The following is a 144,179-nucleotide window of genomic DNA, read 5'->3' as shown; positions in this document are numbered from 1 at the left end:
AAACATGATTCAACTATATGCTGTCTACAAGAAACTCACTTCAAAAATAACAGAGGTAGGCTGAAGTAAAGGGATGCAGAAAGATATATCTTGCTAACATTAATTTTAAATAAAAGAAAGCATGAGTGGCTATATGAATATCAGATAAAGTAGACTTCACAGCCAAGAAAATTACTAGGGAGAAATAGGAACATTACATGATAAAAGGATCAATCCACCAAGAAGACATAGTTATCTGAATTATGTATGCACCAAACAACAGAATTTCTAAATACCTGAAAGAAAAACTGATAGAAATAAAGGGGAACTAGAAAAATCCACAATTACAGCTGGAGATTTCAATATACCACTGTCAGCACTTGAGAGAACTACCAGGTAACAAATTAGCAAAGATATAGAAGAACTGAACAACATCAACCAACAGGATCAAACTGACGTCGACAGAATACCAAACTACTGTAGCACACAAAATTCTCCTCAAGCATCCATGGAACATTCACCCAGCTAAACCATATCCTGAGCCACAAAACAAACTTCAACACATTTAAAATAAGTGAAATAACACATAGTATGTTTTCTGATCATAATGGAATCAAACCAGAAATCGATAACAGAAAGACAAAAATCTGGGACTGGCTCCGTGGCCGAGCATTCCAGTTTGGTGGCTCAGGGTTTGGCTGGTTCGGATTCTCATCAGGCCATGCTGAGGTGGCATCCCACATAGTAGAACTAGAATATACAACTATGTACTTGGGGGCTTTCGGGAGAAGAAGAAGAAAGAAAGAAAGACAAAAATCTTCAAACTGTTGGAAATTAATACACTTATAAACAACTCATGGGTCATAGAGGAAATCTCACAGGAAATTTAAAAAACACAGAATTGAATGAGAATGAGCACTACAAATCAAAATTTTGTGGGATACAGCTAGAACAGTGCTGAGAGGGAAATATATAGCACTAAATGTATACATAAGAGGAAAATCAATAATCTAAGCTGCCACCTCAAGACCCTAGTAAAAGAAGAGCAAAATAATCCTAAAGCAAGCAAAAGGAAGAAGTAATAAAGATAACATCAGGAACAAAAAAATTAAAAGAGAAAATCAATGAAACTGATATCTGGTTCTTAAAAAAAAAATCAGTAAAATTGATAAATCTCTAGCATGTCTGATAAGGGACAGAAAGCACACACGACCAATATCAGGAATGAAATTTACCATTATAAATCCTAAAATCATTAAAAGGACAATAAAAGAATACTACAAACTACTTTGCACTCACGAATTCAACAACTTGAAAAAAATGAACAACTTAAAATCCATTAAACTACCAAAACTCAACGAAAATAAAATAGACAACCTGAACAGTCTTTTAACTATTAAAGAAAAGGAATGTATAATCTAAAAGCTCTTAAAAAAGAAATCCCCAAACTCAGATCACTTCACTGGAGATTTGATCAAACATTTAAAGAAGAATTAACACCAATTTCACACAATTTCTTCCAGAAACCACAAGAAGAAAGGATACTTTCTAACTCATTTTATGAGGCCTGTATTACTTTGTTACCAAAACCAAAGATACATCAGCAACAACAAAAAAGACAGAGAGAGAGAACTATCAACCAGTATCGCTCATGAACTTAGAGGCAAAAACTTTAAACAAAATTAGCAAACAAATCTAACAATGTATAAAAAGACTTACATACCAAGATCAAGCGGAATTTATTCCAGGTATGCAAAGCTGGTTAAATACTTGAAAATCAATGTAATCCACCATATCAGCAGGTTAAAGAAGAAAAATCATATGATCCAACACTCATTTTGATAAAAACTCTCAGCAAATTAGGAAAAGAGAGAAACTACTTCAATTTGATAAAGAGCATCTACACAAAATCTAAAGCTAATGTCACACCTAGTGGTGAAAGACTGAAAGCTTCCCCCCTAAGGTCATGCACAAGGCAAGGAGGTCAGCTCTCACCAGTCTTATTCAACACAGCACTTAAAGTTCTAGCCACTGCAATGAGGGAGGGAGGAAGAAAGGCATATAGATAGGAAAGGAAGAAATAAAACTCTATTTGCAGACGACATGATTGTCCACATTAGAAAATCCCAAGGAATCCACAAAAAAAAGCTCCCAGAACTAATTAGTGAGTCAGTAAGGTTATAGAACACAAGATAAACACATAAAAATCAATCACATTTCTAATTAAATTTAAATTGGAAGACTCAACATATTAAAGAAGTCGATTCTCTCCAAATTAATCTATATGCACTTCCTATCAAAATCGCAGCAAAGTTTTGCCACAGTCGAGCTTATTCTAAAATTTATATGGAAAGGTGGAAGTCCTGGAATAGTTAAAACAATCTTGAAAGAGAATAAAGTGGGAGGAATAATGCTAAGACTTACTATACTGCTAGAGTAATCAAGAGCATGGTATTGGCAGAGGGACACATAGATCGATAGAACAAAATCAAGAACCCAGAAATAGACCCTGTTATGGACTGAGCTATATCCACAGTTAATATGGACAACTGATAGGTTGAAGTCCTGACCCCCAAGGTGACCTTATTTAAAGAGAGGGCCTTTAAGGAGGTAAATAAGGTTAAACGAGGTCCTAAGACTAGAGCCCTGATCCAAAAGGAGTGGCATCGTTACAAGAATGGGAAGAGATACTAGGAGTGCACACAGAGAGAAGACTACGTGAAGACAAAATGAAAAGGCAGCCCTCTGCAAGCCAAGGACAGGCCTCAGGAGAAACCCACCCTGCTGACACCTTGATCTTGGACTTCTAGCCTCCAGAATTGTGAGAAAATTGATTTCTGTTTTTTTAAGCCACCTCGTCTGTAGTATTTTGTTATGGTAGTCCTAGCAGACTTTTTAAAATTTGTTTATTTTTATTGAAGTATAGTTAACATATAATATTGTATTAGTTTCAGGTATACAACATAGTGATTTGACAAATACGCCCAACATTTTACAAAGGTGCAAAGACAATTCAATGGAGAAAGGATAGCCTTTTCAACAAATGGAGCCGGAGCAATTGGATATTTATCAATTTAAAAAAACTATAAATCTTAAAGAAAAAAACAGAGGGGAAAAGCTTCTGGTTCTGGGACTGGCAAAGAACTTGACACCAACAGCATGATCCATAAAAGGAAAAATTGGACCCCATCAAAATTAAGAACTTTTGGTGTACGAAAAACTCTGTTAAAAGGATGAAAAGACAAACTACGGACTGGGAGAAAATGTTTGCAAACCATATATGCAACAAAGGACTAGTATCTGGAATATATGAAAATCTCTCAAAACGCAACAGTGAAAAAACCAGACAATCCAATTAGAAAATGGGCAAAAGACGCAAAAAAAGAGAAGAGACATTTCACTGAAGAAAATAGACATATGGCAAACACACATATGAAAAAGATGTTCAACCTCATTAGCCATTAGAAAAACGCAGATTAAAACCACGATGAGCTATCAATGCACACCTCTCAGAATGTGAACACATCTAAAAGAAAAGACAATGACAACATCAAATGCTGGTGAGAATGAAGAGATATTAGATCATTATGACATTGCTGGTGGGAACATAAAACAGCAGAGTCACTCTGGAAAATAGTTTGGAAGTTTCTTGAAGAACTAAACATGCGGGGCCGGCCCCGTGGCCCAGGGGTTAAGTTCACACACTCCGATTCAGCGGCCCAGGGTTTCACTAGTTTGGATCCTGGGTGCAGACATGGCACCACTCATCAAGCCATGCTGAGGTGGCATCCCACACGCCACAACTAGAAGGACCCACAACTAAAAATATACAACTATGTACTGGGGGGCTTTGGGGAGAAAAGGGAAAAATAAAAGAATAAAGAACTAAAAAACTAAACACGCAACTACCATATGACCCAATTGCTCTCCTAGATATCTGTCCCAGGGAGATGGGAATTTACATTCATACAGAAACCTACACATGAATATTTATGGCACCTTTATTCATAATAGCCAAAAACTGGTAACAACCCAGATGTCTTTTATCAGGTGAATGGTTAAACAAACTGGTACATTCAAACCATGGAATACTGCTCAGAAATAAAACAAAACAATAAAAAACCCTATGGATTTTTTAACAAAACAAAAACAATGAAAAACCCTAGGCAACAACTTGAATAAATCTCCAGAGAATTAATCATGCTAAATAAAAAAAGCCAATCCCCAAAGGTTACATATTGTATGATTCCATTTGTATATATTTCTTGAAATAACAAAATTATAGAGATGGAGAATGGATTTAGTGATTGCCAGGGATCAGGATGGAGAAGGGAGGGCAGCAGGAGGCAAGGAGATGTGGTTATAAAAGGGCTGTAAAGAAGGATCCTGGAGGTGATGGACCTGTTCTGAATCTTGACTGTGGTGGCAGTCACATGAATCTACATATGTGATAAAATTGCACAGAACTAAACACACACACACTCACACAAAGGAGTACATGTGGAAGTGGTGACACATGAACATGGCTGAAGACTCCAGCAATGCCAATTGCCTGGCTGTGATGTTGTACTATGGTTATGGAGGACACAACTACTAGGGGAAAATGGGTAAAGGATGTACAGGATATTTATTATTTCTTACAACTGCATGTGAATTCACAATTACCTCAAAATAAAAGCTTTAAAAAATGCTTTCTAATCACTTAGAATTATTTTATACTTACTGAGATACTTTCAAAATTTTGGATACTTAAAGATCTACACATCACTCTTATAAAAACTAAAATACATAAAAAATACATCAAGGCATTAGACTGCCAAATGGCCACATATCACTCCTACGATTGTATACGTGCCCCTCTGCAATGTGACTTTACCATTCTTCCCACAGAGCCTGTTTCCCACCCTTGAATTTGGGTGGGCCAGGCGATCTGCTTCGGTCCACGGGATATTACCGAACGCGATGCAAACAAAGGCGTGAGCAGTACTGCACATCAATCCTTGCTCTCCCCTGCTATTAGGAACTCTTCTACAGCCATGCAAACAAGCCCAGGCTAGTCTGTGAGATGAGGAGTGACACATAAACCAGTTATCTCCATCTCCCCTGACAAGGGCCTGCACCAGCAACCAGACATGTGAGAAGGCGCTCTAGAACAACCCACTCCCAGCCAACCCGCCAAAACCAAACAGAAAACCCACAAACTCATGAGCAATTACAACTCAGCTGTTGTTTTACTAAATTTTGGTGTGGCTTGTTATGCAGCAAAAACTGATACAATTGGTTAAGGTATTCCTAAGCCTTCTTCACATTCAGAATCCAACTCTCCTGAACTGGCTTTTCAACTCTGAGCTGTCAGTGGTCATGGTTTTGTACATGCTATTAAGAACGTTCAGGATGCAGCATTTCTTAAGAGTGCTCCCTATGGCCCCTTCTGACACCCCTTCTGCAAGTGCAGAGGCACACACACAACAGGCAATGAGAACGACTTCTTCAGTGATGCCAGGCTATCATGATAAGATGCATCATGATTTCAGAGATATTAAAATGTTGAAAAACAAGAGTATGTCATATTCAGTGAAATACAGTAAAACAGATGTGTATGAAGTAAAAAAAATGGAAGTTGTTCTCTAACCCACACCCCTCAACAACTTCTACTCACATATCCCAAGGCTAATCACTGCTAACATTTTGGTGTATATCCTTCTAGTCCTTTTTCTATATGCATATGTATTTTTTTCCTTTTTCTTTTTTTGTGAGGAAGATTTGCCCTGATCTAATATGTGTTGCCAATCTTCCTCTTTTTCTGCTTGAGGAAGATCGTCACTGAGCTAACATCTGTACCAATCTTCCTCTATTTTCTGTAGGATGCTGCCACAGCATGGCTTAACAAGTGGTGCTAAGTCCACGCCTAGGATCTGAACCTGCAAACCCCGTGCCGCTGAAGCAGAGCACGAACTTAACCACTACACCATTGGGCTGGCCCCTGGATTTTTTTTAACAACACAAATTATTGTTTTAAAAAATTGTTTTGAATCCCATTCAGAATTCTCTATGGCTCTCAACAGTTTATATCACCAAGCAAGTCTGTTACTCCTTTACTTTTTTTTAAAGGCAACATGCACCTGGGAGTGGCAATGGGAGGAATGCAATATAGAGAAGTTAAAATGAAAAATCCAGCCTCACTTCGCTAAAGGTCTTTCCCATACGCTCAAACACTATTAACAGTTTCATGTGACAACTATTCTATTAAAACATCCAATATGGCTAATGTTGTAAAATGAAAAACAGGTCAGGGCAGGTTTAAATTTCCAATATATTTGAAAGAGAGTATGTCAGAGCTGAAAAATAAGGTCTGCAGCATCGGGAACATAATAAATCAAGGTGATAACTGCTCTCAAAAACCCAAGGGTGACTACCGGATTGAGACTTTTTTCTTGTTTGTTAGTTCTTAGTATCCTTAGGTGTACTAAAATATAACACTTAAGACAGAAAATTTTGCAAGAGAAACTGTTGAAAAAAATAGTCATATTAACACAAGCTCAACAGTTAATTTATTAAATCATTAATAGACATTGGTCTGAAGACTGACTATCCCCGACATACAGGAAGTTCTAATGGGGTAGATGGACATAGTAATTATGACTATGCTATATCAAGGGAATAGAGCATCTAAAAAGGGCGTAGGTAATCTTATTTCTTATTACCCTTGCTCTAGATGAGAGATCAACAATCTTTTTAATTTAGAATGCTCTAGGAGGACATAATGAATAGACCTTCCTGAATGAGTCAATGAATGAACGAGAGCTAAGTGGCATTGGTAAGTATAAAACAAAGGGAAAGAGAGAAGCTAAAGAGGGGATACTCTATACAAAGTAAGTTCCAGATAGATTAAAGAGGAAAACGCTAACAGATTTAACTATATAAAAACTAAAATCTCTGTTGGTTAAAGACATTCTAAACAGATCAAAGATTAAACAGCAAGGACTTCTAGTTAAAATGTAGCAGATCGAACCCATGCTTTTAAAATCTCCATTCCCTTCTAATATCTACCAAAGGGCAGTAAAAGGAATAAAAGTATAAATGCACAAAGACAAAGAGAACAACAGACAGAAGATATCAGAAAACTTTAGAAGGAGGAAAGCGGACATATGAGTAGTAACTGATTTAGCAGAGGCAAGGCTGCTAAAACCAAACACCTGGAGACAGGAAAGAAAAAAAGAAGCAAACAGGCTTCAAGGGCTTCAGGAATTACAGGCCCCACATACCACTGAAATTAGGAGTGGGGATGAGGGACAAAAAACGGGATTAATTAAAACTAGTTTAGGGAATAGTTAGATCGCCCACATCCCATCTTCCACCCGCACCTCCAGATGACTACACGACTCATTCCCAAAGAAGATGGGCAGTTTACTTGTGGGAGAAATTAAAATGGGAAAAAGGAATAAGTCATTGACGTGATAAGAGGGGAATTAAGTGAAAGTCTGTATGCTGAATGAGACACCCCCCATCCCTTCCCCTGCAGTTCTCAGAGCACAGCCAAGGCCTACAGCCTCAAGCCAGTGGTGAGAAGATGAAAAGAACTATAAACATGGAGTTGCGATGTCTCCAAATTGGCTCCTTCCCAACTCCTCTGACAGAAAGCCCATCAGCTGACAAGTCTCACCATGCACACACATCCAATAAATAGCTTTTGATGGTCTTCAACTCTAAAGTATGAACAAACATCCAAAGAACAGCAGATGTTTTAGGAGAGCCTCTAATATGAATGAGAAACATATTAGCAGAAACTCATACCCACCTGTCAAAATCCACTTTCCATTTATCAAAGTAGAAGAATTAAAAACCTGTACCTGGCTGTTCAGCAACGTTACATTTTCCAGCCCCCTTTGGGTTAGGTGTGGCCATATGGTTACATTTTCACCAGTGTAATATGAACAGAAGTGACCTGTGACATTTTCAAGCCATGGCCTTTAAGATAGCGGGGTTGCTTACACTATACCCTCTTTGCCCCTTCTTGTGAGCCTGAGCACAATGTTCCTGTGATTCATCTTTAATCATGCACATGAGGAAAAGACCCCATGGGAGGGAAGATAAACAAAAGGGAAGAAACCTGGATCCCTGGCTAACTGTGTGCAACACGGCTGCTCACTGATCTGGGACTTGAACTAGTAATCAAATAAATTTCTCTCCTTTTAAACAACTACATTTATGGGGTCTCAATGAAACAGCAGCTAGTGTTAACCTAATACAAACTCCAAAACAAAAAGGAACTCTGAGGAAGCCAAAAGAATGTGGGTAACAGAAGAAAATCAATCTAATACTAAGAATAACAACAATTTTTTAAAAGATGGAGGGGTAGAAGTTAAAAATGTGATAATAGAAACAAAAACCCAAGAGAAAGTAGTAAGATAAAGTTGAGGAATGTTCCCAGAGCACAGAACAAAAAGATAGAGAAGAGAGATTAGGAGGCCTAAATTACCAAATAAATAATAAAAGAAAATTTCTCCAGAAGGGAAGAAGTTCCCAGATTAAAGGCCCCCATGGTTCCTAGAACAATGATTTTAAACAAATAAAATCCCTTACCAAGGATCATTATTCTGAGACTTAGGAATATTACAGTCATACTAATGTAAACATGGATACAGACCAAACAAAAACTGTGATATATCTATTTTGAGAGGATGAGCAGAAGACACACACACTAGATCATATCTAAAATGGATAACAGAATTAAACAGATAATTTAGAAATGTAAAAAATAAAATAGAGCCAGGGCCCGGCTCCATGGCCAAGTGGTTACGTTTGTGCATTCCTCTTCAGCGCCCTGGGGTTTCGCTGGTTTGGATCCTGGGCGAGGACATGGCACCGCTCATCAGGCCATGCTGAGGTAGCATCCCACATGCCACAACCAGAAGGACCCACAACTAAAATATACGACTGCATACTGGGAGGATTCGGGGAGAAAAAGCAGAAAAAAAAAGATTGGCAACAGTTGTTAGCTCAGGTGCCAATCTTTAAAAAAAAAAATAGAGAGCCAAAAGATTGAAAGAGGTTAGCTCTCAGAACAGACCTGATTATGTGGCAAAAGGAACTGCTTTATAACTATAAACTATAACCTTACTATGATTTAAAAAATCAAATTAATCTAAAAAGAAAGAAAAGAGACAGATTGGGAGAGAATATTTCCAACTATATAATAGCTGAAGTAGTAAAGTCCATAATATATCAAGTTCCTGCAAACTGATAAAACCACCCAACAGAAAAAGGCAAAGGGTATGAAGACATAAGTCACAGAACAAACACAAAATAGCCAATAAACATACGAAAAGATGCACAAGCTGGTTAGCAAGCCAGGAAATGCAAATAAAAACACCAATCATACCACTTTTTGCCCTGAATATTTGAAAGATAATTAAATCTTCAGCATTAGGCAAGGTGTAAAGAAACAGGATTTTCATATAGCTGGTTGGAGGGTCAACTGGCTATCTTTTTAGAAGAGAATGTGTCAATACTTACTGCACCTTAAAATATACCTATTGGTTGACCCTTCTCGGAGCTAAAAGTACTCAAACATGTACGGAAGGACAGCTATAAAAGATTCTCTACAGCTCCAGGCATCAACAGAAAAACGATAAAATAAACTACATGCATTCACGCAACGGCATACTATACAACTACTAAATAAATATAAAATAGTTCTATTTTAGAGAACTATAAAAACAAACAGAACAAAGTTGATCTCTATTTACTGATAAGGAAAGTTTTCAAGACATAGTGCTAAATAAAAAAAACTGCTGCAGGACAATATATGTGTGGTATGGGCCCATCTAGGTCAAAAAAAACCGTGTAACTGCCATTTCAAGTGGACTGAGAGGACATATATCAAACTATAGACAATGGTTGTTTCAGGAAAACAGAAGAGAACTGAGGGATAAAGTAGACTCTCTATTTTTTCATATTATTTGACTTTTTGCAAGTAAACTTTCACATATTTATGTAACAAAATATTTTTTAATAAACAAAAGAAACGTAATATAGCAAAGAGAAAATAAGAGTGGAAAATTAAATATAAAAAAGAAATTCCACACGGTCGGGGCCGGCTCAGTGTTGTAGCAGTTAAGTTCATACGCTCCACTTTGGTGGCCTGGAGTTCACTGGTTCAAATCCCGGGCACAGATTTGCGCACTGCTTATCAAGCCATGCTGTGGCAGGTGTCCCACATATAAAATAGAGGAAGATGGGCAAAGATGTTAGCTCAGGGCCACTCTTCCTCAGCAAAAAGAGGAAGATTGGCGGCAGATAGTAGCTCAGGGTTGATCTTCCCCCCAAAAAAGGGAAATTCCATATGGTATACAATCAACTAAGGTGACACAGGTTAATTCTGTGTCTAATTCTGCTTTAAATATCATTGCATGCAATTTAATATTACTAAATACAGCTAAAAATATGGTCCAATAAACAAAGGGCAAAAGCTAGTTAACAGCAATGACCAATTACTTTTGACAAGAGTATATTATAGCATAGAAGCAAATCGAGTCACCTTCACTTTGAATTGTTTCTACTTCTATTTATTGTCAAAACTACTACTTCTTTTCCTGTCAGTACTTTGAGGCTCTTGCTCATAGGCCATCATCTCATCTAAAACAGCCAACAGATATCTAATCATCTTTATCCTAGCCCTAATTTTCTCCACCCTATACCCTCCCACAAAACAACAGACCCTTCTTCAGAGTTTTATGGTAATTTTGAACTTTCCTAACTATTCTTGCTAGCTCATACTCCAGATACCCTAGCAGAGGATGGCAATTAGAAGTGAAAAAGTTTAAGCCAACTGAAAAATAAAAACAAAAGTGTGATTCACATCCCTGAATGAGTTTTTTTGCCCACTGAAGCCTCTAAATTGAGACTTACTCTTGGAGAACATTTCCAAAACACCCTTAATTTGGTGGCATACATATGGCTAATGGATATTCAAGAGCAAGACTCTGTTAACTGGGTAGTGGTAAAATGTGATTAAATTTAATGAAAGCCAAAGCTAAAATAAAAACGATTTTATCATCAATCCAACATATAACAAATACTATAAAATCTAAGTGAGAACAGATCTATCTAACAGCTCTTGTAAATCTCCATGCTGGCAAAGCACAAAAGAAGGGGCAAACCAGTTCTCAAAACAAAACTGGAAAAAAGCTACTTTGAATTGGAAAAATACTTTATGCGTTTTAAGTGGCAAAACAACAAACTGTAATTTTTTATATATTCATATAATTCATATATTCAACAGAGGGAAGTAAACTGTAAACATGGGACATGTCACTTTGTCATTTTCAGTGTTATGTTCTAAAACTGACATGAGCGCTAAAAATAAAACAAAACATCTTTCCCCAAAAGCATCAAAGTAAATCTTCATGAAGCTAATTATTAGTAGAGAGAGCATGACACTTTATTAATCTTAAAATTTAAGTATAAGAAATATAGGGGCCAGCCTGGTGGCGCAGTGGTTAACTGCACACTTTCCACTTCTCGGTGGCCCAGGGTTCGCTGGTTCAGATCACGGGTGCAGACATGGGACCGCTTGGCACAAAGCCATGCTGTGGCAGGCGTCCCACATATAAAGTAGGGGAAGATGGGCATGGATGTTAGCTCAGGGCCGGTCTTCCTCAGCAAAAAGAGGAGGATTGGCAGTAGTTAGCTCACGGCTAATCTTCCTCAAAAAAAAAAAAAAAGAAAAGAAATATAAAAGTAAGTCACTGAGTGTTGCAGCTCAGGTTCTGACACCAGTCTTTAAGGATTCAGAACTTCCTAAGTGTGTGCTGAGGGGAGTGATCAGAGTGAGAAAGTATCCACTGTTCCTTTCCTGTTTTCATTCAGATATCAACTGCCTTAAGGGGCTGGAAATGAGACAGGTCCCTTTCTGACCCTGAAGCATCAATAATATGTACAGTGTATATGGATACTTGTCACATTTATCTTCCCAACCTGAAAAAAAACACGTTTTTTTCCTTTTTTAGAAATTAAACTTTCTCAAAAACCAGGTAATATTTAAGATGAATTCCTTTGGAGTTTGGACACTCAAGATTTTGATGAACTTTAAGTGTTTTCCTCTTGATGACAATGTACCACCAATTTACGCTTTCCTATTTACCCTATATTTGCTGGTTCCTAGAAAATACATAATATCCTCACTAATATTTTAAAAGTGTTACAGTATAGAGCAGAAAATAGTTACAGTAGCAAATCCCCTCACAATGTTCTTGTAGAAATGGATTCTGATGGTGATATTTACTTGCATAGTCTCCCTTTTTCCTCAGAAGAATCCCATAAGATAAATCCTATTATTATTCTCATCATTTTACAGATGGGGAAGTGAGGCTTGAGAGATTAAGTTCATAACTCAGAAATCTGAACTCCTAACCACTATACACTTCACTGTCTTTCCTAAATAAAGTCAGTTATTCTATTTCAATACCGGCTTTTAGAACCATGTTTTTAACCATGAGGACTTGGAACACCCAAGTTTCATCAAAATGAAATCTTCCCTTAATATCACACATTGTATTTTGTTAGTTTTCTGCTCCTTTTAAATTCCAGATCAGACAGGAGGGGAAAGGAACTAACATTTATTCATATGTATTATAATGCCAAGAACTGTGCTGAGCAACTCAATAACTTCACCTTATTTAATTCTTATAGTCTTCCAATGAGGTATCTTTAATTTTACAGGTGAGGAACTAAGCCTCAGGAGGTTAAATAATTTCCTCAAAAGCAAATGGCTAATAACTTACAGAGCTGGGCTCTGTACTCAGGTTTGCACAACGCAAAGTCCTTGGGTTTCTTTTTAACCTTACCCTGATACCTTCCAGAGTGCAGAAACCATAGTACTTTAAGAAATACACATGTTATATAACAGATGAAACACAGCATACTACATTACTGCATGTACCATACAAATATACAAAACATTAAGAATTCGTTAAAGGATTTGTAAGTCTCTAAAGTTTTCCTATACAAAGTAATATTGTATGAAGATAAAAGACTAAATATTTCTAATATTAAAGCTTCCATTCCACTTTATTAATCCAAACAAAAAGTTATCAAAAATTAAAATGTTACAGTGACAGCATACTACTACAAAGGTTAAAATATGGAATACATTTTCCTAAGACTTATTGAGGTGTTTGCAATTTCTAGCCAATCTTACCATAAAAGTAAACAAATTCTTCTACTTGAAAATACACCTAAAAAAATCAATGAAAATGTTTAGCTGATGACAACATGGGTGCCATAAAAAAATTAATAGCACAGTAATACTGTCGTCCTTTCCTTGATTGAGAAAGAGGTAACATTTCCAGAAAAATCTCCAGGAAAGTAGACAATATTTTATTACCAGTTGAAGGCATCCAGGTTTGCAGCCAAAGAATTTCAAAGCCTCCTAAAATTTTTGCTTTGAGTGGCTTTGAGTATAAGAAATTTACACCTCATTAATGCAATTGTTTTATGAATGAAAGATACCGGCATAAGACTTTAAGAGTTGTAATGTTCTCCAAAATTGAAGTATCATCTCATACCTAGTATTCAATGTATTAGAAGATTTACCAGGTAATCTCCTGCTTAGCAGTTAGGAAACTGTCATCATTTGCAGTTCTCAGCACTTTTATATCACAGAAATTCATGATGCATTTTTGTCATATAATTTTACTTCTTCATTTTCCTCATCAATGTGTAGAATTAAGTGAAATCATAACATTCTTTTTAAGAACACTGTCAGATTTCTTTTAGGACACCATAAAGATGATAACACAAAGTTTCAAGATTCACATAAATATCTCAATTCTATAACTGAGTATCTGCCTGATTTACTCTCCATCACAGAATTTTACAAACGTCTGAAGTTAAGACTTACCTGCTTCATTGTTAATTGGGAACTCCCACAGTTTCCCCTCTTTCGTCCACTGGATCATCTCTTCAAAACCATTCTGAAAGGGCTGTTCATTTACTGCGGCTAACTGCTTAGCAAATTCCACATCCCACAGTGAAGGCGCTGTCTCTGTTTAATAAAAGCATTCCAAATAAGCACAAGTCAATGTAAATATCTTTATTTCTAAAAATGTTATGATCAACTCTGAATTGGTAATACATTTTCAGACCTTGAAGCTCATAATTAAATAGTATATAATGAAAGGTCACTCTCTGAAAGCTAAAACTGAAAAAAAATGATGTATAAAGACTACAACTACAAAAATTGCAAGTCTTAACTTTTGTTTCACTACAATATCAGGTAATCAATTCCTAAAGTCTCACTGCCCCCTCTATTGGAAAGGAAAAAAGGAAATGTGTATTTTGTTTAAGGATGTTTTAATGAATGTGAATATTTTTTACACAACACGTGACTTTGATTCCAGCCGGTTTATCTCTATTTTTAGTCTGTCAAGGTAAGTCACTAATGTACTACTAATAAAGACCAAAAAAGTTAAATTAACATAATTTTAATAACAATGGTAATAACACTACTACTAACGGATATTGAGCTCTTACTCTGTACTAAATGCTTTTTACGCATTAGTTCATTTAATCCTCACAGCCAACTCTATGAGTAAGGTAATACAGTGTTAGCTTATAACCATCTTCATATCATATGTTTCAATCATTTATTTGCTTTGGAAATTTAAGATATCTTTCAAGAATAAGTCATATTCCCTCTAGTCATCGATGGTGGGAATGCAAAGCGGTAAAACCACTTTGGAAAACAGTTTGGCAGATTCTGAGAAAGTTGAGAATACACTTATCATACAACAATTTTACTCCTAGATATTTACCCAAAAGAAAACATATGTCTATACAAAGACTTGTACATGAAAGTTCATGCATGATCATGCCTCACCACACACTGACTGCTGGATATTGAGTATGCTGGCCTAGAACATTTGATACACAGAAAAGATCACAGCAGTTAGGCTCAGTTAGCCACATTTACAGAGTAATCATACAGTAAAATAACTTATCATGGTCACTTTTTTGATTTATTCAGTGGCCACTGATCAACTTATGTCTTTTCCATGATCATCATCCTGATCCTGATCATCATTAACAGCTGCCAATTAGTGAACGTCCACGGTGTTCCAGGCACTGTGCCTGACACTAATTATATTACTTCATTGAATATTTGAGATGTATGTATTTACCTCATTTTATACATGGGGAAAGGGAGACTCAGAGAGGTTCGTACAGCAGAATCTGAATTTGAATAACCAGATCTACCCAACACCAAAATTCTTTCTATTAAGCTATACTGCCTCTCAGTTCTATATTACTCCAGGATAAGCAATAGGGTCTATGACCCTATCCTTTGCAGCAGTGGTCAGAACTTAGTGGGGAGCAAAATGTCGGAATTATGGGACAGAAGAACTCATTCATTCAGTCAAATAATTATTAAATACCAACTATATGTCAGGTATTATTTTAGGTGGGAGGGAAACAGCAGCGAATAATCACTAAAATTAAGTTTGCACATTCTTGTTATTCTTGTATTTAATTGGGAACAAGACATTCTTTAGACTCATGCAACTATAGCTTATTAAAACAGTACCTTCGTTAGAGTAAATTTACATAAATTTGGACATTATTTTCCTTATTAGAGTATAATAATTTTATACTGTTTTATAAAATACATATAACTGCAGTACTTCCTTGCCAGCTAATTTCAGTTTTAGGAATAAGATTTCTGATTAAAAAAAGCAAGCTAGTTCCTTCAAGAACTAAGTGCCTCTTCTGGCTTTCATTAGGTGGACAATAGTAGCTGCCCTGACGACAAATTCCCTTTTTGAGGCAAGCTTAACAGCTGCCACTTCAACACAGGAGAGGTGATCCATTCTCCATGCCTGTATTTTGTATTCCCTTTTCATCAGACAGGACAGAATGCAGTTTTCCTAATACAAGAAGGGGGGTTGTTGTCTTAGCTTCACCTTCAGTTTAAATGAACAAACACTGATTAACTCCTTTCCTCTATGGATATATACTTACAGCTCAATTTGTTCAAAAAAAAGATTTAAGATTTACAATAACTAATTCCTCTTATTTGTAAGTCAACTGGCTAGGTGCTGCTGGGTATATAATCAATGAGACCTAGCTCCTGATATCAAGGAGTTTATCGAATAGTGGGAAAATCAGATATTTATATAAGTAGCTGATAGGAAGATTAAATGAGCCACTGGAGGCTTGCCCAGGAACTCAAATATAAAACTTGCAATTATTTCTACCAAGGTCCAAAAACCTAACTTACAATCTTTATAAATGGAAGTCACTTGTAAGCTGGAGACCATCTGTACTGAGTTTCTTCATTTATTTTAAATTATCAGTAAACCAAAGTTAATGTCAGGCAAGAGGATGCTTGTATTTCTCTTTTAGTTAGACCTAAAATGGCAAACTTGAAGGATTTGACTTCTTACCCAAAGAAGAAAGGGGGAAGAACAGAGAGCAAAGACTAACCATGTTTTAAGAAAAAACACTACAGGTCTGCTAAATACATTCCCTGAATGCTCTTCTTCCCATGTCTTAAATAGTCAGTAAATCACTTCAGTAAGTTACTTCCATAAACGCTATCTTCTCACCTAGACAGTGAGCTGCCTTAGGACAAAAACAGTTTATCTTTACGTAATAGCACAGAGGAAGTAGGTGATCATTAATGTTCTAACCCAGGTTAGTAGCCAACCTGTAGCTCTGGATTCAGGCAGCTGGTAGTACTTACCTCCCATTGTCTCACAGAATGCAACATTTCCAGGGAGAAATCTGACCAAGACCAGCAATGTCAACAACTACACTCATAAGCAAGATCCAGGCCGACGGCAGGGTGGAATATGAAAACACCTAACTTGTATGCAGTCAAAACATTAAGGATGTTTTTGAAAGATGGAATGTTTCTACACCTGAGAAATAGTGTTGCTCTTTTCTTAACAAACCTGCTTCAGGTGCCTCTTCAGTAACTGCCTTAAGATCAAAGATATTAAGTCTCTTTCCCTTGAATATATTTTTCCTAAGACTGAAAAAGAAAAAACAATTTATTTTAATGAATATTTTTATACATGATCAACAAAAAAATTGTTTGTGAGAAGAAACTTTTATAAAAATATTCAACGTAGAAATTAAAAATAATTCTAAGACCCACAGCAGACATTTTAACTAAATTGCCACATCTTTAGGACTGATAACTAAAAATAGAACCAATGCTGTTGAATTTTTGAATCATAATACAACAAGCAGTTAAAGCAGTTTAATTTCCAAAATACCTAACTGAAAAGACTAACTCAATTTGCCATAATTTTTACTTGATCCATTTCATATTAAGGTTTTAGAAAACTCAATGTTGTAGAAAGCTATCAGAATATGCTAAATTAGAAGTTGTTAAAGTCCACATTTCTGTGTCCTTAAAGGGCAGAAAACACTGCATGTTTAACTACAAATTATAACTATAAAAGATTACACAAATAAAAACATTCCCACTTATAAAGCAATCGTTTTGTAATTTTAAAATAACAATTAACTTTCTTCACATAACTATTTTTAATTAACTGTTGAAATTAATGTCAGAGTTTAATAGGTAACTCTTCCTTGTACAATTTTAATCAACTGCTTTATGCATCAATTCACATTCCTATTGAATAAATTTACTGGCAGATTAAAATCCAGTTTATAAACTAAAAGGTTAGTTTTCTAAATAATTTTGAATTCTGGATCAAATTACTTTTTTCTACTAAATTAACTGAAAAATGCAAATATCATATTAAAAAGATAAAGTGATCTCAAGTCATGTGAAGTTTCCCTCTAGCAAGTCCCCAAATACTTGTCAACAAAGGCATTTATGCCCAGAACCATCCTCAACCCCTGCACTCTCCCCACCCAGGAGACCCTCACCTTCACGTCAGGTCAACAGGATGATGGACTACAGTAACTCACAGTAAGAAGGGAATGATTCGCTAAAGTCCAGAATTTTAAAAGGGGAAGGGAAGGGAACAGACATTTGCTGTGTATCTTCTATATATAGTTTACACGTTTCCCTCCTATTCCTCAAGAAAGGCATTTAAGCTAGGCTTCATTTCAGCATTTTATAGATGGGGAAACAGACTGATGGGTCTGTGCAAGTTGCCCCAGGCACAGCATTCGTCAGTGGCACAGTGCCAGGATTGGAAGGCAGGCCAGCGTGACTCCAAAGCCAGTGCTCACACTCATCTTTGTGAGTGACTCACACCTCTCATCTCTAACCGAAGGAATCAGTCTAGAGTACGTTTTTGGTGACCAGTCCAGACCTGGATTGTCTCAGGCTGTCCCAAGTCAGAGCAGGGTGGACAACTTGGTATCTCACTATTGCTTCCCCTTATTCTAGAGTCCCTTAGTCAGCTTTTTAACACAGTCATTACATGCACATAAACCCCTTTCCTACTTTTTTAGCTTGTCACTTTTTAATTTTTAATGACAGTTAATATCATTAAAAGTCAAATTACGACATAGCATTCTGATATAGTTGCATGGAATCATCTCAGAGGATTGAAGTTAAATATATTTGAGAAATCTTAACTAAAACGCCAAGTACACATTCTGTTGTATTCAGTAATATGTCATAGATATAAAAGCACTTTAAATTAGTAATTCAAATAATCTTCCAAAGTCATTGTATCCTCCTGAACTTCCTTTGTTAACTACTGACCATCTTTTCCAATCTTCCTGTACAAATTAATAATTTAACTCAAGTTGCTAAGATTATACTTAAAACAAAATCCATGGCATACACAATGCATTGAAAACACTAATTGTGAGCACATCCTGGGTTAGTTTTTCTCAGACCATGCTAAATATCTGGTTCCTCCTCCACAACTATCACTTCATGGGCTTGAAGGAGAGAAAAAGAACAGAAATTTTATGTAAATACAGACAGCTTTCTATTATAAAACAACTATGTAAGGCATGACTTAGCATCTTTAAGAACTGCAAATTACCAAATTCAAATTGCCACAAATCACCTACTACTTTAGGGTATTATAATGAACTTCTTTTTTTGATGGTGGGTTATTTCTCTAACATATGAAGAAAGATGATTATATCAACAGATATAAAGGGTATATGAATATACATTGTTAGGTACATAATCAGAATGAAAAATAATGCCTCTTGCAAAACATTCATTTGTTCAGAATTCAGTCAGCTCCACTTATTCTGAACGAGGAGACCTTTATTCATTGTAGGTAAATGTGAAGCAGGGCCCATTTTGATTTATGGTATAGAAAATTCTAGGACTGCTAAACCCAGAACATCTTTCCCTCTCTAGGAAATGGTACATGGACAGTAAGAAGACAGATATAAATGCATCCATAATGCTCAGATATCGATTGGCAATAAAGTAAATCTACAGTTCAACAAACGAAACCAAACAGACTGCAAAGCTTCAATACCTTTTCCTAAGATCAGCGGTCTTCTCCTGGCCACCATAATCGTCAGATCCTTCATCAAACTGAATCTGATGCACTGGTCTCGTGCTAACTCGAGCTGTGGCAGACTTGGCAACTTTCATATCTGATATTATGTTACTGAAACTGAAATAAGAAAAAGGTCAAGTGTATTGCAAACATTAGCTACAGAGTAGTAGCAAACTTGCTCAAACATGAGATTCACATCACTTAATTCATACTTTACTTCTATGCACTAATACAACATAAAAACTTATGTTTACATACAAGATTATACGTCACACATTAACATTCACATTTCACAGACCACTAAGATTTATGCTTCCCTCTTTTAAAGATGTTCTTCAGAAATGTTCATTTTAAACATTAAATTAAAAGTGTCACGAAAAATTAACATCCAGATAAGGTGATATATAATCAACGTCTGTATAATTATCACCTGGATTAAAAAACTAAATTAAAGTTGAAATTTAGCCACATTTTTTGTTGCCTTGCATTTCTGAAAATATAAATACAATGAGTGATCTGACTGACAGTCCAGTCACCTGTATTTGTTAACTTCCCAAGGTAAATCTGGTACACATGCTCACTGAGGACGACTGATTTAGATCACCCTTAAAAACAAAGCACAGCCACCACTGACTACATTGCAGCAGCAGGCGGGATAACTTGGCCTAAAGTAATGGAGATGAGATGAGTGGAAAGATGTCAGCTAAAACATAAGAATAAGAGGAAAAAGAGAAGGAAAGAGGCCTGAAGATTATCATACTGTGTGTAAGAACAGCAAATTATTTAACTGAAAAAAATTAATATTCTCAGAGAAACTGTCTTATTCCGTTATTTACTTACTTATTTTTAAGAACATTACTAAATTTATCATTTCTTTTTCAGGGACCAAAAAAAAAAAAATGCGTAATTTCTCAAAAGAAAAGCTTAACCATTCAATTAGTCTTTTAAAAACTGCAATCTTGGGGCCAGCCTCATGGCGTGTGGTTAAGTTTGTGCACTCTGCTTCGGCAGCCCAAGGTTCACAGGTTTGGATCCCAGGCGTGGACCTACACACCACTCATCAAGCCACACTAGGGCGGTATCCCACATGCAAAACAGAGGAATACTGGGACAGATGTTTGCTCAGGGACAATCTTCCTCAAGCAAAAAGAGAAAGACTGGCAACAGATGTTAGCTCAGGGCCAATCTTCCTCACCAAAAAAACCCCCTGCAATCTTACTTAAGACATGAGTTTTAAAAAAAACCAAATTGCTAATATTCCATCTATGAAGCATATTTTATATATAAATGAATCTATTATATATATTACTCACCAGTCACATAAAAAATAGCCTACTTTGAGATATCAGCCTTCCTGGCATAACTATTTGATTCACTAACCTAACTTTAGGTCTTTCTCCTTCTTTCTGTGCCCTTGAGTCTTCCTCGTGCTGCCGGAGCTGCCTGAGCAGCTCTGACTTGGTTGTCTGCTTGTCAAAAGGGAGAGAATCTGCAACAGCAGATGCAGCAGCCACCAACTCAGGACTCAGGGACTCACTTCTGAAAAAGAAAATGAAAAACAAATGAGAAAGAAAAAAGAGGGATTACTTATTATGCCATTAGTATAGTGGAATGTAAAATGAATTTTTTCAGAGGAAACTTTTGCTGTTCAAAAAGGTACTCAATTTCTGACAAAATCAAGAATTCTTAAATATTAGGTATTGGTTTTATATAAATTTTGAAATGTTAAAGGTTAAAGTTCATGGACACTTGCTGAAGCACAACACTAAGTCAGAACAATACATTAAGGTGGAAAGGTGAGGGATCAGCCTTAAAAATTATAAATTGGTAGATTGTTTAAATTAGATGTCATTTTATTTCAAAAACAATATATATTGTAAGCAAATATAAGAGTGGCTAACCCTGTTCATACAAGCTGTAACCCGAAAACTGGAAACAACCCAAAAGTCTATTCCAGGAGAACAGATAAATTGTGATATATCTATACAATGGAATAGTGCTCAGTTCACACCACAAAATGAAGGAAACTGAAAGAAGCTGTTTAAATAAAAAAGAGTATATACTGTATGATTCCATTTATATAAATTCTAGAAGAGGCAAAACTAATCTAAAGTGTAAAAAAATCAGAATAGTGCTTTCCTCAGGACAGAAGGCTACTGACAGGTAAGACAAAAATGGGAAATGCTCTGCATCTTACTAAGTGTGTGGGTTACACAGGCATATTCACTTAGCAAATCCTACAGCTAAGATTTGCACACTTTAATGCATGTAAATTTTACCTAAAAAAAACCCTCATAAATCATTAATACCATCAGGTAGGAGGTGAAAAGCAAGTAAAGGCATAGATGATACAAGAATAGCAAAATGTTGGGGTCTGGCCCAGTGGCATAGTGGTTGGGTTCATGCACTCCACTTCAGTGGCCTGGGGTTCACAGGTTCAGATTCTGGGAGCAGATGTACACATCGCTTGTTAGCCACGCTGTGGCGGCACCCCACATACAAAATAGAGGAAGACTGGCACAGATGTTAGATCAGGGCCAATCTTCCTGACACACACACAAAAAGAATAGCAAAATGTTGATAATTATTGAAGCTGGGTGACAGGTATAGAGGGTTTGTTATATGATTTTGCTTACTTTGTGTATGTTTTAAATTTTCCATAAAGAAAAAACTAAAAAAAACAGAAAAACTATCAAAAACCTACTCTTTAGTAAATTAGGGTAAGTTCATAGAAAAATACGCCAGACATAAAAAGAAATTATTTACATTTTTTTTTTTTCCTGAGGAAGATTCACCCTGAGCTAACATCTGCTGCCAATCTTCCTCTTTTTGTACGTGAGCCACCATCAGAGCATGGCCACTGACAAGATGAGTAGTGTAGGTCCATGCCCAGGAAATGAACCCAGACCCCCAAAGTGGAGAGCACCAAACTTAATCATTAGGCCACTAGGACTGGCTTTTTTTTTTTTTTTGGCTGGGAAAGATTCACTCTGAGTTAACATCTGTTGCCAATGCTCCCCCGTCCCCCACAAAGCCCAAGTATATAGTTGTATATTTTAGTTGTGACTCCTTCTAGTTCTTCTATGTGAGCTGCTGCCACAGTATGGCTACTGACAGATGAGTGGTGTGGTTCCACCACACTCAGGAACCGAACCCATGATGCCAAAGCGGAGTCCAACAGACTAATTGCTAGGCCATCAGGGCTGGCTCCACATTTTTTAATTCACTGAGAACTGCCATCTCAGTAAGCAGGATCCAAATTAATTTTACTATACCTGTCTTTCTATATTATGATCTGTTGTGTAATAAGCAAATCAAAGTTCCCAAATCCCTGAAGTTGTTGGATAAAGATTTTAAGGACTTTACTTACTAAGATATGGGAGATCTACAATCTGATTAGAAGAAAAATAGGAGTATAAAAAGAGGAAATATAATAATTAGTTAAAATGAAATGTGCTACTTTCAAAACTATTATCTGTGAATAAGGATTAAACCTTATCCCAATTTCTTTTATAACTACTTGCGAAGTTTACTTTCAAATTTTAATGTGTATATTTGATCAGAGTATGCAAAGACTATAGATGGGTATTCATTTTCTAGAAGCACGCATTTTATGATAATGGTGCTCTTTATAGTCATAGCTTCTGGCTTTATAATTTGAAATGTTCTAATTAACAAAAATTGTGGAGGAGCCTCTCTCATTGAGAAAATAATTTTTACATACAGGGATCTTTCTACATCGATTTAAACAAGCTGATGGGAACTTGTTGAAATATCTTTTAACAATCCATTCTACCCTATAATCAGGCTATTTCATGAAAACATACTTTTTTACTTTATACCCTTCTGTACTTTCTGAATTTCTTTAAAGTGAATTATACAACATATACAATTTCAGAAAGGGAATCCTGATAAGGGGAAAGATACTATTGGGTGGACACACAAACGGCGTAACTTTTGGCAGGCAAATTGGCAATAAATATCAAGAGCCTAAAAAAGAAGCAAATCCTTTAACCTAGCAATTCCACTTCCAGGAGTATTTGTCTAAAGAAAGTAAAACAGCTTTGTGGAATCTGAGGGATACAGCACGCTCCAAACTCGAGGCCTAAGCAGTTCCATCTCGTGCGTGAAAGGTGTCTGCACGTCTTTATCCCTAACTTTATTTCAGGTCTTTGTTCAAATGTTACGTTACCAGGGTTCTTCCCTGATCACTTTTTAAAAAGTAGCATCTCTCCAGCCCCACCACACTTATTTTTCATGTTTCTTCATCTGACATACTGTGTGTGTAGTGTAAGTACACCCCCTCTCCCGCCACCACCACCTCCCCCCACCATAATGTAGGGTGTAGAGACTTTGTTTTGTTCAATGTTCTATTTCCATCACTTTGAACAGTGCCTGAGATATAATGGCAACTGAAAGTTGCTGAATGAATGGACAAATGATGTGTATCATCATTTTATACTAACAAAAAGCTAGAAATAATCTAAATTTCAACTAGGAGAGCAATTAACTGAGTAATAGCTAAAGCTTTCTTACTGGATGATCAGAGCAGGTAGTTGCTTGGTTAAAAGAAAGTTAAAGTAGCAGCTAGAAATTTTGGTTACTGCTGCACCCACTAGGGCTTGTTAGATTCCAGATACACTCAGATTGACAAAACTACCAGACACGCCTGGCCCCAACTATTCACAAAGATGAAAGACATAGCAGGATATCCATAGCAGGATAGCAGGGCAGCCTCAGGTGTCCCTCCCTGCAAGAGTCCTTACGGCACTTATGTTGGTGAAACTTCACACAGCCATCCAAGAGCCATTACGGAGGTGCAGCAGCTTCCTGGCTTAGTGCCACACAGGAACCGGTATCACACGCCACAGGCAGTTTCCAGGGTCCCTACAAGGGACATGCAGTACAACTGCACTCAAGGAAGCCCTAAGCATGGGATCCCCATAAGGCATCTTATAGTTCTCCCAATCCAGACGCAATCAATCAATCAGGGGTCAATTTTACCATGACAGTGTTTTCTATAATACACCTGACACCTACAGTTATCAGCTTACCAGGTGCAGCAGATTGTATTTTCAGAAAGTAGAGACAGAAATATTTCTGGTTGCATATGCTTTTCCAAAATCTTGCCACATCCCCATTGAAACAGGAAATCGAGAGAGAAGGGGCAGAGTAAAATGGCAGGGTGAGCTGACCTGGGATTCTCTCCCCTCCAAAATACAACAAAGGATTGGAAAAACTGAATTTCAGAGAATAAATCTAATGTCAACACATTAGAGACCTACAATACCAAGAAGGCGGAGATCATAAACCTTGCTCACAGCCTCAGAGGCCCTGGAATGAATAGGAGAGAATGTCACTCCCTCCCCTAGAGTCTGCCGATGGCTGCTGCGCCTCCGGGAAGGAGCAGGGGAGGGGCCACGTGACTGGGGGATCATCCAGGACTCCTGTTGCTGGTTCAGTGGAAACCCGCCGAAGGCCGAAAGCTTCCATGGGCGGGGACCCCATAAACCCAGTGCCTTGGGAGACCAGAGAACAGAACTGATCTGAATCCAGATCGGCTTGTGACAATAGCAGCCCCTCCCTCCCAGCAAAGCCACTGGGCGCCGCCATCTTGCCCAAAGGCGGAGAGCTCAGAACACACGGCTCTCCACCCCCATCTAGTGGCAACAGGCTGTAACTGCAACCGAATTCTACCACCATGTGGAAAAACTGCTCCTCTACCATCCAGCAATTTATAAAAGCCCCAGACCAGAAGGAAAACAATAAAAACACAGAATTAAGTCCTTAGGACTTGGAATTAGGTAAACTAAGTAATAATGAGTTCAGAGCAGCTATAATCAAAAAACTCAATGAGGTAGAGAGAAAGATAGAGAAACAAGCCAATGAGTTCTGGCGTTACTTCACAAAAGAGACTGAAATCATAAAGAAGAATCAAACAGAATTACTAGAGATGAAAAACACAATGGACCAGATAAAACACAATACGGATTCCCTGAATGCCCGTGTAGACAACACAGAGGAGCAAATTAGCATAATCGAGGACAGACAGGCTGAATTGCGCCAGACAGAAGAAGAAAGAGAACTAAGAATTTAAAAAAATGAGGAAAATCTCCGTGAAATAATGGATTCAATGAGGAGTAAGAACTTAAGGATCATAGGAATTCCCGAGAACATGGAAAAGGAAAATGGAGCAGAAAGTGTGCTTAACGAAATTATTGAAGAGAACTTCCCAAATCTAGGGATTGACAGAGAAATGTGTGTAGAGGAAGCTTTGAGACCTCCTAGATTTGTCAATGTAAAAAGACCTACTGCAAGGCACATAGTTGTACAATTGGCAAGAAGGAAAGATAAAGAGAGAATACTCAGGGAAGTAAGAAAAAAGCAGAGAATAACCTACAAAGTAGCCCCTATCAGACTTTCAGTGGATTTCTCTACAGAAACCTTAGAAACTAGGAGAGAATGGAGTGACACATTCAAAGCTTTAAAAGATAAAAATCTTCAGCCAAGAATACTCTATCCAGCAAGAATTTCCTTCAGATATGAGGGAGAAATTAAATCTTTTCCAGACAAACAAAAGTTAAGGGAATTTGTAACTAAAAGCCCTCCACTACAAGAAATCCTCAAGAAGGCTCTCATACCTGAAAAAAGAAAAAAGGGAGAAAGGGGTCACAATCCACAGACTAGAGAGACCGATGGATAGAACCAGAACAGGATAGAAAATATGCAACTATAGCATTAGGGTAAAGGTAAGGAAACTACCAAAGCAAGCACGATCTTACCACTCTAACTACAAATTCATAACATGAGTTGGAATAAAAAATGAAAATAATTATTTAGGAGGGGAAGAGCAAAGGGTCTAAATCAGTATTGGCCAAGTAAGTAAGAGACCACCAGAGAATAGACTATATTATACACGAGATTCTAAATACAAACTTAAGGGTAGACACTAAAATAAAATACAGAACAGAGTCACAAATCATAAATAAGGAAAAATCTAAGAAACCCAGCATAAGAAATTGCAGTATTAAAAGGGTAGGCTAAAGCACACAGGAAAACAAGATAATGAGCGACAGATTGACAGCATTAAGTCCACATGCATCAATAATCACTCTCAATGTAAACGGATTGAACTCTCCAACAAAAAGACACAGAGTGGCAAAATGGGTTAAAGAACAAGATCCAACAATTTGTTGCCTCCAGGAAACACACCTCAGCCCCAAGGACAAACACAGACTCAGGGTGAAGGGGTGGAGGACAATACTTCAAGCAAATAGCAAGGGAAAAAAGGCAGGTGTTGCAATTCTCATATCAGACCAAGTGGATTTCAAAATAAGACAGGTAAAGAGAGACACAGAGGGACAATATATAATGATCAAAGGGACACTTCATCAAGAAGAAATAACGCTTATAAATATCTATGCACCCAACACAGGAGCACCAAGATTCATAAAGCAACTATTAACAGACCTAAAGGAAGATGTTAAAAACAACACAATAATAGTAGGGGACCTCAACACCCCACTCACATCAATGGACAGATCATCCAGACAGAAAATCAACAAGGAAATAGTGGAGCTGAATGAAAAACTAAAACAATTGGACTTAATAGACATATATAGATCACTCCACCCTGAAGGAGCTGAATACACATTCTTCTCAAGCGCACATGGAACATTCTCTAGGATAGACCATATGTTGGGAAACAAGGCAAGCCTCTACAAATTTAAAAAAATTGAAATAATAACAAGTATCTTCTCAGATCATAGTGCTATAAGGCTAGAAATTAATTACAAGAAAAAAGCTGAGAAAGGCACAAAGATGTGGAGACTAAACAACACACTACTGAACAAGCAATGGATTGTTGAAGAAATTAAAGAAGAAATAAAAAAATACCTGGAAACAAATGAAAATGATAGCATGCCATACAAACTCATATGGGATACAGCAAAAGCTGTATTAAGAGGAAAATTCATCGCAATACAGGCACATCTTAACAAACAAGAAAAATCCCAAATAAGCAACCTTAAAGCACACCTAACTGAACTAGAGAAAAAAGAACAAATGAAGCCCAAAGTCAGCAGAAGGAGAGAAATAATAAAAATCAGAGCAGAAATAAATACAATTGAAACGAACAAGGCAGTAGAAAGGATCAATGAGACAAAGAGCTGGTTTTTTGAGAAGATAAATAAAATTGACAAACCACTAGCCAGACTTACAAAGAAAAAAAGGGAGAAAGCTCAAATAAACAAAATCAGAAATGAGCGAGGAGAAATAACAACAGACTCTGCAGAAATACAACAGATTATAAGAGAATACTACAAAAAACTATATGCCAACAGAATGGATAACCTAGAGGAAATGGATAAATTCCTGGACTCCTACAATCTCCCAAAGCTCACTCAAGAAAAGGCAGACAATTTGAACAGACCAATCACAAGGAAAGAGATTGAAACAGCAATCAAAAACATCCCAAAGAATAAAACCCCAGGACTAGATGGCTTTCCTGGGGAATTCTACCAAACTTTCAGAGAGGATTTAATACCTATCCTTTTCAAGCTATTCCAAAAAATTAGGGAAGATGGAACACTTCCTAACACATTCTATGAGGCCAACATCACGCTGATACCAAAACCTGACAAGGACACCACGAAAAAAGAGAACTACAGGCCAATATCACTGATGAACATAGATGCAAAAATTCTAAACAAAATTTTGGCAACTAGAATTCAGCAATTCATCAAAAGAATCATACATCAGGATCAGGTGGGATTCATACCAGGGACACAGGGATGGTTCAACATCCGCAAATCAATCAACGTGATACACCACATCAACAAACTGAGGAATAAAAACCACATGATCATCTCAATAGATGCAGAGAAGGCATTTGACAAGATCCAACAGCGATTTATGATAAAAACTCTGAACAAAATGGGCATAGAAGGAAACTACCTCACCATAATAAAGGCCATATACGACAAACCCATAGCCAACATCATACTCAATGGGCAAAAACTGAACCCCATCCCCCTGAAAACAGGAATAAGACAAGGATGCCCTCTATCACCACTCTTATTTAACATTGTACTGGAGGTCCTGGCCAGAGCAATCAGGCAAGAAAAAGGAATAAAAGGAATCCAAATAGGGAGGGAAGAAGTGAAACTCTCGCTGTTTGCAGATGACATGATCTTATATATAGAAAACCCCAAAGAATCCATTGGAAAACTATTAGAAGTAATCAACAACTACAGCAAAGTTGCAGGGTATAAAATCAATTTGCATAAATCAGTAGCATTTCTATACTCCAGTAATGAACCAACAGAAAAAGAACTCAAGAATACAATACCATTCACAATCGCAACAAAAAGAATAAAATACCTTGGGGTAAATTTAACTAAGGAAGTGAAGGACCTATATAATGAAAATTACAAGGCCTTTCTGAGAGAATTGGATGACGACATAAGGAGATGGAAAGACATTCCATGTACATGGATTGGAAGAATAAACATAGTTAAAATGTCCATTCTACCTAAAGCAATCTACAGATTCAACGCCATCCCAATCAGAATCCCAATGACATTCTTTACAGAATTAGAACAAAGAATCCTAAAATTCATATGGGGCAACAAAAGACCCCGAATTTCTAAAGCAATCCTGAGAAAAAAGAACAAAACGGGAGGCATCACAATCCCTGACTTCAAAACATACTACAAAGCTACAGTAATCAAAACAACATGGTACTGGTACAAAAACAGGTGCACAGATCAATGGAACAGAATTGAAAGCCCAGAAATAAAACCACACATCTATGGACAGCTTATCTTTGACAAAGGAGCTGAGGGCATACAATGGAGAAAAGAAAGTCTTTTCAACAAATGGTGCTGGGAAAACTGGAAAGCCACATGTAAAAGAATGAAAATTGACCATTCTTTTTCACCATTCACCAAAATAAACTCAAAATGGATTAAAGACCTAAAGGTGAGACCTGAAACCATAAGGCTTCTGGAAGAAAACATAGGCAGTACACTCTTTGACATCAGTATTAAAAGGATCTTTTCGGACACCATGCCTTCTCAGAGAAGGGAAACAAAAGAAAGAATAAACAAATGGGACTTCATCAGACTAAAGAGCTTCTTCAAGGCAAGTGACAACAGGATTGAAACAAAAAAACAACCCACTAACTGGGAAAAAATATTTGCAAGTCATATATCTGACAAAGGCTTAATATCCTTAATATATAAAGAACTCTCGCAACTCAACCACAAAACATCAAACAACCCAATCAAAAAATGGGCTGGAGACATGAACAGACATTTCTCCAAAGAAGATATACTGATGGCCAATAGGCACATGAAAAGATGCTCATCATCGCTGATCATCAGGGAAATGCAAATCAAAACTACACTAAGATATCACCTTATACCCGTTAGAATGACAAAAATATCTAAAACTAATAGCAACAAATGTTGGAGAGGTTGCGGAGAAAAGGGAACCCTCATACACTGCTGGTGGGAATGCAAACTGGTGCAGCCACTATGGAAAACAGTATGGAGATTCCTCAAAAAACTAAAAATAGAACTACCATACGATCCAGCTATCCCACTACTGGGTATTTATCCAAAGAGCCTGAAGTCAGCAATCCCAAAAGTCCTGTGCACCCCAATGTTTATTGCAGCACTGTTTACAATAGCCAAGACGTGGAAGCAACCTAAGTGCCCATCAACAGACGAATGGATAAAGAAGATGTGGTACATATATACAATGGAATACTACTCAGCTGCAAAACATAACAAAATCATTCCATTTGCAATAACATGGATGGACCTTGAGGGAATTATGTTAAGTGAAATAAGCCAGCGAGAGAAAGATAATCTGTGTATGACTCCACTCACATGAGGAATTTAAAAATGTGGACTAAGAACAGTTTAGTGGCTACCAGGGGAAAGGTGGGGTGGGGGGTGGGCACAAAGGGTGAAGTGGTGCACCTACAACACGAATGACAAACATTAATGTACAACTGAAATTTCACAAGATTGTAACCTATCATTAACTCAATTAAAAAAAAATTGAAAAAAAAAAGGGGAAATCCACTTCCGCTCCTCTTGTAACTAGGGGAGACTTTGTGACTGCTTCAATGAACAGAATGAGATAGAAGTGACGCACCGTGACTTGTGAGGCTATCAGATAAGGTACCATGCTTTTGCTTGGATCTCTCGAGACATCTGTTCCTGAAACTCAGCTATCATGTTGTGAAGAAGCCCAGGCCACATGGAGAGGCTGTGGGCAAGAGTTCTAGCCAAGAACCCCAAATAGTCTCAACCAACAGCCAGCATCAACCACTGAAACATATGAGAGCAAGCCTTCAGATGATTCCAGATACCAGCCTTGAACCTGCCTCTGCTGACTATCAGTGGAGCAGACACAGCTATCCCTGCCACTCTCCGTCCAAAGTACAGACAGATGCTGTCCCTGTTAAGCCACTAAGCTTTGGGGTGGTTTGTTATGCAGCAACAGATACTGGAACAGATTTTTGGTGTCTGGAAGCTGGATGTTGCTATAACTAAAATGTTATGGGAGAGGTTTGGGTGTTGGGCTTTGGTTGGAAGTGGAACCACCTTGAGGCAAGTGTTAGCGAAAGCCAGGGCCTCAAAGAGACTGTTCGAGTCTGACAGCCCTCAAAGAAGCTAAAAGTCAGGGCTTTAGGAAAATCAACGTTACTGGAAGCTGAAGAAAAGGAGACACTTTTGTTTAGCAACTTTGTTGCTTATACTGATGCGCAAAATAGGAAATACACTCAATGAATTAGACGATCTATTAAGGAGACTTCCAGACCACGTGTTGAAGGTGTCTCCTGGATTCTTAGTTGCTGATGGTAAAATGTGACAGGTGAGAGATAAGAACTGTTCCACATAAAGGAGTTAGGACTGGCTGGGATCACAGCCAAAACTGTTTCTCATTCTTAGCCCGTCCAAACAGCAAACAATGCTAACATTTAGAAGCGGCTTCTGACCAGAGATTAAATCCAGGGCAGTATCAGGAAAACAGCTGTAAAGATGGGCATGACTGTAAAACTCTTTGTGAAGATCTTGGAAAGATTTAAGATGGTGGCTCAGAGAGTCTTTCAAACAGACAACAGGACTTCTAAGAGGAACAAGGGTATGATCCCACAGCCTCTCACAGGAGCTTAATGTAGACCAGGACCTTGGTTCCCAAACTGTGCCCCAGGGCACAGTGGAGCACCACGGGGAACAACCATATCTGTCACTGATGTGTGAATTACCAACTCAAGGTAGTTCACAGTTTTACCATTAGACTACTGCATTCCTTTCAATGACACCATATCTTTGTGAAGATGATTTTCTGGCAGTTGTGATAAAAAGCAAGTACTCTTCAAAAATCAATGTGGAAGGGGAAATGAGAGTGGTACATGGTGTCCAATGTGATTCTAAGGCCAGGTCATAAAAACAATACAAATTCCTCCTGGCTCACTTTCTCTTGGGACACTGGCCCCTGGAACCCAGTCCCCATGCAGCGAGGAAGCCCAGGCCACAAAGAGAGGCCACATTTCGGTGTTTCTGCTAACAGTCCTAGATAAGGTTTCAGCTAATAGCCAGCATCAACTGCCAGACCTAGGAGTGAGCAAACCTTTAGATGATTCCAGCCCCTGGACTTCTAAGTCTCCCAGCTGAGGCCCCAGGCATCACGGAGGACAGATCAGCCTTCTCCATCACACTCTGTCCAAACTGCTGACTCACAGACTCTATGAGCATAAAAAATGGCTGTTTTCTCCCTCCCCTTCTCTCCCTCCCTTCCAGCCCTTTTCTTCCCTCCTGTCTTCTTCCTTACCCTCCCCTTTCTCCTGTTACCTCTCCTCCTCCGCCCTCTCCTCTCTCCCCTCTTGCCTTGTCCTCCCCCCTCCCTCCGTGATCTCCCTCTCCTCACTCCCCCTTTTCCTTACCACTGTTGAGTATTTTTCCTCCTGCACTCCCCGTTTCCTACATTCTCTTTTCTCCTTCCTTCTCTGCCTTTCTCACCTCCCTTCCCCTTCTCCTACCACTACTTTGTTGTTGGGTCCTCACCCATCCCCCTTCCCTAAAAGACTGAAAAAAAAATGGTGGTTTTATGCTGCTATATGTTGGGGCAAGTATCATGCAATCATGGTAACTTTATCCATGGGGTTCAATACATAATACAAATAAAGAAACTAAAAGCAGGCCATGCATGGAACAATGATGACAGTGTATCATGAATCAAAGATGATGATTAACCCAAATCTGTGCATCTGGAATCCCTTAAAAAACAGGGAGAGAGGACAAAAATCATTAAAAGATATATCTTTTAAAACTTGAAACAAATGTACCTCATTTACCAACCTCTTAATGTAGGACCAAAGCCTCTTTGAACATAGGACCACTGTGAGAAGTTCCAAGATATAACATTTATAATATACAACATACCCATAGTATATCCTCCAATATTTCAAATTTTGGTTTCTTTAAAGTAGAAACATGGAGTAAGAACTTAAAAATGCTTACAAAGCAATCTGAGTGCAGAATATTTCTAGATTTTTATGCTTGTCTCATTCATACCTAACTGGAAAACAATTTTTAAAATTACCATTATTGAATCTTTGTGAAGTATTCAACTCATTTTAACCATTTCTATCATGGTTAAATTGTATAATTATAATAAAAAGCACAATGAGTCATAAACAGGTCTGAGAGCTAAAAAAAATCTCACTCTTGATAAGTATTTATATATGTGTGTATCATCTAATTCTATATACTTTTTTTTGTTTTATTTTGTTTATAAAAAGGAGCAGGAAGTACCTATTATGGGTATATCACTGTTTGAACTACCTTACTTTCTACCACCCAATTGTTTTCCAGCAGTAGTTTTGATACATTGTAGAAACTAAGAAGTCCCAGAAAAATGTTAAGTCATTCTGGGAAACAGAAATCTACACTGTTTGTTCGGCTAAGAGAAGTCAGAGACCAGCATCTTAAAGCCACATACCTTACTATTCCAATCTACGATATCATCAAGTTAAGACACATCATTTATGTATCACTAAAACAAAACACTGCCATTTAATATGCTAAAATATCACTGATTGCACTTAGAATCAGTGAAACATAATACTCTTTTGGCAAGCACAAATAAACACAATATTTTGAGGAAACCACAAAAGCTGAGAGGACTGAGACTTACTGGTCAAAGGAAGTCATATAAAATAGTTGTAATAACATGTTAAAATTCTATCCTCAGTGGAATTAGCCCTGAGCTAACATCTGCCCTGAGCTAACATCTGCTGCCAATCCTCCTCTTTTTTTTGAGGAAGACTGGCCCTGAACTAACATCCGTGCCCATCTTCCTCTACTTTATATGTGGGACGCCTACCACAGCATGGCTTGCTGAGCAGTGCCATGTCCGAACCCGGGATCCAAACCCTGGGCCCACGAAGTGGAACGTTCACACTTAACCTCTGAGCTACCAGGTGACCCCTGTCAGTGGAATTTTTTAAAGGGAAATTTTCAATAAACAAGTCCTTCAGAGATGCAAAGCTACTTTCAAATTTGGATGTAAATGATTTGTTAATTTACACCTTAAAGAGGCAATTAATTGGCAGTTAATAACACTGATGAATATGTAAGAGAATGCTTGAAATTCTCAGTTAGATGACTGCTCTTTTCCTCTCTCTAGAGGGTATACAGATGTCCCCTTATTTAAATATAGAACAATAACAGTAGTCTTCACTAATTCAGTACCGCCCATGTACTCTAATTTAAAAAAAAAGTTTTTCTAAAAGAAAAAGCTGGCTGGAGTTTCAAAAATGATTTTCAAAGAACATTCAAATTGCAGTTCACTTTACCTCTTCTTTGGGGCATCTTCAGGAGCTCTTTGAAGCCTGCCAACTGTGGCCTCCAAACTTCTAAGTTGTCTTCTGTTGGGTGGCTTTGTTGTTTGTACATTTACTGTGCTTAATTCAACTTTCATGCCCTTAATAATGTTTAACAAGTCTTTTTTCGTATTCTCCTTTACACTGTCTTGGCTCTCCGTCTCCTTGGAAATCTCATGGGTTGGAACAGACTGTTCATCCTTCTTGTTATAGATCACGCTGCTAGTGCCAAAATATCTTTGGATATTATTTTGTGCCCTAGAAAGATGCATTAAAGAAAAAAACCTGAAAAATATAATGCAAAATAATAAAGCAAGATCTCAGAACACTGTTTCTATGTGTTTTTAAAATTTTTCAATTCAAACAGTTTCCTTTTGCTTTTTATTATTGTTAGCAACCGTAACGACAGCAATTTAACATTTATTGAACACGGACTAAGTGCCTAGTCTTGCGCAACATGTTTTATGTACATTTTCTGATACCCACATCAACTCCATAAGGTAGGTATTTCTGCAGATAAGGAAACTGGAAATCAAAAATGTGATGTAATTTACCCAAGGTCACATATCTCAGAGCTCACTAAGGCCTAAGACACACTGATGAACCAAAAGTAAGTTACAGATGTGCTGAGATACTGATCACCTAGCCCTTAGGGTGGCTGAGTGAGGTCCGGGGCTACTGGTGCCCCTGTTGCTTCCCTCCTTTTACCTCGGGGTTTTATACAAATATCATTTTCTATTTGTTCCACAACATTAAAAAAAAAAAGGCAAAACACTGACATGGTTAATAAGTTTCAATTTATTATTCTCAAACTCAAAATTACCTGCCAAGTCCTTGCTCTTAACATGATATAACAATATCTCTTTAAAAAGTCATAATTAGGGGCTGGCCCCGTGGCCGAGTGGTTAAGTTCGTGTGCTCTGATGCGGCAGCCCAGGGTTTCGCCAGTTGGAATCCTGGGTGTGGACGTGGCACCACTCATCAAGCCATGCTGAGGCAGCATCCCACATGCCACAACTAGAAGGACCCACAGCTAAGAATATACAACTATGTACCAGGGAGTTTGGGGGAGAAAAAGGAAAAAAAATAAAATCTTAAAAAAAAAGTCATAATTAAACAGCATAAAAATACATTTCTATCAATAAAAAAAGGTTACTTTCTTTAAAAAAAATTTCTAGGTGTGATTCTAATCTGATCAATTTTCTTATTGAGCTATGTGTCATGTAACCAATCACCATTTGTAAACTAAGCTAAAATGAAACAGAAAAAAGAAGATTCAGTGGCTAGAACTGTCATTCTGCTTTCTTTGCTACATTTGTGAAAAAGAACACAAATGATTATATCTATTTCAAACTCATGCAAAAGATTTCTCAATTCTAAGTAATCCAAATATTTTGTGGTGTTAAAAACTTTTTGATATTTGATATTGAAGAACTTTAAAAACTAATGAATGTGTTAGTTTCAGTAAGAGGGTATAATGTTTAAAAAGTCATTCACTAAGTATAGTGAATATGTACTCTGTGCTGGGCACTACACTAGGCATTGACAATACACTACAAAATATGAATTTCTTGTTCCCTCTCTTTACGAAGCTAACAGGCTAGAGCACTGTTCTTAAACTTTAATGTGCATAGGAATTACCTAGAGGGCTTATTAAAACACAGATTCTTTGGTCCCACTAAGAAATTCTGATTCACTAGCTTTCTAGAGGGACTCAGAGTCTGCATTTCTAACAAGTTCCCAGGTAACACTGATGCTGCCCATCAGAGGACGAGCTGAGTAGCTTATATTATGTAGTCACTTAACCCTTACAATCTTAGAGCACAGGTTTTATTATTCCTGTTTTATAGAAGAAGAAACTGCTGCTCAAAGAGGTTAAATTTGTGGTTCTTAACCTTTAGAGGTCATGAGTCACCTATGGAGCTTATTTAAAAGAGGTTTCTAAGATTCTTAGTTGGTAAGTTCGTAACGGGGCTCAAAGATCTACACTTAACCAAGACCTCAGGTAATTCCGATGCAATTCATCTCAAGAACCTGCATCAGATCCTGGGGTAAATACTATCTCAAGTTCTCAAAGCTAGCAAATGTAACGCCAGGCGGGGGACATTTAATGAAAGAGAAAATGGCTATTTCCAAAAATCCTGAAACAAACTATTTGTTCTGCTTATGAAAATGTCAGAGATTAACACATCTCGCACTTAAAAATTAGAATGAAAAACCAATTGTATAACTAGTACCCTGATAGTAAACAGGACCCTCATAATATTCAACATATGGTACAACTCAATTTAGGAAAATGCCCCAATTATTTCACATGTGAAAGTCATATTAATGTTAAAGGCATTACAACAGAAAGGTGCCAATCAGGAGAACAAATCTCACATAGAACCCGGACTTCAATGTTTCCTTCCAAGACTGCTATGGTACCACAGATACCCATCTATATTTATACAGGAAAATCACGCATGTATAGGAAGTAACTCCCTAACACTAAAATAGTAAAACTCAGGCCCTCACTTCCCACCTGAGCTTGTTTCCACGGAGGGCATCTCATTAGCACTTCAAATGCAACACATCCAAAACCACATTCAAGAGCTCCCCTACCAGACTGACTTGCTCGTCTTCATCCTTCTGTATTGAACAGGCCTCTTACTATAAATAATTATGTTTTTATTCTAAAACCTATGACACATTTTTAAAAGCCTTCTGAAAGCTGCTCCTCATTCTTCTGTTGACATTAACGGTAGCCTAATCCTCCAAGGCAGGCAGCTGAAATCTTTGCTCCACCTCACCCTTATCTCATCATACGTCACATCCTATCAACTCCACCTGTGCGATTTTTCGCCTCCATCCAGCTCCTCCTTCCCATCCCCACTGCTACTGACCTGCTTCAGAGCTGTACTTAACGAAACAGGCCCTAAATCGTTTTGCGTGGAATATATGCAGTAGAATTAACTTTTCATAATGATGAGAGTTCTCAGAGGATAAATACCAACACCAAGTATGCCACAACTCCTTTTCTTGCCTGGCTAACTCCAACCCCTGGTCCGCCCTCAGATTTTGTCAGACTTCTTTTCCAGAAAGGCCACTCTGAGCCTCTTCTACAATGGTTAGGTGTCCCTAGTTGCTCACCCAGCAATTACCTGTTGAATTAACAGAGCATCCTGTACTATCTCCACTATCTGTGCTACCTCCATTATACTTAGGCGCCTATTTGGTGGAACTAGGAGCTCCGTGACGGCAGGACGGGCTTACTTGGGACTTAACCCCAGTGTTGGCACACTGTAAACGCTTTCAAAAATGAACTAAAGAATAAATGGAGGCAGGGATGAGGCCATCACAGTCTTGGGAGGCGGAAGCAAAAATGAAACAGACCCACGTCGCCTCGAGGGCCTGGATAAAATGACGGGAGAGGGGGCAAGGGGGACGAGGCGCGGCGAGCAGCGGCAGGAGCACAGGACGTCAAGCCAGGCAGGTCCCGCAGCCGTGCCCCACGCACACTGTAACCTTGGGCAAGTAATTTCATCTCTCTGGGATTCCCCTTTCCTCTGCTTGAGAGCAAAGACTTATGAGCTCCCGCGGTTACACCGGCGACCCCAGGAAGCCGGGGGACGATTACTCAATGCACCGGAGGCGGACGGGGTCGCCTGAGCCCCGCGGGGCCGGCCACGCTGAAATGCGATACCTGACGGCTCCGGGCGAAGCACCAAGCAGCACAACCGCAGCCGCCAAGGCCTCCGGGCCCCCGGAGCACAAAGGGAGGCGGGAGAGAAGGCGAAGAGGCAGGACCGCCGACATCCTCCACAACATCGCGGAGAAACAACTCAACCGCAGACACACCGGGAATACCTCGTCCTCTGCCAAACACGGCCCCCGCTCTCTCTTCCGTTCCCAGCCTTACGCGTTCCGCTCCCTTCGCGTTCCGGTGGACAACAGGGGCCGGTAACTGTGTTCCGGGCTCGCCCGCGGCCCAGGGCTGAGCCCCCTGCTTCCAGGCGACTCCTCCTCCCGGCGAGTGTAGTCCCATAGGTGCAGTCGATGACTGAGTTCAGGGAGGGTGCGGTGGTTGAGGCGGGACCCAGACGGGAGAGCCGAGAGAGCGGAGGGAGCGATGCACGGTGCAAATACTGCTGATGGGGCCAGTAAGATGAGGCGGAGAACTGACCCTACTGCGCGGTGTGTTGGGGAGAGGGTCCACAGGTCCATCATATTCTCCGAACGATCCACGGCCACCAAAGAGGTTAAAAAAAATTAACCGTAGGACATGCTGCCCGATACATTGGCATCTCTTTCCAGTCTCTGTTCTCGATGTAGTCCAATGTGAGACATATATGTTTCATTTTTCAAAAATGGTTTGCCTTACAGATAAAAAGATGCAAGAAAAAGACTTGGCTTCTTCGTGCTCCTCATGAAGGCAGTGAACAGTGGTCCAGAAGAGATGGGCGGTTCTTAGATTTGGAAGTGCAAGGCATAAACCTGGGGCGACGCCGGTTGGTAGGTCACGTGGGAACCTGTAGTTTAGAATTCCTTACTGGTGATTCAGTGTGACATCAACATTTTCCCTGTCCTTTCAAAAAAGAATCAAGGTCGGTGGTGAATTTCCTGTGATGCTGAAAACACAACTTACCTTGAGCACATCTTGCTAAGATCCACTAGCCCTGACAGAACCTTTGTGACAATGCCACACACAGTACCCTCTGGGATGCCTTCCTTTGTCTTTTTTTTTTTTTTTTTAACTCAAGTACAACTTAAATACAGAAAAGTGCATGAATCATAAACGTATTGATGAAAACGTGCTTAATGAATTATTGCAGAGTTAATTTGCCCATGTGAACCACCACCAGGATCAAGATATAGAATATTAGCAGCCGGGCATACTTATTTTGATATCATTTGATAACCAGTGGAAAATCCATCCTTGAATATAATAAACAGTCCATTAAAATCACATTTAAGTTACTTTGTTTTTTTCCAATTTCTTGGAAATATCCCTCAAATGAGTTTTTTTTTAAAAAAAAATATTGACAAAGGAGAATGAAACTTTCATCTGAGATTCACAGTTTCTCTGGGGGAAGATCTTGTCCCAATTGTCCTGATCCTAATCAGCTCTAAGGCAGTGCAGACCCTGTAAATCAGCTACCTGCTACATGAGGGCCCATATACTGTGATCTATAGGAGAATACCCGCTGAGGGTCACAGTGGGGATTGAATTCAGCCTTGCTCTACTATCTGGCCCCTTCACCTATCACTTTTTAAAAGAGGTCTTCTTTGACTAGCCAGGTTAAAGTGGCCTCCTTCCTCATCCAGTCACTCTCTGGCAGGGATTGCTGTTGTCCACCAGTATCAGTTCTCCTCTTCCTCTGGAATTTTAGCTGAACACATGACCACAGCAGTAGAGACTACATTTCCCAGTCTCCTTTGCAGGCAGGTGGGTCTGCATCTCAACAATAGACTGAACACAAGGGATGTGCCATTAAAAAAATGGCATGCATTCCCCACAAACTTTTTCTCCTTCTTCCTACTTGGAAAACAGACAAGGTGATAGGAGTGGAAGCAGCTAGAGAATGGAGAGATGAAAGATTGCAGAGATGAGGATGACAGAGCCATCCCACCTCTGTCCTCACCACCTCCTCCAGACAGTTACAAACAAAGGGGGAAAAACCACCTTGATTTTGTTTGAATGTATTTTTGAGTTTCTTTGTCACAAGTAGGCTAGACTGTTTCTTAACTAAGGTACCCTCTATGTCAAAACTTTGTTTCACTTTCTACAGAGTGTCACTATCCAAAATTATCTCATGTACATATATGTGCTTAAATGGTTGTTATCTTGTTCTGACAGAATGCGTGCTCCATTTGGGAAGGGACTATGTCTTATTCACTGCTGCAATCCTAGTTCCTAGGATCATGCCTATCATATAATAGATGCTCAAAAACATTCGGTGAATAAATTAATTATTTCCAAGTACAAAAGAAAAAACAGATGCGGGGAGTTTAAATAATTTGCCTAACTTCATACAGCTAGTAAATGCCAGAGCTAGAGTCAAATGCAGAACCATCTAACTCTGATATTCTGGTTCATTCTGGATACCTGAGGGTTTCTGACTTTAGTTGTGCACAAAAGTGTAGTGGGGGGCTTGCTAATACATTACTAATGTGTTAATAATACATTACTGAGTAGCTTAGACACTGACTCAGTAGATCTGAATATGAGAGTCTAACAAGCACCCAAGGTGATTCTGATGCAAATGGTCCTCAGGCAAAACTTTGAGAAACACTGAGACAACCCTGTGACTTATTTATTCACAACTTTGCATACCCTTAGAATACACATAAGAAAAAGTGATAATCTGAAATAACGGATTCTTACTTTGGATGAATCTCCAAGGCATTATGTTAAGTGAAAGGGGCCAGACTCAAGAGACCATGTACTGTGTGGTTCCACTTATATGACAGTGTGAAAAAGACAAAGCTATATGGACAGAAATCAGGTCAGTGGTTAGCAGGAGGTGAGGATGGAAGGAAGTGACTGAGCATCAAGGGGCACAAGGGAACTTTTGGGGTTATTGAGATACTCTGCATCTTGACTCTGGTGGAGGTTATGGCCTTTCATGCTTATCAAACTCATAACCTGTACACCTAAAAAGTGTGAATTTTACTGTATATAAATGATATCTCAGGAAACAACAAGTGTTGGAGAGGATGTGGAGAGAAGGGAACCCTAGTACACTGCTGGTGGGAGTGCAAACTGGTGTAGCCACTATGGAAAACAGTATGGAGTATCCTCAGAAAATTAAGAATAGAAATACCATATGATCCAGCTATTCCACTGCTCAGTATTTATCCAAAGAACTTGAAAACACAAATGCATAAAGATACACGCACCCTATGTTCATTGCAGCATTATTGACAATAGCCAAGACTTGGAAGCAACCTCGGTGCCCATCAAGGGACAAATGGATAAGGAAGATGTGGTATATATACACGATGGACTACTACTCAACCATAAGAAATGATGAAATTTGGGCATTTGTGACAACATGGAGGGACCTTGAGGATATTGTGCTAAGTGAAATAAGTCAGAGGGAGAAAATTAAATACCATACGATCTCACTCATAAGTAGAAGATAAAAACAACATCAAACAAACACATAGCAACAGAGATTGGATTGGTGGTTACCATAGGGGAAGGGGGAAGGGGGTGGGAAAATGAGGGGATGGACTCTAATTAGTTTTGGGGTGGTGAACATGATGTAATCTACACAGAAGTGAAATATATTATGATGTACATCTGAAAGCTATATAATGTTATAATCCACTGTTACTGCAATAAAAAAATAAAATAAATAATAAATAAATTGAAAAAAAACTCAACAAACCTGACTTTAACAAAAAAGATAATTAACAGAGCAGTTCTAATCAGCCTCAAATTAAAGCACAAGAGAATTTCAATACATTCTAAGAAAAAGAAAAATCTGTCCTTTGAAAAACCATAACTTATGCAATTGTTCAAAGCAATCATTTACGAGAGCAAAAAATATGTAGCCTGAAAGTAGGACATATTTTCCCTCTTCCTTCTGTTCTGCCCTTGATTCACCAGTCATTTTCTTCCCAGTGCCCCCTTGAATGCACTTTCTAGAACAATGTGCCTTTGGCAAGAGGCAGCAAATCAACCGAAATAGGTCCTGATATTGGTGACTTTGTCCTAAATATCTCAAGAAATTCTACACTAATTGACTTGACAAACCTTCCATGAAAAAGAAAAAAATAAAATCATTCTATATTCCAGTTATCGATTGCTGCGTAACAGACCACCCCAAAACTTGGTGGCGTAAGACAACTTATTATCTCGCATGGGTCTTCAGTTGACTGGGCTGAGCTGGGTGGTTCCTGCTTGGGGTCTCTCCTGTAGTTGCAGTCAGCAGCTAGTCAGGACTGGATGTCCAAGATGGTTTTTCATTCACACATCTGATGCCACATCTGGAATGGCTGGAAGAAACGGACTGGCTGGGCAATTCTCTCTCTTTCTCCTTATGGCCTTTAAAAAGTAGCAGAACATGGCACCCCAAAACATGTCATTTTGGTATAAAATAATCATTTTGAGCTGTAGGTATTTGAGAAGAAGCAAATGCAAGAAAAAACTCTCTTCCCTCCTATTTGTCTAAAACTAGCACATAAATTTGTAAAGGTGCTCCCCCTCCCTTCTCTACCAGGAAGGACAAAAGTTAATCACTGGAGACAACTCTAGACCCTGGTCAGCCCAGAGATGGCACTAGAGGAATCTACATAACCAACTTTACCAGCTAGCCCTTATCTTACATTAGTTCCCCCATATATTTATCTTCTCACAATTTGCTGCCCTAGAAACTCAAAATCTTTTGCCTTCATCTTGTCACTTCTCTAAAAATGTGTTGCTCTTTTGTTAGATGTTATGTAAACCTGAGTTCTAACCACTTCTTTGAGTTACTCATCTCCGAGTGCTCCCATGTGTAGGCATGATGCATGTGTTACTAACCTTCTATTTTTTTTAATCATGTTAACCTGTCTTCGGACATTCTGATTTACAGCCAATCAACCTAAGATGAGTAGGGGGGAAACAGATCTTTTTCCTCCTCTTCTTCTCTCTACCTGGCTAGCTGGCGCTTCCTCAAGGCATGGCATCTTAGGGTATTTGGTTTTCTTACATAAAACTTCATATTCCAATTTACATAAAATTTTGCAAAGAACTGTCACATACGCTATTTGATTTGATCATCATGATAACAATTGAGATAGGCAGAGCAAGGATTTTTATCCCCAATTTACTAACAGGAAACATGAACCTTAGGTGAGTCGCCCAAAATCACATGGCCAGGAAGTGCCAGCAAACAAGCCTCCTGACTCCTTTTCCTGGTTCTCTTGCCCGTTCGATGGCATGTTTGTGTTCTGCTGGCATCATTCCAGCCTGAATGTTGAAGTTCATCTGACAACATCAGGGTGCTGATGTCAGCAAAACCAAGCTTCTGGGATTAGTGTGGTAAGATAAACTAAGAAAGAGCTAAGGAAACTTTAAGGATCTATCTACTAGAGAGATTTTAATTAGAATGTGTTTCAATTAAGATTGTACTATTTAAAAGAAAGGGCTTCTACTATTATTTTATTGGAAATTCCCTTGGCTCCAGCACAAACCATCAATAGCAGTAGGAGATAAAGTTGACATGAATCATTTACACCACCAAGTAACTTTTTAAATCCATTAGTTGTCTCACCTCCCCTTCCATCGTTTCCTATTCAGGATCATATATGAGTAACAAATGGAGTGGTTTGAATTTTACTTCCCCTTTTTGTCCTTGGTTAAAATTGTCTTAATAGATGCTGAAATGGCTTAAAGTCAGAGATGGGAGAGGAAAAGTTGTCAAGGAGATTGTTTAAGGGAAGTGACTGATGCCTTGATAATAGTCTTGTCCACAAGAAGTAAACCTTGTACTGGTAAATAAACTTATAAGTCACTGTATCGTAGCATCAAATACCGCAGTGATGATTATACAGATTCTTCAATGAAATGATGCTGTGGCAAGAAAAAAAAATGTGTTTCAAAGATCACTTAATCTTTCTGTCAAACTTTATTTTGATTTTTGTGAAATATATCTCTTTTAGAAAAAGTAGCAGTAAAATTACCATCGTGAACTAATTTTAGAGCGATATCAAGGTAATCTAAAATGATACATACATCAAAGGATTGTGAAGCAAATATTCTACCTTTTCAGGTCTCAAATATTTATATTGGTAACGTTGTTTAGCGTTGCGGTTCAAAATGCTAAGCAAATGTCAAAGTCAACAAAAAAAGAAGGGTATCCTGCTATATGTTAGAGAGTTAATCTCATGGGTCTCCTTACCTCCTTAATACATGGAGACATGAGGAGACAGGGCCTGGTACTATAAGCAGACACAGTGATTTCAAGGGTGCCATGCAGCATAGACCACCCACTAAATTCCAATAATTAGAGAAAAAGAAACTCTAACATGTTTTTAAAACTATTTGTAATTTTTTTCCAAGAAAGTAAAAGCAAGAAAATGAAGAATAAATCAGTCACACTGAAACTTATAGATGCAGTAGAGGCGAGGTTCTGGGATGGGCAGAGCCTGGGACCAGGCTCCGCCCCTTTCTCTGGGAACTTGGGCAAGTTTTCTTACCCTCTCTGGGCCTCAGGTACCTTTTCTGGAGAAGTGAATAATGATAGCACCTACTTTACAGGGTGGCTGTGAGGATTAAGTGGGTTAAAATACATTTACCTGCTTATAATGGCTCTTAACTGACAGTAAGCACTATATAAGTGTTCGTTTCTCTTATAGTAAAAATTGAAAGGTAGAATGGTAATATCCTTTGAAAGTTTAAAAATCAAAGAAGCTGTGCAGAAGGCAATTTTGTTTTTTTAATAAACCTTTTGTTTTTAAATAATTTTAGGCATACAAAAAGTTGCAAAAACAGTACAAATATTTCCCTTATATACTAACCCAGGCTATCCAAATGTTAGCGTTTTAACACATTTGTTTTTGTCATTCTCATTCTCTCCCCTGTTATTTTTTTTCACAAAACACTTGAGAATAAATTGCGGACATAATGCCCTTTACCTCTAAATATTTTGAGTTTATTTCCTAAAAACAAGGACATTCTCTTACATAAGCACAGTACTATTATAAAATTAGGAGAAAAACATCGATACCATACTATAATTCAATCTATAGGTCTCATTCAAATTTCACCAACTGTCACAATGATGTCCTTTATAACAAAAGAGAAACTTTTTTTCTTTGCAGGACCTAATCAGTGATCACATGTTGCGTTTAATTCCATGCCTCTTTATCCTGCCTTTTTTTTTCTTTTTTAGGAAGATTAGCCCTGAGCTAACTACTGCCAATCCTGCTCTTTTTGCTGAGGAAGCCTGGCCCTGAGCTAACATCTGTGTCCGTCTTCCTCTACTTTATACGTGGGACGCCTACCACAGCATGGTGTGCCAAGCAGTGCCATGTCCACACCCGGATCCGAACTAGCAAACCCCAGGCCACCGAGAAGTAGAACGTGTGAACTTAATCGCTGCGCCACCGGGCCAGCCCCTTTCTCCTGCTTTGATTCAGTTCAGTTCCTTAGTCCACCTTTGTCCTTCATGACCTTGATGGTTTTGAAGACTTCAGGCCAGTTAATTTGTAGCACACCCTCATTCTTTCCTTTTCCTGATGTTTCTGAGTGATTAGATTGAAGTTAGTCGTTTTTGGAAGGAGAACCACAGAAGTGAGGTTGTGTCTTTCTCTGTGCTTCATATCAAGAGGCACAGATGTTTATTTATCCCATTACTGGTGGTATTAAAAATGAACAGCCAGGTGAAGAGGTACGTAGGGCGAGGTGTAGAAGGGTCCCAAGCACAGGAGCCTCTGTCCCCATGGAGTTGAGGTGTGTCACCCTCTGGGCACACAGATGTGTTTGAATTCTGAAGCTCCTGCAGAAAACAATTTTAGTTGAGGATGTTAAATTACTAGAGGGCTAGTAAATATCATCCTTTATAAAGATGTTTTCTGATTTCGAATGTAGCACTCCTAGAGAACACCAAGCCATTTTTTTCAGCAATTACTACTTCTGGACCTAACAGTAAACTTTTGTCAATCAACCCTTATCAGATAGTCCCAGGAGAATATATTGTTGTTGTTTTTAAGAATTTTAATATATTTTTACATGATAGTGAAGAAAATTAAATGAAAGAACTTTAAGAAATAAGGAGGATATTATTTCCAACAATTCATGGTGCTACAGATCTCTAGAATCTATGATTCAAAGGCACATGTCTAAGTAAAAATAATATTGACATTGCATTCAAATGTGTTATAAAGCAATATGTACACTTAGCATTGGATGTTGAGAAGAGTTTTCAAATATTCTGAATCATAGCACATCCTTGGACAAGGCCATCCTGAGAGTTTAGGAGAGGTCATATCCTGAGACATAGAGAGGCATTCTTGGTCGTCTGCAACAGAAGGGGGGCAGCTTGAGAATTAGACCCGCCCTTTGGTGTCACAGGGGTGCAGAAGGGAAAGGATTGGTCCAGCTGCCAGAATGCAGTATTTGAAGCCTATGCTGGCAGCTGTCTGGAGTCTGACATGATAGTTATATTTATTGCCATATAACACACACACACAGCCCACTCACAACATATATATATACTGCTCTGATTCAAAAGCACTCTATGAATAAACGATCATTTGAAATTTGTTAGCTAATGAGTTAGAAGTGGGATTCAATGACTAGTGGTTCACTGAGCTGAAAAACTGTTATGCGTAGTATTAATAATTATGCAGAAATATTGACAAGAGGCTAAATTATACAAGTTACAAAATAGCAAAGATATTAAAATAGCAGGTTAGCTTAATGGTACAAGCAATTTCACTTCATCTTAGTGTACTTCCTCCCCATAATATCTAATCTACCCCAGACTCATTTCTTCCATTATTTAATTACTATGCTAATTCTAAGAAACACCTTAGATAAAAGTAAATAATACATCTTGAAAAGATCTAGATGAATAATACACATAGAAAGATGCAGGAAAAGTTAGAAATATTCTGCCAATCTGCCATTTGCTGCCAATCGTTTCATGCAGGTAGACCATGATAGGGCAAATAGAGAAGTCACTTCTTCCTGGTGGCAGGTGGGACACAAATGACACAGCACAGGTGTATTTTACAGGTGCTGTGGCAGCTTGCCATGCATTCATCAGAATGTTTGCTGCTTGTTGTATTCCACTTTCCATCATTCTTGCTTCGTCTACATAAACTTCATATGCAATGCAATTTAATTTATATTATGGGTTATTTTCAGTCACTAGCATCACCTGTATATGTGGCTTCATTTTCCGATAAATATATTGCTTTGTTGTCTATTATATACCAGTATTCATTGATAATAATATATTTATTTTTAGCTATATGATTTTATGTATTCAGGGTTGGTAAGACATTATTGAATATCCAGAATTTATGATTTCATATTTCCATTTCATAGAATCAGTATACTTTATTTTATGTGGAAAATGATCCTTTTCCCTAAATTCAACTCTAAATTAACTTTCAATGCTTCTATGTAAAAGAGTAGATAAAACTTTTTCCACAAAATTGGGAGGTACCATCTACACCTGCAATATGGTAATTAATGATATTAACACTAACCGCCATCACTGAGTACTAAACAATTTGTATTTGTTATCTCATTTAATTTTCTGAATGACATTAGGGTTATCCAGTGCAGGGTAATAGTGTGTCACAGCAGATGGATGACACCATGTAACAAGTTGACCAGGAACAGTCAATATTTGGAAATCCAACTAGCCAGGCCAGCAGTGACATTGGCACACTCATGTTTGTTCTTTGTGAAATAAGCCTACAGAATAAACCCACTTCTCCAGCAGTTTTAGCTCACCATTTCAATTTACTTTGCCTCCACTAGCAAAAGTATTAAATCATTATGAAAATCTTCCCAAAGGCAATGGCCGAGCTAAAAGCACAGATGGAGAGAATGAGACCAGGTGGGCTCACTTGGGGCCTAGCTTGTGGCGAACTTTCCTAATTTGGGTGGGGAATGGGTGTGTGCGGCAGAATGTCACGTACTATTTCCCTTCTTTTTTTATGGGTGGAATAAGAGCTGAGTTGTTTCCACACCTTCCACAATGGGAAATTTTTACCTTTCTCTCTGTATATACATATATTTCCAGTTAATCTAGTTTATAAACCAGATCAAACTATGTATCAAACATACCCTAAAATAGATGAATTATATACATGTGTTTATATAACATAAATATAGATACGTAGTATTAGTATAAACATGTAACACTTATTTTGTGAAAATACAGTTTTAGTCCCCTTGGAATGTAAAGGTGAGTAAGACTTCATCCTTGCTTCCAGGGCCTGGTGTTCTGATTGGGGTCACAGACAGGTTAACAGGTGATGTAACAAGATGTGCAAAGCAGCACACTCAGAGGAGGCTCCTGGATCACAGTGGCCTTTTCACAAGGTCTTCAGTGCCCACAGCCAAAGGGCCGGCGGGGGTGGGGGAGGGATGGAGGGTGGGGATTGAGAGACCTGCAGCGGCACTTACCGGAGATGGGACGGAAGAGGAAGTGGTTATGTGCCCTTCAAATTAGACTGTCTAGGTGCTCGCCTTTTCCCTCTCTGTATAAAATGACTTGTTCTCGGTATATTTGTATGTAAAATTGCTTTGGATATTAAGTTTATCAGAGACCAGGATCATCTCATTCTAACATGCATTACCAGCATAAGACAGAGAACTATGCTGAAACTGTGCTGAGCAAATGATTGCTGGAGATGACAGAGATGTTTCCAGGCAGAACTGTCCTCAAGCCAAATTCTGAAGCATCTGAAAGTCCCCTGGTCCCCCCACCCCCACCTTCTCACCTTTGCAGCCCCATTCTCCAGCCCTCCACTCCCCCCGCCCCACCCAGCCTCCCTGCTTTGGGCCTCACCCAGGCTGGCTACCCAGGCCTGATGCTCCTCCCCACATTAGCCTTCTCATCCCCTCTCCTGCCTGTCAAACTCCCCCTCTCTCATCTGTCCTCCAGGAGGACGGCTATACAATTAAACTAACTTCCACTAACATATGGATGCCCAAATTGCTGGCTTATTATACTAGCCATCACGAGAAAATTTAATTTTTAAAAGTAGAGCGTTTAAATTCCAATGAACAAAGACTGTAGCTTCGGCTGAGATTGTTTCTTTTTGCTTTCCTGGCCCTCCTGAATTGTGCCCTCGGGAAACTGCTTCGCTGCCACCTACGAGTTCACTTGTTCTGACCCTTGGACACATTTGTAATGTTCAAGTGCTCTCTGGAAGCAAAATAATTTCATGTTACATAAAATATTTATACCGTGTGTGTGTGTGTGTGTGTGTTTGTGGTGTGAGTGTGGTAATATGTGTGGTGTGTGGTGTATGTGTGTGTGGTGTACATGCGAGTGTGTGTGATGTGTGATGTGTGTGGTATGTGTGTGAGTGTGGTGTGGTGTATGTGTCGTGTGTAGTGTGTGGTGTATGTGTGTGTGTATGTGTGGTGTGGGGTATGTGTGAGTGTGTGGTATGTGGTGTGTGTATGTGTTCACATGTGCCCACACCAAAAGACTACAAGTGATTCAAACCTGTGCTGTGGGGTGCCATCCTTCCTCTCCCGCATTCTAGACCCCCAGTCCAAGCCACCATTGTCTTGGGCTTTGACTAATTCACTAGTCGCCTGACTGGCCCCCTTCCCCTCATTTTTTTTTTTTTTAAAGATTTTATTTTTTCCTTTTTCTCCCCAAAGCCCCCTGGTACATAGTTGTATATTCTTCATTGTGGGTCCTTCTAGTTGTGGCATGTGGGACGCCGCCTCAGAGTGGTTTGATGAGCAGTGCCATGTCCGCGCCCAGGATTCGAACCAACGAAACACTGGGCCAGCTGCAGCAGAGCACGCAAACTTAACCACTGGGCCATGGGGCCAGCCCCCCTTCCCCTCATTTTGACTCTCCTGTGATTTCTTCTCTACTCAGCCACCAAAGTGATCATTAATAACTTAATTCAGACCATCTTTTTCACCTGTTCAAAATCCTGAGCTGGCTCCCCATTGCACTTAAATTTTTTTCCCAGAGAGTAAGATTTTACTTTACTGCCAGATCAATCTCACAAATACACCCAACATGGCCAGAAACACTGAGCAGGTAAAGTGCCAGCGCAGAGGCCTGGCACAGAAGGAGGGAGGAATCCCGCTCGTCCGCCCCACGTCCCCGCCTAGAGAGGTATTTCTCTCACAAAGAGTGAGCGCAGGGGGTCGGCCCCGCGGCCGAGTGGTTAAGTTCCTGCTCTCCGCTTCAGCGGCCCAGGGTTTCGGCAGCTCGGATCCTGGGTGTGGACATGGCACTGCTCATCAGGCCATGCTGAGGCAGCATCCTACATGCCACAACTAGAAGGACCCACAACTAAGAATGTACAACTATGTACCGGGGGCGGGGGGGCTTTGGGGAGAAAAAGGAAAAATAAAATCTTTAAAAAAAAAAAAAAAGAGTGAGCGCAGCTCATAGGAAGCAAACTGTTCAACAGACACTTCGAGCTAAGAAATAGAAAATCTTACTAGGTGGGGTCTGGGCATGACCAGGAAATAGGCCTAAACGCCTTGAATGACCAGCCCTCGGCTACTGCCCTGCCCTCCTTCCCCACCTGTCCCCTCCCCTCACTCACTGCATTCCCACAACTTGGGTCTGCTCTCTCTTCCCTGTACAGGCACAAACCAGCCTTGCTTTAGGACCTTTAGCTTTGGCGTGGAACATTCTTTTGCCTGGAATATTCTTCTCAAAGGTTGTCCCAGGATTGGCTCCTTAACGTCTTTCTAACTTGCTCAACAGTCACCTTCCCAGCAGTGCCACATCCAGTGAAGCTGACGCTCCCGCTCCATCGCACTGCTTCCCAGCGCGCGTCTCTCTGAAATGATGCCCTTCCGTTCACTCAGCCCTCCACTGAGTGCCTGCAGTGGGCACTGTCCTACACGCTTGGGATATATCATGGGACAGACAGACAAGCTCCCTGCCTTGTGGAGCCTACGGATCTTGTCAACCCTGTTGTTGACTTATTTGTTGTCAGCCTCACCCACTAAAATGTAAGCTGGGTGAGAGCAGGGACTTTGGTCCACCTTGTTCATTGCTTTATCCCCAGAGCCTAGAACAGTGCCTGACATGTCGCTCATGGTCAGTCAATATTTGTTGAACAAATAAGCCAATGTTTACATTTTTTATGATAGTACACAAAACATTTTACATTTCTATCGCTACAGCAAAGTTAATTCAGTTACTATTTAATTATAAAAATGAGGCAAACAAGAAACCAAATTACTGTATCAATTACTCAAATTATCAGTAATAACAATAGTTAGCATCTAATGACCACTTACTGTGTATCAGTCACTGTAATAAGTGCTTTATAATGTATTATCTTATCTTCACAAAATTCTATGACAAGGTAAGACCATTCTCCCCTTTTTAAGATGAGGAATTTGGGGCTTCAAGAAGTCATCCACCATCACAAAGCTGTCAGACGGGAGAGCCAGGCTTCGAGGACAGAAGAGTCCAACCCCAGAGTCCATGCTTTCACCCTCCCCTCTGTTCTACCTCTCCACACATGGGCATCACGTCACAAAGGATGTCTCCCTGACTCAATGGCTCCCTCTACCACCCTCTGAAGAAACTCAACACTCTCCAAAGGGCCTGCGGGACCCTCGGAGATCAGCCCTGCTTCTTTGCTAGCCTCCCCTCCTCCTACCCTGCTCTGAACCACTCAGCTCGTGGCTTTGCCAGGCTCCTTTCCCTTCCTTGCAACTGTATGGTTTCTTCCCTCCTTTGAAACTCCTACTCATACTTCAAGTCTCAACCATCACCTCCTCCAGATGCGCTTCCTGGCTCCCTGGGCTGGGTTATGTGTCCTTGTCCTCTTGCTCCCCAGCACCCTGAGCATGCCTCTATAATTCTCAGTGAACTGTCTTCCCGGAGTGCAGTATAAGCTGCTTGGGAGATGAGGCTTTGCTTTTCATCTCCAGATTTCCAGTGCTTAGCAAAAAGCTTGGAACAGAGATGGTGACTAATTGCTTTGAATGATGGGTCTTCATTTGGGGATTGGCTGAATGCCATGTTTTAGTATTTTAAGCACAGTGGGGAAAGGAACCTACAATAAAGAGAGGGTGGCATTCTAAGTCGTCATTGGTGAGATGGCATGGAACATAAAAATGGCCAGCCGAGAAGCACAGGCATTGGGAGGGTGGGGGTAGGGGTGGTCCTCAGAGCATCAGTTGGTAGAACCATCTTTCCCTTCTTCTCACCCCAGAAGACTCATTCTACTCATCCAGTCGGAAGAAGAGATGCTGGGATTTTCCCCTCAGGCCGTGTACCTCCAGAGCCTGCACTAATCTCCAGGCTATGTTGCCTCAAATATACTGGGCCTCCCAAGAAGGGAGGCATTTCTATTTGTGTATCCTTTCAGTGGTTATATCTGTCTATGTTTTCCCAGAATAATCAATTTTCTAAAAGTACTTTTCTCACGTTCATAAATGGCTAAGTGCCTAGTGATGGGTGCACCGAAAGATTAAGCAATTTACCCAAGTTTACACAACTACTATTAATAAAGCCACTTGCCTCTAGACCCTGTCTCTTAACTATCGTGTCTTAAAAACAACTCAGCATTCACTTCTTCATTCTACAAATATTTATTGAGCACCTCAACATACCAGGTATTGTTCTAGATCAGGGATGTTCAATAAAACTCCTGGTGATAATGAAATGTTCCATATCTGTCCTGCCCAATATGGTAGCCACTAGCCACATGTGGCTATTGAGCACTTGAATGTGACTGGTGTAACTGAAGCATTGAATTTTTTATTTTATTTTATTGTAATTAAGTTAAAGTTAAGTAGCCACATGTAGTGAGGGGCTACCCAAATGGACAGTGTAATTCTAGATGCTAGGGAAATGTCAGTTAAAAAAAAAGTTCCTTGCTCCTGTGGAGTTTACATTTGGGGATGAAGGTAGAGGTGAGAGGGGAAGAGAAAGACAGTAAATAAGAGACACAATAACTAAGTAAAATTATATAGCATGTGACATGCTACAGAAAACGCAAAAGCACAGCAGAGGAACGAGGGGCTGGGTTGCATTTTAAATTAGGGTGGTCAGACCAATCTTAGGACTTTGGGATCCTTTGGTTATGATAATTCAGTCTGATCCAATTTCAACTCCAATTCTCTCCTCCTCCCCTTCCTCTTCTGAGTTCAGCTCCTTGAGGGCAAGGCAGGAAGGGGACAGGAAAGGCAAGCTTGCCTTTCAAACTGGCCTCTGAAGCTGGTGGTCTCTGCTGGGGTGAGGGCTCCTCAGAGATGGTGCTGTGGGGTTTTCTAGGTGATGGTGCACAGGCCCCCTCCACGGTGCAGTACTCCCTGGGCCAAGGGCAGCCGTTAGCCCATCCTGACACCCTCTTCAGGTGGGGTATCACCTCTTTAGGCTCCCTGGGCAGCCCTGGTGCTCCTCCCCTTCCTGTAACCCATATTCGCCTCCATGTGGAGCCGTGGGACCTGCTGAGAGACCACTGTCCCTTCAACCCAGCTGGCCAAGCCTCCCCACCTTCAGAAATCCCTCTGTGAGAAATAGGCACCGGTCTTTATGTCCAGGAGACCCCTGTACTCCAGCTGTCCCAAGACACACACTAAGCTCTGCCGAGACCTCCTCATCATGGTCCATTCTGCTTGGACAGCAACAACACCACAGAGGGTGCAGGCTCTGCAGCTCAACAGATGCAGGATGGGGAGAGGCTAAACGCATCCTCTTCAATCTCTTGGTGACCCAAATGATTTGTGAAGGAGAGGAGAGCTAGACACAAACCCTGTGCTCTCCATGCCCCCCATCCTAGGTTTGCCTATGGCTAATGACAAGCATCTCCCCCCAACACCTAATCAGTTCCTCTCCCAGGACAGGCTGTGGTGGTGGAGGCTGGGCAAGGAGGGTTGGGCGGATGGATGAGGAAGCAGCAGGTTCTGCCACCTCTTGGTTAACGCTACAAGGAGGTGTTACTAACCCACTCATGATGTCTCTCTCTAGAATTCACGTAACCTAGCACCTCTTCCCCTAAGCATTGAGTCTTAGCACCAGTTTGGGACAAGAGAAATCCTGCTCAGCACCCTTTCGCCCTTTTTGGTGTTAAATCACAAGCGCGAATCAATATATACAAGCTCCCTGGGGTACAATTTAAGCCCTCCTTCTTTAGCTGTCTTATTTGGTTCATAGAAGGAGATTCTCCACAAGAGGATAGAGAGAAACTTAAAATCGTCCACTGCCCACAGTGATGGAAATACGTCAGAGAAGAAGAGACCCTGAAGAACTGTAGGGTTGAGACAGTTTGCCACGATGGCTGCCAAGGCAACTGTTCTGCCCTCTCTTGTGTCACCTGGCCTGCTCTGCTTAATAGTGACCAAACCAAGAACTGATCCTCCAGATTTTATGGTGAAGATATGTATTAGGTCCCCGACCTGATGGCAGCACTTCTGTGGCAGTCAAGCTGAGTTTAATGCTTGTTGACCCTGAGAACTTGAAAGGATATATCTGATTGCTGTCAGATGTGAAGATGAGAAACGACAAGAGGAACCTGAAAGAGAAAATTTATTCATATGATACTTCTGATTTTTTTTTGAGGAAGATTAGCCCTTACCTAACATCTGCCGCCAATCCTCCTCTTTTTGCTGAGGAAGACGGGCCCTGAGCTAACATCCATGCCCATCTTCCTCTACTTTCTATGTGGGACGCCTACCACAGCATGGCTTGCCAAACGGTGCCATGTCTGCACCCGGGATTGGAACCGGCGAACCCCGGGCTGCAGAAGTGGAACGTGTGCACTTAACCGCTGAGCCACCAGGCAGGCCCCTGATGTTTGTATTTCTAAGATAATAGTACCAACTATATGTAGATTTTACAGTTTCTAATTATCACAACTGAAAAAAAGGCAAAGAGAAATGACCTTTACAGTTATTTGATTTTTATTTTTATAAAATGCTTGTAACGCTTACTTTGGATTATTAATTTGGTAAGTGTGAAAATACGCAAATTTGGTAATGTCTTTCACTTGTTTTATTATGAGACAGAATATTGTTCATTATATTTCTCAAACCGTATTTTATTACCATTTTCAAAAATGGTTTTGATCTTATATGTAAATAAAAGCGTCATTAAAGAATGTGGATGTGGCTCTAAGAGCTAGTGATTGAATACGTCCCATATTTAAAGCAAATTAGCCTTTAGAAAAGTATGGATTCCAGAAGCGCCCAGTTGTGGGGAAAGACATGCACACACACAAGCACACAGGTACATGCACATGCACACAAGAGAGAACCAGATACACCCGCAACCTTCATCCTCGTAAATTCGACAACAATGATGCAATCCAACAGGTTTATTGCAATGATTCATTTCAACAGACAGTGACTAAAACCCCCCATGGGCAAGGCCCCAGGCCAGGTAAGGAGGAAGTCACAACTCCTGCGCCTCAGCAGGGGACACCAAGTAGATTCAAGGACTGGGACCCTGAGAGCTCAGCAGGTGGCTCCTTCCGCCTCTCCAGCTTCATCTCCTGGCACTCCCTGCTTCACACTCCAGCAGAGCCAAACTGCTACCATCCCCCAAATGTGCTGCCGTTGCTTTATCCCTCTGTGCCTTAGACCTGCCGTTTCCTCCGACTGGAATGCTTGGCTGGTTTGGAGCGGGCGTGTGTCATGTTTTCTGGCTGTTTAGCATTGTTTGAAAACCCTGTCTCCATTCAGGGACTTCTCTAACAAGTGAGTCCTGCCTCTCCAAGAGAGGCCAGAAATCCACGTCCCCATTGTCCTTTGAAGCTCAGGGTACAGCTCCATCCATCAGCTGCGTCTACATGAGATGTCGATTTGGAAACGAGCAATACAAGGCAGTGGACATGGCACGGAAGTGACTTATTAGCCAAAGCTGGTAACGAAGGTGCCCAGCTTTGGAAGAGCAATGCTATGAGGCTGAGGCCCTGGCACAAAAGGGACAGTGGTACGAACTGTAACATCTGACCTGTTCTGCAGCACGTTTGGGGACTCGTTTCAAGAAGTTCTTCAGGGTGCCCTGTCTCCCCATTTGACGATCCTGAGAGCATCCCAGTATCCTTTTAACCCAATGCCTTTGTGCTCCCTCAGCCCGTTCGCTTCTGTTGATTGCAGCTAACAGCCCTGAGTGACACATCAACAGATGTTCATCCTCTTAAAAAAGGGCCACTTCCTTTCAAAACCCACCCTCATACGGGGGTCTCCTGGGGGACTTTCATGAAACCCTCTTCTCTATCCTTTATTCATACCCTTCTCTGGGATGCCACACTGCTCACACCCCTCTGGCCACATGCCCTCCTTGAATTATAATTATTTGTTTCCTCCTTCTCTACGTGGACTGACATTTCTCTGAGGCTAGTCACCATCTGTTTCATTTCTGTGTCTCCAGCACTTGGTTTGGTGGAGAGCCAAGCACATGATCCATGCTAAGTTAAAGTCTGATATTGATAGGAAGCAGTGATCCGATTCGTTTGGGAGAACCAGGGGTCAGGAGAAGACACTGGAGGTGGCCGTGTCTAAGAGGTCTTAGGGAAGAGCGGGGATTTCAACAGGCGGAATTGGTTGGGATTGTCCAGTCCATATTGACACGTAATCTGCTTTCTAAAAATCATCACATCCCTGGGCATTTTTCCATGTCTTTAATGTGCTGTAGGGGTCATTCTTGACTGCCTAAGAGAACCCTGCTTTATTTATTGTTTTCAGGTCTGTGATGGTGATGCCTCAGGGAAGGTGGGCCTTTCCCATAGTCCCAAGGGGATAAATCATCTTTGGTCTAAGCTGGGCGTCCACAAACCATAGCCTGCTAGCCAACCCTGGCCACAAGCTATACAAAGTGTTTTCTTAAAGTTTTAAGTGGTTGAAAAAAATCAAAAGAAGAATAATATTTTGTGATAGGTAAAAATTATATGAAATTCAAATTTCAGTGCTCACAGACAAAGTTTTATCAGAACACAACCACACATTCGTTTACAGTGTCTATGGCTGCTTTTGCTTTCCAGCGGCAGAGTTGAATAAATGCAAGAGATTGCATGCCTTGCGAACCTAAAATATTTACTAGCTGGTCCTCTTCATAATAATTTTGCTGACCCCTGTTCTAAACCAACCATGGTAACTCCATTCTCTTCCCAGTGTTTATGTTTGGGGGAGCATGGAACCCAGTTCTGGACCAATGAGCTATAAGGGGAAGTTTGACAGAAGGCTTCTGGAAAAAAAACTATTTTCTCTGACAAAAAGGACATATGGGAGAATGCTTCCTTCCCGCCTTTGGATGTTGCATGTGAGGATGTGATAGGCAGAGTTGTGGCAGCTATTTTGTGATCATGAGGGAAAAGTCAAGAGAATCACAGAGAAGCTGACCCAGATACTTTTGAGCTGTTAAATCAAACAAACTTGGAACTTCCCACTTCTAGCTTTATTTTTATATTCAAAATAAATATACTGATAGTTGGACATTCTGTTACTTGCAGCCAAATAGATACTAAAGCATATGATTTGAGAAAATAATTAAATTATGGCATAGTACTTCCTTTTATTGATGACCCATTAAATTTTAACCACTTATGGGCATTTCCCCTAATTCTTTGCTATTATAAAGTATCTCTTATTTTTTAAAATATATTTTATAAGTTCAAACCTAAGGCTCATGAAATATGAGCCTCAGCTGACTTTCTCATTTTTGCTTGTACTGTTAAAAAGCTACCAAGGAAAAGACAAATAAAAGAAATTGCCCCCCTTTAAAACACTGTCCTCACAACTCTCTCACGGGATACAAAGTCCCCCTTATTCCACACAGATAGACAGGAATCCAAATCCATGTTTATTTCAAATACAAACAAATTCTACTTGATTCCAAAAAATACTTGAGGGAGTTTTCACTAAAAGTCACATCAGCAGCTAAGAATTTCAGTGGGAGTTGAAATTGTGTAATCAAAGCATTTTTTCTTCCTTCTCATTAACTAAAAGTATCCTTGAATCAGAGATGATTTATGTTTTTGAATTATTTTCAATTCCAATTAAGACTTTGTTAAAACACACCCACATAGCATCACAGCCAAAATGCAAGTGGTGAAATTATTTCTCCTTTTGTTATCATTAGCCAGTGCATTGTGAAATTCTGTTGAAACAGCAAAAGGCTCCTTTTCCATGTAGCCACTCTGTCCATCCCCTCACCTCTGACCTGTGTCACACCAGCCCCTTCATCACAGAACCAGCTGCACTGACGTCGCTGGTTGTGCAATCCAGGTGCAGCAAACAGCTACTTAGAGCAAAGGGGTCAGTGCATTGACCTGTTTGCTGTTCTGAACCCAGGTCTGAAATCCTATTGGGTTACCCTACCCATACAGAAAACTGTGATGCATGACTCTCAAATTCTGTCCTCAAGAGGCCATTGGACTCCTGGGGGATTACCCTCACAACAAAGATTGCCTGGACACTTTCATGATTTAAGGCCAAACAGGTGATTTTCTAATCGGTTCTCTGAGTTCCCGTGAGATGTTAAGTTTTTTTAACGTCTGTGTATTTTGTTTTTCCATTCCTAACACAAAGATAGCAGAAAGAGCCAGTGCTGTGAGGGATTTGAAGCTGCTGAGACGATTTTGTAAAATATTATGGAAGGAGATCTATTCTGGCAGAAGAACTTCTGGTTCCCGCAACCCTCTTCTTTGAAGAGGAAGCCTTCTGGGACGTATTACTGCACAGCATAGTGGTTAAGAACGTGAACATTAGAATTGGACATTAGAATTTCGTTGAGTCCTAGCCCGGCAAGACAGCAAGAAAGAAGAAAACCAGATGAGAGTTTGTGCAAAAAAGGTACCTTTGTAGATTAGGATTAAAAATTTGTGCAAATGTTTCCTGATTGCTTCTTCATTTATAGGATAAATTGAGGCTGAGAGATGGTAAGGAGAGGCGAGGGAGAGAAGAAATGTAGAAGGCTTGAGGAGAGTGACCAGAGTTTGGAGCAGCCCTTGTAAGGGAAGAAGAGGAAAGAGATAAAGGGAGAGGAGATAAACCATTTGGGGGGGAGGGAGGTGCTGTCAGCCCACGTGGTGGCTTGCTCCAGCAGGCTCCGGGAGCAGAAGGGTTCAAAGGAGGCCGTGTGGGCAGTCAGGTGATGGTTGGGTTTAAAAAGGCTAAATGACTCACTGAAGGCCACACAGAGATTCTTACGTGAGTGTTCTGGCTTCAGTCCAGCGCTCTTTCTAATCTATAACAGGAGATCTAGATCCGTCCTTAATTAGCTTTCCTTTGGGCCTAATTTTTGTAGTTTGCAAAAGCCACTGGGCCAGGTGATATTGAAAGTCCCCCAGGGGCCTGACGGTAGGGCAGCAGTTAAGTGCGCCTGTTCCACTTTGGCATCCTGGGGTTCACTGACCCGGATCCCAGGTGCAGACATGGCACCGCTTGGCACGCCATGCTGTGGTAGGCGTCCCACATAGAAAGCAGAGGAAGATGGGCACGGATTATAGCTCAGGGCCAGTCTTCCTCAGCAAAATGAGGAAGATTGCCAGCAGATGTTAGGTAAGGGCTAATCTTCCTCAACAAAAAAAAGAAAAAAGAAAAAAAAGTCCCCCAGTCCTCTAGGATGTTGTAACTGTAGATTCTGCTCCTGGATCTGTCTCCCAATAATTACCTTTCATGTCACTCTGGTCAAGTCATTCAACCTCCCTGCCTTGTTTCTGTAATTAAATTGTGTTTGGGAAACCTGATTTCTAAAGTGCTGATGCTGTGAAAAGATACTCTTGTGCTGTTTTGATGAGCGTGCTTGTTTATCAGGAGCTCCGAGACCTTCGTAGCATTTCCTCCACCAGGAAGGTCTACTCAGTCGTGCATTCACCTTAAGCGCAAGTCACCTCCGATACTTAAGTTACTGGCCCACGCCAAAAATCACTTAAATTACACTGGCAATAATCCAACAGCACATCCACACAGGGCAGAAAGCTGTAAAATAAAATGACACCACGCTTTAAGGAAGAAAACACGGTGTAGAAGATGAAAATAAATACAGCTTGGGAAGTCTGAACCAAAGCAATGGGAAGGCCGTGACTGTCACACTGAACGGCTGTCAGTAATAGGCCGAGACCCTTCCAACCGAGGAGGCATTTGCTGTGTGGCCGAGCGCTAGAGAGAATTCCTTTACTCCCGGGTATACAATAGCTTCTTTGAATAGTGCCTTTTCACAAAGCGCCAGAGAGCCATAGAAACAGTCTATAATTCATTAGCAACTAAAAGATCAGAGAAGCCAATTCACTGTTACAGCTTTCATAGACGACTGCAGGTTCCCAAACGTAAGGATGGATTTCTTTGCGGGAGGCGGAATGAGAATATTTCTCATCACCACCTTTCCAGTGCTTTCGTTCTCAATTATAACTTAAAATCAAAGCCTTGAGCCCCGAGTCCCGGCGAGGTTAACAGCCCCGGGACTTCGGGCCGTTCTCCCATCCCCGCGCCCTGCGCCGCCCAAGGTCTCCGAGGCCCCGGGGAAGGGAAGCGACTGGGAGGCCGGCCCGGCGCCGCGGCCGCTCCCGCTTCTGCAGCTCCACGCGCTCCGCGCCCCCGCGGCCCGAGCGCGCCGCCGGCTTCCGCCTCGCGGAGGGCACCTCCCGGGCCCGGGCCCGCCCGCCGCGGGGGCGCTGGGGGCGGAGCGGAGGGCCGGGCCGCGGCCGACGTGGGCGGTAAGAGGCGGCCCCGGCGCGGAGGGGAGGCGAGAGCAGGCGGCGGAGCCCGAGCGGGACGCGGCGGTGAGCGCAGCCCCGGCCGGCGCTCGCGGGCTGCGGGGAGCCCGCCGGGAGTGGGGCGCGGGCAGCGGGCGGGCGGCGCCACTTTCCCGGGCGCCGGGCTGGGCTCCGGGGTCGGCGGCCGCCGTGCACGTGCGCCGGGACCCGCGGCGCCCTTCGCCCCGCGCTGCCCGGGAGACTGGCGGGCCGGGCGGCCTCCTGCCCCGGGGATCACCTGCTGCCCTCCTGTGCCGCGCGCGGTGGCAGCCGGCCGCCCGAGCGCCGGGGAGGTCGGAGGCGCCGATGAATGGAGACGCGGGCAGGTTGCCGGGGCCGAGTCGGCGGACGATCGAGCGGGGAAGAGAAAGTTGGAACTGGTCTCGGCGAGCTGTGCCTGGGGCGGACCGGGATCCCGCGCCCAGGAGGAGGGGCGGCTGGGGGGCGAGCCTGGGGCGCCTCCGAGCGCCCTCCCGCCCCGGCCGTGGTGACTCGGCGGCAGGCGGCCTCCCGCCGCGCCGGCTCCGGCCTGAAGCTGGAACCTTCCCGTGGCATTTCGCGTACGTGGTGGAAAGTGTGGCCTCATCGGATACTCCCATAAGAGAAATTAATTTCCCCAGGGAACGAGAAGGATGTACGATCGGCCCTGTGGTTTGTCTCTCCCGGAGGCCGACTCGGGTGCAGTTTGAAAGAGGGGTAAAGGGACGCTGGAAGGGTTCAGTTTTTCCCCTCTAAGCGGTACCGAAGGCTCACGAATCGGTTTTAACTCATGCTGATCAGTCTCGCCTCCCGCGAGCCATATGTCGTCTTCAAGCCAAGACTGCGTGTAATTTGAGTCAATTGACCACACCTGAGTTAATCTGTTCCTCTCACTGTTTACTATCCTGATAATTCTACAAGTAGTTATTTGTAGGATTTGGTGTGTTCAAGTCTGACTTACCTAAAGGGGTTGAATTCACCTTGATATAGTACAATCTGTTGTGCCTTTCTTTCCTTCTAAGTTAAGAAAGAAAGGTCCACAATGAAAGGAATGAACACACTGAAAAGGCCACGTTGTGCCCTGCACGTGTGACTTTTCTCCCCACTTGCCTTCATTTTCCTTTAAAGTGCACGGTTGGATTTTTTTTTCTCCTTTCTGGCCAGGTTGGAAAACTCTGGAATTAAGTATTGGTTGGTAAGCGCAGACCCAAAAGGCAAGAGTTGAGCTGAGTCCTCCCTCTGCCCTGACTAGTCTTATAACCTTGGGCAGGCCCTTGTTTCCCTCTGGCCTCAGTGTTCCATCTGGAAAAGGATGTCGTTCTCTGCATCCCCCAGGCCGCCTCATCAACCTTAGTAATTAGTCCTGGCGTTCTAGGCCCATCAATAATGTTAAATTGGTGTCTTGTATGTCTTAGTTGCTTTTATTAAGTTCTGTGCTTTTCTTGTTGCTGGTTTTAAAATTTTTTGTGGAGAAAGGAAGATTCTTGGTGTCTGGTCAGAGACAACGTGCTTCAAGTGGTTAAAAAACTTGGTAGCTAAGATTATTTTCTGCTGACGTTTAGGCTGATGTTGGCATTCGTCAATGATCCGGCCTGGCCCGCGCACCTCCTCTGAGAGGTGGCCTGACTGGGAACACAGCTCTCTTCAGTGTGATGAATAAAAATCCCTTGTTATTCACGAATAAGTCACTTACATCATTTGAAAACCATACAGAGTTGGTTATTTGAATATTCTATGTTAGTGTAGTGAGCCAACTTTCCTTTTTCTAGTCAATGTTGATGAAGTCCGTGCTCAGCCATAGTTAATTGATTTTTGTCTAAAGGGAGAGGAGTAGACTCTAGCTTTCCCAGACTGCCGGCTTCAGCCCAAACCTGCTGAATCAAGATTTCCAGGAGAGAGGCCTGGTCATTTGAATATTTAACAAGTGCCCCAGGTGATTCTTATCAAGCAAATTTGGGACACAGTGGACCAGGTATTGCTTCTCGGAGTGGTTGGTGCCCAGGCATTAGCCTCATCTGGGAGCAGGTCAGGACGGGCAGCACTCCTGGTCCCACCTGAGGCCTGTTGGATCAGAATGTGCATTTTAACAAGGCCCCCCAGTGATTCCTGTGCACATTCACAGTGGAGCTCTGGAGGGGACTCCGATGTGACAGTACCTAATGTTTGATGCTGTGCTTTGTGGCTATTCTAAGGACCCGTGCTGCACGTTCACAATTCGTCATCACATCTGTCTGACGTGGCTATTTGTGATTGCCTTTTGTATTATAGTGACAATACTTTATTCACCTTGTGTAGATGGGGACCCCCAGCTCTAGAGGCCCAAGGAGCCACCCTGCTGGTGGCAGAGCAGGCATTCAGATGACCCAGGCGTGTGTCACTCGCCAGAGCTCCAACCCTGCTCCTTCCCAGACGGTTTTGTGACCTCCTCTTAGGGACCCCCACAGGCCACTGTCTGAATTTCGAACTGAGCGTGGTGCACAGGTAGTGAGAAACTCGGCTGATGTGGCTTGGGATGTCTGTGGTTGGCTCACTTATTTGGCATTTGTTTCTAAGGGTTCCGGAAAGGTTGGTTGAAGGCACTCCCCTCCCCCGCCCCAAGTGGCTGTGGCATTGATATCAGGAAGGTTTTTGACCTGAGAGCTTTTCGTGGGGAGGTGGTGGACGGGGAGAGGGGAGGCTGATGGCTCAGCTGTGTGGACACCCTGAGCCCTCTTCCTTCACAGCAGCAAGAGCCGATTTCCCAGCTCCCAGAAGTTCAGGCCCAGTAACTGGGCAGCAGGCCTAGAGAAGGGGAGGCTGCGGGGCCCGACTGATGGTGAACCCTTCCCTCCTCCCAGGGATGTGAGGTGCCCGACATAAGCTCCAGAGAGTTGCCTCCCACGGAGCCCAGCAGAGGAGCAGACGAACATGAAGTCCAATCCTGCCATCCAAGCTGCCATTGACCTCACTGCCGGGGCCGCAGGTAATCCCGGAGAAAACCTGTCCTCTCTTCCTCAAGTCTCCTCTCTAAGGGAGGTCGAGTGAAAGGGTGGTGGAACTATTACCTTGGGCACTCCAGACGCAATACGCCTCACCCCCGGGACGCAGCCCTTTTCTGGCGTGTAATACCGTGTTCAAGCACGGCAGAAGGTGGGGGAGTTCTCGCTGTGTTAAAACTTTTTGAGTCAGGTTGTGGGTTGGGGGCATCCCCAGTCTACAGCTGGAAAACATCGCAGCTCAGAGCTGAAATCACTCGTCCATTGTCACATGGCCGGGAGAGGCAAGTGACACGGGATTCCACATGCCTGGCCATCTTCAGAGCCCTTGTAGTGCAAAAGTAACACTGTGCCAACTCTCCAGGGAAATCTCAGTGATTGTCCTTACGACTGCTGGGGAGAGAAAGGAGGGCTCCCTTCAGAAATGTCCTTGGTAAATGAGACGGACAGGAAAGGAAAGGAGAGGCCCCAGCATTTGCTTGGGGATAGTGGGCTGGGCCTCGGGGCAAAGTCCCAGGGCAGACTGTGGCCGGTGGGCACAGGTGAGCACTCTTGGGCAGGGCTTGCAACACACAGATCACTCTTTAGAAAAGGTCACCTCACTCAGCCTGAGGCAGATGACAGAGTCGGAAGTCCTGGGTGGTGACTTGGTTCTCCAGATGCCTGTGTTGTTGTAGGGCCTCTGGAGCACTCGTGCTTCTCAGATGGAAACCCCGTCTACCCTGGCCTCCTGATTCTTACCATGGGTCACAGCTGCCCTGGGTGGAGAGGCCAGAGGCTGGATGGCCCTGTCCTCTTATCTGGTGGGACCTCCTGGGTCAACAGCTCAAGTGTGGTTGTCTCCTCTTATCTTGTCATTGCTTAGTTGTAAAAAAGAAGTCGGGTTCAGAGAGGAACACAGTATTTTCCCATAATCCAAAGGTCGGGTAAGGTAGGCTAATAAGGCCATGAGGAAGGCCAGAGACACAGCATTGCAGACACTGATAAGAAGTGCAGGGGAGGGCATGGCCCCCGGGTTAGAGGCCCAAAGGAGTGTCCTGCCCCAGGAACAGGGAAACTTAGGGCCACCCAGGATCTGCCCCAGTGGCCTCTTGCCTAATGTGTGACTTTGGGTCAGCCCCTCGTCCTGCCGTGGAATTGAGCTGCAACGCCCCCCTGCCCTCCCCCCCATGTCACATTTGGAGGACACTGACCACGGGAACAGTGGAACCCTTTGCCAGCCTCTGGCATCCTCTTCCTGTCGTGTGAACACCCTGGACTCAGTTTTTGTTTCTGCAGCAGGAGGGCATTTAACCACCTGAGAGATTCTCAGCTTTTGGAATTAAATGTCCTTCAGTCAGTCTATCAAAGATGTGGGATCTGTTGTGATAGAATTAAAATGCTTACCTTTTCCTAGAAAGGTGTTTATGTGTGGGCAGGTATGCGGTGCCACATTTATAACTTGTGGTAAATTTTTAAAGATAGAAATTGCAAGAGTATTGTTGGGAGTCTGGTGTGTAAGGCATTTGCTGGAAGATGTGCTGCTTTGCAATAGTATTAACATGTATCGAGCCCTTATGCATATAAGCAGTTACTCTTCCTGGTTACTCTGGGTAGCTCTTTCTTCCTGCGCTGGTACACAGGGTCGCCCCTCTCTGATGTAGCCCTGCCCTGGGTTATTCTAACTTCCAAGGACAGCAGGCTCCCTTGCAGGGGGTCTAAGCCTGTGGTGGCTGTGAGCAGAAGAGGTTCCTGTTAGTGACCTGAGAACTCCCTCTGCTGGGAGGCACGAATGCAAAGGGGAACAGCAGTCCCACCTTGGAGGCGTCCCAGTCTTCAAAGGATGGAACTAGAAGGGCCTTTAGAGACCATTGACAATAGTGCTCATTGTATATGTAGAAAAGAGGCCCAGAGAGGGATGGTGGTTCAAGGTTGCACAGCTATATAGTGTAACGGCAGGGCTGGGATGTTGGTTGCTTCGTTCCTTGTCTAGTTCTGTTGTTTGTGTTAATTCTGCATAATGGGCCAACAGCATTCCCAGAGAGGGGCATCAGTTTAGAGACCTTGCTGCCCCAGCTCTGTGGTTGGGGAGATTGTTGGGCTTTGGGATTTTTCATTTTCTTTTCCATTGCCAGGAGCAAAGGACCCCTAGTGTTTTGTGGACACAGACCACCCAGGAAAGTGATTCGCGCCTGAGAGCAGAGCCAGTCGTGGTCTGAGGTGACATGGGCGTAGACTACATGTGCTGTTCTCCATGGCTCTCCTTTTCCTTGTAAACAAACCTCCCCCACCAGACAGGTTTTCAGCCCAGCTCCTCTGCTCTAAGGTGCTGGGAAGCCGTCGCTGTCTGTCTGCGCTGCCGGGGGAGAGGTTCCCGGAAAGGATGGAGAGCCCCAGGCAGCCGGGAGGGGAGTGTGTGAAGAAGATGGTTAGGTAACTGGATAATTATTGAAATGAGGCAGCATGGATCTCAAAGTTAAGTTGCCATGAAGGGAAACCTTGGCGGCGCTTGAAGATTTAGAGGTTTAACAATTGCAAACTTCCGCGCTTCCTGCCGACTACTCTGTGCAGTGTATCTGTTTAGTGTAGTCGGGCACTGTCACATTTTATATAATTGAAGTTTGTCCTCTCAAATGTCAAAATTAAAACCAAACCCAAAGTCTTTTTTGATGGGAATATTTTGAAAATTTCCCGCCTCTCTGTGCTGTTAAGTGGAATACTTATGGACCGTCTCCAGGGTGGTTTGCCATTCTCGCCTCTGCCTGGGTGGACAGGGCGGACCAGGTCCTTCTGGTTGAAGGTCTGCTTCTCGGTTTTCGCCTCTGTCCTCCCTGTGTGCTGTCCTTGCCCCTACAGTTCCCTCAACACCTCGTCACTTGCTGACTACTCTGTCGAGGACTGAAAATCCACGGCACCCGCCTTGGTAAAGTGTAGGGAGCAACACATCTGAGTGCCTCTCTTAGAGACTAAGATGCAATTGTGACACCTGTGAAAGAAGGCAGAGGCTGTTTCCATTCCTCTCTTGAGGAGAAGGAGATGATCACAGGTCTGAGCTCCAAGTCGGGAAAAATATTTACTTCCTCTACATTATGTGTTTCTTCATTGACTTGTCAGAGATCGGAAGACTGGCTAGGTGGTCGGGCTCAGCGGTTGGGGCTGGTGTCCAGAATACTCATCACCCACTAGAGGGGCCACGGCAGGTGCTGCCACAGTGTCATTTGTGAGTGGGAAATTATATGGGAAATTAGCTTACCTCCATGGATGCAAGAGAGAATTGTAGCTGGCATTTGAAAATTCATTAGCCTCCTACCTTCTCCCTGTTGGAAATGTAACTGTTACAGATATACCAACCAATGTATCTTGTAGTAAACTCTGATGTCTGAACTGTTCAGGATGATTGGGTTAGAATACGGAAGACTTCCAGTTAAAGTATTACTCTGTATTAAAAATGTGTTTTATGTCTATAAATTAAACATTAAAATAGACTACTCTGCGGGCTGGCCTGGTGGTGTAGCAGTGAAGTTCGTGCGCTCGGTTTTGGTGGCCTGGGGTTTGCTGGTTGGGATCCCGGGCACAGACCTACACACCAGTTATTGACCCATGCTGTGGCAGGTGTCCCACATATAAAATAGAGGAAGATGGGCACAGATGTTAGCTCAGGGCCAGTCTTCCTCAGCAAAAAGAGGAGGATTGGTGGTGGATGTTAGCTCAAAGGTAATCTTTCTCCAAAAAAAAAAAATATATATATATATATATCTCTTTCTCTGAATTATATGCTTTATTCAGCTTATCTGCATCTGGATTATCTAAATCATGTACCCATTTAAATTCTGACATTCACCTCTTCTTTTGGGATGAATTGTTTTGATATAATTAGGATCTTTTTTGATTCTAGCCTAGCAGTCCCTGAGAGAGAATAACTCTGATTATAGTAACATCTTATTACATTATATTCTACTAATTCAGAATTTGTGATAAGGTGGCAAGACAAAGTGGAAATGTGTCCTTCCTCTTGTGGAAGAAACGAATAGCAGTGACATGATCCTGGAGCTCGGACTTGTGCTCAGATCAGACTTGTAGTCCTTAAAGAAGGGATCAGACGACTTTCAGACTCTTTGGAAATGTCTGTTTCTCTGCCCATAATTAATTGGGAGTTAACAGTCCCTCCCCCATCTCTGCTTTCCACAGTTTAGTTGGAGTAACTATGTACGATGTCAAACTTATGAAATTGTCTTTCTTAAATATTTTATGTAAGCCTTCTCTTCAGTTTTGATGAGGCTTTAATAACCTCACCCAGTGGTGGTTTCCTGACACGAGCAGGGGACATCTTGAGCCCAAGGGAGGTGGAAGCGCTCACCCGTGGCAGTTCCCAGAATGCTGACCCCAGTCCAGGGGCTGGGGGTAGATTAGAGTGGTTATGGCTCATTCGCTTCCTTGTGTTCAGAATTTTTATTGAAGGCATCTAATGCAATCTAGAGTTTGCTGTGTTTAGTACTCCTACAGTATAAAAGCTTATAAATAATAGGATTTATGCCAAGCAAAGGTAAGTTTCAGTCTGTTCCCTATCTGAATACAAATCATTAATGGAAAGAGTGCAAATTAGAGGTTTTTCCCTAGGGTCAAATATTTAGCTCCTCAGGGATTAATTAGCCAGACTCTGTTTTCCTTATCTGCTGCCTGCTGCTCTGTAATTTTTCTGATAGTCATCAGTGCCACTGGGCGTTAGGCAAAGAGAGTGATTAACTCTTCGGAGATTTCTCCTCCCCTTCCTTTTATATGGCTGCGCGCGCTCTCGCGCTCTCGCGCTCTCGCGCTCACACGCACTAACTGCTGTTTATTAACCGCTTGTGGAGCAGGCGTTAGGTTAGGCCTGCTCATCCATTTTTCCTGAGTCCTCGCATGAACCCTATGAGCTGGGTGTAGCTGAGGAACTGAGGCTCAGAAGTTACATGGCTTGTCCAGGATCTCACGGCAGAGCCAGGCTTCAAGCCAAGGTCCCTCTGACCCCTTGGCTGATGCTCCTAAACACACCCCCTGCCTTGCCTCCTGTGGCTTTCACTATCGACTACACATCTCCCTCTACCACGTGTGAGCTCCTTCAGGGCTGGACCTGGGTGCTGGGCCCCTTCCGGACCTCCTAGAAGTTGTTTATTGGACTCAGCTAGAAGATATAGGGGGAAAGAGGTCAAATGAACTGCAGCAGAGGCGCGCCCTGTGGTGGGCTGCCTGTCCCTCATTCCCCCGGGTGGTTGAGGCTGCGCTCACACACAGCCGTAGATGAGTGCTGGAGAAGGATTCTGTCCTGGTTGCAGGGGGCACAGCCTGCGTTCTGACGGGGCAGCCCTTCGACACACTGAAGGTGAAGATGCAGACGTTCCCCAAGCTGTACAGAGGGCTCACTGACTGCTGCCTGAAGACCTACTCCCAGGTGGGCTTCCGGGGCTTCTACAGGGGGACCAGCCCAGCGCTGATCGCCAACATCGCCGAGAACTCCGTCCTCTTCATGTGCTACGGCTTCTGCCAGCAGGTGGTGCGGAAAGCGGTTGGATTAGACAAGCAGGCAAAGCTGAGGTGAGTCGAGGACACGGACACTCTTTTTTGTTTTAAGAAAAACCAATACCATTGTACAGTCAGGATTTTTATGATACCTTATGGGGAAGGAGGTTTCGTTTTTTAAAATAACTACTTTCTGATTACGAATTTATACACTGTCGTCATATAAAACTTGGAAGACACGTATGCATCATGCAAAAGGAGAATTGCCCATGATCCACCATGGAAAACGAACCACTCGTACGTGTTGGTATTCAGGAAAATGCTTTTCAAATGCCAACGGTGGTGTTGCTGCTCGTGTGGGCAGAAGTGCTGGACTGAAACCATAGACACAGCTTGTGACCCATGTTATGGGCTCCAGTTCATCAGCAAAATGCAGAGTATTGGAAGACGTTGCCCGAGCCAAATAGGTTTGAGGAGAACCTTGGAATTTTAGCAAGGGTCAGAAGCATCTGAGAAGATGCCGGTGAACCTGCAGTTTCTTTGGCTGAGTCTGCCCCAATGTCAGACTTCGGCTTATGCTTGGTCATCCCTTGGGTGTTTATTATACGGACAAAAAAGAATTAGGAAACCACTGGCATGTACCTTGGATAGCATCCCTCCTTTGAACATTGATTTGTCTTAAATCACTTAAAATTATTGTGTCGGCTTTGTGGTTGCGAAGGGCAGTCTTATTGGGTGTTTTGGTAGGAATTTGAAACCCTAGTGCAACTACAGGTCCCACATGACTAGAGTGGGTTCCTTTATATAGAAATGTTCTCTGGAGGTGGCTAGAAGTCTAAAGATGTGCCCCTTTGTAGACAGGAATTCTATCTTGATGGATGGAACTTGCTCTTTAAAGGCTTGGGACTGGATGAGGTCATCCGGGGAGACAGGGTCTATAGAGGGTTGAGCTCTGGTGATGGGACCCACCAGCACAAAGGGGTCAGGAAAGAGCGGAAGGAAAGAAATAAGCAGGAGACCACCCAGGAGAGAGTGGTATCCCACGATGGAGACTGACAGAAGGAAGACTGTAGCGACCGGAGCTCTCCCAACTTGAGGGTGAGACTTTCTACTCTGGGCGACCTGGAGTTTGGGTCTCCTTTAGCATCCTTCGAAGGACGAATGAGGGAGAAGACAGGGAAACAGTGAGCAACCACATGAGAAAGTCCTGCAGGAAAGAAGCCATCCTATTCACTTGGCCTAGCCCAGCACTCTCATCCTTTTGAAGTTGGGGGGCTGCTGCTTTTTCATCCTGCAGACCGGTGTTTGCTCATTACCTGTTGGGAAATGCCCCCTTAGTTTACAAACCTCCGAGGTGTATGTTGTGTTTTTAGCCCTCACTCTGGTCCTGTGAGGGGAGCAAAGCAGGTGGTGATATCTGTTTGGTCGACGGGGAGACTGAAGTGCAGACACTGACGTGCTCAAGATCACTGGTTGGTAACTGAGAAAACCAGGATGCAGACCATGTCTTCTGAGCCCCCAGCCAGCAGTCTTTCCCTACGACCCCAGTCGGGGCTCTGGAATATTTTTGGGGGTCAGACCCAGAGAAAAGACTAATAAGCAGAAGTAGTGAAAAGTGCCTGTGAGAACCTGCTGTGAATTTCTGCAGTAGTGTTGTAAATATTTGTCTGCTCTCGGTTCGAACTACCTTGCGTAGTGTTCTCCTTTGACCTTTGCCTAGATGGGATCTTACACAGCAAGGGGGGTCCAGGTACATGTTTGTTGAATGGCTGACAAACAGTTGGTTCTTAGAAAATGCCACCCTACGCCTAGTGCCGTTTCCATTCCAGTTCTGAACATGTATGCTCTAGGCCCAGCCGGGGGCCTGTGGCCCTCATTTAGCACACTGGCAGCTGAAAGTATTTATTAGAAAGCCGAAGTCCACTGCAGATCTGATGTGGCCTTGTCGTTGTGCTGTAACAAAGTGCTTGGTGGTCATTCAGCGTCCGAGCCGTTGCTGCATCTTGGATTGACTGGACAGCTGTGTTTGTGGATGCCACCTTTGTTCCAGCGGACTTGGCAGATTCTGACCCCCATTGACTATTGCCTGTCAGCAGGTTGACAGAGAGTCCCTGAGGGAGGCAAGTACGGATCTGCAGGCTGGCTGGAAGACAGCAGATGCCATTTAAGCTTTGGTTTTGACAAATGAGCCAAGTAGGACTGAAGGGGGAAGGAATGGAGTGAACGGCCTGGGGCAGTTTCCACACTCTGGAAAGCTGTGTGCAGATACAGTCGTGAGTCTGGCTCTCCTCTGGAAATGGTCGGATGTTTGGTTCTCTAAGATCAAAAGGAAGTCTGTACTGCAAGCAGTGTCTTCCTCCCGGAAGAAAACCTTGTCTGAGCCAACTCTTCTGAGAACCCTGAGTGTGTGACAAGCTGCCTCGGCCCCTGGACACCCGCCTTACACCCATGTGCATCACCGAATAGGGAATAGGAAGTCAGGGCTGAGATGGGAGGCAGCCCTTGATTTCATGTTAATACTGACGTTAGTTTGTGTAACTGTTAGTTTAATGTAACTTTAGGACAACTGAGTGTGGTAGGTCAATTAGGCTTCTGCTCACAGTTTGCGGAAAAATTATTAGGGGATCTCTCTGCCTCGGGCAGTTGGCTGCGGGGAAGACCTCCTAGGGCCCTTCTGGAAATCGGTGACCCATCCTGGTTGTTCAGTGACAGCACGATGCTGACATTTAAAGGTGAGCGCCAGGGAGCCAGTTGTCCTGCTTTGAGCAGTTTGGTCCTTCCTGCCGTGGAAAGGATGGTCCCATCCCACGTGACAAAACACCATCCCAGTGTTTGGAGAGGATCTTCTCTTCTGATCCCCGTGAATTCTCCGAGAAGTCTTCTGGCAGTTTGTTTCTCAGACTTTCCCCCATACTCTTGGACTCTCACTGGATTCCAGTGTCACAGCCCTGCTGGTGACTGTGGCTGGTTGTATTAAACCCATAGGAGATGAGGTGAGTGCTTCCGCTTTTGGACTAATGTGCGTTCATTCCTCCGTTTACATTTCCAGTATAGTCATTTTACCTACAACCCTCGAACTGCTGACGTGCACCGGCCTTATGCTCTCCTCCGGCACCATCACACCCTCATGCCGTCTGTTGCTGAGGTTGAGGCGGTCATCAGCTGACCTGGGAAATCTTTTTGCACTGGCAGCTTTTTGGTTAAAAATTTATCCTGGGTTTTCATCTGTGGCAGTTATATGCTCCACTGCTCCAGGTTGGATTTTGAGCATGTAGGCATAGCCTCAGAACCTAGTTTTATTTAAAGCTTAGCGGCAAATACACTAAAGTATTAATAGTGTATGTTTTTGGGTGATGGGACTATAGGTAATGTTTTCCTCCTCCATGGTTTTTGGTTTTGTTTTGTGTGTCACTGTGTTTCTTGTTCTGGCTGCTGTAACAAAATACCATTGACTGGGTGGCTTAAACAACACACATTTGTTACTCATACTTCTAGACGCTGGGAAGTCCAGGATCAAGGTGCTAGCTGGTTCCATGTCTGGGGGGGGCCCTCTTCCTGTTGTGCAGAGGGACCACTTTGCTGTGTCCTCACATGGCAGAGAGCGAGCACAGCCTAGCTCTCTGGTCTCTTATAAGGGCGCTAATCCCTTCGTGAGGACTCCACCCTCGTGACCTCATCTAAACCTAATTACCTCCTACAGGACCCCCCCCCCACAAAATGCCATCACATTGGGGTTAAAGGGTTCAACAAAGGAATCTGGGGTGGGGGGCCCAACATTCAGTCCATAGCGTTGTGACTGATAAAGGAGCATGGATCCTGCAGTCAGGCAGACCTGGGTTCGAATCCTATCATTGCCACTTAGCAGCTGTGTGACTTTGGGCACAACATGTATCATGTCTAAGTGTCGTTTTCTCCGTGTGGCAGTTGGGGTCTTGCTGTTCGCCTCACCGAGTTGCAGATCCTTCAATGAAACAGCACGTGCACGTTCCTGGTGGGCGCTCAGGAAGTGTTTCTCTCCCTTCATCTGCCCTCTCCTTTACCACTGAGTTTCAGCGCAGTGAGTGCTGCATGAATGAACGGCTGGACAGGTAACTGGTCTCCTGTGCTGTGTCCTTTCAGTGACCTGCATAATGCGGCTGCTGGTTCCTTCGCCTCCGCGTTTGCTGCCCTGGTGCTCTGCCCCACTGAGCTTGTGAAGTGCCGGCTACAGACCATGTACGAAATGCAGATGTCGGGGAAGATAGCCAAAAGCCAGAAGTAAGCACCGCTTGGGCACAAACATTAGGTCTCGAGCATGTATTGAGTATTTTAAAAAATATATTGTACTAAAATTAAGTGACAGATATAGAAACAGATGTGTCTAATCCAAAATACTGTTTCTAGAACTTCTACCAATCAGAATAATTTTCTGAACGGACATTTGTGGTGGTCGGACCCACCCCCCAGGCCACAAAACATCATAGACAGGTGTTTAATACCCCAGAAGTGATGAAGCCAGGAGCTTCTACCCCTTTTGACCGGTTGAGGGCATAAGGCATGATCCCCAGCTGTTTTCGGAGGCACATGGCAGACAGCTTTGGAACTGTGTGTGAGAACTGAGCCTTCATAAGGGCCGCTTTGGTTCTGAGATGAATATTTGATGCCCTTTCCCAGGTTTCACGTAGATGTTCAGGCTGATCACCTCAGATCCCCGCGGTAACTTTCTTTACGCCCCTCCCTAATCCTTCAAGCGGACCTGCAAAGGGCGCCAGTTCTGGGAACACTGAGCAGGACCGTTGTGAGCATAGCTGCCCTTCAGATCAAATTCCTCTCCAGCTCAGTCTTGAAAGATCCTAGTTACCCTGTGAAGGTGTATATGTCACGTAATATGATTTATTTGAATTGTAAAGCAATTTATTATCCTGATTAATCTCAAAACTTGCTTATTTATCTTCACATCTGGCTGACTGCAGTTCTGGGGGTGAATATTGCTGTGGTTAACTCAGACCCTGTCAATCCACTGGGGAAAATTGGTAGATAAATTGACCATTTTCAGAGTTACCAGTCCCCTTGCAGCAGCGAGGCTGGGGTTTGTAATAGAGCCCAATTTCCTGCACCCTTGGGATTCTTTGCAACCAATTTGAATCTATTATTCATAGCCCAGAGTCCAAAACTGTGAGTCTTTAAGACTTTTTATTGAGATAGTATGTGTACACAGTAACGCGAACACACACAGAAATCGTAAGTGTGAAATGAACATGCCTTTGTAACCAGTGCCCAAGAAGTAGGACGTTAATAGCCCCCAGAAAGTTGCCCTCATGCCCCTTGAAGTGGTTTAAGGTATTTTTAAGGAAAATGGTTAGGTCCAAAGGACTTAGGCAGATGGACAGCTTGCGTGAAAGTAAGTACTGGCTGACTGTATTTTGGGCATAGCAGTGGCCACGCAGGGGTGTAGAGTAGCTTGGGGTTAAGACTTGGATGGGAAGGTAGGCTGGCCGTGTCGAGTTGGGTTACTTTGTTACGTTCACATCCGAGGATGAGAGCAGCGTTGCAGGAAGGACCTGGCTGATGGATAATACCCGATGAAGCCTTCTGAAGTCCGAGGAAGGAAGATAATCATCAAAAGCAGGTGGCCTTTATTACCTCTGGGCTTGGTCCTTCATTGGTCCAAACTGAGTCACCTGCTCTCTGAGAACAAAGTGAGGAGTGAGGGGTCCGCCAGGCTGCTGAGTGTGCGGGTTCTGCGCTCTTCCTGCCACGGCGCACGTACTCGGGAAGAGGAGTCTAGATGGACGGGGTGCTGTGTTCCGGCTGCTGCAGGACTCGGATCTGCTTAATTAGAAAGCTTTGCACACCTACCTCTCTAAGAACTAAGTCCTGGTGCTTCTTGCCTTACAGGAGCTGTAGCTCCATTCTTAGAATTTCTTTTGTCTTGCCTTAAAGTAATGTTTAATGTTACTTGCTCGTTTCCCTGCACTGACACAGAATAAGACAAACCCTAAACACCTGAACCAATTTTCTCAGAACACAGCAGATCAAAAGAAAGGTTGGGGAGATAGAAATCGAGGGAGGTAAGGGACTGGGCAAATAGGATACCGTTTTATTCTTGCTGAGTTTGGACAACTCCTTATTGTAATTTCGCTTATTCTGTATTGAAAAATTGGATGTTAGCTTTTTTACATCTTTGATAATATGCCTTCTAGAAATGTGTGCTTCCATTTTAATGAGATTTCTTTACCCTGGAGTAGTTCAGGTGACAAAGGTTGTTATAAAATAGCTGTATCTGAGCTTCCCTGAGATTTCCTTCCCACAGCGGCCTTTTAGAATTCTGGTTCTCTGTTTACAGATTCAGCTGCTTCGCCTGCTGTAACTGTCTCTCTGTGTCTCCTCCCAGTACAGTTTGGTCTGTCGTGAAGAGTATCCTTAGGAAGGATGGCCCCTTGGGCTTCTACCATGGACTCTCGAGCACTTTACTTCGAGAAGTACCGGGCTATTTCTTCTTCTTTGGTGGCTATGAACTGAGCCGATCGTTTTTTGCATCTGGGAGATCAAAAGATGAACTAGGTAAATGTATTTGCGTGGACGGCAGGTGGGTTGATGGTGTCCGCTTCCCGACTCTATGGTTGCTGCGGATTCCGTGCACTCTGCGCCGCCTTGTAGGGGATCCACCTGGCACTGGGGAGATTCTAAATCACAGAAAGTAACAGGGCCGAATGATTTCTAGCATCTTCTTCTGGGCTTCATAATTTCCTCAGGACAGGGGCTGGAGCAGCACATCCCAAACTTCTTCCCTAGAATAACATTTGTGAATTTCTTCTGGATCTATTTTCAGGAAGAAGAAATATAGAAATTACTTTTCCTGTGGGAAATTACCTATAAGTCAGCTTGCAATAAACTTAGAACTTGGTAATAAGTCTTGATAGTGTTTTGAGAGCAGTGAAAAGTGTAGTTCTTTCTAGTTTGTTCTGTTTAGCTGCTGGATACAACCATATCAATGTTTGAATCACATGGGTGATAACTTTTTTCTTGAACACCTCCCTTCATGGTTGGTGGACTTATTCTGGGGTTGGTCAAGCTCCCAGGCTTAACTGTCTTGTTTAATAAGACAACGTTGGTTTTTCATGGTAAAGGAAGAATCAGGGCTGTGGGGCATTAAGATAGTTAAGAGAAGGCTGATAAATGCCTCACCCTGCATTTCAGTGGCCTCTATTCTCATTCCTCCTGTAAGGCGTTGCCATGCTGCTGGGGGCCTGCTGATTCTAGGGGCCAGCCCTCCAAGGATGGCACAGGATGGCCACAGTGCCACAGTGATCAGCCTCAACATGACCCTCACTCGGGCTTCTCGTCCTGGCATGATGAGGGGTAGACGCAGGCCACCAACCGGAACCTTATGCTCTTAGAGCTTCGACAGTCTCCTCAGGGAATTGTGTTTGCAGCGTTTTTGTTTGTACCTACCTCCGGCCACTGCCATTGGCCTCTGGAAATATCACATCAGCTGCCCTTGAGACAAAATACTGTTTGCTGATTTTCTTCTCTAGGCCCTGTCCCTTTGATGTTAAGTGGTGGCGTTGGTGGAATCTGCCTCTGGCTTGCTGTATACCCAGTGGATTGTATAAAATCCAGAATTCAAGTTCTTTCCATGTCGGGGAAACAGGCAGGATTTCTCGGAACCTTTATAACTGTTGTGAGAAATGAAGGTGAGTCTGGTAATGGCAGAAACAGGAGGTATGTTTAGAGGGGCTGGTCATTTCGGTGCTAGTCTCATTGAGGTGGTCAGGTGTGTAATTGCTTTCTTCCCCCGCCGCATATCCCTTTTCTAGTACTGTATATTAATCCACATTTGTGGATTTCTGTTTCCAACCCCCTGTCTTTAGTTTAGTTAGTTAGTTAGTTTAGTTAGTTTCATTACTCTCAAGAAAATTTAAAGTTCTTATTCCTAACCCCTGGCCCGGGTACCTGTCAGGATTCTTTGTTCTCAATAGCCTGGAGGGAATTGTTAACTAGGGGCTTTGTCTAAGGGAATAGGTGTTTTGAAGTTAGCACCACTTGTTTTACATAATGTATTATCAGAAAATGATCTCTAAGAACCACGAAGGGATTTAAAAGAATGTAAAACGTCCTTAATGCTAAGACTTCTGGAATTAGAAATGCACTAAGCAACTTCTGAAGGTAATTTGCTATCAATTTTTAGAGTTAAGCAGGAGGATAAAGATTTTCCAGTTAATGTTTGTTTAAAGCCAGTTTTATGCAACTAGTGAGTAAAGTTCTGTCCTTCCAGCATCCACTGTACGTCTTAAACCTTGGGATGTGAATGTCCCTGTCTTGATTTTAAGAGAGAGAGCAGGGGCCAGCTCCGTGGCCGAGTGATTAAGTTCGCGCATTCCGCTGTGGCAGCCCAGGGTTCGGATCCTGGGTGCGGACATGTCACCGCTCATCAAGCCATGTTGAGGTGGCGTCCCACATCCCACAACTAGAAGGACCTGCAACTAAGATATACAACTATGTACAGGGGGGGTTTGGGGAGATAAAGCAGAGAAAGAAAAAAAAAGCACCATAACAATATGCAGAAACTGTTTAGTTTGTATCCCAAATAGAGTGCAGACATCTTGTACATTACTGATAGTAACCCCTCTTTGAATTTGCGTAACACTTTATGGTTTTACAAAGTACTCACACCTCAATTATCTAACTAGTTCTTCATAACTACCTTGGGCAGTGCTAATGCTAGAAACAGGTCTCTGACTTCAACGCTGGTGTTGATGCTAGAAACAGGTCTCTGACTTCAGTGCCGGTGCTCTTTCTGCTGGCCCAATGCCTCGTGGCCCTCACCCCCCAGGAGAAGCTGCAAGGCTGCTGCCTCCTGTGGCTCTGTGGTTGCCTTCTGTCTGCCCACGTGAGGCCTCAGCTCTACCCAATCCATTTACCAGAAGTTAACCAGGTGTGGAATTGCTATATGTTACCTAAGCATCAACCAGCTTTGCTGGGAGACCTGACACTTGTCCTGTTTCTGTTAGTTGATTTGTTTCCGTCAGTCCAGGGAAACCCGGAAATAAGTCTTTCCATCACTTGTTGGTTTTTAGTGCTATTGGCTGGATTTCTAAGTGTAAAAATATCTATGCTTTGCAGCTTTGTGGGGTGGCTCCAAGGAGGGGAGTCTCAGTCTTCCATCACCTTTTATCTTCTAGGAATAATGGCCTTGTATTCTGGACTGAAACCTACTATGATCCGAGCGTTCCCTGCCAACGGGGCACTATTTTTGGCCTATGAATACAGCAGAAAGTTGATGATGAGCCAGTTTGAAGCTTACTGATGTGTTCTGGCGAACCTAGATCCAAATAGGCGTTTGAGGACTGCAGTTCATCTCAGGGTTTCATGGAGTACAAGACCAATGTGGAATTATTTTGATTTTGTGGGAAATTTGTTTTTGTCTTCTCTTCTTCTGCTTTAAATCTTCAGCTTTATGGAAGGACCTCTATTTTGCATCATGTAATTTCTGCTCATAATTGTATTGAAATAGAAAAGTTACTGCTCTTGTCCTTGGTGGGACTTTCAGGGCGAGCTGCTGGCCGTCTGTACCGAATCTGAAAGGCTAAATATAGTTATATCAGGGCTTTTGCGTAACCCTGTATGTGTACATGCAGTCTGGATGGCTATGTGTTGTGAGTGAAGCACACTTTGTTCCATGTTTGATCTCAAATCTCAGCAGGAAAACCTAGAGGCGTAAACCACGTTTCATAAAGATGGTTATAAGTGATGGCTTAAGCCATCCTATATGTAGGGTCTCTTTTAAAATCTGCTTAGCACCTATACTATACTAAGTGGTTAAAGTTTTTAAAAAGTTTTCCTGTGGTGCTTGAAAACTAAAATATCCATCTGTGTTTTAAAGAGGAGACCATACCTGCATACTGGTGTGGCTTCCATGTTCTTGATTTAAGTTTCAGAGTAGGCATCCTGGATTTTCCCAGGATGCTCTACTGTTAAAATAGTGCCATTCATTTTCTAGGTGGAATCATATTCTACACTCTGCTGTCTTGTTGGGTTTGGCCTAGAGCATCAGGCCTTCGGGCAACAGCACGCCCTCCCCTGTGCCAACTTCCCTTCTCCTCTCCCAAAGAGCTTCCTGTCTGCTGGGCTTTAGGTTGAGGAAGGGGCTGAAGGGAGGGGGCTGTGCTGCTGTGCTTTGTGAAGTCAGCTTGTGGCTGACAACAGCCCTTAGCTTCTGTCTTGCTCCTGGTCTGGGTGGGATTCCAGAGTATTGTGTTGGACCATCTATGGGCTGTTGATCTACTTTGAGCCTCTCACTCATTACCTGCACCAATTGGAAACCCATCCAGGGAGCAGAGCACCAAAGCCAAGAGAAGCCCTCGTTCCCTGTCTGGTGACTGAGTGATGGGGCTCATGGGTGGAGTCCTCCCATCTCAGACAGAACTAGACACAGTGTAGTGTTTGCACTCCACTGTGAGTAATGTCTGGGCTGACCCATTCTAACATGTCTCAGGATCCATACTGCTTGCCTTGCTTTTACAGTTTCGGAGCCTTTCACATTTGGTACTGGCAGTCAGTGAATTTTAATGATGACCATGTGGGGGTGTGACTTTATAAAGCAAGGAAACAGGAAAAGTCGTTTTGTTAAACTCTGCCATGTATGTGTACTAACCACAACAAAAACCCCAGTTCATCCGATCCCCAGACTTGGGGATGGGCAGCTGCTCCTTGGCCACCTGGTGTAAGAGAGTCCTCCTCGGCACCACTAAAGCAAGCTGCCTCACTCCGTGCCACTCCAAGACCAGCAAGGGCTCTCGCAGTAAAAAGTGTTCTTAAGCAGCCTGTGAGACTGAAAGCAGGCAGCCTGACAATGTTAATAGTAGTCCATACCAGGTGTGTCTGTCCCTGTTGGCAGAATGTAAATAATTTTTCTACCTTGCTTTTCTCTCCATACTTAAATGGTCAGTAGCTACTGAGGGGTGCCTCATCTCAGCAGTCTTGGCTTGACGCGAAGTAGAAAATGGGACTGGCTTCCAGCAGGAAGTGAAGTGCTTCAGAGTCTGTGGTCCCCCTGCCCAGCGCCTGTGGGTCATCTGGGGGTTAGCCCTGTTGGCAGCAGACCCTCTCATGTTGTCCTTTAAGGATTGAACTAAGTGTCTTCAGTAGAAGCCGTCTGAGGCAAGGAAGAGTGAGTGGGAGTAAGGAATGGAAACCAAAGTCAGGAGAATTTTTTTTTCATTCTGTTTGCTTAATTCATCGTTCAGTATTTGGGTACAATTTGTACCATTTCAGATTTGTACTCCAGACAAAAATATAGTAGCTTGAAATATTGTGTTTAAAGAAATTCTATTGTTCTATCATCATTAAATTATTTACCTAATATTTGAGCATATGATGGTTTGTTTTGTTTAAGTACTTTATATCCATGCAAAGAACTAAGTGACGGTGATGTTTGAGGTGTATTTAGTAATATTCCGAGGTGGTGGTTTTCTTGCAACAAGCATTGGTTTTTGTCAGCAAGATTCCTGATGTAAAATTATTTCACTGTAGGTAAATGGACCAAAATACACACTTTTTATATACACTGGCGGTATGAAACTTGGCTCTCTGGAATCACTCCCCCTGCACCAGGCTGTGGATGGGACGGGACTGATTTGGCAGGATGCCATTCTATCTTTTGAAATAGTTAAACTTCTTGCTATTAAGTTTTGGATAATTCTATTTCAGATTAGTAAATTCTGTTTAAGAAAACCAGTATTATTCTGATGTATTATGATGGAAGTTTCTTGCATTGGTCAAAGAACGCTTCACAGTGGGTTTGAAGAAAGCAATACCCAGGAGGCCCTAAACCAGTTCTTGTTAGGTGAGCAAAAGCAGGGGAGTGTGGTGACTCAGAATTGCCAGAAATCTTGATGCATTTTGGAGGATTAGGGGAGAGAAACCCCAACTGTAGTCCCCTTTATTTCTAAAAGCCAGGTTCTTAAAAACTGCGCTTTCCTTCCCTTGTTGTTGGCAGTATTGAGAAAGGTGACTGGCTCGGTTGAAGAGTGAGATCGCAGTTTTTCCCCATTCCCCTAAGCCTGCCGCCGCCTCTGCCCTCCGTGGGTTGTTGCTCCAGGAATTTTAAAGGAAACCGTACAACGTATTCTGCCACAACACGTTTCTGTCACACAAATACAGGGAATAAAGTAGTCATAATGTGGAAGGAACTTGAAAGCATGTTCCTCCAAGACCTCTTCCTCCAAGGGAAGCTCGATTAGGGGAGTAAAATGACAACTTCTGTCAGAAAAGCAGACAGCCTTCAGCTAGGCTGCTGCACCGGTAGCTGGGACCCTTTGTGGGCTATTTTGAGGGGAAAAAAGAGCACCATAACCAGGCAGCCTGCCAGGATTGCATGGCTTTCTGTGCCACCATGATGCCCAGCGGCTCAGAGCTCTACTCCCATCTGTGCCGCTCTGCCACCCACCAGCCCTTCTCTAAAGTACAGCTCTAGGTCCCCTTTAAAAAAGATACCTACGATGGCAACTGCCAGATAGTCTGAGCTGCCAACCTGGGTGGTGAGTGGTTAGCATGCTGGTTACAAAGTTGCTTAGTTGGAGTGGTCTGTCCCAAACCCTATTTTTTCCCCACGAACTTGTTGTTTTTTTTTAGTGTGCTTTTTGCCGAGCACAAGGTTTTCAGGAATGAGTACACTGTTTTAGCAGAGGCACCGGTTCTTATCAGTTGCTACCTCTCACTTCTTGATAAATTCAACTTGGTCTAGACTGTTGAGAGCCTTGCCAATAAAAGGAAAATCACTCAAGGATAATTTAAATAAAGCCAAAATAGAACTGTTTTCAAGGACAATTATGGCCCTGAGATAAAGTTGCAGTGAAGGTACTTAGAATAAAATAGCACCCACTACCAATGAGAATATGATTTCCGGTGGACACAGGGCTAGCGTGTGTTTATGACAGAAAGGTGACCTTTCCTCGCAGTTCCACATCACCCGAGTGAAGTCGGTTGTGAGTAGGGGTGGGTTGTAAAGTAATCTAGATTTCTCCAGGCAAATATTTCCTTCGGCTTCACTTATGATGTTACACAAAAGCAAAAGTTACTGAGATTCTTTATCCTTCATGTTTACCAAGATTCTGTTAGCCTCCCCGACGTCTGTGCCTGTAGAATTAAAGGAAGCTCGTCACACCGTGCGGTGCTTGGGGCAAGAGAGAAGTGTATGTTGGGGGTGGGGGACTGCTTGTGGAATGGTTCTTGGGGTTTGAAACAGTCTTTGCTGCCAATGTGATGTTGGCTAACAGACAGTTTGTAAATCAAGTGGAGGAAGAAAATAGGGATTGCCTTTCTAATAAACCTGAAATTACAAATGTGAAAGCAGGGAATACATACTTGTTCAAAAATATATAAGTAAATGAAATAACCCCACAGTATTGGGGAGAATCGCATTTTTAAAATATCTCGATTATTTTGATATGAAAGTTTTATTTCAAAGTTCTTAAAAGTGGTAACTTTTAATGTTCCTGTTAGTGCTGTTGAGTCAATTTCGACTCCCAGCGACCCTGTGGACAGCAGAGCAGAACCCTGCCTAGTCTTTTTGTACCATCCTCTCGCCTTCCAGCGCTCTATCAGACAATTCTCCGCTGCTCTTCACAGGGTTTTCATGGCCAATTTTTTTGGAAGTGGGTGGCCAGGCCCTTCTTTCTAGTCTGTCTTAGTCTGGAGTCTCTGCTGAAACCTGTCCTCTATGGGTGACCCTTCTGGTATTTGAAAAACTGGTGGCACAGCTTTCAGCATCACAGCAACATGCAGCTGCCACAGTATGACAACTGACAGATGGGGTGGTGTGGTTCCCTGACCAGGAAACGAACCCAGGCCGCAGTGGTGAGCACGCTGAATCTTAACCACTAACCCCCAGGGCTGGCGAGTGTTCCTGTGTACTGTGTTCCAAATTTATCTCAATACAGATGAAAACTATGTGTGAAGTATATTCCTTCAAAGAAGAAAAAAAAACTGCCACTGACATTTTACCTTTTATATTTGTAATAGATTTCTTAACACACGTACATATATGTAAATAAAAGTACACTGTCAAAGAGACAGGTTTTTAAGATGTCAACGTGCAGTAGGGATTGAAAAGACGTGATTCTATCCTGGAAAGGACACTGTGCTCAGTCAGACGTTAGTTCTGGCTTTAAAATATATCTCGACTGCAAACTTTGGACCATAAATTTTCCATGTCTTCTGTTTATGGGGATTATCCAGTTCGCTTCTTGAAAGATAAAGCCTAGAATAGAAAAAAAATCATTACGTTTAATTTTGGGCTAAGAGGAAAGCCATGCAGCCGGGCCCGCTTGTTAGAGCTTTAGAAGAGACCTGGCCACCGTTAGGCTCAGCCCCTTCTCAGAGCCCGTCCTCCCACCTTCTCTAGGGAGACGCAAAGTATCTTAATCCTCAGTAACACAGCAGTAACAACATGTCGTCGATTCTTTTAACATTGCCTGTAATGGAGTTAATGACATCTGGGTTTAATAAAATAAGTTTCTATATGTGACAAATCAGCCAGAGAGACTCGATGTGTATTAAAACCCAGTAATAAAATACTGAGTGTCTTTTAAATGATGAAGCTGGCATTTTCAGCTGATTAAGAATCTTGTAACTAATAAAAACAGCTTTACTAGGTAGTATGGAAATTTAAATGTTAAATCTTTAGAAACACATAAGTGAGGAGAAAAGTCATCTAATTTGTTGCCTCTCCTATATGATTATGGTGTTTTAAAGGAAAAAACTGTTCTTAGCAAGAACCACTTTTCAGGAGTAGCATCAAGTGACGTTCTGCCCAGATGTCTATATGAGGGACTTTGTTCCTGTTAGGAATCAAAGTTTATTGTTTGCAAACATCTAGGGAAAAAATTGCTAGAAATTTTCCATTAAATCCAAAGTTCAGTCTATCAGAACCCATTAAATGTGTGTCGTTGTAAGTGTGTAGGCTGGATGTTCAGTTCAGTGTTGCCTCACTGGACTTGTGTGATTAGATGTAGTTCAGGGTTGAAGGAAAGGCTAGGCTTGCATGTAGTGAGAACTATCAATTCATGCCACGTACAATCACAACCACTTCTTCAAAACTCACCTGCACAATGTTTTGAATATTACTTTCCTTTTGTATTTCATGGTATGGTGATACCAATGATCTGAAATTTTCAGCACCACAAAACATACTCCTTAAAGTGAAGAACTTATAGACTCAGGAATGAGTTTCCAGATATGGTAGAAGATTCTTTGGAATAATAATCTTCAAATCAATTAATTTTTAAAAAAGCTTTCCCAATTTAGTTATTAGAAAATCATTTTAAATGGGAGACTATTAATGATTTTTTTTAGCTGTCTTTATGGTACTTATTGTGTCTTATAACTTCTGCCATTGATATAAATGAGTCAATCAGCTTTTAAACTAGCTGAAGCCTTGCTAGGTGATGCCTTCTTTTGGAAGAGAATTTGGTGGTGGCCGGTCATCAGTAAATCAACACATACTGAGGACCTGCCATATTCGAGGTACTGAGCAGACTCATATTAAACTTCCATGGGAGGGATTTACCACCACACCCGAGATCTGATTATAATACATTTTAACTTATAATGCAGTCCTATGGTATAGACCTTGAGGATGATGCAACAGGGGGTCTCAAGAATAACCATATTTTTTAAATACTCAGATTAAGATGAGTAAGGCAATGAAGAGTGGTGACTAGAGGACTTTTTGGTTTCTATAAATTGAGCTTATGGTAATCAGCAAAAGACTTGCCATTTCACCTTACACATACATTGAAGATGAAGCCATTTCTACTGGATTATATCATAGCCATACCTGTTTTTCATGAATGATGTATGAAACCAGAAGAAAAACGGGCATTTGTCATAGTACTTAGGAATATTCTAAAAAGACATGGTTTAAAAATAAAAGGTTATTTTTCATAGTAAAATTGATACCAAGAACTAATCATTCCAAAGTGATTAAAATTGCTTCCTTTATTCATGTTTATCAAACAATTGTAGCCATTAAATATGCAGCACTTACAGTCTTTAACATTACACTTAACACACAAAGGAGAAGGCTTTAAGAGACGGCTCTTTTTTTTTTTTTTTTTGAGGAAGATCAGCCCTGAGCTAACATCCGCCACCAATCCTCCTGTTTTTGCTGAGGAAGACTGGCCCTGAGCTAACATCTGTGCCCATCTTCCTCTACTTTATATGCGGGACCCCTACCACAGCATGGCTTGTCAAGCGGTGCCATGTCCGCACCCGGGATCCGAACCGGTGAACCCTGGGCTGTCCAAGCGGAATGTACGAACTTAACTGCTGTGCCACTGGGCCGGCCCGAGACTGCTGTTCTTTTGCTGTTTCTACCAAAAATTTCAAGGAAATCTATTTTTTCTGTGATAGGTATTTATAAATGTAGACAGTGGTCTTTTAATCTGGTTTAGATAGTGCTAAACAGAATCTACTAAGGATCTATGATTATTTATGCCCAAATATATTGTCCATTTCTACAAGGAGCAGCTGCATTGGATAATTAACCGTCATTATTGATGATGATAAAAATACCTAAATTTTTTGAAAGTGCTTTCATCTCATGGCCCTGGAAAATCACAAAGGCCAGGTATTACTAATGTCCCCTGGGTCAATGCCGTTACACCAGTGCTTCTGCTTGGTGTAGAGACCACTGACAGAGAATTCAAACTGGTCCATTATTCAAGGGGTAACCATCCACTGTGGGAACAATCCAGGTCACTTGCTTCAACATATTTACCATTTCAGTACTTAACAGATTCTCTCCCAACAGGGAGCAAGCAGCAGCTGAAGGAAGGCACAGGAAATAAGTTTTAAATTGATCAGCATATTTACTTATTGGCAGTTCTCTTTGGTGATTTAATAGGAAGATGAAACTACTGAGGCTTAGAAATTTGTTATATACAGAATAATACACATTTTTTTTGAGGAAGATTAGCTCTGAGCTAACATCTACTGCCAATCCTCCTCTTTTTGCTGAGGAACTGGCCCTGAGCTAACATCCGTGCCCATCTTCCTCTACTTTATATGTGGGACGGCTGCCACAGCAGGGCTTGCTGAGCGGTGCCATGTCCGCACCCGGAATCCGACGGTGAACACCGGGCCGCCGAAGCAGAACGTGCGAACTTAACTGCTGCACCACCAGGCTGGCCCTACTCACACATTTTATGACTATCAATATAAACTATATACGTGATATTCAGAGTAATGACAATGGCAGACGTTCAGTTTTTCATAAAGTAAATATTAGATTAAAACTACCATTTACAATGTATTATAAATCAATTCAGAGGAAAATAAAATCTCCCTCACTTTAAAGTATTTTGTAAATTATGGGGAGTGATGATTTTTTTTTTTTTTTAGTTTGGCACAAGCTAGTGTTATTTTTTTATTTTTTTTATTTTTATTTTTTTCAGATGTACATCATATTTCAAATTCTGTATACATTACATCATGTTCACCACCCGAACACTAATTATAGTGCATCCCCTTGGGGAGTGATGTATTTTAAAGATACAAAACAAAAATGTGATCACTGCTATAGAGTAAAACATACCTTTGTTGTTTTAACATCTTGGTTTTTGTATTTTTTTCTTATTTGAAAGTTAATCCATGCAAATTGTATAGAATTTAGAGAAAACAAATGAGCAAGAGAATTTTAAAATTACATATGCTTTTCTTTTAAAAAAAATTATAGATCTGACTTGTTGCTTTTCTTTTCTCCCTCTCCCTGGCTAGGGATTGACATCTCCTATCATCTCCCTTGTTGGGAATTGTAGCAAAGGAAATCCCAAACCAGAATCAAAGACCAGACAAGAATAATGGCATAGGTTGTTTCTTGATTACTCACGGAGGAAGAGAAAAATTGCACTTTCACGTCGTCATACAGAGGTGGACAGTTAACTGGAGTAATTATCACTCTGTCTGTTTCAACATCATGATGTATCTGTGAATGAATACATGGAGTTCAGAACTATAAACCTAGCTAATAATGAGATAATGAGTAGAACAGTGAAGTTCACGTTCACTTATTGAGGCTTCCTATATTTATTGAGTACTCTTGGTCTCATAGCCCAATCACATGTATATCTACACGTTAATCATTATTTCTATAAAGTTGCAATACTGTTGTTTACATTTTTGAAAGGCCAACATATCTGAGGGTTATGGTGGGGCACTGTTGAAAAGCAAGTATTCAATTTTCTATTAGAGGTTTACCCAGTAAACTTTACTGTTGAATGTGTGTCACTCAATTTTCATATATTAGGAACATGCTAAGAAGCTCAATTTTAAAGTTGATATTCACATTCAAAAAGCAATGCATAATTGGTCACGTTCTATCCAAAATGTTGTGATTGCTGATGGGATCATAGGCCTTGTTCCTAGCAGACTGCTGGATGGAGTGGCCAAAGATATGTCAAGTTTCTGGAATGAGCAACTTTGAAGCTATACTGAATATTTCTGTTATTGCTTCATCCTTGTATAATAGTGGCACCACAGTGAGAAAGGTCTATACTAGACCTTGTGAAAAATACAGAAGAAGGTGCAGACTCAGTTGACGCTTCAGGGAGCTATACACATAAGCAACAATAGTAGCATGGCATATAATGATGTGTCAAGTTGTATGACGAAGACTGAGTGTGCTGTTGTGTGCTTCAGGGGAGGTTAACCAGAGGTATAGAATGAGAAAGCTTCACTAAGGGGGTAGAAATTGAGTTGGGCATGGAAGGACTTGTATAAATGAAGAAGAGCATTGAAAAGATAATCCAGTTCAGGCAGGAGGCAGCTGGGGGTGGGGGATGGGGCCAGAAAGGGGAAGGGGGAGGAAAGACCAACAAAAACATGAATCAGACATTATTGTGTTCCAAAGGCCAAAGGGGACCCAGTCTACTTGGAGTGGAGACTGCAGGTCAAGTTATGATGGAAATAAGCTCAGGTATGATAGGGCTGTATCTTGAGAGTTGAAGAGCCAGGGAAATAAGAAGGAAGTTGTTGAAGAATATGGTGGGGCATTTCCTTTGTGACAAAGTGGCCTGATAATTATCACATATAACATTTATTTAGTGATTAATAGCTCACAAAGCAACTTCAACTATATTATGTAATTTAATCCTCACAACACTTGAGATGTAATCTTTATTTTACAGATAAGAATACTGAGCCAAATATAGTAACTGGCTTTGACCATGGGCACGCAGTTTGTCTTCTGCTCTACCTATAAGCTTTTCACAATGAGAGCAGTATTTCAGGATGCATATTGCAGGATCCTATATACTGCATTATAAGGAGAAAGAAAAGGTAAGGAGATGATTGTAGAAATCTAGGCGTGAGCAAATGAGGTCCTAGACTAGGTGGTAGCAATGGGAACAGAAAGGAAGGGAGAGAGTGAAGAGAGATTTCAAAGGTATAATCAGCGGGAATTGGTGACTAACTGAATATAGGGGGCCAAGGCAAAGAGAGAACCAGAGATAATACCAAATTTGAAGGCCTGAGCGAGAGAATGCTGGTGTCATTTGCAGAAGCAGAGGAAAAGCTCATTTGATAAATACGGATTGACAAATGTGTTTGAATTGTTAGGGCAGAGACTGTCCATGTTGTAGCTCCAGTATCTATCACACAGTGGGTGCTCATAAATATATTGAGTGAATGAAAGAAAAAAATTATAGTTTAAGCCAGGGGGATGGATGAACAGAACCAATAATAGAGTATGTGTGGAGAGAAGAGCAGAAAGCCAAGGATCAGGCCTCGGTGAGTGCCCTCAGTTGGGAGGGGGGCACAAAAAGAAGGGAAAGGAGTGCTGTTGGAGAGGTAATAGTAGAACTAGAGACAAAAGCCTGAGAATTTTAAAAGTTAATTTTTCTTAGACCCATTAAGGAAGCTTGCTTATTGCTTCAGAAAAGGTCCATAGTCTTAGGCATTTCTCCAACATGTAAGAAAACATTGACTACCAGCTCCCATTGCTTTGGGTAAAGAGATTCCTCTTGCATTGTTTCTCACAGAGCAGTTCCATGGGACATCTGAGTTAGAATGACTTGGGACATCACTAAGTCTAGAGATTCCTGGGCCCCATTCCAAATTTCCTGAATTATACTTTTGGGGTGCAACCTAGGAATCTGCATCTTACAAGCTCCTAGGTGATTTTCATGCACACTAAAATTTCACAATCAGTGCCATCCAATAAAAGGACCATGAGGCAGCATCCCACAAAGCACAACCAGAAGGATCTACAACTAGAATATACACCTACGTACTGGCAGGGGGTGGGGGAGAGGCCTTTGGGGAGAAGAAGAAGAAAAAACAAATAAGATTGGCAACAGATATTAACTCAGGTGCGAATCTTAAAAAAAAAAACAACCAAAAGGATTCCTTTAAAAAGAAAAAATACTCTGGTAGATTCCTGGGAAACTGCTTGACATTTATGGAAAAATGAAAGACAATGCAACACTCTGAACTGAAAATATATTCTGGAAAATGCCCTGAAAAAACTAGTTTGAACAGTGAGTTTAATTTAGCTCTGACTAGGGACACTCAGTCGGATGGTAACCAGAAAGCAACTTGGCCTCTCTTTGTGGTGAGCACTGGTCTGGGGAGGTCAAGATGCTGATTTGACATTGAGATTGAGACAAATACCAGAATTTTCAGTTCACGTGCTTTCTCTTACCCTACAGTTCTTGGAAGCAGCACAGACAAAGACAATCCTTTTACGCATTATTATTTGTACTTTCAGATCACGTCCATTTCCATTTCCAACACCTGAATGAAATTAAAAAGTTAGGCTGGTTAGAGCAAAGATCAAAATGTCTCCCCAATTAAAATTATGGATTAAAACAAGAAAAGATTATCCCAGCTAACAACGTGTCAATATAGACACATTTGGGACATGCATAGATTTTGTCTTTGAAGGACAAGGCTTTAAGCCCAAATCTGTCTCCTAAAGCAGACATTATAAGGCTGGAGAAAAATAAAAAGTCATATAGGTCAGCTTCTAAGACTTAGAATCTCATCTTTTCAACTTTCTAAGAAAAAAAAATAGAAAAGGTGACTTGCAACCTTCCTTGTTAATGTGTTTCTTTCTTCAGACTTCTAATCATGATGTTTCTTAACAAATTTAAGTCCAGTTCCTAGCGCAGTCTCTGAAAATATCGAATATCTGTATCCAAACATTTCTACGGTGCTCAGGATGTATTTACAGACAGTTTCTTGCTTCTTTTTCAATTCCAATGGCCCACTTCCCTTAGCATTTCCTCAAAGGGCTGGTTTCTCAAGCCTCCAATTAATTTTTATTGTTTTCCTTTCAACCCTGCATATTTCACTTAAATATGCATGGAACTAAAGGTACAAAACTAAAACAAATATTCAAATAAAGTCATATACTAATCATTCTTTTTTTTTTTTTCCAAGGAAGATTAGCCCTGAGCTAACTACTGCCAGTCCTCCTCTTTTTTGCTGAGGAACGCTGGTCCTGAGCTAACATGCATGCCCATCTTCCTCTACTTTATATGTGGGACGCCTACCACAGCATGGCGTGCCAAGCGGTGCCATGTCCGCACCCAGGATCCGAACCGGCGAACCCTGGGCCGCTAAGAAGCGGAACATGTGCACTTAACTGCTGCGCCACCAGGCCCCCCATATACTAATCATTCTTGATTGTTCATCTTATATTATGTTTGTGTTGCTTTCTCTAATACCGTATTATTTTTTTTCATGTTTTTTTTATAGCCTTTTTTTTTTTTTTAAGATTTTATTTTTTTCCTTTTTCTCCCCAAAGCCCCCCGGTACATAGTTGTATATTCTTTGTTGTGGGTCCTTCTAGTTGTGGCATGTGGGACGCCGCCTCAGCGTGGTTTGATGAGCAGTGCCATGTCCATGCCCAGGATTCAGACCAACGAAACCCTGGGCCGCCTGCAGCGGAGCATGCGAAGTTAACCACTCGGCCACGGGGCCAGCCCCAAATACTGTATTATTGATTTGTCATTAGGAATCATGGTTTCTTTGCCTCAGCTCCCTCTGTCCTATTCCAGTTGCAAATCTTCTTCCTACTGATGTCTACCAGAGATCAGTAAAATGTAGAACTAAACTAAGTCAAATGCTTATCACATGACAAGAAAAGGGCATTGATTTATAAGCTTAAATTAATTCTCACACCTTTAAAATTTTTTAAATAATTGAAGTATACTTACATGACTTAAAAATAAAAGGTAAAACAGATGAAGTGAAAAGTCTCTGTCTCACCCATCTTCCCGTTTAGTTCTCCAGCCCCAAATAGATAATCGCTACTATTAGTTTCTTGCTTTTCATGCATACATAATCAAATATGAATATATATTCTCCCAGAGAATTTTATGTGTACACACACACAAATATGAATCCACATTACTGCCCCCTTTTGTCTTACAGAAATTGTTGCATACCATAGTACTGTCCTGTACCTTGCATTTTTTTAACACACATTAAAAATTTTATTTAACTCCTTAATTAATAAGGAACCAGTAAAATGTTACAGCTGGTTCAAAGTACTGCACATTTATAGGCAAATAAGGAATGATGAATTTACAGATATAAAACTGTCAACAATCAATCACTTTTCACTGAACACAACTAATTTGCATTTCTATGTACAAAAATTATTTGCATTATTATCAGTTTTCTACAACTTACAGAGTTGTAGAATAGCTTAAAGACCATGAGAGGTGGAGGGAACCACGGAAGGGCACCCTAGACAAGACACTGCCTGTTTCAAAGTCTTCCACACTTTTTCCTGACAGTCTCCCATCCCCTTTCTGTTGTGATCAAAACAATCTGAAAGGAAGATTATTATTCCAAAAGAAGGCTGGTGTCATTAGGTTTGGCCTGATGATTTACATGGTGCAGCAAGAATTTTAACTTCCCATAGAGGCCTTCTTAAGTTGGCCCCACAAGCCTAGACCCACATTGTACTGAACAGCTGCTAAGGTCACAACTTTCTATCTGGAAGTCTTCATGAGGAATCTCAAATTGGACTTTTAAAATCCTCTATTTTATGTTAGCCCGAGATTAGGAAACCAAATGCATGAAATTCTCCATTTTTCACCTGCAGTACTTAAAAATTTGGGTTAGTTCCTCTGTTCACCACATCTGCACCTTATGGTTTTACTAAATGTCTCCACAGAGTTTAAATAAAATTCAAGATATTAAGAGAGAGGTCACAGTCTTAGGATACAATATCAGACTGGAACAACATATGAAATTCTAGAACTTATTAAAAACATTTCTAAGCTTAGGATTTTGAGAAACTAATCTTATTCTCATTGTTCATATTAGAGAAATGCATTAAAACTCCATTAAACTAGGAGGCCGCCCCGTGGCCGGGCAGTTCAGTTCGCGCGCTCCGCTGCCGCGGCCCAGGGTTTCGCTGGTTCAGATCCTGGGTGTGGACATGGCACTGCTCGTCAGGCCACGTTGAGGCGGCGTCCCACATGCCACAACTAGAAGGATGTGCAACGAAGATATATAGCTGTCTACCGGGGGGATTGGGGAAGATAAAGCAGAAAAAAAAAAAAAAAGATTGGCAACAGCTCAGGTGCCGATCTTTAAAAAAAACTCCATTAGACTAAATGCCTGTTTGCCTGTTTTGAATAGTTTAATACTCACAGAAGTTTGTATAGATACTGTTATTCCCATTGTTAACAAAGAGGAAACTGAGGCAGAGTGTGCACTCAGGTACCATACAGGCTCTCACACCATCCAGTTGGTCTATAGTTGGGTTTAAATTTCTTAGAGGAAGAAACTGCTCCAACAGCCAACTGTGTTGCCTCTCACTCTGTGGAATAAAGCAGCCTTGCAGTCTAGTGTGCAGGGCCCCACTGAGTGTGGGAAGGAAGGGGAGCAAAGCGCTTCTGACCTCTACTGGGCAGCCTCCTGCTAGAACAGGCTATGTTTCTAGGCTTTGCCTGCATGATGCTTGCTTGAAAATCTAGACCAAAATTTCCCACAGAAACAATGCTACTAGGTTGAAGTTGGTTTCAGAAGCCAGAAACCTACATAATCTGTTTGTGGTAATCCACCAAAATTCCTCACCACCACCTCTTGGTGATGGTGATATGGGTGGGTGTGTGTGCATGGAGGAGGTATGTAAATAATTTGAAAAAAGCATTTTATATTTTAACAACTGTAATCTGTCTTTTCAACTATGTAGTTTATATATATTTATTTAAAGATTCTTTTATCTGTAAATGATTGGATGAAATGTTAAAAAAAATAAATATCTAGATCTTACTTTGTGTGACTCTTCAGAAGGCTGAAAACACTAGGCTGTCTGGGTGGATACCAATGCTCTGGCACCATTCCACCCATGAGAGGTCCAGCACTCAGCACCTCCTCATGGTCTACAATCTGGCTGTTGCTTTAGGGATCAGAAGCCTCACCCCCTGCTGCACCTCTGGCAGTGAGAGTGAGGCCCTATCCCCTTTCTGCTGAGACATCCCTGCCTTCCCACCTCCTGGAGGTGAGCTGTGCAGGAAAGAGAGGTGAGTGATGGAGAAATAGAGACATGGGACTTGAGGCCAGTTCCTCTCCCTTCCTTCCTTTCTTTTCTTTCTCAAGTTCCAGAGATGGACGATCTGACCAATTTTCCTGCCTCCCTGGGCACTGGTGGATCCCAGTCTCTCTCCATCATTCTTGAAGCAGGCGAACATCAATTCTTTTGAAGCTTATAAGGATTTTTACTCCTGGTAATAATCAGTAACAGTTGGGGCGTTGAAAGACACCCCATACAGCCCAGGTTTCTCTCAACCCTTTCCAGGCTCATGTGGATTCAGGTAGGGAAGATCTAAGCACTGTCCCCTCAAGAAGCTTTCCCTGACCCCCAGGCTGGGTGGGGCCCAGACTCTGTGTGCTCCCAACACTGTGGTCAGCTCTTTATCTTCGTACTCATTCCGCCCCTCTGCTAACCACCCAGCGACTCCTTAAGGGCAGAGAAACACTAGCATGGGGCTGGCCCAAAGCAGGTATTCGGTAGTTATTTGTAAAAAGAATTTGTGGCGACAAAATTCATTTGCTGTTTGGGCATTTAAGACATCTTGATGGAGCTGCTGAGAGTGAGGGGGCTACAGGTGGAGGAGGGAGGGCAAAAGGAGAGACCAGGGTGGTGAGAAAACAAAGGGTCTCTGAAAGGAGTAGGTGAGAAAATGGTAGAGATGCTGCTGCCAAGACCATCCCTGAACTAGAGGTGGGTATGAGAGAGAAGTGGTCTCCAGGGCTCACAGGCCCTTCCTCTCTTCTGCATCAGAGGTTGCACTCTGAAAAGTCCACCTGGGCTGAGACCAGAGCAGCAATAAGAACAAGAGAAAAGGGAAGGGGATGGACCCCCCAAAGTGGTGATGGGAGAGGAACGGAGAAGATGTCTAAGGGTTGCTAATATGACCACAGCACTGCTAGGCCAATAGGAAATTCCAGGGGGAGGGGTTCATATGTGAGGATACATAAAAAGACAACTGTGAGTTGGGATTGTCTGTTTTATATAACCATAAGGGAAACTCTCTCGAATAGTAAGAACACTGGCCTTCCTGCCCAATTTTCCAATTATACTAAAGCACTTACCATGAATTGAATGAACAATAATTTTTTTTATCATAAGTATCCTTCTTGGAGGAAGATTCATATTGTAGATATTTTTCACAGCTGCAAAGTATCCAACATACCTATTCTGCAAAACAACAGAAGCCTCAGTTTAAGTGGAGATGAAAAGTCTAAAGTCAGCATTCCTGATTTTTTTTCTATACATAGAACTTGTTAAGGAGAGTAATTAATTAAGGAAACATTTATTGGATGACATTATATGAATCTACATACATGCCATTATAGGCGTTTTTATATATGTTGCCTCACGACTGAATATCTACCTTAAAAAAAGATACTGAACTAAGTGCTGTGGGGAAGGAACAAGAAAGGAGCCAGGTGTTGCTTATAGGCTGCTATGACTGAGAGGTTGACCAACCAGAACCAACAAAGCAGTTTCAACAACATTACAGTGAGATGCAGCTAACTGCAACTGTGAAAAAGGTCGATCCAAGGGTAGAAGCTTGACTGTGACGGAGTTAAAGGAAGGCTTGTGGTTTGGTGGAGAGTCGCCTCCTAGGCATGAGAGAACGGCAGATGTGAAAACTCAAGAGGAAGACTTCTCTAGGCCAGTGGTAGATACATATTCTTCTCTCGTTCCTTCACTTTGCATTTCCCCAATTCTATTTTCAAGGAAGCCCTGTCCTTTTTAGTCTAGTTCTTCTCCTGTGGCAGGCTGCTCACAAGGGCTCTCTCCTTGAATCTTTCTTCAAGAAGCTGAAGAGTTCAGGTACTGAATCAACTGGACTTAAAAGTTCGCGGACTCTTCTGCACCCAATGAGAAGTGTTAAATTAACTGCCATACTTTGCATTGGAAAGGGCCAGTCAAGGGAAGCGCTCTTGCAATTTCTTAACTCAGAGGTGGATGAAATGTAGTCTGTAGAATGGCCCACAATGCAGGGTCAGAATTTGATGGTATCTCAGAATTACCTCCCCACATGGAGGGAACTCTGTCCTGGGGCTTTGCCAACACAGCTCGGAAACCTGGGGCCGGGTCCTTGTATTGCTCTCCCAGTGAATCAGAAAAGATTCAGTTGTAGCCTAGGGAGTGCCAGTTCTGGACCAAAGTTAGAGAAACTGTGCATGACTACAGAAGAAATGGGGAAGGGAATCTGTACAGCGAGAGTCCTTGAAGGAGTTACATCTAGCGTCCCCTTGGCTTCTGCCACTAGATTCTTGATCTTTCATTAAAGGATGTAACCCATCATGGCCCTAAAGCTGCTCTTACTCTCACTCTTCCTTCTCCTTCAGCCTAAAACAACAGGGTTTGTAACAGAAGTTAATAAGACAAGCATCTATTTAGTAAGCATTCACTACAAACAAAGGAGATACTATAAGAGGTGCTTTGGGATGCCAAGGTTGGGAAGATGGGTAAGACATGGGCCTTGTCTGCAAAAGGGGCAGAGAAGTCGCCACTTCAAATAGCTAGAGAATAATATAAAGTCACTTAGTCCCTAAAAGAAACACAAAGGGATATAAAAACTGAAAAAGCAAGAGACTACATCAGGCTGGGAAGAGAAAAGGACTCCAGGAAAAAGGGTCCACATGAGCAACAGCATGTGGGTATAAAGTGGTACCAGGCTGAGAAACAGCAAATGGTCCAAATGTGTTAGAGCGTAGGACATGTGAATGTACGTTATGGAAGAAATGGTTGGAAAAATAAGATCTTGATGCCAGATTAAAATGTTTATATTTGTTGCCCTTGGCAGAGGGGAGCCATTATGGATTTTGAGCATGGAAATGTCATGATTAGAGCTGGGCTTCAGTAAGTTCAAGTATTACTTTTAGCCTATAGCTTATTACTATCTTTTTTTTTTCTTGGGTGTGGCAGAAAAGTATCAGCGGATAAGGCTGAGTTCTTTTGCCCCAAACTAAACTTCTAGAGCCAGCAGTTACTAAATTTCCAGAGCCAGCTAACAAGGCCAAGGTTATCTATTCAGCTCCCATCACTTCATTCAAAGAAAACTTTCTTTCACAGCCGCATCCACATCTACTTAACAATTGCCAACCAACTCTCACTTCGGTTTGAGAGGCAATATAGAAAAGGCAAAAACAGATGAGATGCTGTGCAGAGGATGGGAAATAATGGGCTTCAGAGTCTGACAGATCTAGACTTGAGTTCTTGGTTCAAAAAAATTTCACTGAACTTCAATGTTCTAATCTGTAAAATGGGAATCACAATGGTGCCCTCTCATGGAGTTATTGAGAGTATTAAAGGAGATAATGAATACAAAGCACTTAGCCTGGTTCAACAAAGTCTAGTATGTTGTAAACTCTATAGGATAAATGTCCAAGTTCCTTCAATAAACAAAGTACAAGGAATAAAGAAGAGAGATGGAAAACCTATAAACTAAAAGAGACTTAACAGACAAAGAAACCAAATGAAATGTGTGGCCCTTGTTTAGACCCTGATTGAAACAAACTAAATTTAAAAAAAGATTTAAAGATAATTGTGGAAATTTAAACATGGAGTAGACATTTGAAATTATTAAGATATTATTAAGGTATAATATTCTTAGATATGATAAATGGTTTTAAGGGTTTTTTAAAGAGTCTTTATGTTAGATGTCACACTAAAAGATCTGTTGGATAAAATGATCTGATGTCTGGGATTTCCTTCAAAATAATCCAGGTATAGAGAAAGGATGGAGAGTGAGTGTGTGTGTGTGCACGCGTGCGAGGAGAATGGGGAGAGAATGGATGAAACATGGTTGGCTACATGATGAAATGATTGTTGAAGTGGTGAGGTGACTGTAAGGAATTTATTATATGATTGTCTTGACTCTTTGTGTGTGTGTGAGTAAGTTTCACCCTGAGCTAACATCCATTGCCAATCTTGCTCTTTTTTTTTGCTTGAGGAAGATTGTCCCTGAGCTAACATCTGTGCCAATCACCCTCTACTTTGTATGTGGGATGCCTCCAAAGCATGGCTGATGAATGGAGTAGGTCTGCACCTGGGATCTGAACCTGCAAACCCTGGGCTGCAGAAACAGAATGTGTGGAACTTTAATCACTTGGCCATAGGCCGGCCCTGTCTTGACTTCTTATATTTGAAAAAGTCCACAATAAAATGTTTTCAAAAGGAAAAAATAGGGTAATAGCATATATTTCACATGGGTTGTCTGAATATGAAATGAGCTAATATATGTAAAAGTACAATAGTGACTGGTATATAATGGGTTTTTGAAAAATGTTAATTTCCTCTTTTCTCGCTCTTTAAAAACACAGCCTCCCCATCTCTCTTTCTCTCTCTCTCTCTCACACACACACACATGTGTGCACATACACACTTGTGATGTTCTGCAAGGGCTGAATTGTCCCAGTAGGGGTTTGTGAAAGACTCAGTTCCTTTCTGCAGGGAAATAAAAGGCTGATGTCTTTAGATATTTTCAGAGGTCTGGAACCTTAGAATTGGACCTTCCTACTTTGGGAGGGGAATCAACTCCTGAATTCTGTAAACAATAACCAATATAAAATGGAAAGCAGGATGCTCTGGGGAGAACTCAGTGCTTGCAAAGCACAGGCATGCCATAGGCATGGCTCTCGGGCCCTGGGAAGGATCCAGGCCTGTCACGGGGCACCCAAGTGCTGCTACCTGATCACCAAAGGAGAAAAGTCTAAATGAAACTAAGTAATAGGCACCAATCTTAACCAAATTCCCCAAAGAACCCACCTTTTTTTAAAAAGAAACTTACCTGGGAAGGAGTTTCTACTCCCTGAAATTTAGAGCTGCTGGTTTTATCTGTTCGTCGTTCTCCAAAATAATAAAGGCTCTCCTATAGAAAAGGGGACAATCCAATCATGGCTCATTTTCACTTTCCTTTCCTATATAAGGTATTCTTAAAGTTTCCAAGGCACATTATTTCCTTAAATCAGTGGTCTTTGGGCAGAGGCTATCCAATATAACAAAACTAAGAAGGCAACATGAAGGTCTGCTCTCATCCAAAGGTTGATAAAGACATGGAGTTTCAGAGTTGGAAAGACCTTAGAGATCATCTGGTCCTTCTTCCTACCTTTCCATTTTACAAATAGGGAAGATTGAGACCAAAAGAAAACCAAGTGACCTGTCACGGAGACGTATGCAGCCAGTTGAGAGAGCACAGGCCCAGAGCATAGGTCTCTGGCTCTCAGTCTAGGGCTCTGGGTCAATGGCTTTTGATCTTTTTATTTTTTTATTTATTTTATTTATTTTTTTTTTGAGGAAGATTAGCCCTGAGCTAACTACTGCCAGTCCTCCTCTTTTTGCTGAGGAAGACTGGCCCTGAGCTCACATCTGGGCCCATCTTCCTCTACTTTATATGTGGGACGCCTACCACAACATGGCTTGCCAAGCGGTGCCATGTCCGCAGCTGGGATCCGAACCGGCAAACTCCGGGCCGCCAAAGTGGAACTGTGCCACTGGGCCGGCCCTGATCTTTTTATTTTTAAAGCTACAATCTACATTAATAAACCTAGGACACACACACACACACACCCCTGAAACAAAAGTTTCACAAAATAATACTACCATTTGACATTTTCTATTTAATCTATTTTATTTTATTAAAAAACATGCTGGTCACAACCCAATAAGTTGATTTACAACTCACTGATAGATCATGATCCGTAGTTTGAAAAACACTGTCCTAGAACATCCATTTTATAATTTGTGTGTCTCAAATTAGAAAAAAAGAAGATGGTGGAATTAGAGTGCTGGGCATTGTGCATAACCCACAGCTCCTCTTATCTGGACTGGCGGCCAAACGAGGAGCAGAGCTGCTGAGAGTGTGTCCTTTAAGTGGTAACCTCTCAGCAAGATCATGGCAGAAAAAAGACTGACGACCCTACTTAAAGACGTAGAAACAGCCCACTCTGTCTTCTCACAAATTTCTAGAGGGCACAGACCCCACATATACTGAGTACGCAAAGATAATAAATATTCGGGCAAGACTTTGCTCTGAGTTGAAAAATGATACCGTCTATCTTCCTAGCACTTCTGAGGATGTTTAAGGTCCTTTGGAGAATTTACCTCATCAATCTTGGTACTATTCTTGTGAGGAAGGAAGAATTCTGCAGTTGGTGGGAGTAACAGCAGATCTGGGACTAGGGGAGGCGAGTAAAACATCTAGATTGCTGAGTATTTGTACAATTGCATAACTTAGACCTTACTCATCTCATCTCAATCCTGCCCCTATTGAGTCCTGTTTCTATTTAAAATGTTGCTATTGTATACATCATGGAGTTTTTGCATTAATTTTTATTTTTGAAAGTATTGAATTAGAATATTATTTATCTTAATTACTAAAATTTTTGGCATTCCCTTAATTTTTGTGCCCAAGGTGAGTGTGTCACTGACATCACCCTCATCTTGGCCCAGAGTAAGAGGTACCTAGGTTAGTTACTAACTAGAGCAAGTTAAACAAGGATGTATTAAAACCAAGCTTTCTAATAACCACCTCTCCAATTACATTTTCATAAGTACCATGACTCAAAGGATCATCTTAACATCCTACCAGTAAGGTTTCAGAACTAGCGAATTCAATCAGCACAGGACAGAGTTGATAGTAACATCTTTCATACCTCTGCAGTTACAAATATTTCACAGGCAATCAGGCAGGCACAAACCATAGTACCAGTCCGTCCTGGAAAAGAAAACAGTTCGTGAACCAATGTTCATGGTAATACTTGGTATAAAAATACTCTTAGAAATATCCTAAGAGTTCATTTTGGATTGATTTTCTTTCACTCTGAAAGTGCTTGTTCAAAATATTTCAATTCAGAAATAGCCAAAGCTGTTTCACTGCTCAGAGGTTCCACCTGGAATTCTGCCCTAACTCTGTGCATGAACGCACATGGGCACGCGTATGCCGTTCTTGAGTTACTGCTGCTGGGGGCTGCAGTAATAGGCAGAAGCAATCAGCTCTGCTCTAGGACTCCAAAGCTAAAGAGCTGCTTACCAATTAAGACCTAATTACATACCCTGTTTTTCTAACTAAAAGTACCTATAAAAGATAAAACATGGTCAGAACCCAAAACACTATCGAGTATTTGAATACCCTTTACTCCTTACATTTTCATTAGAGTTTTTAAGTGTGTTACAAAACATATATGAAAGCAAAAAGAGTAGTATAATGAACCCCCATATACCTGTTTCCCAGATTCTATAATTATCATGTTATATTGCTGTACTTGTTTAATTTCTCTTCCTTCTTCCTTCCTTTCTTCCCTCTCTCCCTCTTTCTCTCTCTTTCCTCTATAGCATTGTAAAGCAAACCCTTGATTTCATGTCATTTCATTCTCGAAGTCTCTTATGTTTTATTCCAATTGATATTTTTGTCCTGCCATACAAAATCTGAGTTTAAAAAACATGTTACTTTTATTTTTACGATGATCTGTAGCTTTTGTCTTAGCCAGTATATGCTGAACTTATTTTATGTAATTCCAAACTTACTCTTCTAACTTGAGATGCACTCTATTTTCTAGTCCTTTTTTGTTTGTTTGTTTAATGGACTACTAAACTTATTTTGCAACCCATAGTTTGAAAAACACTATTCTAAGCCAAGTGCTTCCAAAGAGGACTTTGTACCACCGTCTGCTATTACAAATAAAAGCTTCTTGCTAAAGGAAGCTACTGACCATTAACAACCTGGCTCTCAGTTGTATAGACTGTTAACATTTCAATTTTCAAGGACATTTCTGGTCTCTATAACTCTGATATTTTCCCATTTGAAGAAAACTTTTGCAGATTCATGTCCTTGTGACTGTAGACAAGTACAAGCACAGACAAAGTAGATGCTCTCTCATCCAGTCAAGTCGTGTACAGCGGGGAATCGTAAAAATGATACATACTTGCCTCCAATATTTTATTTTAACTTAAAACATAAATGTACATTCATTCACTAAACTTCTGATATTGGACCAAGGTTTTAACATTTTGAGTGCCCCCAACTGGAGTTTTTTCTTGGAAAGGCCAGACTCATGGTATAAACCATTGCCTCATCCATATTTCTAGCTTCAGATTCTTCCGAGCAATCTAAGTGCAGGATCCTTCTAGATTTTACTACTGGAATTTTTCTCCCAATGTTTTACATTAGTCGTACTTGCATTTAATTCAGCTGCAATTTTGGTTGTAGGCAGTCAGCTTCATTGAATCTTCTTGAAACATTCAACTTAGGTTTCATAAAATTGTAACTCTTTCTGTTCACTCTGACATTTTACAGATCTACATAATATTTGATTATTTGACATAAGTATAATAACAAGTAGAACTGGCAGACACTGGTGGAAGCAGAAACACATAGGCATACTAAAAAGAAGCATACTAGCTACAAGTTTTCAACATGCCAATGGACACCAATAGGTGTGTTTATGGAGGGGATGGAGAACATGAAATAATCCACCAAGTTGGTCAGATGGAAGTCGTAAGAGAGCTTTTGTTATCCTGAAGTCGGCAAAAGCATCTTGCACCTCTAAATATAATACAATTTTTGGCTTTCATAATGATAACAACTAACATTTGGGTAATGCTTTACAGATCTCATATAATCTTTACAACACCTCAGTGAGGTAAACAACCTGGCATAAAGAAACTGAGAAACTGAGGTTCTGTAAGTTTAAGAAACTTTCACATAGTCAAATAGCTAGATACCTTAATGCCAGCTTATATGACCTTTTGCAACAATCCTTAAACTTTATTCTTTCTCAAGTGGTGTCCATCACCCTTCCTCACAATGCAGATCTTATATTTCAAGTTCTTGAATCTATAACCAGAGCACTGAGGTGATTTTCCAGACACCAAGAGTGGTAGCTCTATGTATTATGTATATATGTATGTATGTATGTACGTGTGTGTGTGTGTGTGTATCCCTTAGAGTTGTTTAAAGCATTTAACATGTAACTGAAGCAATTTCTCATTCAAGATTTTCAGACCAAAATAGCCTTTTGTCAGTTTGACTGCCTTGCTTGATACAATGAATGTCTCAAATGAAAATGTACTTTGTAGCATCCATTAAAAAAGACTTTGAAAGAGCTAGAGACGCTTAAACATTCACTCCTATTATTTAAATAAAAATATGTTCATCGTATATCTACTAGAAAAAGACTCAGGAAAGATAAGTCTGCTGCTAAAAACTGATAGCATACCAGTTGAAGGATAACAATAATGGCCAATATTATCAAGCCATTGATACTTCTTTCAGATAGATAATTTTCACATTTCATTTAATCTCTAAAATAGGACCATGAGGTTGGAACTGTCATCATCCACATTATACTTATTAGAAAACTAAAGCATGGAGAATTTAAGTAATTTACTCAATGCCGCAAAATTCTTTAACGGCATAGTTGGGATTTAAACCTAGATCTTTCATTTCAAAGCCTGTGCTTTTAATCATTATGTTTTGATAACTGCAACTTTTCAATTTCTTTTCTTTTTTTTTAGTCTCTCAACCGGGAAAAAAAATCCAATTGAAAAGGATAGACTAAACATTGGTAAAAGACATGTATAAAAGATAGCTGATGAAGCTGTGAGAGAGTTCTCAGTTAATCTAGTCCTTGGGCCCAGTGGAATTATTTTCCAGAAAACTTAGAATTCCTGACTGGACAAACTTGCAAAAGAGATTCCTCAGCATCCCTGGATATTCCTTATGGTGGAGAGCAGGAGAGGTGTGGATAGCCTAGAGCTGATTCATTTCCTGCTTTGCAAATCAGGAGGTAGTGCATTTCCCAAATTGTAAGCCAGTAACCTTGGTGTTAATTTAGGGAGAAATTTTAACACAAATATACTTAAATGGATTTGTTGCATACACATAAAGAAAAGCTATGATCACTCAAGCCCAATGTGAATTTTCCAAGTTCTGGTGGATTTATTTCACTGATACTCTCTTGATACTCTTTATACCCACTTTTCCCTACACATCTGTACGCTCACAGTACTCCTTGTGTGACGTCTCTGCTCAAATGTCTTTGTATTGGTAAGACCTTCCTTGACCATCTACATATCAGTTAGCAACCTCTCTCCCATTACATATTCTCCTTATTTTTATTTTTTCAATTGCACGTGTCACCATCTAATACATATATTTTCTCTGTAAACAATAGACTGTGGTCTCCATGGGAGATGTGCATGTATCTGCTTTGTACACTGTCACATAAATGCATCTAGACAGGATCTGCTGTTCAAGGCATGAATGAATATATTTGCTCTTTCAATTTATCCTGTCATCCAGTCCCATGGCCACTCATTTTTCTCATTTTGTTTTCACTTCCTCATCCACCTAGAAGTATGACGGACAATTTCACTGTTGGTTTTACCAATACTAAATAACAGTGCCAGTAACATTGCCATTCTTGCTTCTGGTCCTTTTGCTGTGCCCATTCTGTAAAAACCTAATACTGGGTCCATTTGGGCACCCACTTCCTCCATTCCTACACCAGAAATGTAGAGACAACAGAGATGCAGAAACACCAGAGATACAGAGAACCGCTGGAGAAAAATCACGCAACTTTTCACGTTGGTAATAATGTCAATTAATGGTCTGACACTTAAGCTAGACCCTCACTGCAGCCAAAACACTTCTCAATGGTGCTAGTCAGTTCTTTTTCTTGGTTCCCTTAGAATTTGGTTGAAATTTTCCCTACATTCCTTAGGTCGCCAACCCAATTGCCTTCCCACTGACTCTGAGTTTGTGTCTTCATTTCTTTCTTCCCAGAGGCAGGATCTCCGATAACGTGTTGCCTCCCTGAATCCCCCTTACAAGCTTCCTGTAACTACATCTATTCCTGTGACTACACCTCTTCCCTTGAATCTCACTTGTGACGAGTTTCTCCTCTTAATTCAGCCAAATCCTCCACTTGGGCTCTGGATCCCATCCCCTTCTCTCAACTCAGGGTTTTGACTTTATCAGGCCCTACTCTTCTGTGTCTTCAACCACTCCCTCTCTTTGACTCCTTTCCCTTGGCAAATAAACATATTCAGCTCCCCTTACCCTATCTTATAAACAACACTCACTATCAGCCCCAAATGCTCAGACAACTAACTTCTCTCTGTCCTTTTACAGACAAGCACCTTGACTCTCTAGTCTACACTTGCTATGGTCACTTCCTCCTCATTAACGATTCTGGTGCTGGCTGTCTTTAGACTCTATTTTAATAATTATAATAGCTACCATTTACTCACTGTTTACTATGTATCAGGCGCTCTACTACACAGTGTAATATGCATTACTTCATTTTAATTTCTTAACAATCCTTTAAGGTAAGTATTACAATTCCCATTTTACAGATGGGAAAACTGAGGTTTTGAATGGCTATCTAACTCACCTAAATGGTTAGCGATGGTCCTAGGTTTTAAATCTGGACAGTTCAATGCTAATTATCCCACCATTACCAACTGCATAATAATATGCACACTTTGAGAAAGACTGTTCTACATCAATGTATCTATCTTAGTCTTGAGCTCCTTTATATCCCACTGATGTGACTGCCTTTTCCAGTCACCTGCAGGCTTGCTTGACTCCTCTGGTCTTTTCAGTATTTCTTCACTGCACCTGGATCACTGTTTTTGGAGTTTTATTTGCTGGACCCTTTTTTTTTTTTTTTTTTTGCTTCATCTGAGGTATTTTGTTATTTATCTGGCAAATCTGGCAAGGAGGTTTCTCTTACGTTTTCCCATAAAAGATAAAAGAATATTTATTCTAAGAAATCTAAAGAGTTTTCTTTACAAGGGTACTGAGAATATTAAATCTGGGTACTCTTTGCATTAAAGTTCAAGAAATCTAACAAAGATGATTGAAAGTTAAAAAGACTATTTCTAAATCAAGATGATAGTTTGAGCACCAATGATAGATTGAAAACTTCTACCTCTGTATCAAACATATGGAAATGATAAAGAAAAAAGATGGCTGAACTCAAAAATAAAAAGGCAAGGAAAACTCAGAGGATCAGAAATGGAGAGAGGAGTCAAGCTGGTAGGTAGGAGTTAAAGCCAAGAAACCTCAAAATAAACCATTATAGGAAAAACAAAAGGGTGAGAGGATCCACAGAATGCAGGAAAGTAGATAAAAAGAAGCATAGAAAAATTGTGGTAAATATAAAACATATAGCTGAATGTCATAAATAAGTCCAAATATGTCAGCAATTGCAATAAATACATGGAAAATGAAGATACTGAGATTGCATTTTTAATGATGCAGGTATATGCTCTTTAAAGAGACATATCTAAACCAAAATGACACAGAAAGGTTGAATGTAAAATGATGAAAAATTTATAACAGAAATAACCCACTGAGAAGATATAATAATCATGTATTTGCATGCACCTAACAACACACTATGAAATATAAAAAGCAAAAGTTGATAGAATTAAAAGAAGAAATCAACATACAAAATAGTTGATACAAAGAAATAGTAAAAAAGAAAAGAAATACTAAATAGAAAGATTTGAGTAATATAATTAATAAGATTGATTTAATGGATAGATAGATTTATAATAAATAGATAGATAATAAGATTGATTTAATGGATAGATAGATAGATAGATAGATAATGGATAGATAGGTAGAGGAAAACTGATACGAATGACAATTTAAAAAAAAGAGGCTGCTCTGATGTGCACCAGCTGAACACCAGCCCTCCAAACAATCCTAAAGGGAAATCGATGAAAGACATGTGAACACAGAATAGTCCTCTCTCAGAAAAAAGAAAAAAATGAAATTTGAAATGAATGTTTTCCTTCAAGCAGGGAATTAGCTTTAATTAAAAGAATAGTGAAGCCAATTGCTTGAAATTATAATATTTTAGGTTGAGCCATGTGAAACGGCCATTTTTATAAGTGAAAGATGGTCCAAAACTGACAGTTCCATGTGGTTCAACCTCTATATTCTTCATTTATCCATGGTATTGTAAATTGCTAACATATACAGAATATTTCAACCTGTGGATCTGGAGACAGAACTTGCCTACTCACTAATGGGCTTGAAACTAGTTTTCAAATAAGACTAAAACTTGATTCTACACAAATATATACGGCAGTTTTACAGAGTTATGTTTTCCCGGAATTCAATATAAAAAACCATTTTACGGCTCACCAAAAACATAATTCTTTGTCAAAAATTGTGAAATATGCTTGGATGATTATTAAAAGTCTAAAGTTGAATGAGAGAAAATCTAATTCAACTTAAATTGGTTGGATTTACTAACAGCTTTTTTTTTCATTGTACACCCACCAAAATCATCTTCTTTGTATCATTACACTATAAAAATTCCAGTAGATTTGGTTTTTGAAATAGCATCACTGTTGGTGCCCTTAACTTTAAAAGCCTCTCACAAAGTTTAAGAACAATCTTAAATAGAACACAAGTGCTCAGACAGTTTCTAAACACTGTATTTTGACAGATTATTTTAGCAAATCAAAAATGAAGAAACCAAATAGTCAATAACAACGGAAATTTCTTAGTTTTTATTCCTATTTTCTTCCCTTCTTTACTCTCTGCCTTCCTCCCCTACTCCCCCCTTTCCTTCCCTTTCTTCAGTCTTGAAGCTAATATTAAAAAGTGTTAACAATTATTAACACTGATTAATAGCAGTATGTCTTGGTCTTGTACCTTAATATGTTTTTCACATTTCTCTACAAAAAGAGAAATAAAAAGAAAAATGTTTTTACCTTTTCCACCTTTACAGTGAATCACCACAATGTTTCTTTTATCCTCAGCCATCCACTCAATGACTTCCTTCGAAAGAGTCAGCATCTCTCTGATTTCAAATGTAAAATTTTTAGTTGAATTAAAGTACTTCAAAAAAATTGAGCTCAATTCATTTAGCCCTCTTCTGACAGCCAACTTGGCAAGAAACTTACTTTAGAGTGGGCACATTGTGATCATCAATCATGATTCGATGGACCCTGTGGTGGAAACGCTTAGGATTGTAAGATCTTTCACCTAAAATAGATGATGCATGGGTCATACCTCTATATCTAATAAACAAAGTAAATGATCAAGTTATGAATAAGTTATGCTTTTCTGTTAGAAATTCCTTATTCACCTTTAAAAGGAGCTTTCTGACTGGCTCCTCCTGCTCTAAAAGAAACTTAAGGGTCTCAAAAATATAAGGACAGTAGTGGTTTGTCCATCTTGAGTAACCTAAGTTCAACCTATTTTGGTTTGCTTAATAGGACTTGCTTTTAATTTTCTAGCAGGCTACTCATTACATTATTATAGGGTAGTTAAGCACCACAGAGCAGAAGCAAATGTGGTCGACCAAAATGTTTGCCTCCTGAAAATGATAATTTAATGTACAGAAAGAGGAGAAAATCAAGAAAGACAAAGTAGTAAGCTGAGATATAATATGTTTTCTACACCGTTTTCTTTTTTTTCTGTGTAGGGCCCTGCTCTCCTCACACCCCACTCCTAGTGGGTTAGAGAATGAGTTTGTTGAATTATCTGTCTTCAAAACAGGAGCTGGCAGGAAAAACAGAAATATTTTCTTCACCTAAAACCACTAGAGCATACAGACTCCTAAAATGGCTCCGCCTCTACCCCAGCCTCCTGTCTCGCTCACGGGGCACTTCGTGCTGTTGAGCTATCTTTTCCCACCAAATAGGGCCAAGAGCAAGATGGAGATTTTTTAACTCACTTCCCACCACTACCAAATACTTATGACTAAATGAAATGTAAAAACTGAATCGTCTTCTTACGTGCAGTGATTTGTTTTCTATCTATAGTAGGAAAATATCTAGTTAAGTACGTACTGCATAGATTGTAGACTTGGTAGTGGTTTCGATGCTTGGTGTCCAGGAACCGCACAACTTCCTAAAATCGATGGACACATATATTACATATATCCACATGGCACCAACATAAGCCACTTCCTAGGAGTAGCCTGAAATGGTTATTACCTTTTATTCACTTGTCCCTCACTTAGCACCTTTTAGGGGAGATTCAGGGACTATAAGAGTATGTGCATTCCAAATCACATCTAACCCACTGATAGTTTTCAAATAGCCCACAAGGTTGTGCTTGACTACCCTGATTAACCTCTACTATAAATACACATTGTTTAAAGATACCAGACAAGGAAATTAGCTGGTTGACTAGTTTTAAGTGAATTTACTCCTACTCATTAATTCGCAGTACTATATGATTCTTATCTAGATCTAATTCTACATAGATATGTATTTTAGATAATGATCTGGATTTTACCATCTACCTAAGCATTACTTAAATAAATAAATGCAAAAAATGTATGTATGATTGTGTGTATGTGTGTGCATGACAGAAAAAGATAAACACATTATGTCAAATTTTAGATAAATGGTAACAATATGGAGAATTTCTTGGCTCATCTGTGTTTTCCTATTTTCTAAAATGAATATGTATGTGTGTATGTGTATATATGTGTATGTTATACACACATATATGTATATATGTATAACTAAAAATAATAAATTGTGGTTATTATTTAAAATACAGTTAATATCACCATACTAATACAACAATATTTCCAGCAAACTTATCCAACTGCAACACACACATGTGCATGTATCTCTGCCAAAAACAAAAGTGACTGTAAAAAATGTCAAAAATTGATTAGTACAGTACCCTTATAGCAATGTTTACTGGCTTAATATTGAGAAAAAGAAAAATTAAGGTATCAAAATGATCAATTTGTTAAATTGGTTATCCCTGTCAGGAGGAAATAATAAATCAAAAAGAGAAACACTCTGAGTCTGCATAGCACTGTGGTAGGGGGGATAAATAGTCTTACACGTGTCAAAAATGTGTGGGATCCCTACACCAAGATAAAATCCAGATGGACTGAGGTATCAAATATACAAAGCCACAAATATCTCTAAGAAATGTAAATGAACATCAATCAATTCTTTGGATGAGGAAGAACTAGGGATTATCAATGGAAGATCAACAGATTTAGGTTTGACTTCACAAAAATTTGAAATTTCTGTTTAAAAAAAGCCACAGTACAACAAACAAATGACAGGAGATTCTTCAGTAAAATTGAGAGAATAAGGACTATGCCTAGTGTAATCTATAAACTAGTTATAGTAGTACAAACTAATAACACAGTAACAACAATTTAAAGATTACTCTCTCACCCTATAGATAAATAGGCCATAAATAAAAGTGGCAATTCACAAAAGAGAAAATCCAACTGGCTAACAACCTGCAAAGATAAATATTTAGCCTCACCAATAAAGATGCCAAAACAGTAATGAAATGCCATTTTCACCCATAAAATTAGCCTTTCCTTTTTAATGAGAAGACCCAATGCTGGCAAATATGGCATGAAAATTCCTTGCAGGCCAGTTAATAAGTACATTTCAAGAAAAGAAAATTGAAGGTTAATATCTCATTAGTATATACAAAAATTTCTAAATAAAATATTAGCAAATAGAATCTAATGATATATTAAAAAGGATAATACATTAAGACCAAAGGGGGTTTATTCCAGGAATAGAAAATATTGTTTTAATATTCGAAAATCTCAATGGAATAAGAGAAAAACATTTTGATTATCTCAGTAGATGCAGAAAAAGTATATGATATATTCAGCACCGATCGATGATGAAAAACTCTTAGCAAACTATAAATAAAATGGAAGTTTCTTAATCTGGTAAAGGATAGCTACAAAAAGCCTCTAGAAAATATCATTCTAATATTGAAATAGCTAATTCTTTCAACCTAAATTTGGGAACAAGGCAAGGCTGTCTAGTCTTACCACTTCTATTCAACATTACATTGGAGGTCCTAGACAGCTGAATAAAGAAAGAAAAAGAAATGAAAAGTACAAAAAGTGGGATTAAAGTAGTAAATTACATGATTATGTATGTAAAATATCCCAAAGAATATACAAATTAATTATTAAAATAAATGCATGAATTTATGAAGGGTGCTGGAAATACATACAAAAATCAGTTATATTCCCAGCAAATAATTAGAAAATGAAAATTTAAAAATACCATTTAAAATAGCATCAAAATCCATCAAATAGGGATAAAGCTAACAAAAGATGTGCAAAGCCTGTACAGTGAAAATACTGCTAAAAGAAATTAAAGAAGACCTAAATAAATTCAGAGATATATTATGTTTATGGGTTGCAAGACTCAATATTTTTAGATGTTGATTCTCCCCAAGTCAAGCTATGTAGTCAATGTCATCCAAGTTAAAATACCAGCAGGGTATGTGTGTGTGTGTATGTGTAAATTAACAAGCTGATTCTAAAATTTATATAGAAATTCAAAGGACCTAGGAAAGTCAAGATAGTTTTAAAGAAGTACAGGTTTCCTGGGTTGGTGAGCAGGTGGAAATGCTCACCGGAGAAAAGTGAGAGAAAAGGGAGCCTGGAGAGGGTTTAGAAGCTTTGTGCCCCTTCCCCCATGCATTGCCCTATGCATCTCTTCTATCTGGCTGTTCCTGAGTTGTGTCCTTTTCTAATAAAGTGGTAATCTAATCACCAAGTAAATAAACATCAAATGAAGATGCTGTGGAAGCTGAGGAGCATGAGGTAAAAAGACTCAAGTTTGACAAAGAAGGAGAAGTCAGAGAGATGGCCAAACAACTTCAAGTGAAATTTCTTCAGTTATGATAGAAGAAACAAAATCATCTTCATCTAAGAATAAAGACAAACAAAGTAGTTGTATCAGGCAGCACTGTACAGAGCAGGATGAAGAGGCAGAAGAGAGTCTTTAATGACATCAACAGAAATGATCCCAGAAAGGAAAAAAGTCAAGAAAAAGAATCTGATGCCTTAACTAACTGTGAATGAAGAGACTTCTGAGAAAAATAACCAAATGGAGGAATCTCATTGGTCTCAAGCTGAGAAAGATTTACATTCTGAAGGTAGTGCAAATATAAGGCCCTGTAAGTAGCGACTGTGACTGCCATGAAACAGAAGAATTAGTAGGATCCAATACCAGTAGACATGGAGAGATTCTCTCAGAATCATCCATGGAAAACGATGATGATGCCAGAGAAGTCACTGATGACAAGACTATTGGAAACATTTAGATGCAGTATTTTACATACAGTTCTAGTTTTATACTGTATCAAATTCCTATGTAATAAAGTGGAGGTTTAGTTTTACAAGAGAAGTAGGTTGTAAAATAAAGTACTTTATGGGATACATCCTGAGAGAGTTGTTCATATAGGAACAGTGAATTATCAGCTCCTCTGGGTCCTGCTTATTATTGACAATTTTTGGTGGGCAGAGTCTGGTTAATCAGTGGTTTGTGTATAGATTTTTTTAAATTTAGAATTAAAGTTTTTAAATGGGAAGGTAATAATTACAATTTTTAAACTTTGAGGACAGTATCACATTTAGTTTATACATACGCAAGAAAGCTTTTTGTCTTGTCTTTTTCTGACAGCTCTAGAAGTTTTCCTATTTTGGTCATAGTTTCCACATTTTACCATGTGAATTATAGGGTTTTGTGGTAGTTATATATTATTTATATTTATAAATATACATTACATATAATTCATCTCTTACAGAAACAGAAAAATATAAAATTTGCCTCCTTAGAATAATATTGTACATTTACATGTAATCTAGTATACAGGGTATATTATATCACACATATAATAACATATTATATAATATAACGTGGGATATAATACATATTATAATAAAATAATAAATAACATATATTATGTTATGTAATATGATTAAGTACAATTATATTTATATAATATATACCATATAATATATTATATATAAAATATATAATTTTAAATACAAATATACGTATATTATTCTAAGGGAGGCCATGTTATATTTTTATCCTTCTATAAGAGATGAATTTATATTATTATATAAATTATATATATTTATAAATGGAATAATATATATGTATATATAATATGCATTAAATTTTTTACCTGAACGAGTATATTTTTAGGAGAATACTGCCACCTACGTGTTATAAGTTATATTAAATTTATAACTCCATAGTCTGTTTACTGAGAAAAATGAGCATTTGTTAGATAAATACCCTTACCTTAATGGGATTCCTATAGAAAGAGTGTTTTCCAGAAGATGGGAATGACATGGCAATAATACGCCCTGGAAGTCAAAATAGTCACTATTACAGATGTTATTATACATGTGAAACAATAAATGAGAACTTAATTTACATATAATCAGACTCTTTTTTCATAAAAAAGAAATTTCAGGATTGAGAATGACAAAAAAGCTAACTAACCCTCAGAATAATCAACATAACATATTAAAATATCCAATATAATGACCACTAAACTCACACAGTGCTCCCAAGACTCAACTGCTTCCAGCCAAATGCAACAGATTTGTGTTGATCTCAGTCTGGAGCTGCCCCCATGGTGAGAATTTCTTATCTGAACACTAAAGAAAAACGAGAGATCTGGGATCCAGCAATTGTGGGAACTCCCAGGGTGCTCCAGTGCTCCTGACTCAGAAACCTGAGACCTACAAAGGGTTCCAGCAAGAGAACAGGTCTCTCTGAGATCCTTGAGACCCAGGATAACTAGTAGAACTCAACAAATTCTAAACCAAACAAATGGAGTCAGCTGAAAATTCCTTCAACTCCCTGTACTGTAACCAAGTAACCCTGATTTGGGATGACAATGGAGATTTTCCATTGTCAGGGTTAAACTACAAATATGTCACACTACCATAGTGGTAGATGTCTTCACAGATAAAGAATGCTTTAGACAAGGTAAGAACCAAAATAAACATATAATTACCCACACACAAGAAAAATGTGAAGTTAATGTAAGTAAATCAATAGTTAAACTTCACAAACCAGTAATGTAAGTGAGGTCTAAGTCAAATCCATCCTTCCTGTATCGCCGTTTGTTTCCTGAAACCTGAGAGTTTAAAACAATCATTAATTTGTAAAATATAAATCAACATAAAAATAAAGAAGATTATATACATATCTATAACACTCGCCAGTATTTCCCGAAACACAAACATTTTTCTGAATCACAAACATGTTTTGCCCACTTACCATCCTTCTGGTCAGTATTTCAAGATGTCTTTTTTGGTAAGCCAGATGAAAAACTCTCATCAGAATGATAAGTCGTAGAGGTCGAAATATAATTGCCAATCTAACAATAAATTTTAAAGATCCATTTTTACTACAGAAATAGAGGATTTTGTCAATATGGACTAAGTCTTGAGCAGTGATTCTTAACCAGGGGCAATTTTGTACACCCCACCTATCCCCAAGCCTCTCACCCACTTACCCAAGGGATATTTGGCAATGTCTGGAGGCATTTTTGGTTGTTGTAACTGTGTGTTGAGGGGGTGCTACTTGCATCCAGTGGATAGAGGACAGAAAAGCTGCTAAACACCAATGAACAGGACAGCTTCCATAACAAAGAATTATCTGGTCCAAAATATCAATAGTGCTGAGATTGAGAAACTCTGGTCTAGAGAGATAGCTATATGATGGATGCTTAGAATTTGTGGATTTAACTTTTGTAGCTTAAGATGAGCATTTTTCAATCTTTTCCCCATCAAACAAACTGAGGGTTCTTGTTCACCTGTGTTACTCCCATCAGTAACAGAGGTTCACTACGCTACTAACACACATCAGGCAGGCAGTAGATTGAGATACTTCCCAAGTGTGCTAGCTACTGTCTCTCCTGCCATCAGAAAAAAACACAATGGCAGAGAACTGATGGTTTGGACTAGTGCTTCTCTAACTTGAGTGCACACACTGATTCAGTAGGTCACTGGGGCCTGCGGTGCTTTCCTTCTTGCATTTCTAGCTCTTAGATGATGCTGAGGTTGTAGGTCAGAGGACCATACTGGCTCCAGCTATTTTCAAACAACTCCAAAAGCCTATCGCATAACATCAAGTTTCACTAGCACCTGAATTGAAGTCCTGGGAAGCTGGAGTGCAGAAAGAAGCAAGCTATTAGACTAATAAATAAGCCTAATGAGCCACCCAACATCTACATCCCAGTACGCATTTGTTCTTCTTTTCCTCATCGCCAAAGTAGAAAGAAGAAAAGCCATCAGTTCTTCATACACATTTTAGTTTCCTGATCCCCAACAGTTCTGATTTTGCCTCAGCTTTCTTCATTCCAATGATACTGCAAAATTCCACCTCTGTGTTGCTATCCACGTCACCTGGTTTTCTGTTCCATTTGCTTTTTGAGAGAATTATCATTGGAGTCACTCAAGTTTTGCATATGCTCAAACCAATACTCTCTTTGTTATAGGAAAAACCCAGGAATTTCATGTGTAAGGAATTTGTGATTGAAGCTTAAACGGGAATTTAGTGGGAATTTCAAAGTATAGCGAAGTTAAAGTTAGTACAAGAGGCAAAGTCCCCAGTTTCTTCTTTGAGTGCTCCATCTTCTTCATTCGACCAAAGGTACGTAGTGCGTACACCCTTCATGGATTCCTAAATACCACCAGCCTTTAGTTTCTAAGTATGTGGAAATTTATCTAAACATTTCATTTTCAAGCAGCTTATCTGGCATAGAATCATCACATTCAGAGTTAAAAGATTATACAAAATGAAATCCATAGAAAATGCAAAAAAAAAAAAAGACAGTTTAAGAAACGTGAATCATGTCTCTTACCTGGGGATATCATTAAAATAACTGAAGTCATAAAAAATGTAAATTATATCAATCAGTAGAGTCAGCAGAAGAATGACAGCATCTAAGGAGTTAAGTAAATCAGAGAAATATCGTTGCATCCTATAATGTAAAACAAAAAATACAAGTTTATGCTCCCCCAAAGAAGAGACAGGGAAATTTTAAAAGCAAGAATTATTTGACTCATCTCCATTAACAATTCTATTTTAATGAATTATCTAAAATGCATTTACTAGACTAGACAGAGAAAATTATTCATATTCATTATTTTATACATATATATGACAAAAGCATAAATATTGCAGTTTAAGTTCAGTTAAGAGATATAACCAAACCATCAAACAAGAGGCAAGCAATGCCTTCACATAGGTGGGAGAGAAAGGTGGGATGTTGGAGAGTACTGTTGGGCAGTGGAAGCTGAACATGTCACAGCCTTAGAGCAACCGCGGCTGTGAGGAGGGCAGAAGAGGAGCTTGTGAGAGGCAGACAGGTCCACTATTTTGGCCTGCGAACTCATCATCTGCCTTTGTACCTAGAGTGGAATCCCAATGGGCTGGTATGGCCTCCCCTGCAAAAGCTGAACTTGCACCCACTGCACCTTCCTCCCCCCAACGCTGGCTCCTTCAGCTGTGGGCACTGGTGATCCGCGGGAAGGTTCTAGGGTAGCTTCCACTTCTAGGGTAGCCACTTTCAGGCTCTGAGTAACCCGGGAGTGGGCAACTGTCCTTAGCTCAAAGGCATGAGGGTAGAGTTCAGGAGGAGAGGAATCAAGCTGCCTTCTGAAAGGCTCTGGATGAAGTGAGGCCAGGGAACTTAGTCTCTGACTTCCACAGCAGTCCAGCTCTAAGGCTTGGCTTACTCCATCCACCTTCTCAGAAAGTCAGCAGCGGAGAAAATCAACTGCTGCCTCACTACTAAGCCTCGCTGACAGGATGAGCATGCCTCAGATCTCCTGTGTACCTTAACAAAAGTTTTTATTTTAACTGAGGTAGGGGATTGTTCATGATCTATTTTCTAGTATTTAATATGCTATCAGATTTTATTTAGATTCAATTCTTAATGAAAGTATTAATATTTATACTTCACATACATGTTCCTCTTAATAATGTGCATGTAGACACATCAGCTGCCTTGTCCCATTTTGCAAACCCATTAAGCTTTACCTGTTGAAGGAACCATCTAGAATACATTATTGGAGACTAGAGTGACAGTTACAACAAAAATATTAAAGCCCAATCTAGTAGAAATTGGGATTTGGATAGTTGTTTCTCTGGTGGACCGTGCCTTCGAGGAGAATTATTTTGATAAAGAGGGACAAATTTGGTTGTGTTGACCTGGTAATTACTTTGGGATGCTTCTCATAGCACTACAAAATAGCTTTATATGTTTTTAAAAAATTAATCAAACTTACCCTTCTACACATACTCGAAGAAGAACATCCATTAAAAAAAATAAAGCAATAGCTAAAGAAATTGAACGATATTCCAAAGGAATATACACTTTGCTATCAGAGATGAATTGATCTGCGATGATAAGAGACATGTCCACAAAGACGAGCAAGATTCCAAATATTCTAAAACAAACAAACAAATAAATAAACAGAATAAAGATGAATTGGTTTTCACCTCTATAGTTAGACTACATTTAGCCCAGGGATCTGATACTAAAATGTCATTATTTAGGATTAAACTGTCAGTGGCAGGGAGAACTGTGTTGTCTTAGAATTTCAACAAAATTACTCAGTTTTCACCCAATAGAAGCATTTAGGAAAATAAAATTCCCACAAAACCACTTCATGTTATCATGCTCCTTTATAATAGACACATCAGACTAACCCTCCAACATAGAACTGTCAAACTGAATTAAAATTACTTATCTCTGCTTGTAAACTCTTCTTAAAATTCAAGAACTTTACAAGAGGTCTCTACGAATTTCTCATAGTAAATAAAACCTCATTAGTCTTGATAATTATTAAGAATTTAGTGATAAAAACCAAGTGAAAGCATGACTAACATAAGCCCTAAAAAGACCACTTTGACCAGTAAGATCTTTTCATCAGTGAGATTTTCAGCAAGTATATGATTACACATTAATGGATGTTTCTAGCATATGCTGGGCACATGAGAAGGACTTCGATTCCAAAAATATATACATGATTGAACTCTAAAGTAACTCCGAAGCCTTTCTCTTACGTATTCTAAACACATTATCCATAAATTGATTACACTATTTGTAGAATCTATGAAGATGAATTAATTAGTCTTCAAAGTACTTTTTTCCAATTGCAACACAAATTAAAATATTATAAATTTAAAAGGAGGCAAGTATATTGTGTGAAGCTGTATGATAGTATGAAATCTTGCCATCATGTGGAGAAGAAGCCTAAATAGAATGCTTTCAGAATTAAGGAGTAATTCGAGACAAATAAGGTATTTAATAAAACACTTTACTTGTAATTGTAGAATTTTAAAGTGCATGCATCATTATTTTTACTTTTCCAGGTAGGAAAAAACATACTAATATGTTACCATTAGACTTAGGGGAATGCCGTTTCTTTGCAATTCTTAATGTTCAGGTTAAACTAACCTTCCAAGATAAATTAGATTACATTATATGGGACACGGGGGCTATTTAGTAACATACTGACAGTGGAAATGCTTTTTTTCTCCTCCTAGATCCTTTCTCATTAAAACAAAATTCACATTAAATGGATACATATTTAATTACCTCTTTTTTTAGGGTCTCACATACCTGATTATGAAAGATGATACAATTAAGCGTATAACTTTCTTAATCTCTTGGCTGCAAAAAGAAGTAAAAATAAAATTCAAGAGTTTTCAAGTTTATCACAGATTTCTTCTAACATATAATATGAATTTAACCAATAAACAAAGGCCTTTATAAATATAATTTTAAAAGAAAATTCTTCAGAAGTTGCATAACAAGGTGCTTTTTACTAATAACTAAAATTTTCACATTTCTGCTTCATGATTTTTTTTTTACTTTCATATGTGGAATATGAATAAAACACCAAACTTTAGATGTCTAGTAACATTTCCTTTGCCTATAAAGCCCCAACCCCACCTTTATGGTAATATTAAGCTTGGCGTCATCAACTAAAGCAACATAGCATGGAGATAGAGGGAGTGATAGGAGAGACCTGTGTTCCAGTTCTCCCATTCATGAGCTGTGGGATCCTGGGCAAGTCATCAAACCTTGGCCAGACCTATTTCCACAGCAATCAAAGAAGGGACTTCAGGCATGGGTAGGGAGCACCCATCTTGTCCTGTAATATTCATCTCTTGAAACAAGACATCCCATGAATATGACAGTTAAACATTAATGAGAGTCACATTTGGAGTTGCAAGTGCTCTTTGCGGGTAATTTAATAAGGAATTTTAATAAGATGCATTTCAAAGGAGAAATAACATACAGACTGGGCTCCTTCCATTAATAGGAGGAGGAAGAGGAGCCTCTTTGATGAACTCCACAGTTATGCCTCATTTTATCCTATGGCTAAAGACAAGGTAGCCACTGGGGTGCAGTTTCATGCCCTGCTGAAGCTTCCAACACAGGACACAAATTCCACTCCAAGTGGGATCAAGCCCAAGGCAGTGCTCATAGCCTGTGCCCAAGACTGAAGAATGGAGATGATGGATGAAGAACAGAACTAGGGCACCACCAAAATTGGCCACGGATGAATACTCTTAGGCTAACCTGGGATACAAGAGCTCCCCACTCCCTCTAATCTCTCCCTCCTTTACCTGCACCCACAACCTCTGCCCAGGCTTAGTGAGTTGAGGCTGACAGGGATGGGAACTGATTGGCCAAAAGAGGTGAATTTCCCCCTGAGGTTACCATTCTCTTAATACAAGCCCTTTCTCAACCACACAGACTACTGGATCTCCAGATAGCAATGAAATGTTATAATAAATCTGAACTTGCCTGACAAAGTGAACACACAGAACCATGACTGACAGAATCATGGGGGCACAAAGGTATGACTTAGGATGGCTTCAGGGCCTCCTATCACTTTCAGTGCCTCACAAAACTACCCCAAGTAAATATGCAATTGAGATTTTTTAAAAACAGTGTGCTATGTAAATGGAACTTCAAACAATATGTTTAGAGTTTGCAGGGAAAGGACTGTGACTCATTGACTCTATATCCAGGAAAAGTACTGTTCATATTTAGGAGCAACAGACAGATACTCTCCAACATGAAGCAACTCAAAGCATAGCAGCCACATACCTTTCCTAAAAACAATTACTCCAAGTGCTCAAGCCAACTGAGCAATGAGTCAAAAGGAAGAATGCGGGAGTAAGAAAGATACCTTATAGAGACAAGGTTAAGAAATTAAATCATAACAATTCAGAACTGTCTAAATAATCATTGTTAATGGAGCACATGGAACAAATGATTCTAAAAACAAAGATAATCTAAGATTCTTGATAATACCATGGACTTAAATTTGCAGGTTTTCTCACACAACTTAGGATTTAAGGTTTGTAAGAAGATAGAAGTAAAAGCAAGTCTCATTTCTTCTCTTTCCCAGGTACAAGTCTAGTGTTAACCTGGATACTGACGGAGAAACAAGGGCACAATTATGTTCTCTAAAAATAAGTTTATAACTTTCATATCATTAAAAATTGACAAGAATAAAAACAATGAATTAATAGCAAAATACAGAAAAATTTAAAGATAAAATATGAAGAGAATGTTTAACACAGAAAACAAAGGAAGATGATAGCAAATAAAACCTAAAATACCAGAAATGATAACAAATACAAGCACGTTACTGTCATATTAAATACTGGCAAATACTCTCAGATAAGTTTAAAAACTAAATGCACAATATGCTATATACAAGAGACAAAAACTAAATTAAAATGATAGTTTGAAAATAAAGAGATGGACAAAGATATGAGATGCAAACGTTAAATCTCAAAATATTAAAAGTTGTAATATTAATATCAAAGTTGAATTCAAAGTAAACATATTAACTATGACCAAGACATCTTATATTGATAGAAGGTAGATTCTATAGGACATTAACAAGGCCATGTTGAAAAGAGGTGAGATGTGTATTGGGGTCAGGTCCTGTCTTTCCCATTGGACGCTTACTTCTCTGTACAGATGCTGGAGAAGGCATGTGGCCATACTCAAAGCACTAAGGGCACCAGGATGATTCTTTGGTCTTCCTGCTCTCACACTAGGGCTCTGGACTTTTCCCCCAAACTATCCACAACACACAAGGCTACATTCCCAGTTTATAGTGTAAACTCTGGTTGAAGAGAGCTGAGTCCAGCTTCAGATCTGATTCCAACCTAAGTTAGCTCATTAGAATTCTCTACCGGGGTTTGGAGAGGAAGCTCCAAAGTAACTAGGAGTGTCTTTTGCCTGGCTTGGTCCACAGGGTATGTACTTCCCTTGGGAGTATTGGTGGCAAAGATAAGATCTGAGTGTCTCTGGCCAAATACTATCTATTCTTAAATATATATATATATATTGAAATATAGAAACTTCTATTGTGCAGCAAACACATACTTAAAGAATTCGTATGAAATATTTGAAGAAACTCATCCTGTAATAAGACACAAAAAACTTCAATGTACTTTAAAATATAAAAATTATGCAGGCTATATTTTCTGACCACAATGTAATAAAACCATTGCAGTGGGAGAATACCGACATACAAGATATTTAATTGCATTTTATCATTACAGAAATTAAAAAGGTGCCATACATGACAACTTAGATTAAATGGAGATATTGCCTGAAAGACATGAACTACTAACATTTGCTCAAGAAAAAATAGATAAGCTGAATAGTCTAAAAGATAATATACCTTTTAAGGAAATTGAACTTGTAGTTTAAAACTTTCCAACAACAAAAAATCCAAGCCCAATTTTTAAGTGAAGAAATAATACCAATTCTAAACAAACTCTTCCAGAAAAGAGAAAAAGAGGACTATTTCCAAACTCATATTAAGAGACCAGCATTACCCTGATTATTCTATCTTTGTTAGACCAGCCAAATCAGTAAAGATGTTACATGACAAGAAAATTACCAACCAACATCCCTCATGAATACAGATGCAAAAATCCTTAACAAAACGTTAGGAAATCGAATCCAGCAACATAAAAAAGAAAATGCATCATGACCAAGTGGTGTTTGTTCCATGAATTCAAGGATGGTTCAATACTCTAAAATTAATGTAATTCACCATGTCAATAAACAAAGGAAAATAAAACATACAGTCATCTCAATAGATGTAAATTTTTTTTTCCAAAAAATTTAAGGTCCATTCATAATAAAAACTTTCAGCAAACTAGGAATAGAAGGGAACTTCCTTAGCCTGACAATGGACATTTACAAAAATCCCATGGCTAATATCATTCCTAATGGTGAAAGACTGAATATTTTCTCCCAATGATTAGCAATCCAGGATGTCAGTTCACTATTCTTCTATTCAAAATTGTATTGGAGGTTCTAGTCAATGCAATAAGGCAAGAAAAGGAAATAAAAGGCGTATAGATTTGAAAGGAAGAAATAAAACTCTATTTGTAGAAGATATGCTTGTCTACCCAGAAAATCCCAAGGAATCTACAAAGAAGCTAATAGAACTAATAAGTGAGTTTAATAAAGTTATCAGATAAAAGGTCAATAAACAAAACAATTATATTTCTATATACTAGCAATGAACTATTGAAAAATGGAAATTTAAGCAACTACACCATTTATATTAACACCAAAACCCACAAAACACTTTGGTGTAAATTAACGAAATATGTGCAGGATCTGTACACTGAAAATTACAAAACATGATTAAAGAAAAAAAGATTTTAAGGTAAGAGATGTACCATGTTCATAGATTAGAAGACTCAACATTGTTAAGATGTCACTTCTCCTCAAACCAAGCTATAGATTCAATACAATTTCTATTAAAAAATCACAGCACAATTTTTTGTAGATATTGATAACCTGATTCTAAAATTCACATGGAAAGGCAAAGTGATACCACTCCCTGATTTAAAGACTTACTATAAAGTTAAATAATCAAGACAGTGTGGTATAGAAGAAAGAATCGACACATAGAACAGTGGAACAAAATAGAGTCCAGAAATAGACTCTTGTACGTGGTCAACTGATTTTCAACAAAGATGCAACGGCAATTCAACAGAGAAAAAATAGTCTCACAAGAAATTGTAGTAGAATTATTGGACATACATATACAAAAGAACAGTCTTCAACCTATATCACACAACATACACCAAAACGAACCCAAAATGGATCCATGTACCTAAATGTAAAACCTAAAACTATGAAATTTCTAGAAGAAAACATAGGAGAAAATATTTGTGACCTTGGGTTAGAAAAACATATCTTAGACAGTACACCAAAAATCATAATCATGAAAGAAAAAATTGAATTTTATCAAAATTAAAAATTTCTGCTGTGTAAAAAAAAAAAACCAAAACAGGGACAAGCTACAGATTGGGAGAAAATATTTGCAAAATATTTATCTGATGAATTTGTATCCAGAACATATAAAGAACTCTCAAAACTCAACAATAAGGAAAAAGAATTTAAAAACAGACCAAAAACTTGGATAGACACTTCACCAAAGGAAATCAATGGATAGCAAGTAAGCATACGAAAAGATGCTCAACATCATTGGTCATTATGAAAATACAATTTCAAGTCTCAGTGAGATACCTCTACTCACCTATTACAATGTCTTAAAAAACAAAGTGAAAGAAAACAGACGGACAATACGAAGTACAGGCAAGGATGCAGAGCAACCAGAACCCTCATACATGTGAAACAGTACAGCCATTTTGGAAACTATTTTTTATACAATTAAACTACACTTTACCATAAGATTCAGCAATCCTTACGCCCACACAAAGACGTATATGCAAATGTTCATAGCCACATTATTCATAACAGGCCAAAACTGGAAATAATCTAAACGTCCATCAATGGGTGAATGGATAGGAAAATATGGAATATTCATATAATGGCATACTACTCAGCAATAAAAAGAAACAGACTACTGATACACGTATTTATATGGATGAATCTCCAATGCATTAAGCTATATGAAAGAAGCCAATTTCAATTGGCTACATACTGTTCAACTCAACTACATGACATTCTGGAAAAGGTAAAACTGTAGGGACAGAAAATAGATCAGTCATTGCCAGGGGCTAGATTTGGGGGAAAGGTTGAACACAAAAGGACTTGAGAAATTTTAAAAGGATGATAGAATTTTTCTGTGTCATGATTATGACAGTGGTTACACGAATCTATGTATTAGTCAAAACTCATAGAATTGCCACACAATGCATAAAATTCATTAAATATAAATTGTAGCTTAAGTTTTTAAAGAACATTTACTATGCTGTAAATTATACCTTAAGGTGTGAAAAGTGTGCTGTAATCAAAAGGCTAGTAAAATGATGGAATAAAATAAATTCTGGAAACAGAGCCGGTATGCAAAGATTCATAATAAAATAGAGAGACATTTAAAAATCACTGAAGAAAATAGAAATTTTTTCAACAATAGGTTCATTCATTCGACCAAAGTCATTGAGTGCCTACTACGTACTATGGTGCTGTTTTAGTCACTGGAGATACAGCAGTTAACAAAATGGACAAAATTTTCTTCCTTCATGATGCTTGCACTCTTGTTATGAGGACAGACCATAAGTATAATAAATAAGTAAATAACATAAGTTATAAAGTGATAAGTGCAATAGAGATCATTAAAATAGGGCAAGAGCAATGGAGGGGGATGCAATTTTGATGTTGGGGAAACTAGGTAGTCACTTGGGAGAAAAGTAGATTCCTACATTTTATATCTTAATACAAAATAAATTCTGGACAGATGTTTTATTCAAATGTAGAAAACAAATTCAAAATATAGAAGAAGAAATTTTGGTGACTATATTAAAACCTTGGGTAGAGAAAGACTTTCTACGTATGACACTAAAGGCATAAATCACAAAGGAAAGTAGAGATATATTCAAATGCATGAAGATTATAAACTTCTATGGGCCAGCCCTGGCAGCCTAGTGGTTAAGTTCAGTGCACTCTGCTTCTGCGGCCTGGATTTGGTTCTCAGGCGCGGACCTATGCCACTCATCTTTCAGTGGCCATTCTATGTTGGTGGCTCATGTAAAGAAAAAAAAAAAGAGGAAGATTGGCAACAGATGTTAGAAAAAAAAAAGACTATAAATTTATACACAGTGAAAAGCTAGACAACCTGGGAAAAATTACTTGCCCTATATATGACATAAAAAAGATTGATATATTTAACTTTTCAATCCAATGACAGAGATAACATCCCAATTTTATTTTATTTTATTTTTTAAATTTTTTATTGAGGTAGTGATAGGTTACAATCTTGTGAAATTTCGGTTGTACATTATTGTCTGTCACTCGTGTTGTAGGTGCAACCCTTCACCCTTTTTGCCCACCCCCACCCCCCCTTTCCCCTGGTAGCCACTAATCTGTTCTCTTTGTCGACGTATTTAAATTCCTCATATGAGTGGAGTCATACAGAGATTGTCCTCCTCTATCTGGCTTATTTCACTTAATGTAATTCCCTCAAGGTCCATCCATGTTGTTGCAAATGGGACAATTTTGTTCTTTTTCATGGCTGAGTAGTATTCCATTGTATATATATACCACGTCTTTTTTTATCCAATCATCTGTTGATGGGCACTTAGGTTGCTTCCACGTCTTGGCTATTGTAAATAATGCTGCAATGAACATTGGGGTGCATGGGACTTTTGGAATTGCTTATTTCAAGCTCTTTGGATAGATACCCAATAGTGGGATAGCTGGATCATATGGTAGTTCTACTTTTAATTTTTTGAGGAATCTCCATACTGTTTTCCATAGTGGCTGCACCAGTTTGCATTCCCACCAGCAGCGTATGAGGGTTCCTTTTTCTCCACAACCACTCCAACATTTGTTACTATTAGTTTTAGATATTTTTGTCATTCTAATGGGTGTAAGGTGATATCTTAGTGTAGTTTTGATTTGCATTTCCCTGATGATCAGTGATGATGAACATCTTTTCATGTGCCTATTGGCCATCCGTATATCTTCTTTGGAGAAATGTCTGTTCATGTCTCCTGCCCATTTTTTTAATTGGGTTGTTCAATGTTTTGTTGTTGGGTTGTGTGAGTTCTTTATGTATTATGGATATTAAGCCTTTGCCGGATGTTTTACTTGCAAATATTTTTTTCCCAGCTAGTGGGTTGTTTTTTTGTTTCAGTCCTGTTTTCCCTTGCCTTGAAGAAGCTCTTTAGTCTGATGAAGTCCCATTTGTTTATTCTTTCTATGGTTTCCCCTGTCTGAGAAGACATGGTGTCCGAAAAGATCCTTTTAATACTGATGTCAAAGAGTGTACTGCCTACGTTTTCTTCTAGAAGCCTTATGGTTTCAGGTCTCAGCTTTAGGTCTTCGATCCATTTTGAGTTTATTTTGGTGAATGGTGAAAAAGAATGGTCAATTTTCATTCTTTTACATGTGGCTTTCCAGTTTTCTCAGCACCATTTGTTGAAAAGACTTTCTTTTCTCCATTGTATGCTCTCAGTTCCTTTGTCGAAGATTAGCTGTCCATAGATGTGTGGTTTAATTTCTGGGCTTTCAATTCTGTTCCATTGATCTGTGCACCTGTTTTTGTACCAGTACCATGCTGTTTTGATTACTGTAGCTTTGTGGTATGTTTTGAAGTCAGGGATTGTGATGCCTCCAGCTGCGCTCTTTTTTCTCAGGATTGCTTTAGCAATTCGAGGGCTTTTGTTGCCCCATATGAATTTTAGGATTCTTTGTTCTATTTCTGTAAAGAATGTCATTGGGATTCTCATTGGGATGGTGTTGAATCTGTAGATTGCTTTAGGTAGAATGGACATTTTAACTACGTTTCTTCTTTCAATCCATGTGCATGGAATGTCTTTCCATCTCTTTACATTGTCATCCATTTCTTTCAGAGAAGCTTTGTAGTTTTCATTGTATATGTCTTTCATTTCCTTAGTTAAATTCATCCCGAGGTATTTTATTCTTTTTGTTGCAATTGTGAATGGTATTGTGTTCTTGGGTTCTTTTTCTGTTAGTTCGTTATTAGAGTATAGAAATGCTACTGATTTATGTAAATTGATTTTATACCCTGCAACTTTGCTGTAGTTGTTGATTACTTCTAAAAGTTTTCCAATGGATTCTTTGGGGTTTTCTATATATAAGATCATGTCATCTGCAAACAGCGAGAGTTTCACTTCTTCCCTCCCTATTTGGATTCCTTTTTCTTGCCTAATTGCTCTGGCCAAAACCTCCAGTACTATGTTAAATAAGAGTGGTGATAGAGGGCGTCCTTGTCTCGTTCCTGTTTTCAGGGGATGGTTCTCAGGTTTTGCCCATTGAGCATGATGTTGACTGTGGGTTTGTCACATATGGCCTTTATTATGTTGAGGTAGTTCCCTTCTATCACCATTCTGTTCAGAGTTTTTATCATAAATGGCTGTTGGATCTTGTCAAATGCTTTCTCTGTATCTATTGAGATGATCGTGTGGTTTTTATTCCTCAGTTTGTTGATGTGGTGTATCACGTTGATTGCTTTGCGGATGTTGAACCATCCCTGTGTCCCTGGTATGAATCCCACTTGATCCTGATGTATGATCCTTTTGATGTATTGCTGTATTTGGGCTGCCAAAATTTTGTTGAGAATTTTTGCATCTATGTTCATCAGTGATATTGGCCTGTAGTTCTCCTTTCTCGTGCTGTCCTTGTCAGGCTTTGGTATCAGCGTGATGTTGGCCTCACAGAATGTGTTAGGAAGTGTTCCATCCTCCTCAATTTTTTGGAATAGCTTGAAAAGGATAGGTATTAAATCCTCTCTGAAAGTTTGGTAGAATTCCACAGGAAAGCCATCTGGTCCTGGGGTTTTATTTTTTGGGATGCTTTTGATTGCTGCTTCAATCTCTTTCCTTGTGATTGGTCTGTTCAAATTGTCTGCTTCTTCTTGAGTGAGCTTTGGGAGATTGTAGGAGTCCAAGAATTTATCCATTTCCTCTAGGTTATCCATTTTGCTGGCATAGAGTTTTTCGTAGTATTCTCTTATAATCCGTTGTATTTCTGTGGAGTCTGTTGTTATTTCTCCTCTTTCATTTCTGATTTTGTTTATTTGAGCTTTCTCTCTTTTTTTCTTTGTAAGTCTGGCTAGGGGTTTGTCAATTTTATTTATCTTCTCAAAGAACCAGCTCTTTGTTTCATTGATCCTTTCTACTGCCTTTTTTGTTTCAATAGCATTTCTTTCTGCTCTGATTTTTATTATTTCTCTCCTTCTGCTGACTTTGGGCTTTGTTTGTTCTTCTTTCTCTAGTTCAGTTAGGTGTAGTTTAAGATTGCTGACTTGGGATTTTTCTTGTTTGTTAAGATGTGCCTGAATTGCAATGAATTTTCCTCTTAACACAGCTTTTGCTGAGTTGGTATAGCATGTTATCATTTTCACTTGTCTCCGGGTATTTTCTGATTTCTTCTTTAATTTCTTCAATGATCCATTGCTTGTTCGATAGCCTATTGTTTAGTCTCCACATCCTTGTGCTTTTCTCAGCTTTTTTCTCGTAATTAATTTCTAGCTTTATAGCATTATGATCGGAGTAGATGCTTGTTATTATTTCAATTTTTTTAAATTTGTAGAGGCTTGCCTTGTTTCCCAACATATGGTCTATCCTTGAGAATGTTCCATGCACGCATGAGAAGAATATGTATTCTGCTGTTTTTGGATGGAGTGTTCTATATATGTCTATTAAGTCCAACTGTTTTAGCTTTTTGTTTAGCTCCACTGTTTCTTTATTGATTTTCTGTCTGGATGATCTGTCCATTGATGTGAGTGGGGTGTTGAGGTCCCCTACTATTATTGTGTTATTTTTGATATCGTCTTTTAGGTTTGTTAATAGTTGCTTTATGAACTTTGGTGTTCCTGTGTTGGGTGCATAGACATTTATAAGCATTATTTCTTCTTGATGAAGTGTCCCTTTGATCATTATATATTTTGGCCCTCTGTGTCTCTCTTTACCTGCCTTATCTTGAAGTCTGTTTTGTCTGATGTAAGTATTGCGACACCTGCTTTCTTTTGTTTGCTATTAGCTTGGAGTATTGTCTTCCACCCCTTCACTCTGAGCCTGTGTTTGTCCTTGGAGCTGAGGTGTGTTTCCTGGAGGCAACAAATTGTTGGATCTTGTTCTTTAATCCATTTTGCCACTCTGTGTCTTTTGATTAGAGAGTTCAATCCATTTACATTGAAGGTGAGTATTGATGCATGAGGGCTTAATGTTGTCATTCTGTTGCTCGTTTTCCAGTTTTCCTGTGCTTCCTTTGTTTCTCGTCCTGTATGTTTTAGCCTACCTATTGACTACTGCAATTTCTTATGCTGGGTTTCTTAGATTTTTTCTTATTTATGTTTCGTGTCTCTGTTCTGTTTTTTAGTTTAGTGGCTACCCTGAACTTTGTATTCAGAATCTCGTGTATAACATAGTCCATTTTCTGGTGGTCTCTTACTTCCTTAGCCTAGACTGTTTCAGACCCTTTCCTCCTCTCCTCCTAAATTATTATTTTCATCTCTTATTCCAGCTCGTGTTGTGAGTTTGTGGTTAGAGTGATAAGATTGTCTTTGCTTTGGTGATTTCCTTCCCTTTATCCTAATGATATAGTTGAATATTTGCTATCCTATTCAGATTCTATCTGTCTCCCTACTCTGTGTTTTGTGACCCCTTTCTCCCTTTTTATCTTTTCTCAGGTATGAGAGCCTTCTTGAGGATTTCTTGTAGTGGAGGTCTTGTGACTATGAAGTCCCTTAGCTTTTGTTTGTCTGGAAAAGATTTAATTTCTCCCTCATATCTGAAGGATATTTTTGCTGGATAGAGTATTCTTGCCTGAAGATTTTTATCCTCTAAAGCTTTGAATATGCCACTCCAATCTCTCCTAGCTTGTAAGGTTTCTGTAGAGAAATCCGCTGAAAGTCTGATAGGGGTTCCTTTGTAGGTTATTTTCTTCTGCCTTGCTGCCCTGAGTATTCTTTCTTTGTCATTCATTTTTGCCATTTTTACTACTATATGCCTTGCAGTAGGTCTTTTTACATTGACAAATCTAGGAGATCTGAAAGCTTCCTTCACACACATTTATCTCTAAATCCCTAGATTTGGGAAGTTCTCTTCTATTATTTCGTTGAGCATACTTTCTGCTCCATTTTCCTTTTCCACACCCTCAGGAATTCCGATGATTCTTAAGTTGCATTTTCTCATTGAGTCAGCTATTTCTCTGAGATTTTCTTCAGTTTTTTAAATTCTTAGTTCCCTTTCTTCCTCTGTCTGGAGCCATTCAGCCTGTCTATCTTAGATTATGCTAATTTTCTCCTCTATGGTGTCTACACGGGCATTCAGAGAATCCGTACCCTGTTTTATCTGATCCATTGTATTTTTCACCTCTAGTATTTCTAATTGATTCTTCTTTATAATTTCAATCTCTTTTGGGAAGTAACTCCAGAACTCATTGACTTGTTTCTCTATATTTCCCTTTACCTCATTGAATATTTTGATGATAGCTATTTTGAACTCATCTTCACTTAGTTTACCTATTTCCAAATCCTCAGGACCTACTTCTGTATTTTTATTGTTTTCCTGTTGGACTGGAGCTTTTATAAATTGCTGGATGGTAGAGGAGCAGTTTTTGCACATGATGCTATTATTTGGTTGCAGTTACAGCCTGTTGCCACTAGATGGGGGTCGAGAGCCTTGCATTCTGAGCCCTCTACCTTCAGCTGCGATGGCCGCGTGCAGTGTGGGTTGGGGGAGGAGGGGCACTTTCTCTTGCGTGCTGACCTGGATTGGGGTCAGCTCTTGCTCTCTGGTCTCCGAGGGCCCTGGTTTGCTGGGGTTCCCCCATGCAAAAGCTTTCCCCCGTTAGAGGGTTTCCACTGCACCGGCAGTGGGAGTCCTGGATGATCCCCACACGCGCGGCCCCTCCCCCACTCCTTCCCTCACCCACAGCAGCAAATCCCAGTCTCTAGGGGAGGGAGCAAAGTTCTTTCCTACCCAGTTCCAGCTCCTCCGAGGGTGGCTCCAGCCTCTCCACCCTCCGGCATTTGGCTGCTGTGGGTCTCTGACAATTTCTGTTATTAGGAATTTTTATTTTGGTTGGAAAGCAGTTGCTCTTTTTGGTTGTAATTTGGAGGGGAGAGTCCCAGGTGAGCTCATGCCACCATGTTGCTGACGTCACCCCCCGATAACATCCCAATTTTATTTATTTATTTGTTTATTTTTTTAAAGATTCTATTTTTTTCTTTTTTCTCTCCCCAAAGCTCCCTGGTACATAGTTGTATATTCTTCATTGTGAGTCCTTCTAATTGTGGTATGTGGGATGCTGCCTCAGTGTGGTTCGATGAGCAGTGTCATGTCCGCACCCAGGATTCGAACCAACGAAACACTGGGCTGCCTGCAGCGGAGTGCATGAACTTAATCACTTGGCCGTGGGGCCAGCCCCTAATATCCCAATTTTAAATGGGCTAAGGTAATTTGCAAACAATGAAATACAAGTTCTATGAAACTCATGGGAATGGAGGAAACGTACACTTTTATATTGTGATTTGGGAGGGCATATCAATATCAAGAGCCTCACAAGCATTCCTTTTGACACAATTTCCATTTCTGAGAACTTATCATAAGGAAATAATAATATATAGAGGTTTGGTCTCAAAGATATTCATCACTCTTTGTATGAGTAAAAAGTTGTAAACAATTTAAATGTCCATTGATATCTGATTACTTAAATAAACTATGACACATCTACACTATGAGGTATTGTATAGCTGTTAAAAATAATGTTGTAAATTTAAAAATAAATAAAGTTAGCTATTGGTAGGACTTCAGGCAACAATAAAAATCTGAAATTAAAGAAAATATAGTGTTGTAAATGCATATGTATATTTATTAAAACAGAAATATGTGATACGTCACTGAGCAATAAGGTTATTTTTAAAAAGAAGGTACATGTGATACCATACCCATAAACAAAAAATGTATATCTCTAAAGAACCTGGAAGGGCATGGATCAAAAATTAAGAATGGCTATTTATGGGTGAATTTATTGTTTGTCTGTATTTTCTGATTTTCCTAATAATGAACTGTTGTGTTACTTTTGGTTTTTAGCATAAAGCTTATTTGTGGTGCTTTAGAGCTTTAAAAGCACTTTCACACATACTAATTTACCTTTATTATTAGTTTTTTATTCTACAACACCCAGTAGATAGATACTGTACATAGCATTATTTTTACAGTTTACAGGTGAATGATCTAAAGTTTAAAGAGGTTTAGTGACTTGCCGAGTGTCCAGTGAATATTAGATGTCAAAGTCAAGCATTGTTTCCAGGTCAAACTCCAAATCAAAAACCATCCTCCTAGTCTGAAACACCAGTGTTTCTCACAGATACTATCGCAAATGTCACTTGTATCTATACAATAAGCATTTGTAACTAAGAAAACAAAACAAAACCACTTTATTTTGTTTGGAGGGGGTAAGAAACAGGAAATGCTTGCCTTGCTCAATCTATTCAAATTTTGCCCCAGCCCTCGGCCTCACTGCAGAAGATATATAGCTAATATGCAGACATAAAATTTAATGAAGTGACAGAGTGAACTCTTCATTGATGGCCCATGGTGAAAAAAGTCACAGAAAATGGAAATTAATGGGTAATTTGAAGAACTATTTGTATTCACTGGTCACTCTTATTTTCCATATTGTCTTTGTCCAGACAACAAAAAAATTGCAAAAGTTATCAGTTAATATCCTCTTCAGCACTACTCACTCTCCAACATTGACACAAGCTGGTGAATGGTTAAATAACTGTCCAAGAGACGAGCAGAAGAAAAATCTCATGAATATTTCCGCAGTTCAGACACATGCCATTTTAGGAATCTATTGTTTCCTTGCTGTGAGTCTGTGGTAAAAATGCCTGAAGATCAGTGCAGCAGGAAGTACTCTCAGTAAGATTACTCAGAAACAAGTCAAAATTAATAAAATTCCAATAATCATGAAGAGGGCTTTATTCAGCAGAACACATTTGCTTTTTCTATCAGTCTCATTTCCTCATAGACAAAAGCAACAAAACCAAGAATCAGTATATATCCAGGAAAAACAGGAAAGGAATACAGTTGAAGGGTAAACAGCATTCTGCAATCCTTTGTTAAGAAAGAAACTTTATAATAAAATTATTATCTACTAAGTCTATTTTCACATTTTCAAACTAGAAGAACATTTATTTGTGAGTATGTGGAAATACTTTTTTTACACGTGGTACTTATCTGCAAATTCAATTAGTTATAATTGTGTACCCCCCCAAACATTTGGATACCTTTCCACAATTTTCCTTTTTCTTTCTTGCCTCAACACAAGCCCTATCTTTGCAAAGATAAGAGATCCACCAACTGCTCCCTCCCTCCAAATTTCAAACTGACTTACCCACAAGAATCAGATAAGTCAGTGTCCTCAGTACCATTATCGAGCCTGGAGAGTTGTTCCTTTATTCTTTAACCACCAACAAATGCAAGAATATATCATTAGAAATGTGCTACATGGAACAGTGATATGAAAAATTTATTTCAACAAAAAGAATCCTTTGAATCTAAAAAACAGAGGAAACATGATTTGGCTCACTGGAAGACCTAATTTTTTAGAAATAATTTTAGAATTATTCTCCAGAAAACACTGTATTTCCATAGACACTTCCAAGACTGAATTTTGCAAATAGCTGTTTCTCTTTCTCTCTCTCTTTCTATCTCTGTCTGTCTGTCTTTCTCACTCTCTTTTTCTCTCTCTCTCAAGATGGATATATATAGCACTGACTCAAACAAATGACATCGGTATTGCTGGATGGAACCTTCATTGACAGGTAAGACATATCAAAGCCATCACAGACTTCTGATATCAATTTATTCAGGCCAGTGTGAAAGATGGAAAATGTACATTGTCAGAACCAAGTAACTTTGTATACTTACTGTTTTGGTTGAAATCAGGTACAATTGCTCTACAATTCATAAACTGATAGAACTCTAAAAAACTATAAGTTAATTAGTTATTTGGAACCTGGGTCCCTCTACCACCTTCTACTTGTCACATATCATGGATATCTTTTCTCCTCCTTGGACAGGATTCAAATAACTTCCTGAGATAAGGACTCCATTCAATAAATAATCAGATTTCACAAGTGTCAATATCCCCCCATCTCTTTCTATATATGTATTTACATCTCACCTTTCAGGCATGGGTCTAACATGGGTTATGGTTTTCGACTCATTTGAGTCACAGCTAAAGGATTAGAAATGCACATAGTAAGACGTTACATGTTTCTCTAGACTTATTTTTAAATGAGAATTAGCTACAATTTTTCAATAACTTGTAATCTACTTGTCCTAAAAAATAATACTTTAATCAGTTACTTGAAACTGATATTTAATTTTTCCCTAGAAATGAGACTTTATATATTTGTAATGAAGATCTGAGTCCTAGGAAAAACAACTTAGTGAATCAAGTTCACGTACATTTCTTTACTCCTGAACCCCTTCAGAATTACTTCTCCTTGCTTCAAATAGGTTTTCCTGCTCTCTGGGACCACTTTAGCAGAGTCTTATAGATGGGCAATCTGACAGCATTCTAAGGGTTTTTGCTGCTAATAAGGGTGACAAAAGGGGTAAGAAGCAACCCTCTTACGACCTATTTCTCTTTTATCCAACTAGTGTCAAGGACACTCTGTAATGTCATGCATGCTGCTGAAAACAAACCCCCCAAATCTCAATACATCTCCCTCTCTGTATTTATATATATATATATATTTCTGTTTATATATATCTATCTTTCTATCTCACATTTCATCAGAGGTTTCATCAGCGGTTTCTGTTGTCAATTTACTCAGGACAGTGTGAAAGGATTAAAAACACACATAGTAAGGTACCACGTGACTTCCAGACTTACTTTTTTGGTTCAAATTAGTTACAATTACTCTTGACCTCATTAACTGGTTTACTCAGAAAATTCACATGTAATCAGTTATCTGGAATGCAATATCTCCTTTTCCCTAGATATAATGCTATATATGTTTGTAACAAATATTTTAGACCTACCAAAAAAGTTAATGATTCGAGATTTAAGTACAGTTCTTTACTACTGAACTTGACCCATGGTGTAACAGCCTTTTGTGGTGGAAGTTATTTCAAAATCGACTTCAATTTGCAGGTGTGCTTCTGTCTTCCGCTACCTAATTTCCTGCTTCTCAAGTCCCTCCTTCACCCTTGACTGTCCTCGATCATGGCTGTCTTTCCTGGCCCTCAGATAGGGTCAAGTCACTGCAGGCCAGAGTCAGGGACTCCCTCTATACTAGGGTGGGTTTGGGTCTGGGACACCAGCCTCACACGGCAGCAGAACTCTGGAGGATGGGGGACAGATCCCAGTCTATTAGCTCCCATCTTCTCTGCTAAGGCCTCCTCTGGCTCCCTGTCCACTGCTAACTCCTCCTTGCTCCAAATAAGTTTCTCTCCTTCCTTGCCATCTCTAGTAGAATTTCATGCACAGTAATCAAGGGTGACAAATTCTAGGATTAAAAAGACTTCCCTTATGACCTGTGCATCTTTTCTATCTCAATTTCAAGACAAAGAATATTACACGTTGAAGCTTACCATGAGAGGGCTTTAAAAATATATGAAGGGAACTCTGTATTCCCAGGTGCTCCTGAGAGTGAACATCCCAAACATCAATTTCTCTGAATGTGTGTGTGTGTGTGTGTGTGTGTGTGTACACATATACGGACACATATATACGGATTTATTCGTCATAGCTCACTTGGCATCGTAGAAGGTTTCAGAAGATACTGTGGTCAGTTCACTCGGTGCAGGGCTAAAGGATTAAAAACACACATAGTAAGGCACCACACGACTTCTAGACTTACTTTTTTAGTTCAAATTAGCTACAATTACTCTTGATTTTATCAACCGGTTGACTCTTAGAAAATTCACATGTAAATCAGTTGTTTGGAATCCAATATCTCCTTTTCCCTGGAAATGATACTATATATGTTTGTAATGAATATTTTAGACCCACCAAAAAAGTTAATGACTCAAGATTTAAGTACAGTTCTTTACTACTGAACTTGACCCATGGTGTAACAGCCTTTTGTGGTGGAAGTTATTTCAAAATTGACTTCAATTTGCATGTGTGCATCCCTCTTCCCCTACCTAATTTCCTGCTTCTCAAGTCCCTCCTTCACACCTGACTGTCCTCGATCATGGCTGTCTTTCCTGGCCCTCAGATAGGGTCAAGTCACTGCAGGCCAGAGTCAGGGACTCCCTCTATACTAGGGTGGGTTTGGGTCTGAGACACCAGCCTCACACGGCAGCAGAACTCTGGAGGATGGGGGACAGATCCCAGTCTATTAGCTCCCATCTTCTCTGCTAAGGCCTCCTCTGGCTCCCTGTCCACTGCTAACTCCTCCTTGCTCCAAATAAGTTTCTCTCCTTCCTTGCCATCTCTAGTAGAATTTCATACACAGTAATCAAGGGTGACAAATTCTAGGATTAAAAAGACTTCCCTTATGACCTGTGCATCTTTTCTATCTCAATTTCAAGACAAAGAATATTACACGTTGAAGCTTACCATGAGAGGGCTTTAAAAATATATGAAGGGAACTCTGTATTCCCAGGTGTTCCTGAGAGTGAACATCCCAAACATCAATTTCTCTGAATGTGTGTGTGTGTGTGTGTGTGTGTGTCTACACATATACGGACACATATATACAGATTTATTCGTCATAGCTCACTTGGCATCGTAGAAGCTGTCAGAAGATACTGTGCTCAGTTCACTTGGTGCAGGGCTAAAGGATTAAAAACACACATAGTAAGGCACCACACGACTTCTAGACTTACTTTTTTAGTTCAAATTAGCTACAATTACTCTTGATTTTATCAACCGGTTGACTCTTAGAAAATTCACATGTAAATCAGTTGTTTGGAATCCAATATCTCCTTTTCCCTGGAAATGATACTATATATGTTTGTAATGAATATTTTAGACCTACCAAAAAAGTTAATGACTCAAGATTTAAGTACAGTTCTTTACTACTGAACTTGACCCATGGTGTAACAACCTTTTGTGGTGGAATTTATTTCAAAATCAACTTCAATTCTCAGCTGTGCATCCCTCTTCTCCTACCTAATTTCCTACCTCTCAAGTTCTTCCTTCACCTTTACTTTCACCTAACATGGTTGTTTTTCCTGGCCCTCAGAAAGGGTTAAGTGACTGCAGGCCTGAGTTGGGGACTCCCTCTATTGGGTGGTGGGTTTGGGTCTAGGACACCAGCCTCACATGGCAGCAGAACTCTGGAGGGTGAGGGACAGATCCCACTCTATTAGCTCCTTTCTTTGTGATGAGGGCTCCTCTGCTCTTTGTCCACTGCTACCTCCACTTTGACTTAAATTGGATTCTGTCCCCCTTTCACTCAATCTATAGAGTCTCAAAGGCAGAATGCTCCTATTTGGAGCATTCTGAAATTTTTCTAAGACTTTTGGGTGGTAGTTACTAAGAGGAAGAAGCATTCCTCTTATGACCTGTTCCTTTTTTATCCAACCAAATCCAATAAGATAAAAAGTTACCTAAAGGTGCTATGGTAAGAAGATTTAGAAACAGTGTCAAAGACACTGTACTGTCAAGGATACTCCTAAGAATGAATTTGGAAATTTATCTCTCTTTCTTTCATTGTATTTATGTTTGTGTATGTGTGTTTGTATGTCTGTGTTGATATAACTATATAAATACACATGTGTATATATAAAAAGATATATATTTATTTTTATTTATTCATTTATATCTCAAATTTCATGGGTGGCCCCCTCATAGCTTTTTGATGTTAATTCATTCAGAGCAGTGTTAAAGGACTAAAAAGTTACCTATTCAGATACCACATTTTAATTTTAGACTTGTTTGTTTTAATTCAAATAGCTGTAATTACTTTACAGCTTATGAACTGGTTGATCTTTACAAATTCACATATAGAGGAGATGGAGTTCAGCATCCCTGTTTTCTCATACTGCTGTTGCCTGGGACATGGGGGTTCCCAGCCTTATGACTTCAGAGGCACCCTTTGAACTGTCGCAGCATCTAGTCGTTGAGGGCTTTAGCCTCAGTGTCTACAGCACTCCAGAAAGCTTCAAGGAAAAGTTCCTTCTCAAGACCTGCAAGAACCCAATGGTACCCATAGGCTGCCTGGGCACGCTGGCTGCCCTCACCCATGACCTCTACTGCTTCCCTAGGGATCAGAGCCAGTGCTGCCAGCTCATGATATACAACCAGATTGCCACCCAGGGCTTCTCGCTCACAGCCACCTTGCTGGATCCAGCTTCATCAGCTATGAAGTCTCTGCCCAAGCCTGGCTTGGTCTTGAAAGCTCCGTGGAGATTATTCCCAGCCTGGGAGTAACCACTGGTCCTGCCACAGGATTTATTCCCTCATCTGCCCTGACCAGTCCCTGTGTCAATGGAGGAGCAAGTGGCCAATTGTGTAATCGACAGATTTTTTTTCAGGAATCTCAGATTCTGTTCACTTCGGGTGTCGCATACTTCTACTTGTGCCACACCCTCTTCACCCCCTACTTAATAAACTCTGATCCACTTGTAAAAAAAAATTCATGTATATATAACTAAATCTAGTATGTTAGTTTTTATTAGAAATGAGGCTTTATATAAGGTAGTAATGAAAATTTTAGCCTGTAAATAATTAATGCATCAAGATACAAGCAAAGTTCTTTACAATTACCCTAATCCTAGTGTGTAACAGCCTTTTGTGGTAGAATTTATTTCAAATTCCACTTCAGTTTGTAGGTACCCATCCCTCTTCTCACGTTTAATTCCCAATTCTTAAGCCCCTCCATCACTTTCTTGCTTTCACCATCATAGATATCTTTTCTGACCCTCAGGGTCAAGCAACTGCAGGCTAAGGTAGGGGCGGGGGGCTCCTTCCAATATGACAGTGAGTATGGGCACTAGCCTCACACCGTGGCAAAACTCTGGAGGGTCATTGACACATCCAGGCTCTATTAGCTCCATCCTTTTCTGTTGAGGGCTCCACTGTTCTCTGTCCACTGCTACCTTGTCTCCTTGCTCCAAATGAGATTCTGTGCTCTCTTGGTCCACTCTAGTAGAGTCTCACATGTGGGCAATCTGATAGTTTCTTAAGAGTTTTGGCTGCTACTAATTAAGGGTGACAAAACACACTTAGGGGAAGAAGCATCCCTTTTATAACTTGTTCCTTTTTTATCCAAATGGGTCCAAAAAGGTAAAGAGTTACCTACAGATGCTACCGTGAGATGACTCCAAAAGAGTGTCAAAGACACTCTGTATTGTTATCCACTGACACCCTGCTATCATTCTCCTTGTTTCCAAATAGAAATCTCTCTTCACTTTGTGTGTGTATCTTTACAGATATATCTATAATCTCACCTTTTGCTGGAGACTTCCTCAGTGGTTACTGATGTCAATTTATTCCAATCAGAACTAAAGGATTAAAATGTACATGATCAAACACTGTGTGACTTCATAGACTCACTTTTCTCATTCAAATTAGCTACAATTTCTCTATAACTTACAAAATGGTTGAACCCTGTAAGTTCACATGTAATTTGGTTATTTGGAAAATATTTCATCTTTCCCTAGAATTGAGGCTTCATATGATGGTAATAAAATTCTTGGGCCTGTAAAAGAATCCTTAATGGATCAAGATTTAAAAACATTTCTTTACTACTAAACTTAACCCCAATGTGTAATTGCCTTTTGTGATTACATTTACTTCAAATTCAGCTATAGTTTGTAGGTAGGAATCCCTCTTATCCCATCTAATTTTCTGATTTCAATTCCCTCCACCACCTCCTTACTCTTCATGTTTCATGGATGTCTTTCCTTCTCCTCAGATAGGGTTAAGTAACTGTCTGCCTGAGGCAGGGGCTACCTCCAGTATGATGGTTGGTTTGGGTTTGGGATACCAGCCTCCCATTGTGGCAGAGCTCTGGAGGGTAAGGGACAGATCTCAAGTCTATTATCTCTTTTAGTTTCTGCTGAGGGCTCCTCTGCTCCCTGTCCACCGCTACTACCTTTGTGCTTCCAAATAGTGTTTTCTCCCTTGACCCACACTAGCAGAAAGTTATACACAGGTACTCTAATAGTTCCCTAAGGATTTTGACTAGTAATCCCTAAAGTTCACGAACACACAAATAGTAAGTGTTCTCTCTCTTTTGACCTGGTCCTTCTTGATCCAAAAAAGAAAAAAGTTATATATAGAAGCTGACAGGCTATCACGGACATTCTGTATTGTCACCAATGCTCCCAAATGGTTTTCCCACTCAGATGACAGAAAATCAACTCACCTATTGTTGATGTTCTGGCGAGAGGACTCTGAAAAGGCTACTAAAGCATTCTTATTTCTGTCAAAGAACAAAAAGAATATGCAAAAAATAAAGCCAGACAATGAGGAAGGAAATAATACCAGGAAATGATTCCTTTTTTCAAGAGGAAATCATTCCTCTTTCCTGACAGGAATTTCAGGCACAAAAAGTCACACATGACAAATTTGAAGGAATGTGACAGGAACTGAAGGGGTTACCACAGTGGCACCTGTAAGCAAGCCTCTTGGGGGAGGGGCTGTGTGTGCATGTGCATGTGTGTGTGTGCCTATGTGTATTTATTGGAAACAGAAGGAAGCAAGCAAGGGAGAAGCAGCAATCATGATTAAATGTTCTTCCTTCCTTCCTTCCCATTTTCTCTACCATTCTGGTCATCATTGAATAAATTTGGGAAGAGGGAGACACAGAGAGAAAGAGAGAGACACAAGAGTGTAGGAATGAGGTGGTGGATCCAGGTAAGTTGATGAGATGATACAAAGACAATGGAAAGAAAATGCCAGAACAATGAGAATTTCAATGGCAAGGGCTAATCCCTGGTTGCCATTTGGTAGGGCAGAAACAAGTAGCTAGATTAGGATCTGCCTAAATTACGTTTTCAAGATTTTATGAATTGGAAGTAGAGCACATGATCTGAATGATTTTTCGTCTTGCACATTTTTTTAAGTAGACTTTTTTTAAAAATAAGTTTAGGTTTACAGAAAAATTAAGCAGAAAGTACAGAGAGTTTCCATATACCCCCCTTCTCCCTCACAGCTTCTCCTATCACTAATATCTTGCATTCATCTGGTATATTTGTTATAACTGATGAATCAGTATTTACACATTATTGTTAACTAACATCCATAGTTGACATTGGTGTTCATTCTTCGTGTTGAACAAGTCTATTGGTTTTTCCAAATGCATAATGTCATGTATCCATCATAACAGCATCATACTGAATAACTGTACTGCCCTAAAAATCCCCTGTACTCTACATATTCATCCCTTTGCCCCCCACTCCAATTCCTAGAAACCACTGATCTTTTCACTGTCTCTATAGTTTTACCTTTTCCACAGTGTCATATAGTTGGAATCATAAAGTATATCGCCTTAGCAGACTGCCTCCTTTCACTTAGTACTTATGCAAGGATTTAAGGTTCCTCTATTTCCTTTTGTGGCTTGATAGATTCTTTTACTTTTTTTAAATTGCTTGCTGAATAATTTTCCATTGTATATAGGCATTACAGGTTATCTATTCTTCTGTGATGTCTTTGTTGCTTCCGATTTTTGGCAATTATGAATAAAGCTGCTATCAAATTTGGGTGGAGGTTTTTGTGTAGGTATAACTTTTCAACTCATTTCGGGGTTGAAACTCATTAGGAGCACAATTGCTGAATCATCTGATAAGACTATGTTTTGCTTTGTAAGAAATTGCCAAAATGTCTTCCAAAGTGGCTATACTATTTTGCATTTTCACCAACAGTGAATGAGAATTCCTGTTGCTCCTTATCCTTGACAGCATTTGGTGTTTTCAATATTCAGATCTTGACCATTCTAATAGGTGGATAGTAGTATCTTCTTGTTGTCTTAATTTGCAATTCCTGAGTGACATATGATGTTGAGCATCTTCTCATAAGCTTATTTGGCATTTGTATATCTTCTTTGGTGAGGTATCTGTTCAGATCTTTTGTCCATTTTTTGAGTACTTTTGTTTTCTGATTGTTGATTTTTAAGAGTTCTTTGTATACCTTCAATAAAAGCCCTTTACCAGATACATCTTTTGCAAATAATTTCTTCTAGTCTGTGGCTGACTTGTCTTCTCATTCTCTTGATAGTGTCTTTCACAGAGCAGAAGTTTTAAATTTTAATGAAATCCAAGTTGTCTGTATTTTCTTTCATGATTTTATTTTTGGTGTTATATATAAAATCATTGCTGTATCAAAGGCCATCTGTTTTCTTCCTGTGTTATCTTCTAGGAGTTTTATGGTTTTGCATTTTATATTTACGTCCGTGATCCATTTTGAGTTAAGTTTTGTTAAGTGTGTAAGGTCTGTGCCTAGATTTTTTTTTTTCTTGCACATAGATGTCCAGTTCTTCCAGCAACATTTGTTGAAAAGACCATCCTTTCTCCACTGGATTGAGTGCCTTTGCTCCTTTATCAAAGACAAGATGTCTATATTTGTGTGGGCCTATTTCTGGGCTCTCTATTCTGTTCCTTTGATCTACTTGTATATTCTCTCACCCATACCACTCTACCTTGATTACTGTAGCTTTATAGAAAGACTTAAGTCAGGTATTGTCAGTCCTCTGACTTTGCTATTCTTCTTCAATATTGTGTTGGCTATTCTGGGTCTTTTGCCTTTTCACATAAACTTTAGAATTAGTTTGTCAATATTGAAAAAACGACTTTTCAGGATTTTGATTCAGATTGCACTCAACTACAAGTTGAAGGAATTGACATCTTAACAATATTGAGTCTTCCTATCCATGAACATGGAACATCTTCCCATCTATTTGGATCTTCTTTGATTTCATTAATCAGTTATGTAGTTTTCCTCATATAGATTTTATACATTATTTTGTTAGATTTGTACCTAAGTATTTCAATTTTTTGGTGCTAATGTAAATGGTGGTGTGCTTGTTTCAAATTCCAATTATTCATTGCTGGTATAAAGGAAAGCAATCAACTTTTGTATATTAACCTTGTTCTTGAAACTCTGCTATAATTTCTTATTATTCCAGAAGGTTCTTTGTAAATTATTTTCAATTTTCTACAGAGATAATCATGTCACATGTGAACAAAGACAGTTTTATTTCTTCTGTTCCAATCTGCATACTTTTGTTTCCTTCTTACTGCATTAGTTAGGACTTACAGTATGATGTTGAAAAGGAGTGGTGAAGGGGGATATCCTTGCCTTGTACCTGATCTTATCAAGTTTCTCACCATCAAGTATGATGGTACCTGTGGATTTTTTTTTAACTTACTAATCCCTTTTTAAATTTTTTTATTTTTATTTTATTGAGGTCATAATAGTTTATAACATTGTGAAATTTCAGTTTTACATTTTTCTTTGTCAGTCACCATATATTTGTGACCCTTTGCCCTTTATGTCCATCCCCAAGTTCCTTCCCCTCTGGTAACCACTAATCTGTTTTCTTTGTCCATGTGTTTGTTTATCTTCCACATATGAGTGAAATCATACACTGTTCGTCTTTATCTGTCTGCCTTATTTTGCTTAACATAATACCCTCAAGGTCTATCCGCATTGTTGCAAATGGGATGATTTTGTCTTTTTTTATGGTCGAGTAGTTTTCCATTGTATATATATATACACACACACACACACACACATATATATATACAATGTATATATACACATATATATATATATATAATGTATATATACCACATCTTCTTTATCATCAGTCGACAGGCACTTGGGTTGCTTCCACATTTGGCTATTTTGAATAATGCTGCAATGAACATAGGGGTGCATAAGTCTCTTTGAATTGTTGATTTCAAGTTCTTTGGATAAATACCCAGTAGCAGGATAGCTGGGTCATATGGTATATATATTTTTAATCTTTTGAGAAATCTCCATACTGTTTTCCATAGTGGCTAGACCAGTTTGCATTCCTACCAGCAGTGTATGGGGGTTCCCTTTTCTCCACATTGTCTTCCATTTGTTATTTTTTGTCTTGTTAATTATAGCCATTCTTACAGGTGTAAGGTAATATCTCATTGTAGTTTTGATTTGTATTTCTCTAATGATTAGTGATGTTGAATATCTCTTTATGTGCCTGCTGGCCATCTGTATATCTTCTTTGGAAAAATGTCTGTTTATATCCTCTGCCCATTTTTTGATCAGGTTGTTTGCTTTTTTGTTGTTGACTTGTAGGCGTTATTTATATATTTTGGAGTTAAACCCTTGTCGCATATATGATTTGTAAATATCTTCTCTCAGTTGGTGGGCTGCCCTTTCATTTTGTTCCTGGTTTCCTTTGTCTTGCAGAAGCTCTTTAGTCTGATGAAGTCCCATTTGGTTATTTTTTCTTTTGTTTCCCTTGCCCAAGTAGACTGGTATTCAAAAAGATCCTTCTAAGACTGATGTCAAAGAGTGCACTGCCTATGTTTTCTTCTAGGAGTTTTATGGTTTCACATCTTACCTTCAAGTCTTTAATCCATTTTGAGTTAATTTTTGTGTATGCTGTAAGATAAGGGTCTACTTTCATTCTTTTCATGTGGCTGTCCAGTTTCCCCAACACCATTTATTGAAGAGACTTTCCTTTCTCCATTGTATGTTCTTAGCTCCTCTGTCAAAGATTAGCTGTCCATAGATGTGCGGTTTTATTTCTGGGCTTTCAATT

The 144,179-nt window shown here is 40.0% G+C and overlaps 3 protein-coding genes, 1 long non-coding RNA gene and 1 pseudogene across 7 annotated transcripts in view; 3 read left to right on the top strand and 2 right to left on the bottom strand.

Moving 5' to 3' along the window:
* The window catches only part of MRPS31 (mitochondrial ribosomal protein S31), a 39,873-nt gene extending 1,016 nt beyond the window's left edge, over positions 1-38,857 (bottom strand). The window contains exons 1-6 of one of the 2 annotated variants that reach the window (XM_014868413.3): positions 38,030-38,857; positions 34,318-34,629; positions 20,823-20,981; positions 19,419-19,559; positions 16,935-17,014; positions 13,883-14,026 (exon numbers count right to left, since the gene is read on the bottom strand). In XM_014868413.3, coding sequence (XP_014723899.1) covers positions 13,883-14,026; positions 16,935-17,014; positions 19,419-19,559; positions 20,823-20,981; positions 34,318-34,629; positions 38,030-38,154 — 961 coding nt within the window. In that variant the 5' untranslated portion in view covers positions 38,155-38,857. The remainder of the gene's footprint in view (positions 1-13,882; positions 14,027-16,934; positions 17,015-19,418; positions 19,560-20,822; positions 20,982-34,317; positions 34,630-38,029) is intronic. The other variant, XM_014868414.3, reaches the window with a different exon arrangement.
* On the top strand, positions 38,446-47,772 carry LOC123288831 (uncharacterized). The gene is made up of 3 exons (XR_006532373.2): positions 38,446-38,584; positions 38,710-38,838; positions 45,210-47,772. It is a non-coding gene; the product is annotated as an uncharacterized lncRNA (long non-coding RNA).
* A 12,820-nt stretch (positions 47,773-60,592) lies between these two features.
* LOC123275674 (mitochondrial ornithine transporter 1) lies at positions 60,593-89,493 on the top strand. Of its 3 annotated transcripts, none has more exons than XM_070520580.1 (7): positions 60,593-60,729; positions 63,519-63,643; positions 68,948-69,206; positions 73,251-73,388; positions 75,505-75,674; positions 76,649-76,807; positions 86,892-89,493. In XM_070520580.1, exons 2-7 carry the CDS (start codon positions 63,589-63,591, stop codon positions 86,930-86,932), a joined length of 822 nt encoding a protein of 273 aa, XP_070376681.1. In that variant the 5' UTR covers positions 60,593-60,729; positions 63,519-63,588; the 3' UTR covers positions 86,933-89,493. The 3 variants fall into 3 exon arrangements, with proteins under 3 accessions (XP_070376681.1, XP_044633170.2, XP_044633169.2); XM_044777235.2 differs by lacking the exon at positions 86,892-89,493 and adding an exon at positions 78,296-80,477; XM_044777234.2 differs by lacking the exons at positions 60,593-60,729; positions 86,892-89,493 and adding exons at positions 61,124-61,262; positions 78,296-80,477.
* LOC123288830 (phosphatidylinositol 3,4,5-trisphosphate 3-phosphatase TPTE2-like) lies at positions 82,621-118,126 on the bottom strand. The gene is made up of 16 exons (XM_070520581.1): positions 118,082-118,126; positions 116,742-116,903; positions 115,313-115,432; positions 113,725-113,824; positions 113,518-113,581; positions 112,735-112,799; positions 108,472-108,532; positions 107,581-107,662; positions 107,389-107,477; positions 100,308-100,369; positions 98,444-98,524; positions 94,722-94,836; positions 89,815-89,885; positions 87,004-87,099; positions 84,952-85,019; positions 82,621-83,373 (listed from the first exon to the last, which is right to left on the bottom strand). Exons 2-16 carry the CDS (start codon positions 116,870-116,872, stop codon positions 83,262-83,264), a joined length of 1,317 nt encoding a protein of 438 aa, XP_070376682.1. The 5' UTR covers positions 116,873-116,903; positions 118,082-118,126; the 3' UTR covers positions 82,621-83,261.
* A 19,359-nt stretch (positions 118,127-137,485) lies between these two features.
* Positions 137,486-137,857, top strand: LOC139046535 (HIG1 domain family member 2A pseudogene; annotated as a pseudogene).
* Positions 137,858-144,179: the final 6,322 nt, after the last annotated feature.

This window comes from Equus asinus, chromosome 11 (assembly GCF_041296235.1).
Source record: "Equus asinus isolate D_3611 breed Donkey chromosome 11, EquAss-T2T_v2, whole genome shotgun sequence".
NCBI lineage: Eukaryota > Metazoa > Chordata > Mammalia > Perissodactyla > Equidae > Equus > Equus asinus.
Note: the sequence above shows the minus strand (reverse complement) of the source record. Positions and strands in the feature narration are given on the sequence as shown.

Coding starts and splice junctions, on each gene's coding strand:
- LOC123275674 (XM_044777235.2), top strand. CDS start 63,589: ATGAAGTCCAATCCTGCCATCCAAGCTGCCATTGACCTCACTGCCGGG. Junction 63,644..68,947: donor CCTCACTGCCGGGGCCGCAG/GTAATCCCGGAG, acceptor TCCTGGTTGCAG/GGGGCACAGCCTGCGTTCTG. Junction 76,808..78,295: donor AACTGTTGTGAGAAATGAAG/GTGAGTCTGGTA, acceptor TTTATCTTCTAG/GAATAATGGCCTTGTATTCT.
- LOC123288830 (XM_070520581.1), bottom strand. CDS start 116,872: ATGTCTCTTATCATCGCAGATCAATTCATCTCTGATAGCAAAGTGTAT. Junction 107,663..108,471: donor CCAAGTCTACAATCTATGCA/GTACGTACTTAA, acceptor CATCTATTTTAG/GTGAAAGATCTTACAATCCT. Junction 89,886..94,721: donor TTCAATTCATGGTAAGTGCT/TTAGTATAATTG, acceptor ATGGAAATGGAC/GTGATCTGAAAGTACAAATA.